General features: G+C 35.3%; 4 protein-coding genes across 8 annotated transcripts; 2 read left to right on the plus strand and 2 right to left on the minus strand.

Moving 5' to 3' along the window:
* Window positions 1–7891: 7891 nt before the first annotated feature.
* LOC141288437 (CDGSH iron-sulfur domain-containing protein 1) lies at window positions 7892–14346 on the minus strand. 2 transcript variants are annotated; one of them, XM_073820576.1, is made up of 3 exons: window positions 14196–14346; window positions 11227–11399; window positions 7892–8455 (listed from the first exon to the last, which is right to left on the minus strand). In XM_073820576.1, the coding sequence occupies exons 1-3, from the start codon at window positions 14266–14268 to the stop codon at window positions 8366–8368; spliced, it is 336 nt and encodes a 111-aa protein (XP_073676677.1). In that variant the 5' UTR covers window positions 14269–14346; the 3' UTR covers window positions 7892–8365. The 2 variants fall into 2 exon arrangements, with proteins under 2 accessions (XP_073676677.1, XP_073676676.1); XM_073820575.1 differs by having other exon boundaries at window positions 11227–11429.
* Window positions 14347–16350: 2004 nt separating this feature from the next.
* Window positions 16351–25132, minus strand: ube2d2 (ubiquitin-conjugating enzyme E2D 2 (UBC4/5 homolog, yeast)). The gene is made up of 7 exons (XM_073820095.1): window positions 24862–25132; window positions 23560–23623; window positions 21620–21651; window positions 21361–21438; window positions 20896–21001; window positions 19147–19240; window positions 16351–17526 (listed from the first exon to the last, which is right to left on the minus strand). The coding sequence occupies exons 1-7, from the start codon at window positions 24883–24885 to the stop codon at window positions 17481–17483; spliced, it is 444 nt and encodes a 147-aa protein (XP_073676196.1). The 5' UTR covers window positions 24886–25132; the 3' UTR covers window positions 16351–17480.
* A 2427-nt stretch (window positions 25133–27559) lies between these two features.
* ppp3cb (protein phosphatase 3, catalytic subunit, beta isozyme) lies at window positions 27560–90521 on the plus strand. Of its 3 annotated transcripts, none has more exons than XM_073820404.1 (14): window positions 27560–27961; window positions 60724–60924; window positions 65107–65231; window positions 65350–65461; window positions 69972–70117; window positions 72601–72740; window positions 75780–75857; window positions 76837–76931; window positions 78219–78344; window positions 78742–78819; window positions 79040–79124; window positions 81757–81854; window positions 82197–82244; window positions 88716–90521. In XM_073820404.1, the coding sequence occupies exons 1-14, from the start codon at window positions 27904–27906 to the stop codon at window positions 88892–88894; spliced, it is 1569 nt and encodes a 522-aa protein (XP_073676505.1). In that variant the 5' UTR covers window positions 27560–27903; the 3' UTR covers window positions 88895–90521. The 3 variants fall into 3 exon arrangements, with proteins under 3 accessions (XP_073676505.1, XP_073676507.1, XP_073676506.1); XM_073820405.1 differs by lacking the exon at window positions 27560–27961 and adding an exon at window positions 30019–30130; XM_073820406.1 differs by lacking the exon at window positions 82197–82244.
* A 4341-nt stretch (window positions 90522–94862) lies between these two features.
* Window positions 94863–105720, plus strand: sting1 (stimulator of interferon response cGAMP interactor 1). 2 transcript variants are annotated; one of them, XM_073820678.1, is made up of 7 exons: window positions 94863–94991; window positions 96340–96566; window positions 98383–98560; window positions 99351–99459; window positions 103322–103545; window positions 105042–105228; window positions 105357–105720. In XM_073820678.1, exons 2-7 carry the CDS (start codon window positions 96340–96342, stop codon window positions 105638–105640), a joined length of 1209 nt encoding a protein of 402 aa, XP_073676779.1. In that variant the 5' UTR covers window positions 94863–94991; the 3' UTR covers window positions 105641–105720. The 2 variants fall into 2 exon arrangements, with proteins under 2 accessions (XP_073676779.1, XP_073676780.1); XM_073820679.1 differs by having other exon boundaries at window positions 94910–94986.
* Window positions 105721–109307: the final 3587 nt, after the last annotated feature.

The raw sequence follows: 109307 nt of genomic DNA on the forward strand, positions 1-109307 counted from the left end.
TACTTTTTGTAAGGAATGACACTCAGTAGTATTTCAATAAATACTATGGTATTACATCATAGTTGCGTTTAAAAACATGGAGGTACTTTGGTAATTTAATAGGTACCACAGTATTATGTGATTAGCATTTGAGATGTTTTATAGAATTTAATTTTATTAGTGCTGTCAAACAATTAATCACATCCAAAATGAAAGTTTTTGTTTACATATGTGTGTGTACTGTGTGCATTTATTATGTATATATAAATTCACAGATATTTACATGTATATGTAAACATATAATTTATTAAATTATATAAACAAACTTTAATTTTGGATGTGATTAATCGTTTGACAGAGCTACATTTTATTCATACATAAATTATAATATAACTTATATATGTTATATAATTAGTAATATATAAATATATTATATAATAAACTATAATAAATAATAATAAATAATAAATATAATAATTTAAACAGATTTACGCTCTATATATATATATATATATATATATATATATATAATTTTTATATAAGATATATAAGAAAAAATAAATATAATTACATGATAATATATATAGCAAAAACCTATAATATTTTTTACAATATTAATAACTATTAATAATAATTGTTTTTCTATATAATTTATTTTTAGATATTCAGATATATAATAAAAAATTAAATAAATTTCCACCAAAAATTATAAATAAATTAGTGCTGTTCCAATGATTAATTGTGATTAATCACATCCAAAATAATTTTTTTAAATAAAATGTGTGTACTGTCTATATTTGTTATGTATATATAAATTCACAGACATATAGTATATATTTTGAAAAAAATGTATATATTTATTTCCATATAATTTCTTCAATTATAAAAACAAACTTTTATTTTGGATGTGATTAATCACAATTAATCGTTTGACAGCAATAAATTATATTCATACATATAATATAATTTATACAATTTATAAATATATAATTAATATATATATTTTTTTTTTCTTATATATCTTAATATATAAAAAATTCATATACTTATACTTAATTTAGTTTTTTTAAATAAAATGTGTGTACTGTGTATATTTATTATGTATATATAAAGACAGTATATATTCTGAAAATATTTACATATATATTTCTATTTATATAATTTATATACAAATATATTTAATATTTAAACATTTTCTTAAATATATACATGCATGTGTGTGTATTTATATATACATAATTTTAATCAATCATAATTTAATTAATAATGATTAATAGTTTGAACAGCATATCTATATAGTGATAGTGATTGTGATAACAATTGTTTTTCTTGTTACAGCATTTTGTACCAATCAATGTGGAAGTAGACTATTCAGAGAACTATTCCAGGATGCTTGACTTGAGCCAGGTTTGTTTGTGAGCTCATTGATCAGACCTTTGGATCCTGAGTTGCATCATACCCCGAGTTCACCCTGGAGGACGTTCCTTTAGTATTGAGCTGGTATATCACTGGAGCACGACGAGACGTCCCTGCTGTGGGACAGAACACAGATCATCTCCAAATGAAGCCACATGGTAGATCATTAAAATGGGCGAATAAACAAACAAATAAACACTTGCCTATCCTTGTGGCCACATAATTCTCAGATAACTTTGAGACCTCAGCCCCCCTTCTCTCTGAGCTGGGGGGGATTGTGTGGTGGTGAGTGGAAGGGGGGGGGGGGGGGGGTGGATGAGGACGTTGGATTAACGTCACATGGTTCTCTCTGGCAGCCAGACACATGACCCGCTCCACAGGAGGGGATAAAACCCACTTGAAAGACGACGGCATAGAGACCGAGGGAGAGGAGGAGGGAAAAAAAAAAAAGAAAGAGATGGAGCAAACGTCCGGTTTTCTCAGACGCTGAGGAATGCCGTCGGGCCGCTTCTCGAACGCAGAAATGCAGTAGACTCGTTCCCCCATGAGACCCTTTCCCTATTTCTCCTTCTCTCTCTGTTTCTCACTCCTGTGAGTTACCTGTGGTTTTGGGCACCATGTTGTCAGAGCTTCCTGTTCTTCAGTGACTCAGATCTCCACGGCCTCCCATCCACATGCTGTTTCAAAAAGATATATTAGACAAGGAATAACCTGCAGACTGTTAATAGTCTTGTTATTGGTCTCTATTTCACTAGCAATTTCTCTTTTAGAGATTTGTTTAGAGACTTTACTTGTCCCACGCCAATTGAGCTACGGAGATGAATTATAGCTAAAATTGTGCACCTACTTCAGGAGAGGTATGGCGGCATTTTTCTAAGCAATTAGACAGACAAATTTCACCTAGACGATGATTAAATGGTGACATTTTTGTAGATTTACATTGAAATAAGTAGTGAATTCAGAAAACATATCAAACCTAGCCTCGCTGATTACAAACCTTACTGTTTGTAACATAAGGTTAACTTTTAACCTGTCGTACATAAATAAATATGTTTTTTACAGGATGCAATAAGTCTCAGGTGTTCACTGAATGTGTCTACGAAGCTTCAGCTCAAAATACCCCACAGATCATTTATTATATCATTTCGAAAATGCCTGTTTTAAGTTGAAGCAGAAACACGCTGTTTTCATGCATGTCCCTTTAAATGCAAATGAGCTGCTGCTCCCCGCCCCCTTTTCCAGAATAAGACTGTCTTTACCGATTGTAACTCAGATACTCTGCTAAAAAACATCAGTTTGGTTTTGATTATAATGTCTATGGTGCTGAAATCATGCAATTTAAAGCCATGAGTTTAAACTTCTGATATAGGGTTTTCTGAGCCCACCCATCCAAATAACGCACATAGAAAGCGACTGTCACACAAGTTCTCATTCATGTCTTATTGCGCTTACACTGTCAAATACACACAAGTTTATGTTAAAAACACACAGGAGTTACGAAAACAGTCGGTTATGTCTGTGAAGGTAAACAGCTGGGAAAGAAATTGCATGTTTATATTGCATATATTGCATGTGACAGCAGCGTAACATGCAGTATGTATACTCCTGTCTACGATGTTAATATGACCCAAACTATAAAATAACAGCAGAAAATCACTCACTGCACTGGGCTGAATAACTTTTATATATATATATAGGGGTCAGGCATACAGAATGCGTTTGTGCATTTTTTTTTTTTAAACTGAACTTTTAAAGGGCCAGAAAACACAAACTGTGTTTTTGTTTTGAAAAACGGGCAACGGAATGAGGTAAAATAGGTCTGCCGCATTTTTAGATTGCTCATGTCTTTCTTTCTTCAGTCGAAAAGAAATTACGGTTTTTTGAGGTAAAAATTTCAGGATTTTTCTCCATATTGTAGACTTCAATGGGGATCAACGGGTTGAAAGTCCAAACTGCCGTTTTAATGCAGGTTCAAAGGGATCTACACAATCCCAGCTGAGGAATAAGGGTCTTATCTAGCAAAATTATCAGTCATTTTCTAAAACAATAATAATAATAATTTCTATACTTTTAAACTACAAATGCTCGTCTTGCACTAGCTCAACCTCACACGTTACGTAATCGCGTATAAATGACTTTGGCAGAAGTACTGACCCAGTGTTTAGAAAGTGAACGTGCAAAGTAAGTCAAGCGTCCTTCACAAAAAAAAGGTAAAACAACAATGTCGGACGATTATGAAGTTGGAAGAAGAAAAAGAATGAAGTTTTTTGTCCTACCCAACATTTTTAAACAGAAGTAAACCAAACAAAGAACTAACCACGTGTGACTTTTCAAACGTGATTATAATGCGTATCGCAGAGCAAGTGCAAGATGAGCATTTGTGGTTAAAATTCTTTTTTTTTTTTTTTTTAGATAATAAATCATTTTGCTAGAAAAGACCTCAACTGAGATCGCGTAGAGCAGGGGTTTTCAAACCTGTCCTGGAGCCTCCCCTGCCCTGCACATTTTGCTTGTCTCTCTCATCTAATACACCTGATTCAAATCATCAGCTCATTAGTAGAGACTGCAAGACCTGAATTGGGTGTGCCTAATAAGGGAGACATACAAAATGTGCAGGGCAGGGGAGGCTCCAGGACAGGTTTGAAAACCCCTGGCGTAGAGCCATTTGAAGCTGCATTAAAACTGCAATTTGGAATTTGTTGATCCCCTTTGATGTCCACTATAAGGATAAAGTTTTCCTTAAAAACCTTCCTTTTCAACTGAAGCATGAAAGACATGAACATCTTGGATGACATGGGGGTGAATAAATTATCAGGAAATGTTTATTCTGAAAGTGAACTAATCCTTTAATTCCTGGTGACATTAACAAAACTTCGGCTAGATTATGCAGGCTAAGAAGGCCCTTTACCACTAGTGAACTGACGCATGAAACACTGCTTACTCAGAGGTCACTTCCAAAACATTTAGCTTTATTGATTACTGGTGAATATTGTGATACACATGTTAAGAGTTCAACCAACTTTAATTTAAAATTTTAATTTCTTTGTCTCACGTCTCTCACACAAAATTCCAGATTGTGTGGATCTGTGAAATTTTGCTGAAGAAATCGTCATTCCAATAGAGAGTTTGCACTGACGTCACAATTTGGTCAGATTGCATGGTTAATGTACTACTGAATACGTTGTTCTGCTAATTTATGCTGTCTAAACCATGGAATAAAATGTGTGGAAGCTGCTAAATTGTATATTATTGACTTAGTAAGCAGGAAAGGGCACAATATTTCGACAAACTAAAGTTAATAGGTGGTAAAGATACGTACAAGCAGTATTAATTAAGATATTAGCCTAATATTTCACCTACCTGACCGGAAATTATGAGAACAAACATTAATGTTGTCAAGATTCTTACCCTGGAAATCCTAGTTCAGTTTAGCCACCCACAAACGCCTTTTGTTCCTCAAGACAAATTTTTGCACTCTTCTCCTTGATTTGTTATAACTTTTGTCAGTCTATAGTACTCCAAATGTTTTTCCCGGTCTGACCAATTAGTATAGCCCAAAACATGACAATAATTGACCGTTTTAAGCAGCAATAATCAGCACAATATGAGTTTCGTTCGGTTCAGTGGCATTGTTTACCGTTAGTGCCACCAATATGAACCATTAATAACGCATCGTGAAAACACTTGCAAGATCCACGATCAGGTGTTTCCTGAGGGCAAAAGAAACTTCCAAACGCAGATTTCACAAGCTGTTCAGGCGCTGGACAAAAATAGGCTTCATACATCACCATATTGACATTAACAATGGACCTTTTTTGCGAAAAATATATTTGCTAACGTGAACGCACCTTTAGACTGTTAACTGTAAAATGTCACCGCACCTTAAAACCAGTGGCGGTTCTAGACAAATTTGACTAGGGGGGCCAAGGAGGGGCCAGTGTTTATCCAGAGGGGCACATTAAAAAATGACAACAAGTGATATTTAAAGATTATAAACTTTATTTTACTTTAAAATCATACAAACATTTTAGGGATGCTCATATTGACCGTTCACTGTTAATCGACAGTAAGAAGTACTATAAGTTAAACGGTTTAATTATTTTTTACGTTTGCTGCATGGTGAAAGAAAAAATAATGTTTACTCACGGGCGCGTGTCGACACGTGCAGTGCGGCTGTTTAGACATATTTTGATGAGTAAGCACCTGCTTTGCCTTCTCTTAGTTTGTGTAACTGATGTAGTAGCCTATGTGCTGCACGATAGCAATGGCGATGTTGCGTTATCAGAGAGTGAATCCATGAATAAATGAATTCAAATTCTGAATTAATTATAGTCTTAAAAGTGCGCGCTCCCCTTACAATCACTGGAAAGCTGTCACTCATACATTACTGTAGTTCATCGCAATCTCAAAGTTAATAAAAGGTAATGAAATCACATTTACACAGTACAATTAATCTCTTATTTACATCATGTCTACACTTTCTTTGTTTTAATGAGAGAGTTCTCAGAGGTGTAGAGTTTCAGCAGAACTAAACCGGCACTTGATCATGAACTAACAACAGGCTGTCTACAGGTTTGACCAAGTTAAATTTAAGACATTTTAAGACTTTTTAATACCATTTTCAAACAAAATTTAAGACAAAATTGAAAGTCCCGCAAAAGTCTAGCACAAAACTATGAAGATATTTTAAATTATTATTTTATTTAACTGATTATTCTTGGGAATATTCAACAGAAAACACTATTCCAGAAGAAGAAATTATTTTCTATTCCATGACAAAGTCAAGGCTCTCACACACTTTGAAGCCAATGTAACAGTGTAACAAACACGGATTTTGAGTCATGGATCGGATCATTTCTCGGATCAGCAAAAAAAAAAAAAAAAAAAAAGTTTGTTTTTTCCTAATTACTGAATGCTTACTTTAGGTAGGCTACTTCTCATCCACAGCAAAAACTACTATCTGAACTAAAGTTCAGTAACAAAACAAGAACAATTACACAAATGACAAGTGTAAATGAATACAACATAAAGTTAGTAATAAAATCAATAACACTAGTATTCAGGAGGGGAAATTTAATAATTAATTGTAAAATAACTAGTGTTTCTCACTGCAGGTATTTATAGGACGCTGTCTCTTTAAGGCCAAATTCCCAAACCGAATACTGGCACGCATCTCTTTCTCAGCTGTTTCGGTTCACTGAAGACATAAACGACTGTTAAACAGAATACCAAAACGGGTATCAAGACATATGTACGTTTCCGTTCAAATAGCAGTTAAAGAGGAATCAATCTGTGTGAATCGCGCCGCGCGCCTCTCTCTCCTCTCTCTCTCTCTGCGCGTGCTCGCGCCAGTTGTGTGCGGCAACGTAAAAACATGTGCTAATTATAAACTTTTACTCTATGATGGTTAAATTTAACAGCTAATCTGCGATTCAAATGCGTCTAGTTGGGCGGAAACCCGCTAAATCTGGCAACACTGAGGCGTTGTCAAGCAAGCGCGTGTCTAGCAACAGAACAGATTTAGAACCTGCGCAGGAGATTCTCCTCAAAACGATAAACTTTTCCTTTTCAAAGTGTAAAAAAATTAAGACCCTTGGATTTAGATTTAAGACAAATTAAGACATTTAAAGGCCTTATTTTAGGACAACGGAATTTAAGACTTTTTAAGGATCCGCGGCCACCCTGAACAATGAACAGCTGTATATTTTTATTAACTAACGTTAACAAAGATTTTACAAAGCCATTTACAAACTTGATTTAATTATCAGTGTGAAAAACAAAAGTAACACGGTTATGTGCAAGAACAACAAGTCACTCACGAAATGAAATTGTTTTGCTTACTTTCGACTCTTGCAACAGGAGAAATAAATCGTAGCTCCTCTATCCGAGAGTAACGTTAGTTGCTGCAGTGTTTGTGTGCGCCGCTCTAATTTACCCATTTAAGTAGAACGATGCATCGCATTAGTTCCGCTTTTGGCGCTCGTGTGTAAAACCATAATTAATTTATTTTATTTTATTTGGTCAGTACGGGGGGGCCACAGGGGTGGCCAAGGACATGTCTACAGGGGCACGGGCCTCCCTTGGCCTCCGTGTAGAACCGCCACTGCTTAAAACTACATAAATCAGCTAAAGATAAAAATATCAACATAAACCCACTAAATAATAGTTTGTGGGTAGGTCTTAATCATTTGCTCTATAACTTACTATAAGTATAATTCTTTCAAAAACCACTTAAAGACCTTAGTAAAGATGTGTGTGCTGCCTTAGGATCCCTTCAAAATAAACTCAAGAGCGCTGAAATGATACAGCGTCTCCATCTGGTGGTTGTAAGTGTAACTGCAGCAGGGCGATCTCTATTTTTTTTTTCTGTTTTGCAGCAGTACAGGAAGTAGAGCACATTATCTCCCACATCCTGCTTTAAAACTCTCGCTGTTATAACCCTGCTTACTGAATATAGAGAGTAAAACCCCAAACCCATCAAAATGACACAAGCATAAACATTTCAAAATACATTTATTCAATATGCATATCTTTATCGTACAGCAAAACACACATGGCCTCCGAATTAAACATAATGATAGAAAACACATTTATATGTTGTTTTTAAATGGAACCTGTGAACACAAATGTTCAAGTCATAATCACTGAAATGTTTATTTGAACTGTGCGTAGTAGTTCTGACCTCCATTCATCTGTGTTGTAGTGCAAAGTTGAGTACATTTAAAGCACATTTAAATGATCTAGTTCGTGTTAGAGGCAGAGAGGAAGCCCAAGTGTAAAACCACACTATGTTTACAGGAAATACAGTATGTTTGCTGATGCATGACTGCAGTGCAACAGAAAGTCCTTGTGTGAATGAGACGCATTAATATTGAGAATTACAGTAATTGCGATATTAAATCCTCATCCGATTTCTCTCACCTCCATTGGATGGAAAACACTGATGCAAACACACACACTCAATCAGTAATTATGGGGTTTTCTTCTTAATGATCAGAGGGCCGACGTTATCACCAGTTTCCTCGTTGTGTTTGGTGTGTGCGCCGTCACAGTAGGGAAACTGTCCAGGGAACAAACAAATACATACAATTCACAACCACACGATGATAATGATGATGATTTAGACAGTATGATGACGTATCTGTATGCTGATTGTGGTTTTAATGTCTATTCCAACGCTTTGCATTAGTATTTCTACAGGAAGCTCTTCTAGATCACTATGGTGCCTCAGGATGTTGACAAACAGTGACATGAGTGCATAAATGTCAGAAATCACAATTCTGCATGAAGTATACCATTAACCCTGCTAAGCCTGACATATGAAATAATAGTCAGAAAATTTTGACTTTTTGAAATGGAACAATGTTTTGAACCTTTAAAGAAAATCTGCGTACGTATTTTTTTTTGTTCACTATTATATTTTATACATCAGGATTTTATGGATAATATAGTATGACATCGTGAGGATATGGTTGAGGGGAAAAAAACATACCTTAACGTTATTTAAAAGTCTAAATTGCAAAAAAAGTATTTATTATTATTATTATTATTGTTATTTTTGTCTTATATTCCATTCTTGAATGAGGATATAAAAACTTGTTTTCTGACAATTTTATCAAAATTAAAACAAGACAATAAAACTGCCAATGGGGTAAGAAAAATAAACTTGTTAAAAAGGTTACCTCGCAATTCTGACTTTATAAAACAATTTCAAATTTATATCACAATTCTGTGAAAAAGTCAGAATTGCAAGATACAAACTCACAAAAGTCAAAATTGCAAGATACAAACACATAAAGGTCAGAATTGCAAGATACAAACTCGCATTTGCGACTCTTGCGAGACAAGTTTTTATCTCGCAATTCTGACTCAATTTCTTGCAATTCTGATAAAAAAAAAGTCTGAATTGTGAGTTCATATCTGACCATTCTGACTTTATAACACCTAATTTAAAATTTATATCACAATTCTATGAAAAAAAAGTTCGAATTGTGAGATACAAACTCACATTTGAGAGAAGTTAACTAACTTATCTAACTTTTATCTAACTTTTAAAAAAAGTTAGAATTGCAAGATACAAACTCACAATTGCGAGAAAAAGGTTATCTCGCAATTCTGACTTTATAAAACACAATTTCAAGTTTATATCACAATTCTATGAAAAAAAAGTTAAGAATTGCGTGAAAAAAAAGTCAGAATTGTGAGATACAAACTCGCATTTGAGAGAAGTTATCTTGCGATTCTGACTTTATTTTGAAATCGTTGAGTTTATATCATGAAATTCTGAGATAAAAAAGTCAGAATTGTGAGTTTATATCTCGCAATTCCGTAAAAAGTGTCAGAATTGCATGAAAAAAGTCAGAATTACATGAAAAAGTTAGAATTGTGAGATACAAACTCACAAAAGTCAAAATTGCAAGATACAAACAGATAAAGGTCAGAATTGCAAGATACAAACTCACAATTGCGAGAAAAAGGTTATCTCGCAATTCTGACTTTATAAAACACAATTTCAAGTTTATATCACAATTCTATGAAAAAAAAGTTAAGAGTTGCGTGAAAAAAAAGTCAGAATTGTGAGATACAAACTCGCATTTGAGAGAAGTTTTTATCTTGCGATTCTGACTTTATTTTGAAATCGTTGAGTTTATATCATGAAATTCTGAGAAAAAAAGTCAGAATTGAGAGTTTATATCTCGCAATTCCGTAAAAAGTGTCAGAATTGCATGAAAAAAGTCAGAATTACATGAAAAAGTTAGAATTGTGAGATACAAACTCACAATTGCGAGAAAAAGGTTATCTCGCAATTCTGACTTTATAAAACACAATTTCAAGTTTATATCACAATTCTGTGAAAAAGTCAGAATTGCAAGATACAAACTCACATTTGCAAAACAAGTTTATCTAGCAAGTCTGACTCAATTTCTCACAATTGTGAGTTTATATCATGCAATTCTGAGAAAAAAAGTGAATTGTGAGTTCATATCTCACCATTCTGACTTTATAACACCTAATTTCAAGTTTATATCACAATTCTATGAAAAAAAAGTTAGAATTGCATGAAAAAAGTCAGATTTGTAAGATACAAACTCACATTTAAGAGAAAAGTTTTTATCTTGCAATTATGACTTTATTTCGCAATCGTGAGTTTATATCATGACATTTTGAGAAAAAAAGTCAGAATTGTGAGTTCATATCTCACCATTCTGACTTTATAACACGTAATTGCAAGTTTATATCACAATTCCGTGAAAAAAGTCAGAACTGCATGAAAAAAGTCAAAATTGCGAAATACAAACTCGCAATTGCGAGAAAAAGTTCTTGCAATTCTGACTGTATTTCTCACAATTCTTTATTTCTTGCTATTTTTTATATCTCACAATTTTGACTTAATCTTAGAATTTGACTTTATAACTCTCAACTGTAATTTTTTTATATCGCACAATTCTGAGAAAATTTAATGTAAAATTAATTAAATGTATAATTTAATATTTATTTAATATTTCACAGCAAAAAGAAAACGACATCCTGAAAGGGGGTGTTTTATAAAAATAATAAAATGTCTTTTACTTTCTAAATACATAAAACAAAAAATCAGATGACAGAAGACATGTAGAAGATTGTTTATAACAAGTTTTTCAGCAAAGTTTCAATCTTGTTAATAATTTAGAGGCCTTAGAATTCATGCATCAAACTTACTAATTCAATCTTTACATGGTTAAAAATGTCACTAAACAGACCAGCGGGATCATACGGCAGGCATGAAGACTTGCCATACTCTCCTATTAATGTAAACTTAATCACATGATTCATTGAGGAGGTTTCACTCACCTTCTTGGACCTCCAGCAGCGGCAGTAGACGGCCTTGTTGCCGATGTCCTCCATATCGAAGCTGTGCACTACTTTAGGGCTGTCTTTGTTGACTGACATGTTGACCCTGCTCTTGGGGCTGCTCTGTGAACTGAAGTAGCGTGTCAGAAGGTAGGTGCTCAGAGCCGCGGCCACTGCAACGGGAACGATGGTGGTCAGCTGATCTGCAAATGTACACACGAGGAGGCGCTCGTTTTTGAGAGGGCCACTATTCTACAAGCATTACTATTATCCAGAAAAGATTTAGTTTAAACTTTGCGCCTGACAAACTCCTCTTTTTAATAAACATTTTTATTATATTGTAGCTTTTTGGTGGGGGGGGGGGGGGTATGCAGAAGTCATACAGGAAACAGATAGCACTGTTAACCCATGCCATGTTGAAAATGGATTTTGGACATTATAACCTAAAGGTAGGGACCTATGAATTTTTTTTTCTCTACCTAACTGTTTTGGAATTTATCTGGATTCCATTTTAATGGTTGAAATAAATATTTGTAATCAAAATGCATTTCTAACTAATTAAAATCATGAAACGCATACAACTTATCAACATTTTATTTTAATTTTAACAAAAATGACATGTTTAGGGACCTATGGAATCTGTTTTCATTTAGTAATTTATTCAACATTTTAAAATAATATTGCTTTTCATGTATGAAACTGAAAACGTGAAACGCACTTAGGTTCATTCCCAAGTTCAGTGAAGTGTAACCTTGCATTTGACATTTATAAACAGCTATATTACGGACTATACTGTCTGACAATAACATACACTCCCAGTCAAAAGTTTTTGAACAGTAAGATTTTTAATGCTTTTAAAAAAGTCTCTTCTGCTCACCAAGCCTGCATTTATTTGATCCAAAGTACAGCAAAAACAGTACAATTTTGAAATATCTGTACTATTTAAATAACTGTTTTCTATTTGAAAACATTTTTAAATTTTATTTTTTCCTGTGATTTCAAAGCTGAATTTTTAGCATCACTACTCACATGATTCTTCAGAAATCATTCTAATATTCTGATTTGCTGTTCAAAAAAACATGTATCATTATTATTATAAAAAATTGAAAACAGCTGAGTCTTTGATGAATAGAAAGTAAAAAAAAAACAGCATTTTTATCTGAAATAGAAATCTTTTTTAAAGCACTATTTATGTCTTTATCGTCATTTTTTATTAATGTAAAGCATCCTTGCTAAATAAAAGTATAAATTTCTTATATTCATTTCTTATACAAAAATATATATGACTCCAAGCTTTTGAATGGTATATAATGTTACAAAAGCTTTTTATTTCAGATAAATGCTGATCTTTGGATTTTTCTATTTATCGAAGAATCCTGAAAAATGTACTCAACTGTTTTAAATATTATTAATAATAACAATAATAATAATATAATAAATGTTTCTTGAAAAGCAAATCAGCATATTAGAATGATTTCTGAAGGACCGTGTGACAACTGAAGACTGGAGTAATGATGCTGAAAACTACGGAAAGCTTTGATCACAGGAATAAACTACATTTGAAAATATATTCAAAAAGAAAACAGTAATTTTAAATTGTTGTTGCTGTACTTACGCAGGTTTGGTGAGCAGAAGAGATTTAAAAATCTTACTGTTCAAAAACTTTTGACTGGTAGTGCAACTGTTAAAACACTTCATGATATCAATTTGCACAAAACCATACTTCATATTTTTTCACAACAGTTAGTGTTTCACATCATTAATTTACAGGTCTAAATATTGCATTATCTCAACACTTGAAATAAGTGGATCTTTAGCTCAGAAAATAAAATGTGGTTTATGGTCATATTTTAAAGGTGCCCTGGTTCCAATTCATTTTTTTACACCTATGATTTTCTATCTTCATTATCACTTATTTATACATTTCTATTAATGCAGCCTAAGCCAATAGCTCCATATTATTTTCTCGAATTAAGAAAATCTACATTAATTTAAATTTCACTGAAACACACCTGGTAGTTATTGATTGACAGTTACACAACCAAAGCAACACTGCCCTTTGGAACAGAACTACTTTAGACAAAATAACTTGTAAAATATCAGTAAACTCAGGGCCCAAACAATACAAACACAGTCTACAGCCTTTAAACCAATACATTTGCACATTAATATTACATCTTTAGAGCTTTTAGTGCTCTATAAAGCACATGCAGTACAGAATAAAGTTGTTCATTGACATTATAGAGTGTTTTATGTGTCTTGTCTTCAGTGTCATGTGAGCTAAACCCATGAAACTTAATCAGCACTAAAATATAGTCAAGACATGTCTGACACAGGCTGGTAAAATCCAACACGTCTTTATCTAAGACTGTAAATCCCGGTCAGGTGAGAAGGATTCACTCTCTCTTATAGTTAATTATAGTCCTACTGATTTCCGTGATTTCGTTTCGCAATTCTTTGACGTAATCACGTGATCACTGCCATCCCAACATGAAATATTATAAAGCCACTCTAAACTGTAATACAGTTAAGCTAATATTTTAACAGTTTTTTATATGTGACTTTGGACGAATCGTAGACCGTTTAGGTTCAAATGATTCATTTAAAAGATCCGAATCAAAATAATTCTTTCATCGCTGTCTGTTTCCCAAGATAAGAAAGCAATCGGGTTTGTGATTTGCCGTATAATAAATGCTACAGAGCGACATGGCATTTATTACTGAAACACTGTATTCATTTAAATATCCAAAATGAATTGAATATTAATCAATCACACAAAATACCTGCAAACCTATGACATCATAACGCGTGCATAACCTAAAAAATAATGTATACTATAATCTAAAATAAATACAATATTCCGATACATAACATGCTGATGAATATGTGTTGATTCTTTATGCAACTGCTAGACTGCAGTCGATAAAGGTTGCCACCGTCTTTGTATTAAACTAAAACACCACTCTTACCTTTAGTAACCTTAAAACCCGGTATTAACCCCGGTTTAGTCAGAGCTGAAAGCCCTGGCACTTGAGATGCCATGACGGTGGAGTTGTTTGGACTTCAAGTTTAAGGGCACCACAAGGTCTGAGAGACGCCGAATCTGAGTGGCGCCGTCACTGCGGAAACTCTGCGTCATTGCGTCACTAGTTATCTGACCAATGGCTGGAAAGCGTGATTCACTCGCACTGCTAGTTCAGATTACTGTAAACATGAGGCCCAAATCCCTATTTAGGTGCAGTTGGCAGGTTGGTAATGAGGGTTTGTTTATTATACATTTACCAGCACTGATATTTAAATGTTTCGTAATATAATTTTAGATAAATGTCAAACCTTTCAAAGAACGTTTGCTTAAGCCTGAGCCTGACTGAGATTTTGGTAACTAATGTCTCCGAACTATATAACCAGAGTATTAATGGGTAACAACGTGCAGTAAACGGTAGAACTGTTTGCACTACAAGCAGTGTGTTTATAACTAAGATAATACATAAAAATAAGATGGTAAAGCACACCAATTTGCAGTATCAAGCTGAAAAATGAGCTGTTTTGTACAGCTAAAAAGCTGGACGTGGATGACGCCAGACCCATAACATTTACAAATGGCTGCGCCCACTCTTAAAGGGAAAAAAGTTGGCTACAAATAAAGAAATTTTAGTGTTCATACAAATACTGTAAAATAAAATTCCAGGACTTTTCAAGCACTACTTTTTTCATTTTTATGGATTTCAATCAGAGATCTCACTTATCAAACAATGTCTTCTTTCAAATTAATAACACCACTAATTTTCTTAAGAGATTTGTATTTCTTTTTAATAACTGTGCTGCCTTAATAATTTGATGTAATAAAGAAAAAAAGATTCACAAAACCACTCTGAAATCCTGATCTAAAACCATGCTTTGAAGTCCCAAACTGAATCAAATGATTTGCAAACCTGCACTGAAGTCTCAATCTGAATCAAATGATTTGCGCTCCGAAGTTCCAATGTGAAGCAAAAGATTTGCAAACCTGCTTTAACGTTCCCATCTAAATAAAATGATTTGCGATAAGTCATCTGAAGTCCCAATATGAATCAAATGATTCGCAATAGGCAATCCAATTGGAGCACTTTGAAACAGTGAATCCTTTTGCTACACAATGGTTTAACTGATTCTGAGATTTGAAAAACTCATTTTCACCCATCACATGCTTTTTTAATCATTACAAGCAATGTTGAAATTCAAAAATGATTGGCTCTTTTAATTTGATGTTTTCTTGCTAGTGAATCACATGAAATTAATGATCCAAGTCACTAATTTGAATTGATCGGAGCGGTTCCAGCGTAAATGAATCCCTTTTTGTGTCTTCAGCCATGTTTACATGACACTGTCAGTACTAATACTATCTGAGCTCGCTAGTTTTGTTTTATTAGGTTTCGTTATTTTAGTTTTATTAACTGAAATAGCGAAAAAGTATTATTTTTTAAATTGTGTGAATTTTGTATGAAAAGATATTAAAAAATGTATTTCATAGATACTTTGTCTTTCAATAATGCAAACACTTTTCAAGTACCTCTTCAGGAATATTACTATTTACAAGGGTTTTTCAGCCCTTAAAATTTCAAAAGTAAAATTCAAGCACTTTAAGCACCTTGTATGAACCCTATAATTTGTTTTGTAATAGCCCATTTAACACCAACATTTGATACCCACTTGCATTTAGTCTTTCCATAACAATTAATATTTCCAGATGTCACATCTGATAAAGAGCTTCTGAAAATACATTTTTCTATTAGGTGCCATGTGAAAATTTCACCTTGCACATGTAGTCGTTTTGAATGCTCCACACCCAACTGGGGGAAAAAGCTCCTATAAAAGATTTATGAACAGCTTGCTGCTCAAAATGCCCTTGCAACTTTGTTTTACTCTAGTACAGTAATTGTGACAGTGGCTGCCATGAGGAAGCAATCATTGCACATTTAACACATTTGTGTTCTACTAAAAGAACCACCGATTGGATAAGCAGAAGTTGTCAGAGCTTTCAAAAGACTTGAGGATTAAAACCCCAAGAGGACAAAGTTCATCACGTGCAAGTGTTTGCAACAAGACCTGCATCACCTGTTTAACAAACCATGCAGACACAAAGCGTTTCAGACTTTAGTAATCATTTTATTACACAGTTTTAATCAACACACAAAGCTCAACGAGCCTGTCAGGAAATTAAATATACAGAAGTTTGTCTGTGAGGAGTTTGTGTCCTCTCACCCAGGGACCCAATCGAGTCTGGCTGAACCATGTTAGCATCTAATTCAACGAGCAGGAAAAAGAAAGAAAAAAAAAAAAAAAAGCAACCTAAGAGTTACAAGGGTGGGTTGGGGGAGAGAGAGAGAGAGAGAAAGAGGGGAAAAAAAATAAAACAAAAACAATAAGACGCATGTTATAGAGACTGCTTAAATAACTGGTCCGAAACCCTCCATACGGTGAATGTTCGTGAAGTTGGTCATGGCTAAGGAAAGGGGTAGAGACGGTCTTTGCAATGACAAATGGAAAACAAAATATATATATTCATAGTTTTCAAGTCCATTAGAATACTCCGGAGGAGAGGACAGGAGGTCCCATTTTCCTTTAATTAACTGCTATGATTTTAAAAGAATTCCTTATAGATTTTATACAAAAAGATAGCCAGCATACCCCTCCCTTCTCTGCAATAAAGAAATAAAGAGAGAGAAAAAAAAAAAAAAAAACAACTTCCTGATCCAATGTACAGTTGGAAGCCCAGGAAATGGAAATGAAAAAGTAAACTGTAAAAAACATATCCCTCTATGTCCAGACTAATCACAAATTGCAGGGAGAAAAACAAAATGATAATATAGCCCTCCCTTCCCAGTTCTTAAAAACAACAAGGAATGCTTTTAGAGCCATAAACATCTTCTACAGCAAAACTGATACGGACTGATCCTAAGCAGCGGGTACGTCGCGAGAGCAACGGAGAAGGTAAAGCAGGAGCTGTGGAGTGAAGGTTTGATTTTGGGGGAGGAAAAGGGGCTACAGTTGTAGTTTGAGTATGTACACCATGGCTGCCAGAGGGCTAAGAGTGGGGGGGAGGTGCTCTGGTGAGGGGAGGCGTGGCTTAAAGAAAGCACTCCAATGGAAACCAACAAGATCTGTTTTTTTTTTCTTAAGCTTTTTTCTTTTTTTATCTTTTGAACGTTCAAAATCTCCCCTAACCTTTAGATGGAGAGGTGTAATTTTCTCCCATCATGATTCTAACTCCAAAACTACATTGCATACTTTTGTGTCCATTCCCGAGCTATTCTGTTGTACCTGTGAAGGAAGAGAAACAAAAACATTACCATCCCATGTCAGAAAGGCATTTGCATGACACATACACTCTTCTATACACTTGCATGGCTTAGTATAACAAATGATGTCTCTTACTGAAATATGTAGTAGAAGAACCATTTTTTTTTTTTTTAATCTGCACCATTTTATACATACATCTGAACTGTAGGGAGGTGCCATTATTTCAATGAGGTAAAATGGTTTCTCTCATTGAGCTACTGGCACTACTAAATAAAATACTGATATGATGCCACACTGTGCGGCTTTTGAGTTGTCATTTTCGGTTGAAGGGGCAACAAGAGAAGCAATGCAAGTCTTCACTGCTTGCATGTGGACGAATAAAACTTCCTAAAGACCAGCATCTTTGTTCTTTCCACTTTAGCCCTGATGCCTTTGAGGCTTTTGGTAGACCCACAGCTACTGAAAGAGCTTACAAACGACAGAGACAAGAAACGCTAGATGCCATCTATCGGCACCTGTAAGCTCTTTCAGTAGCTGTGGTCATTCAGTATTTTATTTTCAGAGTTGTGTTGCGGTAAAAATGTCAACAGGTATTGCCAGTAGCTCACCGAGGGCAACCATTACACATCATTGAAATAATGGCTCCCCCTTAGTCCAAAATATGTATAAAAACCACTACATATTTTAGTAAGAGACATCATATTAGTTAGATACTACCAGACAAGTCTTAATACCCTGGGTTTTCTATAAAAACAAAGACTCCAAAACCAAATAAAATAATCATTTTGTTTCCATTCAATCAACAGTTCTTAAAAGAACCATTTATTTTCTTAGTGTGAATTTAAACAACATTTTTATACTATATAAAGAACCCTTTGTACAATACAAAGGTTCCATTGAGAACCTGTTGTTGAAAGATGTAGCAGTAAAAGCTATAGAAATTAAACAGCTGAAAGAATGCCGTTTCTGAGCATGTGTACATAATGTACAAATCAAACTGTCCCCTCTGACACTGTCAAGGACAAATCAAACTGTCCCCTCTGACACCGTCAATAGCCCTTTTCATACTTTAAAATAAACATGGAAAAAGTTGGGCATCGCCAGTAATTGACAATCTATTATAAAGGAACTCTTCGGTATTCCATTGAGTTCGTACAAGGTCCGGCCATCAGCCTCAACTGCTTTTTCCACCGACATTTGCCAATAACTCTAATTTAAAACAATAAAGATCTAATAGGAGTCTGCTGGCATTTAATTCCCTTTTCTGTTGAATTTGATTATAATCATTCTCCGGTTCAAATTATTACACACAGCTCAGTCTGGTTTAGATAAAAAAAAAAAAAAAAACACTGTTGCTCAATGAACTTTTGAAGTCTGGTGTTTGGAATTACAGCAAGCTGAAAACATTTTCACTTTTGCTGTGTACTTCAGTCAACTTCAAAGCTCAGCAACAGTAAAAATAAATTATTCACAAAACAGGACTCCAGAGTGTCGGCGTGTAAACAATTTCTCCAGGGAAGAAGAAAGGTGACAAATGTCAAAACAGGAAACTGCATAGACAACAACGCAGTGAATAATGCAAATGACTGCATGACAGCACTTATGAGGAAGAGCATTATAAGAGCATATGAGAACACTCACTTTTCCCTGTCAGTCTTGTAAATGCGGGCGATCTCAGGTACTAAGGGGTCGTCCGGATTGGGGTCACACAGCAGGGAGCAGATGGACAGGAGAACTGAAGGGCAAGATAAAAACATTGAAGTAAAAAAGAAAATACAACTTTAAAAGAACAATAAACTTGTAAACAGCTGTCATTTTGTATAAGGACACTTGATTCTTCTTTAATATATGACTTTCCAAAACATTGAACTCCCCCCCTCACATAATGTTATTTTCTTTACAAAATAGAAAATTATAATTTATATACTTTTTAACCTTAAACACTCATCTTGTCTAGTATATGTCGAAAAACTTGCATCTCATTTTCTCGCCCAACTTCAAAATGGCCCCACATCGCTGCAGAAGTACAGACACCCAGTGTTTACAAAGTGAACATGCAAAGAAGGTCAAACTCCCTTTACAAAAATAAGTAAAACAGCGATGTAGGATGATTTTGAAGTTGGAGGAGAAAATGAGGTTTTTCAACATACCCTAACTGTCATGAACCGGACTACACAGTACATGCAGGGCTAGACAAGACAAGCATTTGAGGTTAAAAAGTATATAAATTGAATTTTTTTTTTTTAATCGTTTCGCTAAATAAGACCCTACTTCCTCGGCTGGGATTGTTTAGAGCCCTTAAAGCTGCATTTAACATGCATTTTGGAAGTTCAAACTTAGGGGCACCACAGAAGTCCATTATATGGAGAGAAATCCTGAAATGTTCTCCTCAAACAAACAATTTCTTTACGACTGAAGAAAGAAAGACAGACATGAACATCTTGGATGACAAGGAGGTAAGAGTACTTTCATTTTTGTTCTGGAAGTGATCTAATCCTTTAAGTTTACATGTTTTGATGTCCACATTCAACAAACTACAGTGGCTGTAGCATTTCTGTTGTAAAGAAATGGCCAAATACTAAAGATTAAGTGGACATTTTAATTAAATGTTGTTTAGTCAATATTAAACAAGGACTCGATCGTGCTGTAAAGTGTAAAAAAATGGTCAAGCTGTTGCCGCCCTCAGCAGTCATTTGCCATAATACGTTATGTACATTAGCTCTATTGTTTATATTACATTATGTATTTCAAGTTATGTAAAAGCATATGATTACTTGTTTTTGATACCTTATTTGAACTAATTATTATTGCCTCATTACTATTACATATGTATTTTAAGTAAGTTTAAAAGCAACTGTTCGCTGTGTGTTTATTAGCACAAAAAAGGTGTATTATAATTATCTGATTAACTCAATTAATCATCAGAATAAATCAACATTACTCAAACCAAAATAATTGTTAGTGACAGCCCTAAACGTGAATAACAACAAATTAATCAGACTTAGCTTAAGCTGCATTCATTTACATTCAGAAACTCAAAATATTCTCTAATATAGTCTCTAGTTTTTATTTTATGTTAAAAATTTTATGTCAATGAGAAACTAACAGCATCTTACACTTTACTCTGGTGTAAAAACTTAACATTTCAATTTGTGTGCAAGTTTGACATATCAAACACCCAATTAAATTATTTTCTATAATATTAAGATTCACAGCATTTTAAACATCTCAATTTAACTTTTAATATTTTGTCTACATGTTAAGCCTTCATGTGAGTAACCCAATAAAGACCTACCCATGCATGCTACACCATGAGAACATACAGACTGAGGCCAAAAAAGTTTCTGGAATTATTTGCTGTTAAACAAATGTTTAAAAACTGAGGTGTACCTTTGGAGATGGTGAGTGCCGGTGACCACTGTGACCTCAGAATATCCAGACAAATGCTGCCATTGCTGTTGATATTTGGGTGATAGATTCTTGTGGTAAATGCAACCTGTGAAAGGAGCAAGACAAAAATAAGCATGCAAATCACAACCTTTACAGGCTTAACCGTAAAATTACAGCCAACTCTAGAACAGTTCCAAATTACTGAAGAATATATTCCAAACAAGACACTGCCTTCCTTCGAACACATTCCTTAAATTCATTAACAAGATTCTCTGCATTCTACAACTGCGTATGATACACAGTCATGATACGATGAATCACATGAATATATTGTAGGAAGACAAAAGTGTTTCTATGTCATGACAAAGAAAGCACAGGTTGGTAAAATGAGGATTCAAAGTGACAAATAATTAAGCAGCACCTGAGAAGCTGTGCCTGACTCAAACAGGTGTTGATATTACTGACCTTTGGCGGTTTGAAGGGGTAATCTGTGGGAAAGTGTATGGTCAAGAAGAACACTCCACCCTGGTAAGGACTGTCATTCTGTAAAGCAAACACTTTAATTAGCATGAATTATATATTTTAAAAAATACATACCACAAATGAAAAACTCAAAATGGTCTACTTTTACTCAATATTTCAAGATAATAATATAATGTTTCAAGTTTAAGTGATTCCTGTAATGTTGCAGGCTACCATAGTAGACAAAAAGATAAATACTTACTGGTCCCATTATTGTGGCCTGCCAATGAAACACTGAAACAAGACAAAAAAAAATGTCAGGGAAAGCCTATATCAATCACACCATGTTCATCACTCTTTTGAAAACTAAGAAGTGCAATTCTTGTTTGCAAGCTTAGAATCAGTCTTGGCAGAGTTAAACGAGCCCACTGAGGAATACAGTATAAAATATGATGAAGCAAATTTGGGTACAATTATGTTGTCATATTTCAGTCAAGTCTCTGAGGCACTAAGTGGGTCAGATGGTTGTATGAGTCACAGTTTAATAAAGTGGTGACTCTTTTGAGGGAAGTTATACATGTTATTGTCGTTTCAAACAATCCGTTGTCTTGTGGTTGCGCTTGGCACTAAATATTGATGAGCGCCATCTATCACAGGGCACACAGAAAAAACGATCAGACAGACCTTCAGTTCCTATAAGTGCTGCATACATAAGACACCTTGAAGAGCTGATTCTAATAAACACAGCAAGAATAATAATAATAAAATCATACCTATGCTTTTGAGACTCCATAAGGTTTAAAAAGGCAGCACAAGTCAGTTTTAAATTGTAACTATGCCACAGTGTACCCGTTTTTCCTCCTCAAACCTAACATACATATTGTAAATGCCTCTACTATACATTAGTCAAACCAAAAATTATTCAGACACTAGATATAATTTGATTTTTTTTACTAGTGGGTGCAAGATACTATAGTTAATGTATGTAAGTGATGACAGCAAAATTAAGTTAACTGTGACATATCCAAAAATTCTTCAGTTCTTCATACCAGTGAAATTTATACAAATTCTGGACCAAAGATTTGATTTGACTTTTTGACCTGACCATGTTTTGTTACAAACCTTTGTATCGAAGTTATTCAACATTATCAAGATGAATTTATTCTGCCACAGTTTAACACTTGGGTTCTTGTCATATTGTATTACCATTTTCTAAACTGTGATAATGTGAGAAATTTTGAAGGTGTCTGAATAAATGTTGGTTTGACTAATTAATTTGTGATTATCAAGATGAATTTGTTCTGACAGTTTAACTGATTTCTTCACATACTTTATTACCATTTTCTAAACTATAGCAAATAAACAGTGATAATGTGAGACATTTTGAAGGTGTCTGAATAAATGTTAGTTTGACTCATTTCATTTTATTTGATTGATAAGGAAAATCTGAAAAAAAAAAAAAAGGAAATGTGAAGTCACCCTAAAAAAAAAAAAAAAAACATTCTGGCAAACAGCTCAATTTTTTGGATGATTTTGGATTTTTTTTAGTGCAATAACATGCATTTTTCCAAACAATTTTATAAAAAATAAAATAAAAAATAACAATAATAACTAAATTTTTTATTTTGGGTGGGTAGGGGGGGGGTTCCCCACCTCATTACACTCACAGTTGTAAATGATCAGCTAATATAAAATTGCTTACAAATTTGTTATGCTATATTATTACATGGGATACAATTTTCATTAACTGGTTTTAACCTTCTAAAACAGGTTTTGTATTTTTTTTGAAACGGACTGATCATAGGCCTCACTGATCAGAGCTTACATACCTCAAATTGAGTGAGAAAAAAAACATAATTTGTGAATAACTTTGACAATATTTACTCAAACTGATGTGCATAAGATCAGATCAACAACAACAAAAAAAACCTGTGCTAATTAAAAGAAAACAAGTTGATAAAAAGATTAAATCCTAGATTTGGTGCCATCACATGATGAGAGATTTCCAAGAAATTTTTAAAAGGATGGACATTTCTGACACTGAAACGTCAAGTTAGGTAAAGGATTTTCTGCACAGCACAAGTGTACTGTACAGATTGAATTTGTTACACAATCAAAGCTAAACATACCTGTAACTCGAATTTGAAGAATAAACTTAGACTAGTTTATTGAATACTTTTGTGGGCAAAGCGAGTTACTTACTGTCATCCCCTACTGGGCCCGCTGAACACTGAGCAGGTGGGTCACGGCCCAAATCATGCAGCTCCTGCAACACACCAGAAACAAAATTGCATTTTAAAGACAGTTCACCTAACATGACTTGAAAACCAGCAGGTAAAACTCTGCATCACCTGTCCAGACTCATTCCTGAAACACCTGCAGTGCACACTGCTAACAATGAAGCACGAAAATGAAACTGAGAAACTGACACCGAAACTTAACACTCCAAATATCTGTGCGTTTGACAAAGTTACAGTAAAATACGCCGAAAGAAACGCAATGGATGGACGATTTCGAGTATAAGGAGGTCAATATCAAATCAGACACATAACAGTCTGTGTAATGGAGTTATTGCTGCTGAAATGACATGAGAGGTGACCACAGCTTATGTAACTCTGATTTTTCCGGGTTAGTCTGTTCTACTGAAACCCAAGAGTATTAAAACGTTAAGAAATGTCAGAAAAAGGCAATAAGGAGTCTTTAAATGTAAATATGTATGCTTTGGACCACGTTCATAACGACAATTTGCTTGCGACACGAGCTAACCTCAAATCCCAAGATGTATGATGTACGAGTTTGGCTATAGAAATTTAACAGATGGACTAAGGACTAAATCTTTGGATGTTATTTAGGACAAAATGATATACAATATAAACAACATTATTGTATTCTGAAAATGATTTAAAACACCAACGCGATGGCAAACTGAGGCCAGATGCATTTACCGGAGCGGTCAGCTAGTTAACAAACCAAACCAACACGAACCAAACAAATGTAGTATAATAATACTGTACACGAATATATTAATGGTAAAAATACAGTTTATTTATTAAATAGTGGTGGATATAAACGATCTTTGTTCAAGGTTTCCAAATGGGCCTTTAGCATTGGTGGCAACGAGGGGTTAGCATGCTAACACGTTATCATGATCTTACATTAATCCTCAAGTGAGCCGTTTCAACTCGACTTCAATTTCAAATGACAATTTATTTATGTTTAACACAAAAAAACGACAGAGGAAATACAAAAGCAGCGACGGAATACCATTTTATATTAGTCCCACACAGTTCGACAGAGGGTCGCTAGCTATCATGCTAACCGTTAGCCCGGGCCGAACCGTCGAACCTGGATGCTTTACTACACTTGTCATCCCAGCAGTGCCACACTTAACATGCATAACTTCTCATTATCATCCTTTAAATCGCCTTTCCGGCGTAAATGAGGAAGGATGGTGCGTTTTCGGTGCGGAATAGGGCAATGGCGCCCGTGACTTCCTTCTCTTACCTTGTGGATTCTTTTCAGAGCCATTGTTGTGCTGTTGCTGCTGTCAAAAACACACAAAACCCGCCTTGTATTCGATTAAAACGGCGTTTCTTCAATTTCGACGCGACCAACCCCTCCGGTGTCTTAATAAGGGACGCCTTGGGGTAATAATTCAGTCGGTGTTCTGTGTGTGACGGAGCCGGTTGGTGTAATTTGAAGGCGAAACTGAAAGGTGGTGCTGGTAGCGGTTCGGTCCTTCCTCCTGCAGCAGCGGCAGCGAGCAGCTACCGCATCACGCACACTGCGCTACTCTAATCAGATCCTTCCGCCAATGGACGCAGTCGCCGGGGACAAATTGCGCGCCGACGCCAGTTACTAGATAGTGCGGTAGTGAATCACGGAACAGATGCAATAGTGGTGCCAAAATGGCGGATCGCACTCAGTGACTTCAACGCGTATTGAGCCCAAATGAAACCCTGTTGCTGAACGCTTCCATTTCGAGCTGACGAACGAGCTTGATGATCGGTTCAGTAATAGAACTTAAAGAACTAGGAGGATGTAAAATGATATGTCGAGATGTTTATTGTAAGTGGTGTTCAGACGACTCATATTCATATCCATATGAGCAAAACAGTGTATACATTTGTTACAAGGATGGCAATAACATGTATATACCCTCGTTCAGAGGAAGTTTCACCAATGCGGAGGGATATTTGACAAATTAATTGTTTATCGCGGCAAAATACGAGATTATCGTTCATAGATGAGGGAATGTGCGTGTAACTGAGGACCACTGCTGTACATAAATAATATATTTTTTAAACTTATTTTAACCATGCCACATTAATCTGTATGCATTTACAGGTATATTTTGACCTCTTTAGTTCTCAAATTATTTTGATCATCAAATCAAACATGCATATTTTTAACTAAATCTACATATATACACTACCAGTCAAGAGTTTTGAACAGTAAGATTTTTAATGTTTTTAAATTAGTCTCAAATAAGTACTATTTAAAATAGCTGTTTTCCTGTGATTTCAAAGCTGAATTTTTAGCATCATTACTCCAGTCAAACAATTGATTTGTTGCTCAAAAAACATTTGTTGTTATTATTATTATGTTGAAAACAGCTGAGTAGAATTTTCTTAGATAAGAAGCTTCTTTGATGAATAGAAAGTTCAGAAGAACAGCATTTATCTGAAATATGAATCTTTTGTAACATTATAAATGTCTTTATCATTACGTTTGATCAATTTAAAGCATCCTTGCTAAATAGAAGTACTCATTTCTATGCCCCCCTCCCTTTTATTTCAGATGAATGCTGATCTTTGGATCTTTCTATTCATCAAAGAATCCTGAAAAAAATGTACTCAACTGTTTTAAATATTAATGATAATAATAATAATGTAAAAAAACATTTTTGAACAGCAAATCAGCATATTAGAAAGATTTCTGACAGATCATGTGACAGTGATGACTGGAGTAATGATGATAAAAATTTAGCTTCAATCGCAGGATTTTAAAATATATTTAAATAGAAAGCAGTTTTTTTAAATAGAAAAAAATATTATACAGTATTACTGTTTTTGCTGTACTTTTGATCAAATAAATCTTACTGTTCAAAAACTTTTGACAAGTAGTATACACACACACACACACACACACACAGACACATATATATATATATATATATATATATATATATATATATATATATATATATATATATATATGGATTTAGTAAAAAAAAATGCATGTTATATATATGATTGGACTTAATCTGATGCTTTCTAATTATTTATTTATTGTCCTGGTTTTGTTCTCATTTGTAACATTTGATTGTACAAACAATTAATAGCAAATATTTTTAGGCTGCATTTGTCTGATCCTTTCATAATCCTGATTACACAAATCCAAAAAGATCACATTATCAGCCTATATACCTAAAATACCTTGTTCCATTGTGATTTCTTTATCCCACTGCACAGGTTTATGCCCTCTACCCCATTCAGACAATCACATTCATTGAAAAAAAAAAAACAGGCCTTTATTCCTAATGGTGAAACAGATTGGAACAGTACTGACACACTGCAAACCATGGGTTCAAAGGAAATTTATAATGGTCCAACACAAAATAATGCTGATTATTAATACATGACAACAAAATAGTGCAAAACAGAGAGCGGTGAAAGCACTAAATGTCAAAAAGGACCAGAGGATGTATTTAAAAACTACTGTATTGTGGTGATATTATTACTTGAAGGACTATCATGAATTATTTACATGCTACTCTATGGTATTTAAAAGAATAACATTGTATTACCTTGGTACAAGTGAAAAGTCAATGGTATTACCGTGGTGATGTGGCCAAATACATTTGTTTCGTAATTATGTTAATGAAGCAGCATTCCAAAACGGTATTTGTACAATAGATAGATAGATAGATAGATAGATAGATAGATAGATAGATAGATAGATAGATAGATAGATAGATAGATAGATAGATAGATAGATAGATATGGTGTGATGCTTGCAGAATTTATAGTACAGTCAGATTTCTACGCCGCCTTCTGACTTTCTACGCCATGAAGCATTAAAAAGACTGACGTCAATAAAGCAGCAACAAGGCCGGGCGCGCACGCTCCCTCTCATCTCGTGCGCAGGGAAACCCCGAATCAGCCTCCGCGTGATGGCAGTATGAGGCAGTCCCTGCAAGCCAGAGCGTGGGAGTTCCTGTCTTCGCCATGTCGGGGTGGTGCTGCAACGCGCTGAGGATACCCTGAACCGAACAGAAGTCTCCCAGCCCCCCTCCTGCCACTCCATCCATCCACCTATCTGTCTACCCATCCGCCCACATACGGCACCAGGCAGAGTCCAGCATCTCCAGCATAACAGTTTCCTCGGATCAACTGCGACACATTTTCCCCCCTGACCGACGGTGGACGGAGGAGAGACGCACCAAGTGATGCGGCTTCTGCAGCCCGCGCATCCCGCAGCACCGAAGACCGCACGCTCAGCCGTTAGGAGTAGGCGCACTTTACCCGTTATCTACAACAACCCATGAGAATGTCCAGCGCAGACATCATGGGTTTAAATCCTACCGACCGCGTAATCAAATGTAAGTGCATTGTGTTGTGTACCTTTTTTAATCACACTCAGCATATTTAAGCACGCAACGTTATATGCGAGTGTGCATGATTCGCGATGATTCTGTTTCTGTGATGATGCGCTGTAAGGAAGATCTTTTTATCAGAGATTTTTTGAAAACCTCATGCATCAGTGGTTGATCAGTAATCAAAGGATGCCTCAGATGGTGTGTTTGCATCCAAAAAACTCTTTCCATTATATGAGATTGGCAACCCATTAAGGTTCACTATGGAATGATATGCTCAGCGATGCTGATGCAGGAGAGGTATGGCAAGCCAGTTTAACATTTATTCCCTAAAACTAAAATTTTTCTATGTTAGCAGATTAGTAACAAGTGCTTGTTTTTTCACACACTACACTGTAAATAAAATATCATTAGAGTAAGTTTTTTTTGTTAATTTCTAGGTAATTGTGAAATTTAGTACCACTTTCTAAATGAAAATAGTTTCTACACATTTTTTCAATGTATCATTTAATTTAGCAACTACACTCTTAAAAATAAAGGCTCCAAAAGGGTGTTTTTTTTGCTTGCAGTGATGCCATAGAATATTTAATTTTCGTTTCTCAAAGAACCTTTCAGTGAACAGTCTCTAAAAGAACCATTTTGAATAACATTTTAAAAATCTAAAGAACCTTTTTTGACTATAAAGAACATTTTCTGCATTTGAAAGGTTCCATGGATTTTCAAGGATCGTTATAGAACCATCGATGCCAATAAAGAACCTGTATTATTTTTTTTAATAGTGTAGTCACTCAAAAGTATCTCAATCAGTCATCTCAAAAATAAAAGTAAAGGTTGTTAACTAGTGAAATAAGAATGTTGCTAACAACTGGGGTAGTGACTTAAAGGATTATAGTATCTAATAAGATATAGAATAAAACTGAAAAAAAAAAAAAACTGCTAAAAATATTTTTTTGAAGATGTAAATAAAATAAATTAGTGGAGGGTATTTTAAAAGAAAATACTATTTTCACCCAGTGTTTCTACTTCAAAACTGGATGTTTAATTCAAAGTGTTATTATCTGCATTTTTTTGTAATTACTTGTGAATTTGCTAGCAATTTCTGACTGAACATTATTTTTACACAATTTTTCCAGTGTAGATATAGTCACTATTGGAATACTAGAACTGGTAATTTGGTACTAGAATCTATATTACATGTATACGTGTAATAATTAAAACTAAACAGCAGTCACATAAGTCTTAGAAACTGTTTTATCAAGATTTTTACATATCATAATTTAGAAGTAATAGGCTATTTTCTGTCCTGTTTTTATACACCCTTATCAGAACAGTCTGTTTGAATAGACGTGGTGGATTATAGAAATAAACACCTACTACTATGATTGGCTAATAGTTGTGTATGTTTGACGACCTACATTCCTCATAGATGAATGCTGCTGTGATGTAGGTAAAAAATGCATAAACAACTCAATACAAAACAAATTGTGCCTTGTCTGTAAACAAATTCGTGGTAAAATGAAGTGAACAAAGGACAGAGGACTGGCGTGGTCTGGATCCTCATTAAAAATAAAATTCATCCACTCTTTCCTAACGTTGGGATCAGAATGAAGGCAACGCAAACACTGCACATTGTCTTGTTGTCTTCAGAGTCATCTTTATTGTTTGGTTTCTGCGTAGACTTCCGCGTTCGCCTCTTTCGTAAACCCTACATGCTCATAACTATATGCGTGAAACTGTGGGTGGGGCTAAACACACAGTGATGTTGATCTTCTTCTGCGTAGGCAGTGTTTAGCCACACTATTACATCATAGAGTGGCACATACCGCAAGCTGTCGTTTTGGCAGATTGGCTTCAATATGTGTTGTTTTTAAGTTCTGAAACTTACAGGATGTTTTTTATAATACAGTAACGTCTTATGTGTCAAAAGATAAAGGGAATTTTGGTTTCTCAATTCATGACCCCTTTAAAGAATAAATGCGAAACGGCTTGCCACATCTGTGGAGCGCATCGACGGCTGCGTGCGCCTGCTGGCGGATGGATGAACTGTTATACAGTGCCAGGTTACCCGAGAGAGACAGATAGAGGGGGGTGGAGAGCAAGAGAGAGAGATTAACATCTCGATCCAATGAAATATTTTTGGCAGTTTGAGGATGACAGCGAAAGGACGACTTAAAGGTAGCGTGGCTTTTGCATTGCATTCCTGCATTGTTTTATGCATCTCCTTGCGCTCGTCCATACGCATCTTTTACTCCAATGTCAATGCGCGCGTCTGTCGGGTAGCTACAAGCGCTCGGATAACGAGGTGATCTCGTGAGTTACCGTATCGATTGTGCGTGTAATGATGTGAAATGTGCAATGCCTCGAGACCTTGCACGAGTGCACTCTTGTCATGCTGGGAAAATGCTGGGAAAATGCGCGGAGATGCTCGCAATGTCAGTTCGTGCACTGACACGCACATCCTTGTATAGACGGCCTATGAGGGTATTTTAGTGTATCATTCCGAAGCAGTTTATCGATTCGTTGGTACAGCGTTACACACTGTAAACAAGGCTGCACACAGGGGATGCACCGCATCCAGAAATCCCAGTGGCATTGAAGCTAAATGTTAGTGCAGAAAAACAAGTTACATTGCAGTACTATATATTTCATGTGGTGATGATGGTGCATAAATACGTTAGGAGACTATGCAAACCCATTATAACTAGCCTATGTACCAATGTATGCACTGTATTTAAAGCCAAATCTTTATATTTCCAGTTTTTCCAATAAATATATAATAAAAAATAACCATTAGAATGCCAAACAGTAAAGATGTGGGCATTACAGCATTGCTGGATGATGGGATATGTGTATGTGGATGTATAGTGTGGGCGGTTAGCAGAGAGAGGGGTTAATTAGACCTCAGCGATGCCTCTGCATACTGAAAAGCTACCCAAAAGCATCTGTTCCCTGTATATATGTGAGCAATTTGTTTGGATTATGGAAGATAATACAAGCAGACAGGGGAAGGCACGTTTTGGACACCATGCTGTGTGAGCAAGTGTGGTTTGGGCAGAGAGAGAGATGTGTGTTGTGTACTGTAAGGGCTATCCCTTCAACCCTGGAGTGTGGCCGTCTGTAATTATTTAGCAACATATGCCATTCTGCATTAAATAATCATAGTGCAGCATATGTGTCACATTTATGTAATATTAACCGTTAGGTATCTCGGGTAATAAGCTTTGGGGAAGGTCTGTGTGAGAGCATGTCCAGATATAACTGGCGTACGAGGAAGGCAAAGCAGCCACTGTGAAGGTGAGAAAGGTATGAGGAGGACACAGCTGAAGTGAGAAACTGCCTGATGGTTTGTGGAAACCTTGAGGAAAAAGTACAGTGGGTTAGCCTTGATATGGTATCAGGTGGTAACACCATGGTGCTTTGATATAAATTGCATGGAATTTACATATACTCCAGTATAGGTCAAACTGTACTGGGTTTCAAGAAACATGCTACCATGCTCAAAAAGGCATGACATAATCATGGAACTGATTTATAGTATACATTTTAGTACCATGGCATATTTCAAAGTACCATGGTATTATCATCTCATAATATCGAAGTACTATGGTTAAGGAGTAGAAATATCTGAGTAGAAATAACTTTTTGGAAACATTTTGAAAATTTGGGAAATTTTGGGGAACTTTTGGAAAGATACCAGAATTTTCCGCCCCTTTGCAACCCTAACTATGGTACAACCACAGTACGTGTTTGTAAGATTTATAAGACACCAAAATTGAGATTTATAAATGACTATTTAAATGGTACTGCAAGAACACCATGGTATTGCCATGGTATATGTATGTGTTCTAGTCTACCATGGTGAGACTAGTGGTAATAGTGTGGTAATGTTTAATATTTGGAGGATGGGATTCTTAACATGATAATTTGGATGTTGCTTGGTACCATGTCCAAAAAAAAAACTCTAAAAGATTTACTATAGTACCATGTCCAGAAAAAAAAAACATAGTAATATCATTACTGTACTGTAGTAAGGATAATATCATGTTTTAGTGAAGAAAATTGTGTGCTTGGGATAATTATTTACATGTTACTCCAATTAACTTCAAAGAATACCGTGGTATTACCATGATACTTGTGTATTTGTTCTAGCCTAAAAACTATGGTAATACTATGGTACCAATGTTCAATGTTGGAAAGATGGAATTCTTAGCATAATTATTTAGCTGTTGCTAATATTCATATTAGTACCATAGTACCATATTCATGATAATAATACCATAATGTTTTTTTAGTGAAGCAGATGGTGTGCTTTGGATAATAATTCACATATTATTCAAAGAAACTTCAAAGAATACCGTGGTATTACCACGATACTTGTATATATCTTAATAGCTATGGTAATACAATGATACCAATGTCCATTGCTAGGAAGATGGAGTGCTTAGCGTAATTATTTAGCTGTTGCTTCTAGAAATCATAGTTTTATCATGGTACCAAGTCCAGAAAAACATAGTATTATCATAGTACCATATTCATTGAAATACCAAAGATCATAGAAAATCATCATTGATGATAATACCATAGTGTTTTTTAGTAAATAAGATGGTGTGCTTTGGATAATAATTCACATGTTACTCCAATAAATGTTAAAGAATACCATGGTATTACCATGATACTTGTATATGTCCTATAAAATATGGTACCTATGGTACCAATGTTCAATGCTGGGATGATGTAGTGCTTAGCATAATTATTTAGCTGTTGCTCCAAGAAATCATAGTTTTACCATGGTACCATGTCCAAAAAACATAGTATTATCATAGTATCATATTCAGGGTAATACAAAAACATTGATGATAATATCATGGTGTTTTTTAGTCAAGACGATGGTGTGCATGGGATAATTATGCACATATTACTCAAAGAAACTTCAAAGAATACCATGGTATACTGTAACAGTGGTAATACTAAGGTACCTATGTCCAATTTTGGGAAGGTGAAATAAGATTCCATAATTATTTAGATGTTGCTCCAAGATATCATACCATAGTACCAAGTTCAGAAAAAAACATGTTACTACTATAGCACTTTTTGCTAATTTTTCTAGGGAGTAACAGAGTAAAAGTGGTGCATGGAAGATGGCACACTTGAGACAAACACAAAGTGAGTAAGCGAGTAGATTGCTTGAGATGAAATTGCTCATTTCCACAAGTTATTATGTGCTGCATTCTACGTGAGACAGAATGCGCCTCACTGCCATCTGTCTCCTCAAGGAATGTAGTAATGCGACAATAATGACTAGATTATTCTAATTGCATTATAGTGTATTTTCTTTATGATTGGTACTAATAGGTGTTCTTGGCCCCTAGGAATGGAGAGGTTTTGAAACAGGAATATATTATTGCACACTTTCATGGCATTATCGAAACGGCTTTAGAGATCGAGATTTTCTCCAGATTTTGCGTCTGTGTTAATTCATGCATGCCTCCTGCCGAGCGCCGACACGCAACATGAACGGGATGTTAAAGCCCGACACTGAAACTAAGAGAGAGTGTTGACATGAGCCGGGCGATAAATGAAACGAGAGCAGGTGAAAGAAAAGAGAGGGGGAATGTGTGAAAAGTGCGGAGGATGAGAAGTGGGAGAGACGGGGAATTAGGCACTTGACAGCAGATAGATGGATGGATGTGCATGCGCTTGCGTCCCAGCAATCTCTTTCTCTCGCACACAGGGGCAAATGATCAGGCAGTGTTCGGAATGGAATTTTAGTGTACTGCATACTGCACAGTAGTATATTGCCAACTATATTTAAAAAAATACAGTGTGAAAATAGTATGTGCACATTACTGAAATTCTAATCAAACCAAGGAAGTTTATAATATCATACTTGGAGAAAAAAAGCTACTTCAGGCAGCTACTTCAGGCATGCAAGACCAATTCTTATATATGAATGGAGAAATCTCTGGCATTTAAGTAGCATATTTTAAATAAGCAATGAAGTGTAGCTTGTCTAATGAATGTTGTTTTCAATGCTAAAATAGCATTAAAAAGGCATTAAAAGCATAAAAATATAATTCATGCAGGCCAAGGAAGTTTATAATACTTGGTTTAAAAGTATTAATCCATTAAAAAGCAGTTATAATCAATGCAAACCAATAGCGTTAAATGGGATGCTTGGCATAATTATTTAAATGTTTTTTGGTCCCATGTCCAAAAGGTTTTACTATTGTATTGTTTCCAGAAAAAACAAGATTGTATGCTTTGTATAATTATTTACACTTTACTCCAAGAAACATCAAAGAATACAATGGTATTACCTTGATACTTGTATACACTACCAGTCAAAAGTTTTTGAACAGTAAAATTTTCATTGTTTTTAAAGAAGTCTCTTCTGCTCACCAAGCCTGCATTTATTTGATCCAAAATACAGCAAAAGCAGTAATATTGTGAAATATTTTTTTTACTATTTAAAATAACTGCTTTGTAATTGAATATATTTTAAAATAATAAGCTAAATTTTCAGCATCATTACTTAAATCTTCAGTGTCACATGATCCTTCAGAAATCATTATAATATGCTGATTATTATTATTCTTATCATCAATATTGAGTACACAAACAGTACATTATTTCATGATTCTTTATGAATAGAAAGATCCACAGATCAGCATTTATCTGAAATAAAAAGCTATTGTAACATTATGCACTATACCATTTAAAGGGTTGGAGTCAGTATAATTATTCTTTATTTTAGAATTATAGAAACTTTTCTTTAAGCAAGGATGCTTTAAAAACTGTTACTGTCTAAAAACATTTGACTGGTAGTGTTTGTCCTAGAAACCATGGTAATACTGTGGTACCAGTGTCTAATGTTGGGAAGATAGCATACTTGGCATAATTATTTAGATGTTTCTCCAAGATATCATAGTTTTGCTATGGTATCATATCTAAAACAACAGAATTATCATACTACCATGGTCAGAAAAAAACTTGTAAATATACTTGTAAATATCCTAGAAACCATGGTAATACTATGGACCAGTGTTCAGTGTTGGGAAGATACAATGGATTTTATCCAAAACATAAACTCTGAACTTAATCTTAGATGAGAAACTAAATATAACCATGAGCTATGAGTTAGACTAGACAAAAACAATGACCTAGCATGGAACAATAAGTGCTTCAATACACGACGATGATTGAATTCGATTGAATGTTTGCACATTTGGTGAGCTACTGGTGCTACCTGTTGCTATTTTTACCGCAACAACTCAGAAAATAAAATACTGATATGATGCCACATTGTATGGCATTTGGTTGTAATTTTCAGTTGAAGGGCAACAAGAGAAGCGATGTAAGTCTTCACTGCTTTCCTAGCAATAAGAAGAGGAGAAAAGAATGGGAAGATGCCTGTGGACGAATACAATTTTTTAAGACCCATGTCTTTGTTCTCTCCACTTTAGCCCTGATGCCTTTGAGGCTTTTAGTAGACCACAGCTGCTGAAAGAGCTTACAAATGGCAGAAACAAGAAACGCTAGATGCCATTCTGGCAGGATGTAAACATGCCATCATGTCCATCATGGTCATTGTATCAGTATTTTATTTTCCAAATTGTGTATTCCAAGTTTTGTTGCGGTAAAAATAGCAACAGGTAGCACCAGTAGCACACAGAGGTCAGCCTTTTGACGTTATCGAAATAATGGTGCCTCCATAGTCCAAAATATGTATGAAGCGATGTGGATTTTAAAAATTAAGTAAATCTTTCATAGGTTTTTTGCTACATATTTCTGCAAGAGACATCATTTACATTATATGAATCCATATACGTCTTAATACTCTGGCTTCCAAGTCTCTGTTAATCAATGACAAAACAGAACTGCTAAACAAGATAACAAGACAGATGAACATGAACTAGTGAGAGAACAGAGCTAATAATGAGAAAAGACAATGAGCCAATGAAAACATGTCAACAAGCTGGAACAGGAGGTCACATGACATGAATCAGGAAACATGACTGAAACCAAAGTAAAAGACATGACTAGATACCTGAACTGAAAACATGAACAAAAACCTTGACATGACATAAACAGCATTGAGAAAGCATATTTTTCATATCGGTCACACCAGTGCGCATGTGCAGTTCTAAATGCATGTGAGTCTTAGGTTTCTATGGGAACCAGAGCTTCTAATGGCAGCTGCGGTGGCCAAATGACTCTTTTATTTAGAAAGCAAACTAGAGCCGTCATATTGCGCATTGCGGTTTCTCCCGTTCATTAACTTTGTCACATGACCTCATTACATGCATGTTTGATCCTCTTGGGATGTTCCTGCTTATGAGTTTGGAAATCATAATTATGATGTGATTGTGTTTGTTTAAATGATTTTGTTGCAAAAATGTAAAAATTTACATATACCTTGCAGAATCTGCAAAATGTTAATTTTGATCATACAAAATGCATGTTATTTTTATTTAGTATTGACCTGAATAAGATATTTTTCATAAAAGACGTTTACATATAGTTCACAAGAGAAAATAATAGTTGAATTTATTAAAATTACCCCGTTCAAAAGTTTACATACACTTGATTCTTAATACTGTGTTGTTACCTGAATGGTCCACAGCGTTTTTTTTTTGTTTTTTGTTTTTTTAATAGTTGTTCATGTGTCTCTTGTCCTGAACAATTAAACTGCCTGATGTTCTTCAGAAAAATCCTTCAGGTCCCACAGATTCTCCCACAGGTTTTTAAGCATTTTTGTGTATTTGAACCCTTTCCAACAATGTCTCTATGATTTTGAGATCCATCTTTTCACACTGAGGATAACTAAGGGACTCATATACAACTATTACAGAAGGTTCAAATGCTCACTGATGCTCCAGAAGGAAACAATGCATTAAGAGCCGGGGGTGAAAAATAAGATAGGTAGGCAAAATAAAAAAAAGGTACACGTCTTTATTCTGTTCAAAAGTTTACACCCCCGGCTCTTAATGCGTCGTGTTTCCTTCTAAAGCATCAGTGAGTGTTTGAACCTTCTATAGTAGTTGTAGTCCCTCAGTTGTCCGCAGTGTGAAAAGATGGATCTCAAATTCATACAGTCATTGTTGAAAACAATTTTCTCTTATGGACTATATGTAAACATCTTTTATGTGAAATATCTTATTCAGGTCAAAAGTAAATAAAAATAACTTGCATTTTGTATAATCCCTCTTATATTTTGGTAAATTAGTTAACATTTTGCAGATTCTGCAAGGTGTGAGTAAACTTTTGACTTCAACTCTAAATGATGCTTTGTCATGCATTCTACCACAAAGAATGGTGGGAAATATTTAGTCAAATAAGCCCGTTGCTTCAAAAAACAAATTTTGGGCAAACTTTAATGTTTTTAGCCACTTATGATACACACAATGTGTACAAATTAAAATAATACAGAAAACATTCACAATTACTTCATAACCAATAACAATTTGTTTCTGCAATTATTTTTAAAGTAACATGCCTCTAGCTGACTTTCTTCCTGGTAATTACAAAAATTGGGGTTTTTCATATGCGCTCATTTTGCAAATAAGATCATTCGTATATGACTTTAATGCGGCATATTACATTAAGTGGATACCAGTTTCATTTTTTTACATTTTTAATTCAATTTTCAATGAAGTCATCTTAACTCCTGGCAGTCTGTTCAAGTAATGAGGCCAGAAAAAGTTATAAAACATTGCAGCTGATAATACTCGCTTGATTTGTCACACTGGAAATGGAAGGTCTGGTTGAGTGCATTGCACTGCATTGTGGGATACAGTGCTCAGTGCACTGCATACTGCAGTACTCTGTTGTATACTGGACATTTTGCCAAATGTCGTAGGTCATCCAGGTAGTTAATTTGCATTGCATGCTTGTATGCAGTGTACATCCTGCATACAGTAGTGTAATATGAATAGTATACTATTCCCAAAGTAGCCGATCCAAAGTCTCATACTTCAGGTCTGGTTTCATGCATGTGAGAATGCTTTTATCAAAAGCTGAAGTGCTGCCCATCTAACCAGATACTGAGCTAATCAACTCTATCGCCCACCTGAATGATGCAATGGAGAGAGAGAGAGAGAGGGAGAGAGAGGCAATCTTGCATCAAATGCGGTGATACAGGACTGCAGGAAAATGATGAAAACTGTTTCCTCCCACACAAATGCACAAACACACACAGACACACACATATGTTACGGGTCATTAGAGACATTAACTTGAGCACACACACACACACACACCATCATACATACAGATGTGTGTAATGGAGAACTCTTACACGCTTGACCACTTTCACACACCGCAATCTGTGTCTCACACACACAAGCATTGTAGGATGGAAAACAAAATGCAGTCATCTGTGCCCTGGGCAGGACCTCCGGCTAAAATCACACTCACCCCCTCGTCTGTCATTCATCGTTACTTTTTACACGTCATGATTTTCTTTAAAGGAATAGCACAGTTCTGAGATTGTGTACTTATTTACAAACCTGCAATGGCTGCACAATTCATTGAAGAACTTTAACTGGAATATTTATTTTTAAAAAAACAGCCCTATGTGCCCTTTGTGCAGCCCTGTTTTGCCATAAATCATTGTATTCTTGTGATTTGATAATATAATCACAAAATTATATACAGTATATATAAAGATTCTTGCAGAATCTGTTAAATGTTAATTATTTTACCAAAATAAGAGGGATTATTCTTAATACTGTGTTGTTACCTGAATGATGTTTGTTTAGTTTTATAGTTGTCCATGTGTCCCTTCATTGTCCTTAACAGTTAAACTGCCTGCTGTTCTGCAGAAAAAAATTTCAGGTCCCCCAGATTCTTTGGTTTTTCAGCATTTTTGTGTATTTGAACCCTTTCCAACAATGACTGTATGATTTTGAGATCCATCTTTTTACACTGAGAACAACTGAGGGACTCATATGCAACTACTACAGAAGGTTCAAACGCTCACTGATGCTCTAGAAGGAAACACGATGCATTAAGAGCCAGGGGGTGAAAACTTTTGGAATTTGAATATCAGGGTAAATTTAACTTAGTTTGTATTCTGGGAAACATGTAAGTATCTTTTGTAGCTTCTGAAGGGCAGTACTAAATGAAAACAATATGATATTTAGGGAAAATAAGAAAAATGTACACATCTTGTACACTTTCTGTTTTCAAAAGTTTTCAATCTCTGGCTCTTAATGCATCAATTTTCGAAAAAAAATTGTGAAAAGATGGATCTCAAAATCATACAGTCATTGTTGGAAAGGGTTCAAATACACAAAAACAGCAGGCAGTTTAAATGTTCAGGACAAACAAGAGACTCATGAACAACTGTCACAAAACAAAAATCATTCAGGTAACAATGCAGTAAGAATCAAGCGTATGTAACCTTTTGAACGCTGTCATTTTTTAAAATTCAACTATTATTTTCTATTGTTTATAGGACTGGGCGATTTTTCTGATTTTATCGAATAATTCGAATTTAATGTTTTGTCATGATTTTATTTTTTTGAAATCGAGGAATCGCGATAATCGCGATTTAATAAAAATATTACAAAACGTTAGACACTTAGAAATACACTAATTAATTATATATATATATATATATATATATATATATATATATATATATATATATATACACTAAAGGGATATGATTAGCTGCGTGCTAGCAAGTTAGCCGGACCCGATCAGCATATTTGTGTTTGCGCTCAGGGGAGCTTCAAAGGTACGTAATCAAAGGTAGAGTAATGTATCACGGACATATCTCACGAATTGTTTCATAAATAAAGTGTAGAGAGAGTGTAAATAAGAGACTGATTAAAGTGTAGAGAGAGTGTAAATAAGAGACTGATTGTACAGTATAGCGAGCGTTCGTTGATTATAATAGAGCTTTGTGATATTGCGAACCAAGATGAGTGACAGCTTATAATAATTTTTAAGGGAGTTTGTAAATGAGATTTAATACAACAGTTAAATAATCAAGAAGTTGTTATTAAGTGACTTACATTGTCTGACAATAACACTATTGCCTGATTTTGCTATATTTCATCATCAAAAGTAGTCTGAAACAAGTCACAGCTGAGCCGCTGCGCATCTCCACTAAAACACAGCGGTGTTTTGTTTATGAATGAACGTGTGTTTTTACACGAATCTAGTGAAATGATTCATAAACACAGCAATTTGCTTTATTCTGAATGAACCAGCGGTTCGAACTAATCAAATGAATGATATGATTCAGTAATTAAATCAGTGTCTTGCCGACACCTGCTGGCAGATCGTTTCAGTTGCTTAAATCATTTAATATTTCTGTATTCAAAATTGTATATTTTTATATACAATGTAACTGCAAGAGAAAAGCATGAAAATATATATATTTCATATTTATTTGTCTTACAAACATTTACTGTGTGCGGTATGATAAGAATGGGGCCTGGTGGAAAGCGATCACTGATGCAGTTGCTATGTATATTGCAAAATATATGGTGCCCATATATATTGTGGAAAAGCTGGGGTTTCTTTACATGCTGAAAGTAGTAGGGGGTAAAAAAATAAATAAATAAATCGTAAATCAGACTTTTTGTGAAAAAATCTGGGATTTTATTTTTTGGCCATATCGCCCAGCCCTAATTGTGGACTATATGAAACATCTTTTATGTGAAATATCTTATTCAGGTAAGTAGTAAATAAAAAATAATTAGCATTTTGTATGATCCCTCTTATTTTAGTAAAATAGTAAAAATTTTGAAGATTCTGCAATGTGTATGTAAACTTTTGACCTCAACTGTTTATTAATCACAGTTTTATCTGAAAATTTATAATTTTTTTTCTGTAAAGCAGCAACAGAATATCTCCTTTTGTGTTTGAAGAACAAAACATAACAACATAAAGGTTTGTCTCAACATGAGGGTGAGTAAATAATGCCAGACTGTTAATTTTTGCCAGAACTACTTCTTTAAACTGACACTAGACCTGGATGAGAATGCAGCAGGGTGACTGCCAGGAAACTGTAGGATATTCAAAATCATTAGTGCACAACACAGGATGTGGACTAGGGGTAAAAATAACATGCCGCCACATACAGATACCCATAGATCTGGTTCAAAACAGACTAAAGGTGAAACTAAGAGGAAGAGTGGAAGAGAAAAAGAGAAAGAAAGAGAGAGACTAAATTTAGCCTCTTTAACATAAATACTTTGGGTGTGAGTTTGGAGCGCAGAGGACACAGTGGATAGCGCAGAGCTGAGACCTAATGAGGCCACACGAAAGCAGGAACGCTTCCGTGATCCAGAAATCAACTAGAACGGATCTCTCTACTATTTATCCTGTATTTACTGCTGCCTGAGTGGATGACCTCATCATTTCTGACCTGTCAGTCAACCCAGCTCACTCCGCTGATTGGTTCATCGCTCTGTTTGTCCCGCCTCCCTCTTATGTGCACGTGCACAATCAGATGGCTCCTTTATTGAAGCGTGTATTAATTGTGCAACATCAAAAAGTGCTTGATGCTGTTACCTTCTCCCGATCTGGGTCAGACGCGAGTCTCCCTCTTATCCATCTCTTTAGTCAATTTTCCCCGTTCCCATTCCTTCAGTCCCTTTCTTTCTTTTTGTCTCATCTCTTTTGCAAGATTGTCAGAGGACGTGGCGGCTGTATTTTTGAAGCTCGCCTGTAGTAACAATACAACGCTTCTGTCTGACACTCAGCAAAATGTGTCTTCCATCGTTTTTAGGTCTCAGGGGCTGAAACAGAGCCGTCCCGTGCTTGTGTGATCACAGGATGATGTATTTCAGATTGTCAGCAGTTTAATCACAGGATGCTGCAGCTTGCGCACTGGAAGTGCTTCTGGAACGGCACCATGGGTGTCTGATGGTCTTCGCTTGCTACAGTTATAGCCGATTCAGATTGCACAAGTTTGTTGTTCGACATCACAAATCTCTGAAAATCTTTGTCCTACTTCCTCTCCACCAAAGCCAGAAGTGAGCTTCCCACTGACAACATCCGCTGCAGCAGTGTTGTATTGTACAGTGAGTTCGCTAATAATCCAGTACGGCTCCAGTACGACCTTGTTAGGAAGTGAAAAACTCTTCTTCTGCAGAAGTTACTGTGCTTGAATCATACCTCATGTACCTGTAAATGACTAGTCCATAGTCTGGCATGCATAGGCTGAATTTATCATTTAGATTTGAAAGTGTTCTCATATTTTAAAAAGCTAGTACACCCAGAAATGAACATCCGTCATCATTTACTCACCCTCATGTCATAAACTTCTTTGCATTTTGTGAGTTAGCTAGAGATTCTGGTTTATATAGTTTTAAATATTAATATTTTCTTACACAAACACATTGATTCACTTTAGAAGGCCTTTATTAACCCATTGGAGCAGTGTGGAGCACTTTTTATAGTGGAGGGATGCACTTTATTGGACTTCAAAATCTCAACACCCATTCACTGCCATTATAAAGCTTGGACGAGCCAGGATATTTTGTAACTAGTGTTGGGCGATATGCTCAATTTTCATATCGTCCTATCGTCAGCCTGTGAGATCGCCGATACACGATACTATCGTGCTAATTTATTTAATAATATGTAAATGTGTCAATATGTAATACATTCCTTATTTGTTTTGTAAGGGTAGTGCATGTGACTTGTGACACAGTTGTGCGTGTACAGAGCACTGAGAGGTTCAAGTTTACTTTCGGTTTCATTCTCAGCTATCTTCAGTGAGCGGTAAATGTGCATGCCTGAATGTAAATGAATGTATCTTTCTTTACCCGTCATATTGCGATAATGCTACCGCTATATGTCTGATCTTTGTCATCAGTTGTTGTAGTTCAGTTCATATAGAATGTGGAGAAGCGATGTGCGTGTAATAAAGATTTAATGCGAAAGAAAGGCACGAGAGCCGACTGTTTCTGTCTGTGGTAAGTTTTAATTTTAAATATTTGTAATAGCCCAATTTCAATAAGAAAAGGAAGCTATAGCCTACCTATGCTGTGTTTAAATGTCTTGCAACTTGCTTGAGCAACTTAATATACAAATGTAGAAGTCAAATGCATTGAATAATATGTTGTTTATATTTATTGAGTTTAAACGTGAATATGTCTAGTATTATTGTATTAGTGTACTATGATAAAAGAGGATCACAATGCTGAAAAAGCACGTTTGGATTTGAAATCAAAATAACGGATAAATATTGTGTTTGTGGTAAACAGCCGCGAATCAGGAACGGACTGCAAACGCGTCCTGTGTGAAAGCAAAACGAGTCCGTGCTGCTTCTGCACCGCATACGTAACGCACACGGACTGCAAATGCACTGCAGACGGAGTATGTGTGAAACAGGCGATACAGATGTTACTGAGGTGAATGTTTATGTTTACTATATACAGGCGGATTCTGATCTATCGTATTAATTTCAGCCTAAACCACATTACCTCTGTTATCCTAATGACTGTCTACACTTAAGTCTACACTTAATCCATGTACACTGTATGATGAATAAATCTCTTACCCATTTTCACTGTACACATCTGCGGCGCTTGTGTTTATACCGTGGCAAGTTTCTGAGGCATCGTAGAACCAACTCTCCACGCTGCATCGCTAACGTTAGGCGCCTTTTTGACGGATAATAATAATAATCGCCTTACTATCGTCAAAGGCATCAGCAACAGGCGATATCTCTGACTATCATCGATACACGATACTATCGTCTATCGGCACAATCCTATTTGTAACATAACTCTGATTATATTCATCTGAAAAAAGAAAGCATATACTCTTAGAAAGGCTTGAGGGTGAGTAAATCATAGAGTAATTTTTATTTTTTGGGTGAACTATCCCTTTAAACTCAACCCCCTCAAAAATCTGAACACATAACCCCAATAGCGTGCATGAGTGTTTTATAAAACAGCGTTTTACACAGCTGTGTAATGGTATATGAGGTCTGACGTAGTGCTAATGCAGGTGTGTGCAATATAATCACCGCAAAGCACTGTATTTTGTGCCATCTCAACAGATATTGCTCATACCTCTACTGGAAAATCATCAGCAGGAGACTGGATGAAAAATTTGTGAAATGGTGGATGGTAAGGCTGCAGCCAGAAAGAGTTTGTAGGCGTTTTTAAGGCCAGAAGATAAGGGAAAGACCTCTGCAGGAATAATAACATGTGTAGAGATGTTAATAAGCGTCTTGGTCTCAGTTGGTTGTGGTTGCTCTCTCAGGCCTTCGGCTCAAATGAAAAGGTATGTTTTTTCTATCCAGCGCTCCTCTATTATTGCCACAAGGGGGGCTGTAGCATATATATGTGACCCTGGACCACAAAACCAGTCTTAAGTCGCTGGGGTATATTTGTAGCAATAGCCAAAAATATATTGTATGGGTCAAAATTATTTATTTTTCTTTTATGTCAAAAATCATTAGGAAAGATCATGTTCCATGAAGATTTTTTGTAAAATTCCTACTGTAAACCTATCAAAATGTAATTTTTGATTAGTAATACGCATTGCTAAGAACTTAATTTGGACAACGTTAAAGGTGATTTTATCAGTATTTTGATTTTTTGCACCCTTAGATTTCAGATTTTCAAATAGATGTATCTCGGACAAATATTGTCCTATCCTAACAAACCATACATCAATAGAAAGCTTATTTATTGAGCTTTCATATGATCTATATATCTCAGTTTTGTAAACCTTATGACTGGCTTTGTGGTCCAGGGTCACATATTAGTGTAAACTGTCTTCAACATTCATGTTTCTCATGTTTACTTGATTTTTATGTTGGATTTAATTAGGTTTTTTTTGTTTCAAGCTGCCTTGTGTAGGCTATGGTTTTCTATGCTAAGATTCACAAAGCCCTGAGAGTTCAAAAAGAAACTGCAGGGGGTTTGGGATTTGAGGAAAACTAATTATTAAATATTAAAAATCTAAACCAATCAAACTTAAAACAAAAGATCACTTTTTTTAAAATGTTCCTGCATGCCTTGTGACCATTAACTAACGTCAGAGAACCGTGAACTTGTGAATATGTTACATTATTGAAATATTAACTTAAAATCTGTGTTTTCAAAAAAGTGATTTATTTTGACATATTACAGTCCAAAATTTCGAACACAATGGCAATCTATAGAAGCCCAGAATTGTGATATAAACTCACAGTTCTGAGAAATTAAGTCAGAATTGCGAGATATAAACTTGCAAATATGACTTTTTTCTTAAAATTGCATGATATAAACTCGCAAATGTGAGATATAAACTGACATTTCGGTAACACTTTACAATAAGGTTCCTTAGTTAACATTAGTTAACATGAACTAATAATGAACTGCACTTATACAGCATTTATTAATCTTTGTTAATGTTAATTTCAACATTTACTAATACATTATTAAAATCTTGTTAACATTAGTTAATGCAGTGTGAACTAACATGAACAAACAATGAACAACTGTATTTTCGTTAACTAACGTTAATGAAGATTAGTAAATACGGTAACAAATATATTGCTCATGGTTAGTTCATGTTAGTTAGTACATTAACTAATGTTTAACTAATGAACCTTATTGTAAAGTGTTACCGACATTTTTCTCAGAATTGCGAGTTTAGATCTTTTGCAATTGTGAGTTATTAATTTAGAATTGTGAGATATAAACTTGCAATTCTGAGAACATATCAGTCTTTATAAAGTCTGAATGACAAAGCTCAACTTGACTTTATAACTCGCAACTGTGAACTGTGAGTTTATATTATATCGTAATTCTGACTTTATTTCTTGCAATTGTGATTTTTTATTACACAATTCTGAGAAAAAAGTCTTTATATCTCGCAATTCTGACTATAACTCGCAACAGTGAGTTTATATCACTCAATTCTGGCTTTATAACTCACGACTGTGAATTTATATTCATGCTAAGGTTATTATATTATGCTTATAAGGTTATTATATTATGCATGATATAAACTCGCAACTGTGAGATATAAACGGACATTTTTCTCAGAATTGTAGAGTATATCTCGCAATTGTGACTTTTTTCTTAGAATTGCGAGTTTATATCTTTCGCAATTGCAATTCTGAGAGCATATTAGTCTTTTTTCTATATAATTTGCAATTGCGAGTTTATATGTCACAATTCTGAAAAAAGTCAAATTGCGAGAAAAAAGTTAGAATTGTGAGTTTGTATCACACAATTATGAGAAAAAAAGTCAGAATATCTAGTTTATATCTTGCCATTCTGACTGTATAACTTGCAACTGTGAACTGTTCTGACTTTATTTCTTGCAATTGTGAGTTTATATCACACAATTCTGACTTTATAACTCGTGACTGTGGATTTGTATTTCACAATTCTGAGAAAGAAGTCAGAATTGTGAGATAAGTCACAATAACCTTTTTTTTTATTCAGTGGCAGAAATGGGCTTCCATAGCAATCAAACAAAAAACTATCCAAACATGAACAAATCAACAGGGTGCAAAAACAACAGAAGTAACTCAGTTAAAAATAAATCAACTTTTTGTTTTCTAGGTTAAAATCCTTGTTGCAGGGATTACTTAAGTAAATCATTTAGTTCAAATGGGTCTGGCTGACAAAAATGCATGCCGTTTTTTATCATGAGTCATGGTTTTCACAGGATTCGTACCCAATGATTCCGCATCCTAAGTCCAATTCGTGCCAGCTGAGTTACTGAGCAAGGTCCAAATTGCAGCTTCAATCCCAGCCGAGTAAAAAGAGTCTTATTGTGCATTGTGTGCTGACACATTGACAGCTTAGTATAGCTAGAAGCGTCTAGATTTATGTACTTTATAGAGTATGTTTTGACCTAAAATACAAAAAGTTAAAATGTTTAGCTAACATGAATCTTTATGATAAAACACTAGCCTTTAAGTCAGTTTGTTTTGAGATGGCGTGCTCATGGCGTTTATCCACGTGGATAGGTGAAACCCTGTGCTAGTGTACCAACGGTTTCTTCCTCACAGCAGTGGTTCACACTCGAAAGGCAAACCTTGGTGAGTGTCTTCCTGTAAGTGGAGGTCAGGACGGGGTGAGGACAGGAGTGAATGGTCAGGGAGGAGAAGGAAGGAAGGAGTGAGAAAGAGAGAGAGAAAGAGTGAGAGAGGCTCTAGCACAGCTGTGACCTGAATGAGTCCCTCCCCTCGTACCTCTGGGGTCCGGGAACAAGCGCGAGCCTGTCAGCGGCCTACTTTCCCAAAGTATGATTCTAGGCCATTATCTGTGTTACCACTGGTGGGGCTCCAGCGGGCTCAACGGATCCGCAGAACAATCCTTTTCATCGCCTGTGAACGTGTGAGGGAGGGCCAGCCGTTTGTAAGTGTTACTCCGAGAGGAACATATCTTACAGGAGGGAGTCAAGGTGAGGTCGACTACTGGGAGCAGGAGGACAGAGCAAGAGAGAAAAAAATAGCAGGGAGATAAAAGGAGAGAGATTATCAACCACTTTGTGATTGGACTGGTGTTCATTACATCATTTTTTCATTATTACACTCTTAAAAATAAAGGTTCCTTACTGGCATTGATGGCCCCAACATTTACATCCTTTCCATTGCACAAAAGGTTCTTTATAGTGGGAAAAAGGATTAGTTCACTTCCAGAATAAAAATTTCCTGACCCCAATGTCATTTAAGATGTTCATGTCTGTCTTTCTTCATTTGAAAAGAAAGTACGATTTTTGAGGAAAGCATTCCAGGATTTTTCTCCATATAGTGGACTTGAATGAAAGCCAATGGGTTGAACGTACAAATTGCAGTTTCATTGCAGCTTCAAATGGCTCTACACAATCCCAGCCAAGGAATAAGGGTCTTACCTAGTGAAACAAACTGTCATTTGTCACTGTATTTAGACACTTTGTGAGTCTATAAAATACTTTTCTCTTTGGAATACAATAGATGATATTTCGCAAATAAATTGGATCCATACAGCAATAGACCCCCATCAGCAAAAAATGTATTTATAGTTTTGAAAGCATAATTGAAATTACATGAGAATGATTCAATTATGGCAGAAGTTTCATTTTTGAGATTGAACTGTGCCTTTAAGGTTAATGTTCTTCCTTGATGGTGAGTTTTTACACAATCCCTAAGCTTTCTGACTAATCAGATCATTCGTTCTTAGGCTCCATGCAAGCTACTGTCATCTCTGTCAATATACTGTCACATTCCTCAGAGTCAACGACTGATGTGTTATTTCAGCACAATTTTAGCTGAAATAACAAGTTTAGTAACAAGTTTAACTGCCATACAGTGGCCTTTTATGTCTCTTTGCTCACCAAGGCTGTGTAATTGAAAATATAATAAAAACTGTACTATTGTGAAATATTACAATTGAAAATAACTGTTTCGTGTCATAATATTGTTAGTACATTGTAAAATGTAATTTACTTCTGTGATGCAAAGATGTTTGAAAAATTTGAGCAGCCATTACTCCAGTCTTTAGTGTCACATGGTCCTTCAAACAGTAAAACAGTAAAACATTTATAATGCTTAAAAGATTTCTGTCACTTTTGATCAGTTTAATGCATCCTCACTGAATAAGAATATGAATTTCCTTTAAAAAATCTTACTGAAGTCAAACTTGTTCCACTAATGTTTGACAGCTGCAATGCTACTCCTAATACTTTTTGTATCTTAATTTAGAACAGTATATTTTCTGTTATTATTAAAACAGTACTATATACAATATGAAAATATGGAACAGGATGTAGGAACAACAGCAGTAACTCAATTTTAAAAATACATGAATAAATACATTTTGGTTTCCAGCTGAAAGTGTTGCTGTTTCTGACAGGATGAAAAATGGTACTACAGCAAACGCAATCAAAAAGTTACATCTTTCCTATAAAACTGGAAGTACCAGGCATTGTTCATAAACTGCAAACTGTATGTCTGTCGTTGGACAGATTCATATTCCATTTGTGACCCTGGACCACAAAACCAGTCTTAAGTAGCACTGGTATATTTGTAGCAATAGCCAACAATACATTGTATGGGTCAAAATTTATAAAAAAAATTAATGCCAAAAATCATTAGGATATTAAGTCAAGATTATGTTCCATGAAGATATTTTGTAAATTTTCTACCATAAATATATCAAAACTTAATTTTTCCTATCCTTACAAACAAAAATTGACCCTTAAAACTGGTTTTGTGGTCTAGGGTCACATTTCCTCTCACAAAATTGCAAGTTATTAAATGAGCTTTTAATTAAGCTTTAGACAATAATAACTCAAATTAAACCACATGGTGCTTTCTTTCTCTATTTGAAAGCTTTTCACAGGCACTGGTGATTGTATGTTTTCATTGTATAGAAAAGAGCAGCATAAACACTCAACAAAATGTCTCCTTTTCTGTTTAGTGGAAGAAAGCAAGTACTGTCAAATACAGGTTTGGAGTGACATGAAAGTGAGCAAATCATAACAATTTGGGTGTGCCAAGATACCAAACTCTCCAAAACTCCAAAAAATCAGTCAGAAGTGAGATGTGAGCAGTCAGAAATGTTTTTTTGTTTGTTTGTGAATGCATTTGAGGCTTTTGTGAGTGTATTTGTGTGTGTGCATTTGAGTGAGAGAGAGGGATCAGAGTGTTTGTGTTTATGTGTGTGTGTGTGTGTGTGTGTGTGTGTGTGTGTGTGTGTGTGTTTGGTCTGGTGCTTGTTTTTTTTCAGTCTCTAGTAGATGCAGAAGGAGTCTCAGCATCTGTCTCAGCAGCTGGAGGGTGTCACACACACATACAGACATGCTCTCACACATGGGTCAGTTATCCTGACCTCGCACTGCCGCTGCTTGTCCTGCCTTGACCTGTTTTATCACACGCACACACATGTGGCAAGCATACAGGCTGTGGAAGGGCTAGAAGGAAGTATGACAGAGAAAATAAAATAAAGGCGCAGCAAGTATTCAAGAAATGCTGATATGAACTTTCAATGCGAGAGGTCAAAGGTCAACAACAGTGTTGACACAGAGCAGATGGCAGCTCTGTATTGGCACTGCTGATCACAATATGCAAAAAAGTGTATGTGAGTAGTTGACATGAAATACATGCCATGTTTTAGGCAGTGCTTATTTTTAGGAGTTTACGTGCGTAGCACTGAAATCATATTGTAATTGTTAGAGTGGCCAAGGATCAGCAATCTCCACCTAAAACTGATTGGGCAGACCAAACCATAAGTCGTAGAGGCTTGAAACTTGGAGGAATGGTAGTACTCACACCGTCTACAACGTCACCAAGGCTCGCCCCAATCAGCCTGACGGGGGCACTACAGTGATCAAAAGGATGAAATTGTCTTATGTCTTTGGTATCCTTGGCTTATGCCCGATAAAACACATGCCTCGGTCCGATTGGAGCCAAACCAGTGCAGAAAGATTATCTTAAGAGTGAATATCAATAATTATCAAAAAAAAGTTGAACCTTCGACTCTCTGTCGCAAAGGGACACCAAAACCCTCAAAATAGGCAGGGCTGCCTTTACTAAAATGGCTATAACTTTTGAACAGAATGAGATATCATTGTCAAACTTACAATGCATGTGTAAGAGCTAAATCTGAGGTCACAGAGTTTGGCCACTTGGTTAACAGAGGCTGATTGAAACAAAACTTGGGCCTGTTTGACTGCCCTTAAGGTCTGTGAGAAATGTAAAAGAAATCGGCCAATGGAGGGGCCGTTGGGTGGTGGTATATAGCGCATTTGTCAGTTATTGTAATTATTGTCATATCATACGATAGACCTCCTCATTCCGAACAACTTTGCCTCTAGAAGCACTGCTGTCAATCAAAGCATTAATTAAACAATTGAGAAAATGTAAGTCCTATAGGTTTTTCGCTATATCTGGAAAAAAAACACTGCAGTACAATTCTCTGGACTCTTCAGGTCAATAATTCTCAAAAAAATGTTGAAATATACCCGTTGGGAAGCTATAACGGGGTTGTTTAGAAAAGGGGCCTGCCCAAATGTACCCAAAAAGCCTATAAAGACTACATGAAAACTCAAAACTTCACCAAACTGGTGAGCAATAGCGACAGGTGATTCGAAACAAGCATGCAAAGTTTTAGGGAGCTCAGACCACAGCTGGTGCTATAACAGTCAAAAACGTTAAATAACATCATATTTCCTAGGGGTAAATTACCTGGATTTGCCAATAATGATTTTTTTTTTTTTATCATTGATTTAGACCGCTACAGGCTTGGTAAATAATATGTAATGTCTTTTTTCATGCCTTAAAGCACTTGAACCCTGGTAATTGCTGTATAAACAGCTATATTTATAATTATTTTTAACGTTTTTCAAAAAAAATTAAGAATTAGAGGCACTACATACATAGAATATTATGCTTTTTTAAAAAAAAAAAATCACTGCAGAGCTATTTAAAATAAACTAATAAAACCAAAAAATAATTAAAAAGTAATATTAAAAGTAAAATATATAACTTTAAAATATTTTTTTCCCAAATCTCAAAAAGAATATGCAATTTGTATTCTACAGATTATAATGTTGTGATGCCTAATTTCACAAAATGTAGCATTTAATGTAGTTGACTTTACATTTTTTTAATTTTAGACAAAATAATATAGAATGTTTTATTACCTATTTATGATTTATTGACTATAAATTATTGACTATAAATTATTAAATAATTATTCGCTTTTTTTAATCAATCGATATACTATATGGAATATTTACTATATGGAATAATTTACTTCAGGACCATTTGAAATGAATATATATATATATATATATATATATATATATATATATATATATATATATATATATATATATATTATTAAGGATTAGCAAATCTCAGAATTAAAATAATTTTTATACTGTACATGATAATGTTTTGATGCCAAAACAGCACTAAATTCAGCTTTTAAAATAGTTGTCATAACATTTTTGTATCAGACAAATAAAGTATATCACAAATGTTAATGATTCATATTCATATATACATATTCACAGGTTCATAGACACATTATATGTGAGCTACACTCGTGTGTTTATTGTTTAGGCTTGTGCTGCTTCTCTGCAACAGTCAGGTTTATATTTAGCTCGCATTGTTTTGTGCGGGTTCGTTCCACTCTCCGATCAATGATTCATGGAGTTTCATTTCATTGTTGTGGTTCATAATCCAACATGTTTATTTACATTGAAATGCCTGTGAAAAGATGCACCACATGTGTGTTTATTGACATGAGAGGGCGTGTGAGGCCCGTCACTGTACGACTGTGTCCATGACAACAGTAATTATGCTCATGTTCAGAAAGAGGACAACGTACAGTATGTGCTCATTCAGAACGTATGCAAATATCTGTACTGTAAAGGTGTGTGTTTGTGGTGCTCAAAGTGCAAGTTTAAGTACCCAGAGGAAAATATTGCTGCTTAGTTTGCTTGTTCTCAGTTATACATTTTAAAATGTTTTTCATTTAATTTACCTTTAATTTCTTAATGAAGTAAGATCACAGAGCTAAAATTAGTGAGGACACTAGCTCAGTTGATTTGTTTCTGAAAGAAGGTGATTAGAAATATGTGAATTTCTTTTGACTGCAGACTTTAGTGTCTTGGCAAATCTGAGCACAGTTTGAGACATTGTTGAGAATTAATTAAAACTTTAAAGGAAGAGAAGCAGGAGCCATAAGTCTTCATTTGCTCTCTATGTTTTCACTCGGAGAAACAATTGAGATGTTAAAAAGATTTTATTTTTTTTTTTTTTCAAAAAAGAGTATTTTTGAGTCTTAAATATTTTGCAAATGCATGCACAAAATAATAGCATGCACATGTCTGGCTTTGCACGAGTCGTGCATATTTCTTTTCTATTCTCGTGAGCGTGTGTGCGTTTTATCACGTGCATGTGAATGCTTGTGGAGTCGGCAGTGAGTGTATGTATGTGTGTGTGTGTGTGTGCAGTGCATTTGCCTGAGGAGACAGTGTTATGTAAGAGATCTCTGCAGCATACTGCACTTCAATAATATACCCATACCGCTAAATAAAGACACGCACACACTCATACTGTACACGCATACAATAACAAATCATATACAAAGTAGAGATGTTCCGATACCATTTCTCCCCTCCCGATACCGATTCCGATACCTGGGCTCAGGGTATCGGCCGATACCGAGTACTGATCCGATACCTGTGTGTGTATCTGTATATAGCTGTAGATACTACTAGCCGTGTATTAACTGACATAATTATTTTATGCTGTGCTTTAGATTTATCCCTTAATAAAACATGAACAAGTACATATAGTGGACTAGTGTGTTTTTATTATCTGACATACATTTAACAGTATTACTTATTTTTGAAAAAGGAAACTGAACTTCAACATCTGAAAAAGAACTTCAAATGCAGCCACAATTCTAACACTGTAAACTGAAAAAGGTATTTTTACAGTATAACTCTATAAAAACAGTGGAACAAATAAATCTAGGAATATAAAAAAATAAATATAACTAATATAAGAAAATAATCTCTTTAAAACTTAAAGTCCACAAACAATTTTGTTAAATAAAAGGCATTTTAGTTTTTAAATGCAAAAGTACAAAAAAGTGCAACAGTAACTTGTAAGTAGTCCTTTAAAAAAAAGTGCAGCCACAATGTAGTAAAATAAAAGACTTGAATAATAGAGTACAAAAATAAACCTCAACTGAACAAGTTAAGATTTAAAGTGCCCCTATTATGCCATGTTAAAGGTAGTTAATATTGTTGTAATAGTCTCTTAAAACAGGTTTACATGTATGCAAGTTCAAAAAACACTTTAGTTTTCTCAAAAATTAGATTTAATTTTACCCCGTTTCTAACTGATTCGTAAACGACTCGTGTGAAGCAGTTCGAAGAATCAGTCTCTCTAAACCCCTCCTTTCAGTGAGCCCTCACCGCTGTGATTGGTCAGATGGTGCAGTCCTTTTGGATTGGTCTACCGCTTCAGCGCAAAACGAAACGCCCATTGGCATAACTGAATGACAGCTGCGGAGACCTGTTAATGCATGAAAAAGATAGCCTCGATTTTACCCTATCAATTCGAGCCGGAGTCTGACGATGAAACGGGCCGATGAAACATCGACAAGAAACTGTTTTGCAAGCACGACTGGAGCAGGACGTTTCTCAGTGGGTGTCATATTATAACTGTGGAAAGTGCTTGCAATTTGCTTTTGTAAGCGAACCGGACACACCTCTACGTTGTGAACTTCAACATTGTAACGTACAACCCATAACACTGCGTTAAGCCATCGTTTATCATTATCATTACTTAAACTAATAAGGCAGACAGACAGTCAAGCTGCATCAATCACAATTTTTAGACTACATTGCACTCACAGCTGAACAACAGAACTACAGAAACGCAAGTTAGCCGGTTACCAAGACATGTGCGGGGTTGTTACACACCATAACGAACACAAAGACGTATTTTGAACGATCGCTAGAAAATACAATCATCAATTATTAATCATACTTACAGGTAGAAGTTCAGAGGAGCAAGCCGGTCCAAATAAACTGGGCACTGATCCATTTTTTAAAACCAAGCGTTTGGTGAATCTCGCGTTGTAACGTTACTCCCCAAGATTGGAAAAACAGTCATCAGTAAAATGACGCGAACACAAAACAAGATTGGAATTGTACTGCTGAGGTGTTGAAAAAATTAATGTTAACCACTCATTCTTGGTAGTTTCATCTTTCGGAAGGGCATATAAAACAAATTCACTCTCACAGTGCAGGGCGTCTTCTTGACATGATGTAACGTTAATCCACGTGAAAATGGTAGGCCTACTGTTTGTGGGCGGGCAAGTTGTTCGCGAAATTGAACGTGGGCGGACATTACGCAAATGTGTAGCTCATGACGTGTGGCCGTTACAGAAAAAAGATTCGAATTGCTGACGACTCGTTTAGGCGAATGTGAGCCGACTCTTTTTTTTGTTAGACAAAAACTTCATTTATAGTGCACTGTCCTTGTCACAACTTTGCAGATAGTTTATGTTCACATACAGCTACATGACACACTACATGAAACATCATATTTGAAAAGGCATAATAGGGGCACTTTAACAAGAGCAGTATTAAACCCAGAATGAAAATATAAATATTTCAAGTAACTTAAAGTAGGTTACACACTGCTGTGGAAACTGCTCACATTTTCAATAACAATGGCAAGTTCTTCTTCAGGAAAATTAGCATTTCTGCTCTCTCTCCTCCCAGCCTGTTTCTCCTTGTATCCACAATATTAGATGCTGTGCTGAACAGTCTCTCACTGTCCACACTAGTACCAGGGGCGCAGAGAAACTTTGCAGCAGTGGCAGCCAGAGTGGGAAACTGAACTCGGTTGACTGCCCAGTACTGGAATGGGCTGTCTGAGCGTGAGATAGTTTGCTCCATCATATACGTGAAGTTGAAAATGTGTGCTTGTAGTACCTGCACCATGTTCCTCATCATGCTCCTGCAGGATTTCCTCAAACAGGCCCTTCAAGCTACTCTCTCTACTGCTGCTGCCGCCGCCTACCTGCACTTCCATTCGTGGCGTTTTCTTGGGGTTTTCTGCTATTGTCTCTGCTACAGTTGTAGACTTCTCAATGTTCTCCATTTCTTCTGTCAGAGCATCCTTTGCATGTTTGATGTTGTCTGCACTTGAGAAGTATCTGAAAGAAACAATAATAAAAACAATAAATACATGTAACAAATAAATAACCTCCTTCAAAGCAGCCTTTAGTTTGGTCACAGACTTAATGCATCAGTAATTATTAAATTATTAGGTACAAAAAAAACCTTAAAATGGCATTTATTCAGTACCATTTTAAATAATGCATAAGTGAACTCATATACTCAATATGGCAATGACAATAATCAATATGGACATGAAAAAAAATTTAATAGACATACCTGTCTTTGAAACGTGGATCCAATAGAGTTGCAACTGCATACAAGGGCTCTTCCTCGATGGTTGCAAATCGTTTCTTGACGGCCTCAAGAAGGGTGGTTTTCATTGTTTTTATACCGGTGTCCTCCTGGCTCTCCCGAGCAAGTAGCAGTTTTAGAACTGTAACTGAGGGGATCACTTCCGCTACAGATGAGGTGGAGGAGCTAATCTGTTTGGTTACTTCTTCAAATGGTGCCAAAACAGTGACCGTTTTTTCCAGCAAAGCCCACTGGTTGGCTGTCAAAGTGGCTGGCAGGTCATGATCAGCTCCGTATGCTGAAATCGTCCGCTTCTGCTCAAGTAAACTCTCTACCATATAAAAAGTACTATTCCACCTCGTAGCCATATCTTGCTGCAAACGTTTGGTGGGCATTTTTAGATCCTTTTGAATATCCTCCAGGCGCGTTGTGGCCAATGGCGAGTGTTTGAAATGGCCAATAATTTTCCGACAGTTCGCCAGCGCATCACTCACTTCTCTGTGATAACAGGCCTTCGTGTACCACCAGTTGGAGAGAGTGTGCGAAGCACCCCAAACTCGATACACCCATCTCGTCCATGGCTTTTTTCATGTTGCTTGCGTTGTCGCGCAAAATAACATGAACACGGGATTTAGATATATTCCACTTCACAAGCATACCCTCGATTGGATCAGCTATGGACTTGCCGGTATGCGAGCCGCGAAACTCGTTAGCCTGCAGCACTGCACTTTGAAGAGCAAAAGATGACGGCTGTCACTGTGTCCACCCAGTGTGCTGTCAAACTTAGTAAAGACAGCGGGGTCGAGTCGCAGCTCCAGATGTCAGTAGTGAAGCTGATAGTTCGCACATCCTTTAATTTACATGAAATGTGTTCACGCACTGTCTCATATAGCTTAGGGAGCGCTGTTTCGGAGATATATTTGCGACCAGGTAAACTGTACCGGGGCTCCAAATGTTCAATTAAGCGGCGAAAGCCCACGTTTTCGACCACTGACAGTGGCTGGTCATCCAGTACAATAAACTTGATAATCCTGTCGGTTATCTTTATTGCTCGTTGACAGTCTTGTGAAAACTTTTCTCTTCGTTTGAATGAAGCTTCCAATGTTTGTTGAGTCTGGCCAAAGACTATAGAATACCCAAGACATGTCACTCGTGTAGTTTTGAATGGGGAAAAATGCAACGCTCATTATGGCCGCGAAGCCCCGCCTTCTTAGTGAAAGAGCCAATAGTTGATTAGAAAAGTCAGCGCGTCACTGCAGCTGCCGTTAGAAGTCCCGGTTGCTATAGAAACAATCGGCGCTCAGTACTGCGCATGCGCACTGGCTCATCTAGCTGGAAAAATAAGTGTTTTTTCACGCTATTGGAGCACAAGGACGCGTCTTCAAATGCTTTATCAAGTTTGTTGTGTTAAAGTTGCTAATACTTGTGCCACCCCTTGAAATGGCAGCTTCACATATAATACATGTCGCTGTTTTACTGGCGGGTTGATCAAGCCTGAAATACTGCCAAACAGCGGACATTCTTCTAGCACGTTTGTTCCTCTTCGTTGCCGTAAACAGTGGCTGCTTGTTGCAACACGACACAACTTCCTGTGTTTGCATTCTGAGCAGCGAAGAAGAATTGATTTCCGATTTGCAGCGTTAAGCAAACCTAGCGGGCACAACTTGGTTATGTTTTGGAAAATGGTATCGGATTGGTACGTGGACTCAAATACTCGCCGATACCGATGCCAGATTTTTTTGTGGTATCGGCAGCATTTCTGATACTAGTATCGGAATCGGAACAACCCTAATACAAAGCAGATCAGATTCTCAAGACACTCGCTGTAGATTGTGCATAGCGAAATGTCTTCATGTTCTTATCAGCAGGAAAGAAACATCACAAATGACATCTCTTTGATATCTCAAATGTTTCTTCTAGACTGTATTGCGATTAAATGGAGAATAAATATCTTCTTTAAGGGTTTTAAAAAAGACTATGTTTTTTGGATCGTAATCAGGCTCAGATGCCAACTCAGAGAAAGCCATACTTATAGGTTGCTCTTTCATAGCTCATGAGACTTATTAATCGATCTTGGAGGAATTTTATGTGAAATCCTTGAGTTCATATTGAAATATTGACTCATGGAGACAGGGTTGATATCTCTTCCAAAACACTTGAGGAGATGTGGTGTTGTTTTCTCAGGAGAAACATCTGAGAAGCAGCCGATAAAACACTTCATTTGCTCTCTGTTTTTCCCTTCACGAAACAACTGAGATATTGAAGAGATCTCATTTGGGATGATCTGCAATCAAAAGTCAGAGATTTTAATATGAACTCAAACATTTCTCAACAAATTCATCCATCCCCTTTTGTTTTATAGTTCTATATTTTCTCAACTTTTCTCTCTCAATTTTGTCTGTTGTTTGTAAGGTTATTGCAACAAAGTTGACAATTTAACATGCATGAGAACTCATTTAAAGGTGACATATCATGAAAATCTGACTTTTTTCGTGTTTAAGTGCTATAAGTGGGTCCCCGGTACATCTACCAACCCAGAAAATGTGAAAAAGGACAACCAAGTAATTTGGTTTTGGTAAGCCTTTTTCTGCGGTGCCACCATTTTGTTTTCACAAGCGACAACGGTGTACCAATTCTAATGCCATGGCAAAAGTTAGAGCAAAGCATGCTAACTGTTCTGTTTTTGGGTGCACAAACAAGCACAGAACACTAATTTGAGTCCCAGCCTCAGAGGAGACAAGAGAGCTTTGCATTTATTGATTTATTTACTGTATATTACCTTGCTGCCATGCAGATCTAATATAAACATGTAATTTCTTTCCCAGCTGTTTACGTTCACAGACACAACTGACTGTTTTTGTAACTCATGTGCGATTTTAACATAAACTTTTGTGTTTTTGACAGTTTAAGCACAATAAGACATGAAAGAGAACTTAGTTAGTTTAGTTCTCACATGTCATGTGACAGCTGCTCAGAAAAACGTATATCAGAAGTTTAAACATGGTTCATGAAGACGCATGATTTCAGCATGATAGACATGATAATCAAAACCAAACAGATGCTTTTGTCAAATTATCTGAGGTATGAGGTGTAAAGGCACAGCTCTATTCTGGAAAAGGGGGCGGGGAGACATTTAAAGAGACATGCACGAAAACAGCGCGTTTCTGCTTCCACTCAAAATAGGCATTTTCAAAATAATACAAAATAATGTTTTGAGCTGAAACTTCACAGACACATTTTGGGGACAACTGAGACTCACATTACATATGTGACCCTGGACCACAAAACCAGTCATAAGGTTAACTTTTACAAAACTGAGATATATACATCATATGAAAGCTCAATAAATAAGCTTTCTATTGATGTATAGTTGGTTAGGATAGGACAATATTTGGTCGAGATACATCTATTTGAAAATCTGGAATCTAAGGGTGCAAAAAAATCAAAATACTGAGAAAATCACCTTTAAAGTTGTCCAAATTAAGTTCTTAACAATGCATATTACTAATCAAAAATTACATTTTGATAGGTTTACAGTAGGAATTTTACAAAAAATCTTAATGCAACATGATCTTTACTTAATTTCCTAATGATTTTTGACATAAAAGAAAAATCAATAATTTTGACCCATACAATGTATTTTTGGCTATTGCTACAAATATACCCCAGCGACTTAAGACTGGTTTTGTGGCCCAGGGTCACATATTGTCAAAAGAGGCATAATAGGTCTCCTTTAAGTCATCTGAGCAGCAAAAGAACAACATCTGGGCGATAAAACCTTTCTCTGTGTTTCATCTGATGTTCTGCATCATGGAAGTGACTCCATTCCTTTGTTTCTAAAATATGTAAATGTTATCTGACTGAATTCATCTTCACAGTTATTGTTTTGGCTGCTGCAGCGCGTCTATGTGGCTCAAACGCTTTAACACAGACTGAAAAATAAGTTTCTGAAAACACATTTTTTGGATGTGGAAATGGGTTAGCATGTGGGCTGCTATGACTCAGTGTGTGTGTGTGTGTGTGTGTGATGCGCTTCACTGGTGGCATGCCAACCTCTGGCTGCTGTTGCCCGGTAACACTTTGCCACAGTTTTGCTCTCATTTCACCTTTTTACAGACTTTTTGGTCTTTTTCTCTGAATATCTCATTTTTTCCCCATTTCATCATTGTTTCTGGCATGTTATCTAATGTGGAAATGATAATAAACCATTATCGCTATTGTATTATTGATTACTTGTCTGTCCTGACTTTTTCTCTCTTTTTAATCGATAAACTACAAACTTCAGAGTTTCTGTGTGGGTTTAAAAAATTTTTAGGTTATAAGTAATCTGTTTAGACATTTTGGTCAGTGTGGGTTTTAATGTGTAATCAGTACATTAATATTTACTGGTATGCATGTCTAAGTATGTTGGCCCACCCTTTAAAAATGAAAATGATGTTATAAATACTCACTCTCATGTTGTTTTAAATCCATTTAGTTCATCTTCAGAACACAAATTAAGATATTAATAAGAGAAGAAGTGTTGAAAAAAGTTATTTTTGTCGTCTTTGTGCACAAAATATATTCTCGTAGCTTTATAAAATTACATTTGAACCACTGATGTCACATGGACTATTTTATCGATGTCCTTATTACGTTTCTGGGCCTTGAACATGTCAGTTGTGTTGCTGTCTGTGCAGGGTCACAAGGTGTTTCGTTGAGTATGTCTTATGCGTTCTGGCCTCAATGCTAGCTGAATTCAGAAGTAAATTTCGCTCAGCATTCAGGATGTGTCACTATACAATGGTTGTTTTTGTAATCTTGTTCCCTTTTGGTTTCCTACACCATTTATTCAGTTCTTTTCTCTGTCTCTCTCTCTACAGCGGTGCCGTTTCCGCTGAGCCACAGGTTAAGCATGCGAGAGGTGTTCGACTGCGAGGGGAAACCACGCGTGGACCTGCTGAAGGCTCACCTCACTAAAGAGGGCCGCGTGGAGGAGCCCGTCGCCCTGCGTATCATCAATGAGGGGGCCGCCATCCTCCGCCAGGAGAAGACCATGCTAGACATAGAGGCCCCTGTCACAGGTTACTGATGCAGACATCTGTGACAAAAAAAAAAACACGGCATGATGTGTAGACACAAACAGAAATCAGTTATTAACAGATGCAGTCATTAAAGATTACTTTCCTCTCTAAAGTAACAAATCTCAGTTACAGTTGAAGTCAAAAGTTTACATACGCCTTGCAGAATCTGATCAATTTTAATTATTTTACCAAAATAAGAGCGATCATACAAAATGCATGTTATTTTTTATTTAGTACTGACCTGAGTAAGATATTTCACATAAAAGACATTTACATATAGTCCACAAGTGAAAATATTAGCTGAGTTAATAAAAATGACCCTGTTCAAAAGTTTACAAACACATGATTTCTAATACTCTGTTGCTACCTGAATGATCCACAGCTGTTTTTTGTTTGTTTGTTTTTTGTTTAGTGATAGTTGTTCATGAGTCCCTTGTTTTTTCTGAACAGTTAAACTGCCCGCTGTTCTTCAGAAAAATCCTTTAGGCCCTACAAATTCTTTGGTTTTTAAGCATTTTTGTGTATTTAAACCCTTTCCAGCAATGACTGTATGATTTTGAGATCCATCTTTACACACTGAGTACAACTGAGGGACTCATATGCAACTATTACAGAAGGTTCAAACGCTCAGTGTTGCTTGAATGCTTCAGAAGGAAAAACAATGCATTAAGAGCTAGGGGTGAAAACTTTTGAACAGAATGAAGATTTGAACATTCTCTTTTTTTGCCTAAATATCATATTTTTTCCATTTAATACTTAATAATTTACCCTAATCCTCAAATTAAAAAAAGTTTTCACCCCCAGCTCCTAATGCATTGTTTTTCCTTCTGAAGCATCAGTGAGCATTCGAACCTTCTGTAATAGTTGCATGTGAGTCCCTCAGTTGTCCTCAGTGTGAAAAGATGGATCTTATAATCATACAGTCATTGTTGGAAAGGGTTCAAATACACAAAAATGCTGAAAAACCAAAGAATTTGTGGGACCTAAAGGATTTTTCTGAAGAACAGCCAACAGCGGGCAGTTTAACTGTTCAGGACAAACAAGGGACCCATGTACAACTATCACTAAACAACAAAAAAGAGTCACATGTTCCTTCAGAAATTATTCTAATATGCTGATTCTAATAGGCTGATTTGCTGCTCACTTATTATTGGTGCTTAATTATTAAAAATTATGAAAAACAAATCATGTCTTGGGACATGGTAGCTGTTTTTTGGCCGGATGGTCAAGATGGTCATTAGCTGGTCTACCAGCTGTCATGTTCTAAAAACCAGCTTCACCACCTCACCACTGGCAGATGGTCTACCAGCTTGTACCAGCTAATGACCAACTATTAACCAGGTTAGGCCAGCAACAAACCAGCTATTTTCCCAAACACAGCTTAATCTGGGTTTTTACATCCTAACTGAGATGTAACCTCATAGGTGACATATTTGAATCACTACATAGGCAGCAACTCGGTGCATCACACAAATAGCTCTCCACACGGGAGACTCAACTCATAATTGAATCCAGTAGACCTAGAGTTTGATGTTAACATGTTGCTAAGTTTGCACCTTGACTCTCTAATTGCTATAAAAATACAGCATGCATAAATACACAGTGTAATAGTACATTTTTATTTTCCTTGTATTTACTCTGAGCTTAAAGGGATAGTTCATCCAAAAATTAAAATTCTGTCATTAATTACTCACCCTCATGTCCTTCCAAACCCGTAAGACCTTTGTTCATCTTCAGAACACAAATTAAGATATTTTTTAAGAAATCCAAGACCTTTCTGACCCTGCATAGACAGCAACACAACTAACACATTCAAGGCCTTGAAAGGTAGTAAGGACATCGATAAAATAGTCCATGTGACATTAGTGGTTAAACCGTAATTTTAGGAAGCTACAATTTAATTTAGTCACGTATCAGATGATAAAAAGATATTGTATTTACAGAATTACACTATATACTAATGAATTTTATAACAGAAAAAGTTGGTTTCTCTCACCTTAAGAAGAAAACTATTGAAAATACAGGCTGAGAGGATGTTGGGGAATAAATCACATTGATAGAAGAGATGAGGTAAGATAATGAGCCACACCTTGTGACCTTAATTTCCCATGAGTCAAAGTGAGGGTCACCAGAGGCAGCAGGTCTAATGCAGGACAAAGATGTTGCTCCTTAGCTATGAAAATGGCATCATTTAGCAGGCAGAGAAGCTGAACACGAGGACCTTTCTCTGCTCTCGTTGGCCTCACACCTGAGACCGAACCTCTCCCTCTCTCCCAGCTTGCATTTCTGAACCCTCATCAGCTGGTGGCCCGGTGAATTTCACACACAGGAGTCATTAAACATTAATGGCTCGCTGGATAACTGATTTAATTCCCTGGAACCCATTACAGAGAGAGATGGTTAGCTTTGTGTGCTTTCAGTCATTCAGACCTCGTGGCCTTTAACCCTTTGACCTCCCATTGGGAACACACACTCACATGTGAATAGCTCCAATTAGACGTCTTCATTAGATGTAAAACAACCTTCTCTTCAGTCTCTGTCTTTCTCTTTTTCTTAGATACACACACACACACATACACATTTCAGTCAGGATGGTGATCAGCTTTCTCCTTCTCATCTTAATGTACAAGATGTTTATTGGATGGTTTCAAACTGATTTCAGCTATAACTATTGTATTTAGTCATCATAGCCAGACACAAGATCTTACAGTGTTAACAAATAAACATACTTTGTATATGACAGAATATATGCAGGAGCCATTTTTATTTTCTAATGTTGTTAGGTACTAATAGGATCTACTAAAAGTTAGGTACATTATTTAAAAAAATATCCAATTTCTTCTTCTGCTCACCAAGCCTGCATTTATTTGATCCAAAGTACAGCAAAAACAGTAAAACTTAAATATTTTTACTATTTTAAATAACCTTTTTCTATTTGAATATATTTTAATTATATTTTTATATTTATATTATTAGAAATGATAGAAATTGATACTTTTATTTAGCAAGGATGCTTTAAATTGATCAAAAGTGATGATAAAGACATTTATAAGGTTACAAGAGATATTTCAGATAAATGCTAAATGCTGTTCTTCTGAACTTTTAATACATCAGTGTAACCTAAAAAAATCTACTCAGCTGTTTTCAACATAATAAAAAAAAAAAAAAAATTTGAGCAGCAAATCAGAATATTAAAATGACTTCTGAAGGATCACATGTTTAATGTGGGACTGGAGTAATGATGCTAAAATTTCAGCTTTGAAATCACAGGAATAAATAATATTTTAAAATATATTAAAATAGAAAACAGTTATTTTAAATAGTAAACATATTTCAAAATGTTACTGTTTTTGCTGTATGTTGGGTTAAATAAATCCAGGCTTGGTGAGCAAAAGTTTCTTCTTTAAAAAAACATTAAAAATCTTACTGTTCAAAAACTTTTGACTGGTAGTGTATGTTTGTGACAGAAAATATAAGAACAAATACTTACATTGTGAATTTTAACTTGTAGAAAGTTGACTTTCAGGATGGCTTTTTGTACAATCAGCATATTCTTTGATGAATAAAAAAAAAACAGCATTTATTCAAAATATAAATATTTTCTAACGATACAAGTCCTTGCTATCACTTTGGTGGTATAAAAGTATTAATTTCTTTCAAAAAAAGAAAGAATTTACTGCCCACAAACTGAAATGGTAGTTTCTATTGTTACAAAAGTTTTCTATTTTAAATAAATGATATTCTTTTTTACCTTTTTATTTATTAAAGAATTCTGAATGTCACAGGTTCCAACAAAATATTAAGCAGCACAAGTGTTTTCAACATTGATAATAAATCATCATATCAGAATGATTTCTGAAGGATCATGTGACACTAAAGACTGGAGTAATGATGCTGAAAATTCAGTTTTGCATCACAGGAATAAATTAGATTTTAAAATATATTCACATAGAAAACAGTTATTTTATGTTGAAATAATATTTCATAATATTACTTTTTTTCTGATTTTTGATTAAATAAATGCAGCCTTGGTGAGCATAAGAAACATCTTTAAAAACATATAAAAAATCTTAAACTGTCATTCTGCTAAAACGTACCTACTATTCTCACTCTATTCTTTTACTGTTTTGCGAGCACTATTGTTTCCTTCAGTTAACGCCAATCTTTTTTGTCTTTCTGCAGTGTGCGGGGATATTCACGGGCAGTTCTTTGACCTGATGAAGTTATTTGAGGTTGGCGGGTCTCCTGCGACAACGAGGTACCTGTTTCTAGGGGACTATGTGGACCGAGGGTACTTCAGTATTGAGGTGAGAATGTCCTAAGTCTCTTTTCTACCCTGCTTAGGGACCCTAGTTTGTACTTCACACTGCCTTTGCCTAAATGACTTGATGAGGTTGGTGAAAGTATCTATATTCTGTCCTTCAGTGTGTCCTTTACCTCTGGTCGCTGAAAATCCTCTACCCAAAGACGCTGTTTCTGCTGCGGGGAAACCATGAATGTAGACATTTGACTGAATATTTCACTTTCAAACAAGAATGTGAGTACTGACACAAAAAAAACTTTTCTTTTCAGTTACAGTGTCTATTCGTTTACATTTAAGGTGTGAAACTATACATTTCTTATAAACACAGCAGTTCACCTCTCCTCTCCTCTGAAGGAGGTCTTTTTCTGGAGCAGTCTCTTGTCAGACAGAAAGAGAGATACAGAGAGAGAAAGGAGTATGATTAGCAGAAAATTAATTTGCCTGTTAATGTTGGGCCCAGGGAGCCTGTGAGTGTGATTTCCCTGATGAGGAGAGTGAGGAGGAGTGGGTGCCCTCCTTTACCATCTGCTGACTGACAGAACACACACTAATATGCACACACACACACACACACACACACACACACTAATATGCTCAAACTTACAAATATTTACTGTGATATCTAAATTGAGACACACCATACACCTAAACTGAGTTTAAAATAAACCTAAACTATAATAATAATAATAATAAATCAATAAATCGAAGTGTCAATAGTCATTTAAAAATGGAATCCGTCATTATTTTTACATTATATTTTTACATTAACAATGTAATTAATATTCCATTTATTAAAGCCACATGTTTTTAAGCATTTTAGTTAAGTTCTAAAATAATAACTCCAGGCAGTAACAATTTAAACAATATATTTTATTTGTGAACTTATGTTCAGCTAAATTTCATCAAGCTGATTACTCACTAAAAACTACCACAGATCATGTTTTCATGCCATTTTAAAGGGGTCATCGGATGCCCATTTTCCACAAGTTCATATGATTCTTTAGGGTCTTAATGAAATGTCTATAATATGCTTTTGTTAAAAATTCTCAATAGTAGTTTAAAAAAAACACCCTTTTACCTTGTCAAAATCAGCTCTGCAAAAAATCAACTCATTTTATTGCATGGTCCCTTTAAATGCAAATGAACTCTGCTCACCCCGCCCCTCTCTGATGTGGGATTATGAGCCGTAATGTTTACTTTAGCCGCATTTAGCCGTGTTTAGTGGTGAAACTTGCCAACAAGCACATTATTAGGAAAGGCCATTTGCAAAGATGCATAAAAAACCCTTGTACACACTTCTGCTGTGGGTGAAGCTGCATCAGGAACGATTCGCATGAATAGACGCATATGTAGATCAGGATCGGCGCTTTCCTTTTTAAAAACGAAAGTGTTTAGCGGCTCAGATGTCGGGAATATATGACGACTGCTATGTTCATTATTACATCCTAGGGCTGGGCGATATGGCAAAAATGTAATCTCGATATTTTTTCCCCCATATTGAACGATAACGATATATATTTCGATATAAGCTGTTGATGTTGCCAGCTTTAAAATAGTATCCCAACAATGACTAAAGCCACAAAAATGAAAGGGTTCATTAAATTACATTTAAAGTATAGTTTATTAACAAAAACAGATTACAGATTTGGCCTTAAAAATTAAAACAACTTACTAAAATAAATTAAAAAAATAAAAGTTGTGACAGAGTATGGTAAATGAGAGTAAATGTACAAAATGTAAACATAAAATTATTGTAAAAACATAATTTGTAACACAATTATTTATTTATTTATTATTATTATTAATACAATTGTTTATTTTCTCTATTATAGGTTGAGCTATTTAAATTAGAGGCAACCACTGCATTTTGAAACAATCTACAGTATAAATAACAAAAAATTACGACACGGTTCTTTCTTTTTTCGTATTAAGTGCAGATAATTCAGCCATAATCAAAGTAGGCTACTCTCTAAATATTCAAAGTGCAAATAGAGACGAATATTTCAAGCATGATACAGAGCTATAGACATACACAACCTATCATAGCCTACATACAAATAACAGCCTAGATATGTCATGTAGCCTAATTTGCGTGCATTGGGGGGATTAAAATTGCTTTTGAATGCGCGTGCGTTTTTTGCTTTCGGTTTCAGTTTTAACAATCGCGCCAAACTCTCAGCTGAGCTAAGAGTCACTTTTCAGGTAGCCAAACCACTTATATAACGGAATTCGTGCTACCTTTTTTGTCGACAATTTCAACATCTTTGGATAATAACTCGAAGTTAGTTTCACTTTCGTCGCTGCTTCCTCTCTCTTTTTTTGTCGTCCTGGTGTTAAGTTTGCTTCGCAAAGTGCGGTAGGAAATGAACTTTGTACTTTGACGTGCACACGCACGCTGTACGCTGATTGGCTGTTGTCGCATATTTCTGCTGTGTGATTGGTTGTTAGATTAATCCATATCGAGCAAAAAATGTCTAGAGCCTATCATCGTTTTTAACATAAATTTTATCGCGATTCGATATGATATCGTTTATCGGCCCAGCCCTATTACATCCACCAACAGAACACCTCAATCACTCAATCTGAGACATTCTTGTCTTCCCCTGCACCTGAGTCACACAATGGCGATCGGAGTCGGACTGTTTCAGCTCGGTGAGGGCGGGTCTAAGATAAAATGTTCATGTCAATCTACTATCGTGGGAGTGGCCTCTCCTGTCTGTGTGCCATCACACCAACAAGAAGCTGAGAATGACCTGATTTTAAAGAAGTGATATTACTTTTAAAGATAAAAAAAATACCACTGGGTGAATTTTTATCATTGTAGGGTGGTTGTGTACACAAACTGCCAACACACATTAATGTTCAAACAACATGTAAAAGTGAGTTTTGCATCTGATGACCCCTTTAAGTCTTATTTTGATGGAACAAAATGGGTATATTTAAGTGTGTGAGTTGTTTAATTTTATTTTTTAACTAAGTCATATCAAGTTATATTTTTGGCAACTGTAAAGGCCCTTTTACACCAAAAGTAAAATAAAAAAGCCTCAGACTGAAGGAAGTGTCTCTGGAAGACTAAAGGTCTTTGGACACGAGGGTTCATTCGTCAAAATTCATCATGCACAGAACCTCAAAACACCTCTCAATGTCAGTGAATAAATAATATTTTATTACTCCATGAAAAAGTAACTAATTGCATTACTTAGTTATTTTTATGGAAAGTAATGTGTTATGTTACTTTTGCGTTACTTCTTTTCACATTAAAAATCTTTCTTATTTGTTTTTTAATCCAAAGAGTCCAAAATTTTCGTATGCGTTTTTCGTATTCGTCAAAATTCATCACACACAGAACATCAAAACACCTCTCAATGTCAGTAAAAAAAAATCAAAAATATATTACTCCATGAAAAAGTGACTATTGCTTTACTTTTTTTCACTTGAAAAAAAAAACTTTTTTTTAAGGGCTTTAAATATATATATATAAATGTTATTGTTTGGCAACTGTAAAGGCCCTTTCACATATTAAAATAAATAAGACTGAAGTAAGTGTTTCTGGAAGACTGGGTCTTGGATGCTGGGTCCGAAATTTTTGTACGTGTTTTTTCTTATTTGTTAAAATTTGTCATACACAGAACATCGAAACACTTCTCAAAGTGCTTCCTACGGATGCGAAAACACAGAAAATTGAACCTGATACCATTTTTTTTAATGATGGACGAAAGTTTCGGAGGCAGTGTCTAAAAATTAACTGACACAACGTGAGGTCATATTTATTTTTTTATGTGTGAAAATTTCGGATGAATATTTTTGACTCAGCATGCAAGGACCTTTATTCCTGATTTCTTACAACATATGACAGGAAAGATGTCAGTGAATAAATAGGAAAACAAAGTAACTGAAAAAGTAACTCATTTGAAAGTAATGCATTACTTTTCTAGGTACTTGAAAAAAGTAATCTGATTACGTAAGTCGCGCTACTTGTAATGCGTTACCACCAACACTGATCGTAATGGAGGCATTGCTTCTTCTCACGTGACTTTCCCCCATTCATTCTCAATTACCCCCCACCAAACTCACTACACTCTTTAGGGGGTCTGTTAAAACTCAATGGGCTTAGGGGAGGTGAGAGAGACACGGGCTCCCGCTGTAACTTTACCTGCTGGTGTCACTGTTGGACAATGTTTTACACTCATTGTGACACACATTTGAGAAGGTCATCACATTCAGTATTGATTCTTGACATGGAGTACATTTGTATTCTTGTACTTCTTCACTACAAGATAGTAGAATTTGTACATATTTATTGATCCAACGTCATTGGTGAGCCAGTATATGTGTGTGAGTAGAGGGAGAGATGGAGAGATATTGCAGAGTGATGCAGTGATGTGGCTGAACAGATTGGTAGATTTGGAGCAGTGAGATTGACACAGCACAGACTGTCTCACACACACACACACACACACACACACACACACACACACACACACACACACATCTCTCTCCTTTAGTGTCCTCTGAAAGTGTAAATGAATGCAAGAGCTTAATGTACGAATTAGATTCACACAGAGAAAATAAGTCCTTCAGAAGAAGCTTGCTTCATATCTGAGCTCTGGAGTGACATTACTTCATACTCCTCTTCTCATCTGTATCTCTCCTGTGCTCTCTTTGTTTGTCTCTTGCTCTCTGTCTCTCGGGTGAAATCAGATGCTTGGTGCAGGTGTGTGATCTCTGTCTCTCTTTCTTTCAGGTAAAATCAAATACTCGGAGCAGGTGTACGACGCGTGCATGGATGCGTTTGACTGTCTGCCTCTGGCTGCTCTGATGAATCAGCAGTTTTTGTGTGTTCATGGCGGCCTGTCTCCAGAGATACACACGTTAGATGACATTAAGAGGGTGAGGAATGCGTGTATATGTATGTATGTATATATACATAGACTACCAGTCAAAAGTTTTTGAACAGTAAGATTTTTAATGTTTTTTACAGAAGTCTCTTCTGCTCACCAATCCTTCATTTATTTGATCCAAAGTACAGCAAAAATAGTAAAAACTGTTTTCTATTTGAAAATATTTTAAAATGTAATTTATTCCAGTAATTCCAAAGCTGAATTTTCAGCATCATTACTCCAGTCACATGATCCTTCAGAAATCATTTTAATATTCTGATATGCTGCTCAAAAAACATTTATTATTATTATGTTAAAACAAGTTGAGTAGAATTTTTTCAGGTTCCTTTGATGAATAGAAAGATCAGAAGAACAGCATTTATCTGAAATAGAAATATTTTGTAACATTATACATGTCTTTATCATCACTTTTGATCAGTTTAAAGCATCCTTGCTAAATAAAAGTATTAATTTCTATAATTTCTTTCCCCCTCCCAAAAAAAAAAATAGTGAATGGTATAGTTTATAATGTTACAAAAGCTTTTTATTTCAGATAAATGCTGATCTTTGATCTTTGGACCTTTCTATTCATCAAAGAATCCTGAAAAAAAATTTACTCAGCTGTTTTAAATATTGATAATAGTAATAAGAATAGTGATACTGAAGACTGGAGAAATGATGCTGAAAATTTAGCTTTGCATCACAAGAATACATTTTAATTTTAAAATGTAGTGCTTTATAAAACTGCTATTTTAAATTTTAATAATATTTATCATTATTAGTTTTTACTGTATTTTTGATCAAATAAATGCAGCTTTGGTGAGCATAACAGACTAAACCTCTAAAAAATGTTTACTCACCCCAAACTTTTGAACGTTAAATCCTGTTCCTGTTCCCCAGAAAGTCCTTTTCAAGCAATCCTGGACGATTTAAAATGTTTTATGACTTAAGACTAAGCTTTAACAACAGACGTTTGATGGATCTTCTGTAAATCTCCCATTATGCTTCTGGTGTATTTTCTTTAGCGAAGAACAGGCTGTGCACAAACACAGCACACACTGTTTTTTAAAACGATTATTCTTGTCTTTTTCTGCCAATTTCAATTTGGTGTGCTTTATTTGCATGACAAAAAAGTATATTTTTTATTTTAAAGGGACAGTTCACGTTAAAATTACAATTCTGTAATTAATAACTTGCCTTCACGTCGTTCCAAGCCCATAAGAGCTTCGTTCATCTTCAGAACACAAATTAAGATATTTTTGATGAAATCAGAGAGCTTTCTGACCCTGCATAGACAGCAACGCAACTGACACGTTCAAGACCCAGAAAGGTAGTAAGGACATTATTAAAATAGTCCATGTGACATCAGTGGTTCAACCGTAATGTTATGAAGATATGAAAATACTTTTTGTGGACAAAGAAAACAAAAATAATAACTTTATTCAGCAGTTCTAAAGATGATTGAAGGTCTTACAGGTTTAGAATAACACGAGGGTGAGTAATTAATGACAGAATTTTTAATAATGACACAGAGAGTAAAAAAAGTGTAAAATAAGTTAAAATAATAGAAAGAAATATTGTTAAATATTAATGATGTTGTTCATTTTTTAGGAATGTAACAATATCAAAATCTCACAGTGCGATAGTATTGCGATATGAAGTCCACACTACAATATTTTTTGCGATATTTTTAAAAAGAAGACAAATGAAGAATTGGAAAAAAAATTTTTAGGTAAATAATTTTATCTAATGCATTTTGAGAATTCAAAATTAAGATTTTTATGCCTCGTTTTTAACTAAGAAAACTTAAATCAGAAAAAAGTCTGAATTGACTTGTACCTGAACTTTAAATGGAACTCAACCCTTTTTTATTTGTGATATGCTCTCTCAGTCTAAACACTGGTGTTTTAGGAAGCCAAACAAATTAGAATAAAATAATAATAATAACAACAATGACAGTAATAGCCATACATTCTAAAACAATTGCACTGAATGAAAATGAATATTTAATAGGTATATTATTTTTTGCTTTACACTACAGTAGGAAAATTACAATACTTATTTTCTAATTTCTTCACTTGAAAGAAATATTTTGAATTTGGACTGCAGTAACGTTACCCATTTAAACCACTAGCTGTCAGCAACTCATACTACACTTTTAAGCGTTTATTTTGACAGAAGCATGCGCTAAACTCACAACACATGCAATAAATGAGTTCACTGCATTCATTCAATGTGAACTGAGCCGTTCTGAGGCACGGAAAACACCGGATCAGGAGCTGATCGCCTGAATAAAGTGTGTGTTTCACTTTGAAACAGATTAAGCCACATTACGCTTTCGGTTTTAGTTGGTTTGACAGATACTGTATCAAAGCATAATGGCTCAAAACACAACTTTAAAGACCTTTTATGTTAGAAAAAGAAGTTTAAATATATTTAAAAAACTACACTTCTTGCCTGAAAGATGACTCACTCTATCTGTTTGTCTCTCAGCTGGACAGGTTCAAGGAACCGCCAGCATTTGGCCCCATGTGTGATCTGCTGTGGTCCGACCCGCTGGAAGACTTCGGCAATGAAAAGAGTCAAGATTACTTCAGCCACAACACTGTCCGTGGATGCTCCTACTTCTACAGGTAAACCACACAACCTCCTTTAGCATCTCAATGATTTATCCTAGACAGCACTTTGAAACTCTCCTGCTTCTCACATTTCTCCTCAGAAAATCTCAACAATCTGAACTGCTATCCACATTTATTTCATAACGCTATACTCTGTCAACGCAATTGTGTCATTTATGTCTCTTTGTATTACCTCTAGGGAATTTTAGGAGAGACATCTTAGTTAAGTCTCCTGTGCTATGAACGAGCAAACACTGAGCAAAATGCTGTTCCTCCGAGACCGTTTGTACAGTGAAATGAAGGTGTAGATGAAAGTCCAGCTCCTGAAGTGCTGCACGAGTTTAATTGGAATTGTAAAGCAGTCCAAACAGTGACCAGCCTCAGCACAACACAGAATCCCCACAATCCCACGGGAATCTGCGCTCTGCCGTTACCATGACAACTGGCTACTACTGCCAGATCCGCTGAGATATGAAGATACAGAGATATAGTGAGAACCTGAGAGAAAGACAGAAATGATGGAGCAGAAAAGGAAGAGAAGGTATAAAACAGCGCAGAGCGATTAATCGAAATGAAACTGGAATCGTGATACGGCTTAGTGCGATTATCAAATCACAAAGGCTCCGATTTAATTATATAAACAGTGAAGCATTTTGTAATGAGAAGAGGTTTTAAACCTGTAGCCAACAAAGGGGGAGGCAGTTTTCTGCCAACATGAATGTACGATGGCTTAACATTTACAAAATAAAGAACCTGAGACAGAAATATTAGTATATTATGTAAAATATACATACATACATAATTATATTACATATAATATTATTTTTCTGTTGTACTGATGTATTTGTTATTTTGTTATAATAATAATAATAATTAAATAATACAATTACAAATAATAATAAATAATAATTTAAACAAAGTAATACATAATTTTAAAAAATATTTTACAAATTTAAAATGCATTATTATTATTATATTTTTAGTATAAAATAGTATTCAATAAATACAATAATAATAATTAAATGAAACAATAACAAACATATAATTAAATAAAATATTCTAATAATATTTAGTATATAATAGTATTTAATAAATAGCATATATTTATTGTCTATTAAATGTATATTACTTTAATAAAATAATAATGAATAACAATAATATAAAATAAAAAGTAATGAAAAAATATGTACACATTTAGAAATGCATTACTATTAATAATATTTTACTATAAAATAGTATTTAGGAAATAATAATTAATATTATTACTGTTGTTGTTGCTGTGATTACTATTTTGTTTATTTTTATTTAATATCAATAGTAATATTATTAATAATAATTAAATAATAGCAAAAATAATAAATAACAATACTATAAAAGAATAAACAATTAAAATATATATAATATTTGACTATAAAATAGTAATTTATCGTTGTTATTGTTGCTGTTACTCTTTGTTTATTTTTGTTTAATAGTAATAATAATATTATTAATAATAATTAAATTATAAATACTGAAATAAAAACATAATATTTGACTATAGTAACAGTATTTTGTTGTTGCTGTTGTTACTATTATTTGTTTATTTTTATTTAATAGTATTAATAATATTAATAATACTAATTAAATAAAAAAGAGTAGATAACAATAATATAAAAATAATACCTGATTTAATAGAAATGTAATATTTACAACACAATGTAATTTAGTAAATAGCATATATTTATTGTCTATGTCCATTACGATATAATAATACAATAATAATAAATAATTAAATAAAATATAATAATAATATTTGCTATAAAATAGTATTTAATAAATAGCTGTTATATGTTTATTACTATATAATAAAAATAATAATAAATAACAATAATATAAAAAATAATAAATAATGAAATAAATAATATTTAAAAATTAGAAATGCCTTACTAGTAATAATATTTTACTATTATTACTATTTGTTTATTTTTATTTAATAACAATAATAATTAAATAAAATTAATAAATAATATAAAAATAATTTAAAATATAATATTTTACTATAAAATAGTATTTATGAAATAGCATATATTTATTATCTATTATATATGTTTATTACTATATTATCCTATATAATAATATTAGTAATACTTATTATTATTGTTATTATTATTACTATTGTTATTTTATAGTTATTAATAAATGATTTTTGGGCAAAATTGTGCAAGCTTGCAAGGAACCACTGCAAACTTGCAGAATAAATGAATAGCATTTCCTTTTTTTTTGGAATAAAATCACTATTAGATTCAAGCCTACTTGAAAATAGAGAGACATTGAGAGAAAGAGAGAAAAAAAGAATAGTTAATTCTAAGCTAATGCATTTACACCACAGCCAACGCTGCGCAGCCTGTGAATGAGAGCCTCGGGTGTGAACGTTATTACCCACAATCCTCACTGTTTTCACTTCTTATGAAACCCTCTGAAATCAATGAAACACTGGATGATTGGTGTGTCTGTTATTTTCAATACACCAATATTAAAAAAAAACAAATAACATGCAAGACTATTCAACATGTAATCATACCTCACCGACTCTGAGTCCTCATCTCTTTACTAGTACCGTATTTAGACCCTTCAGATATTTTGAGCAGAAAATGATGGTGATTTTCACTGTTGGCTGCCCATTTACATCACTGCTACCCCCTGGTGGCTGATAGCGGTAAGACAATAATAAACATGCTAGCAATGGGTTAAACTACTGTACACTATCAGAGATATCAGAACTGCTGGATAATCAAATGAAACCTAATGAACTGGGAATAAGGTTTCAACAGTTATGTTAGATCTAAATCACAAGTGCTAACTGGACTATTAGCAATGACATGCTAACATCCCGTGGGGAAAAAAACAGCCTGTGGTAGTTTGCTGATCTGAGATAGTTTTAAATGGTCTCCCAGTCTAGTTAGCTTACAGGAAACTGTCCAATTATTTAGCCAAATTAGTTGTTTTATCAATGAAGGACTGTAAAGAGTGTTTATCATGCCTCATTAATGTTATTTGTTTTATCATTTTGTACAGCTATCCTGCAGTGTGTGAGTTTTTACAGACCAACAACTTACTGTCTGTCATCAGGGCACATGAGGCACAGGACGCTGGGTAAGAAAACAACACCAGCATCACTTTTTTCACATTCCCCACCTACTACAGATAGAAACTTGATGAAACACCCTTACAAACACACACAAAAGCAGTATGCGTATATGGAGTGTTTTCACGATACTGTATTGAACTAAACAGCCACTGAACCGAATGAAACTTGCATATTTTGCTGATTATTGCTGCTGAAAGTTGTAATTTATTGCCATGTTTTGGGCTGTACTAATCAGTCAAACCGGGAAGAACATTTGGAGTACTATAGACTGACAAAAGTTATAAAAAATCAAGAAAAAGAGTGCAAAAAACTGTCTGAGGAACAAAAGGTTTTTGGTTGGCCAAACTGAACCATTTGTATTTGTTCTTATCATTTCCAATCAGGTAGGTGAAATATTAGGCTAATATCTTAATTAATACTGCTTGTTTGTATCTTTACCATCTATTAACTTTAGTTTATCAAAATATTGCGCCCTTTCCTGCTTACTAAGTGCTTCTCTATATGATTTAGCACCTTCCACACGTTTTTTTTCAGTGGTTTATACAGCATAAATTAGCAAAACAATGTATTCAGTAGAACATTAACTGTGCAATCCATGCTGTTGTTTACATCTGAGTATCTTCAATATGGCCGCACACCTGGGTAACTGACCAAATCTTGACGTAAACAGCATGTTAGCTGAGTACATCATTTTACACAGTCAAATAATCATAATGTGCATTATATATGGCCTTTGCACATTAAAAGCCTTCAGGCTTCCAAACCATCATAGTTATTATAGGAAACTTAACATTTTTAGTTTGTTATCCATTGGGGTTTAAACAGGGTCCTCCACAAATAAGTACTTATTATTAATGTTTATCAAAATCTGAGGAGTAGAAGATTATTTTTCCCTTACTTATTTCCCAGTGTGATTCTAATTAAGTTTCTGATTGTCTTACTGTAATTGTCTTCCTTGTCTTCTTTGTTTCCTTGCTCTCTCAGTTACCGTATGTACAGGAAGAGTCAGACTACCGGTTTCCCTTCTCTCATCACCATCTTTTCTGCTCCAAACTACCTGGACGTTTACAACAACAAAGGTCTGAGTTCAGGTTTTCTTGATGATCACCTACAAACACATGCCAACAGATGTGATTCATTATATATGATCAAGTAATTCTTATAATGAAATTAGTTATATATTAAAGAAAAGATGACAATTTTATTATTGTTGAGATTTTTGTTTTTTGCAGTGCAGATCAGCCTAAATTTAGTTTTGGAGTCAAAAGTTTACATACACCTTGCAGAATTTGCAAAATGTTAATTATTTTACCAAAATAAGAGGGATCATACATAATGCATTATTTTTTATTTATTACTGACCTGAGTAAGATATTTCACATAAAAGATGTTTACAAACAGTCTACATATAGAAAATAAAAGTTCTTAATAATTCATAAAAATGACCCTGTTTAAAAGTTTACATACACTTGATTCTTAATACTGTGTTGTTACCTGAATAATCCACAGCTGCGTTTTTTGTTTAGTAATAGTTGTTCATGAGTCCCTTGTTTGACCTGAACAGTTAAACTGCCCGCTGTTCTTCAGAAAAATCCTTCAGGTCCCATAAATTCTATAGTTTTTTTTTTTAGCATTTTTGTGTATTTGAACCCTTCCCAACAATGACTGTATGATTTTGAGATCCATCTTTTCACACTGAGGACAACTGAGGGACTCATATGCAACTATTAAAGAAGGATCAAATGCTCACTGATGCTTAAGAAGGAAAAACGATGCATTAAGAGTCTAGGGATGAAAACTTTTGAACAGATTGAAGATGTGTATATTTTTCTTTTTTTGCCTAAATATCATATTCCTTTCATTTAGTACTGCCATTTGGAAGCTACAGAAGAAGCTTACATGTTTCCCAGAAGACAAAATAAGTTAAATTTACCCTGATCTTCAAATTCAAAAAGTTTTCAACCCCCGGCAGAAATAATAAAATATAGATAGATAGATAGATAGATAGATAGATAGATAGATAGATAGATAGATAGATAGATAGATAGATAGATAGATAGATAGATAGATAGATAGATAGATAGACATTTCTTATCTTTGTCTGAAATATGAAAGGCATGTTGCTCATAAGTTTTCTTCTGTTTCTTCTATTCTAGACCTGTTTTGTAAGATTTATAAACACTTAAGTATGTCAGAGGCCATTGTATGTAATGCAGTGTTGCAAGGCTTTGTTTTTTGTTGTGTGTCAATCATGTGCAAAGAAAAAGTAAGTTACAGTATGTATGTTCCTATGTGTATGTTACAGGTATGTTCCTATAAATATGTTTGTTTTGTGTGAATATAACTGCCTTAATGCCTCTCCGCAGCGGCTGTGCTTAAATACGAGAACAACGTAATGAACATACGGCAGTTCAACTGCTCGCCACATCCGTACTGGCTGCCCAACTTCATGGACGTCTTTACCTGGTCTCTTCCGTTCGTTGGAGAGAAAGGTGGGAAATGAGAGGAAACGTGTTCTTGAGCAATGTTGCTGAACAGCTTGAGACATCATTATTCTGACTAGATATAGCCAGTCTTTGTGACTGCACAAATTCCTTACGTTTTATTCATTCTGGGTGTGTGAGCAAAGTGGATGCGCTGTTCTGCTGACTTGTTAAAACAGAGAAGATGGAATAGGTCCATCTATTCTGTCCCAACAAGTAAAACTAGAATAAGGGGAAATGAGCCATCCAAAAATGTGTCACTTAATGGAGATTAAAGGATCAGGTTTATCCAGCATATCAATATTAGCATGGCATTTCTTATTATGTTGTTGTGAATGTAATTGTTCATGATTATCGTAGTTTATGCTAAAATATCTTGACTTTTTGATGTTTGACACTTCTACAGTGACAGAAATGTTGGTGAATGTTCTGAGTATCTGCTCTGATGATGAGCTTATGAATGATGGAGATGAGATCTTTGATGGTGAGGACTGCACATTTCTATGATTACACCTAGTTTTTAAAGTCAAACACAGCAAAATGACAACTAAAATTAACATATTGATGAATTTTTGGCATTCGCTATCAACTGTGCACACTTCAATAAATTGTTTCGAAACTGGACAATTAGCATTGATGTACTGTAGTTTTCAGCTTCAACATGTTGTTTATGAAATCTAAGTTTGTTTCCTGGTTCCTTTTAGCTAATGCTGCGGCTGCCCGTAAAGAGGTCATCAGAAACAAGATCCGTGCCATCGGCAAAATGGCCAAAATGTTCTCAGTCCTGCGGTGAGTCTGGGAGGGGTTGGGAACACATGTTTGTGGTTTGGATGTGTAGGACATTAAAAATATTAATATACAGCGATATCTGTGTGCTTGTGTGGTGTGAGACAGTGTTGTTATTGCTACGTAGAAACTTTTAAAAATCATTTGTGAAAACAATAAAAAAATAAATTTTAGATTAAAAAAATTGAAAAGTATAAATAAAACAAGTAATGTATCAAAATTACTAAAAGTAAAATAAAAATTACAGAAAAAAATGACAATGAAAACTGTAATTATTATTGCTGGGCAACAATTAATCACATCCAAAATAAATGTTTTTGTTTACATATTATGTGTGTGCACTGTGTATATTTATAATGTGTGTATAAATACACACACATGCATGTATATATTTAAGAAAAAATATGTTATAATTATATATTATACAAATATTATATAAACAAAGATGTTTATTTTGGATGTGATTAATCATTGCCCAGCACTAGTAATTATTAAAAAAAATGCTAATTAATTATTTTTTTGTCTTTTCAATTACATGTATTTGTGATAAGCTTGGGTTTCGTGCATAAACCTTGGTTACTACGGTAAATTAAATGTAAGGGATATGAAATTTACACTATTGAATGCTTTTTATCATGGGTTAATGCCACTTTTAACTTTGGTTAACATTGATTTTAAAAGGTCTAATCCAGTGTCAAAGGTGGCCAATCACAAACTAAACAATAGTTACATCATTAAATATTCATGCGTTGATTTGCAGAAACATCTATTATTATTATTGTTGAAGTACATTTCAAGAGACACATTTCCACAAATGGACAAGCAGTTATTAAAACAGGCATGCTGCATGTTGCAAGCTGTGCTTGTCCAATTTATGTCATTAACCTCATAATTATGCGAATAAGAATGTTAAATAAGGGTTTACAAATGTACAGCATAAAAAAACTAAGTTTGAAAAAGTATGGCAGTGTAAAATAAGATAGGCCGGGTTTAAAAACGACCACAGGTTAACAGTTATTTAATATTATATACTCAGTCAAACCAAAATTTATTCAGACACCTTCAACATTTCTCTCATTCACACAGTTTATTTGCTATAGTTTAGAAAATGGTAATAAAATATGACAAGAACTAAAGGTTTTAGGAGTTAAAGGAGTAGTTCACTTTCAGAACAAAAATTTACAGATAATGTACTCACCCCCTTGTCATCCATGATGTTTATGTCTTTCTTTCTTCAGTTGTAAGGAAATTATATTTTTTGAGTAAAACATTTCAGGATTTCTCTCCATATAATGGACTTCCATGTTGCCCACGAGTTTGAACTTCCAAAATGCAGTTTCAAAGGGCTCTAAACGATCACAGCCGACGAAAGAAGGGTCTTATCTAGCAAAACGATGGGTTATTTTCTAAAACAAAATTACAATTTATATACATTTTAACCTCAAATGCTCGTCTTGCATAAATTGTAAATGTTTTTAGAAAATAACTGAATGTTTCGCTAGATAAGACCTTTCTTCCTCAGCTGTGATCATTTAGAGCCCTTTGAAGCTGCATTTGAACTGCGTTTTGGAAGTTCAAACTCAGTGCACCATAGAAGTCCATGATATGGAGAGAAATGATGAAATGTTTTCCTCAAAAAAAAAAAAAAGACTTTATTTACGACTGAAGAAAGAAAGACATGAACATCTTGGATGACAAGGGGGTGGGTACAATTATGATAGAAAGGTATGTAACAAAAAATGGTCTGGTCAAAGTGTCAAATCAAATTTTGGTCCCAAATCTTTATCAATTTACTGGTAGTCCATTGTATAAAGAATTTTTGGAAATAATATGTCACAGTTTACTTTATTTTGCTATCCTCACATACATAAATAAAATGTAGTGTCCTGCACACATTAGTAAAAAAATATCAAAAAGTATATCTGGTGTCTGAATAATTCTTGGTTTGACTGTATAATATTATAGTGTTATAGAATTAATATTTAGAATTATTTTTACATTGTCAGTGATCATTTTAATTTGTGTTTTTTGTATTTAGGTCATTTTTATTAGTTTTTTACGTTTAAATTATTTCTATTAATTGGATGTCCATTTTCCACAAGTTGGTATGATTCTTTTGAGTCTTCATGAAATGTCTGCAAAATACTTTGGTTAAAATTCCCCATTGGTTGTGTAAAGCAATACCTTTTTTACCTTGTCAAAAACAGCTATGTTCACAGCAACCCATTTCGGTGCATGCCTCTTAAATTGATAATGAGCTACTGCTCACCCCGCCCCCTCTTCCATTTTTGGTGTGTTCAGTGGCGTATTACCATCAAAAACAAAACTAATCCACTGCGCCCTCAAAAGCTCTGATGTCGGAAGAAAATGACTCTTATGTTCAATTTTACATCCAAATACAAAACACCTGCATTGCTTACGAGACATTGCTGTCGCTAAAGCGGCTGGAGAGCAGAGAAAATGTCTGACAGCGTACAACTGGCTGAGGGAAATATGCTAATATGGGACAGTCCGTCAGGGGTCGTGGCCTTGATAATTGAGATGGTTTAGGTTTTTTTTTGTGTGAGTGAAAGGAGTGAATGGATTTATGAGTATATGAGTGTTTAATCAGAGACGTGTGGTTGTGTTTCAACAGAGAGGAGAGTGAGAATGTGTTAACCCTGAAAGGTCTGACCCCGACCGGCATGCTGCCGAGCGGCGTACTGTCTGGAGGAAAACAGACCTTGCAGAGCGGTGAGTTACAAAAGCAAACATCGCTCTGTCTCTTTCTTTCCCATCACGGCCTCTTTTCTCTTTCAAGATCACTAAGATAATGACTTACAAACTCATCGACATGTTTGCTAACCCCTCTCTTTTAGTTCATTCTCTTCGCTAATGAAACCATCAGAAAAATGCACACACATACAGCCGGACACACTAACCGGCTAACGCTAACTGCTAACTGCCCGCGGAAGCTACTTGGCAGCTAATGCTGGGGCATTGTGCTGCGTGCATGACTGTCACAATAAACTTCCCCATCCATCCTCCCTCTCTTCCTCTCTCCTTCTCTCCGTCTGTCTTTCTGTGCCTCCTCAGCTACCATCGAGGCCATTGAAGCCGTCGAGACGGTTGAGGATGGAGAAGGTAAACTGGCCGGCCTCTATCTCTCTCTGTGCTGCTCAGAGGTTTCATAGCGACCGCCGTAACACGCTAGCTAGCTAGACAGCGCAGCCTAGCTAACTGACCGTGCGGGGTGCTATGACTGGTCAGGGATTGTGTATTTCTCACAGACACACACACACATACAAACAAACACATACACACACATTTATCTAAATATCTAACTATCTAACTATGTTCAAAAGTTTAGGGTCAGTAAGATTTTTTTAAATTAATACATTTATTGTATGTATTTTCAGAAAGTTTGGGGAAATTAGTTCTCTCTCCAAATTTGTCACTACCGAAACACAGTAGTATATAATTTAATTTAAAAAAAAAAACGATTAAGGTTTTGTTTATATCTACCTTGTAAATATATATTTTTCTATTTTATTAAAAAGTTTTCAGAGATTAATTATTAACAGTTACAATTTTAACAATATTTCAAGTGTGATTTATGAGATTTGTTGTATTTTGAATCCAATCTTTCTTTGTAAAAGACAAAAAGTTGATTATACTGATTTGAAACTTAAGGATTTATTAGTTTGAATATACATTGAACTAAACACTATCATAACATCTAAGTTGATAAGTCAGTATATCCCATGTTTCGGTAGTGACTGAACATTTCAAGTAGTGACTATAATGCTTTAGTAGCGACCACATCAAATACAGAATTTTAACCCACATACTAAAACTCTACTAAAACATACTAAAATACTAAAAACTGTACTAACTGCATAACTGTACTAAAATTGTGTTTATTTCCCCTAAATAAAGGATTATGTGTTCCCTTTTGTCAATACTGAAACGATGACATGTTTTGGTCGTGACTGTTACAGTAGTAACAAAGATGTCACTTTTCAACCTAGCTCAAAGATGCTAATCAGCACATGGTTAGCTAGCACAGTTCTGAACAGTTAAAAACTAAATGTTATGGAGTAACTCCCAAAAAAGATTTTGGGATTTTTCATACTTTTGAACACATTTACCTCAAAATGATGGGGCCTATCTACTCACCAAGCAGCTATGAGAGACAATGACATAAATATTTCCTAAATAAAAAAAAAAAGGAAGGGATTTTACATAAACTTTCAAGGAAAATATAAAAAATATATATTTTTGAACTTTTATTTTTTCAGAACAACAATGGAATAAAATGCAAAAATTATTTTAATATCAATTTCATGAGTTGAAATTTAGTGGTTAGGGTTCGGGACAGCCACCTCCCAATTGAAAGTACCCAATAAATTATGATTTTATATATATATATGTTGAAGGAGTGGTTAACTTCCAAAACAAAAATTTACAGATATTGTACTCACCCACTTGTCATTCAAGATATTCATGTCTTTTTTTCTTCAGTCGTAAAGAAATTATGTTTTTTAGAGGAAAACATTTCAGGATTTCTCTCATATAGTGGACTTCTATGGTGCCCCTGAGTTTGAACTTCCAAAATGCAGTTTAAATGCAGCTTCAAAGGGCTCTAAACGATCCCAGCTGAGGAAGAAGGGTCTTATGTAGTGAAACGATCAGTTATTTTCTTTAAAAATGTACAATTTATATACTTTTTAACCTCAAAAGCTCGTTTTGTCTAGCTCTGCGTGAACTCTGTGTATTCCGGTTCATGACATCTTATTTTCTCCTCCAACTTCAAAATTGTCCTTCATCAATGCAAAGTATACCGACCCAATGACAAGACGACCGTTTGAGGTTAAAACGTATATAAACTGTAACATTTTTCGGAAATAAACAATAGTTTCACTAGATCGTTTGGCCGGCTGGGATCATTTAGAGCCCTTTTAACCTGCATTTAAACTGCATTTTGGACGTTCAAACTCGGGGGCACCATAGAAGTCCATTATATAGAGAAAAATCTTGAAATGTTGTCCTCAAAAAACATCATTTCTTTACGACCGAAGAAAGAAAGACATGAACATCTTGAATAGCAAGGGGGTGAGTACATTATCTGTAAATTTTTGTTCTGGAAGTGAACTACTGCTTTAAGCTTACTGACATTTTAAATATTATTGTGGGTTTCAATAGATAATAAAAGGATCTTACTAGTAAACATCTAAGATTTGAATACTTAAATGCTTTTAAAATTCTGTAGAATGGCCCATACAACACAATGCACATTCAGCCAATAGACAATCTCATTTTAGTAAAAACTAGATCCCAGCCCTGTTTAAATCAGCATATAAAATATGTTCTCTGTCAATAATTGTAGTTCATATGTTGTTTAGAAAGCTAATCCAGTCTGAATAGTGTTTTATAGAAATACACACACACATGCATACACACGAACAAACACACACACACACACACACACACACACACCGGTGTCTTCCTGCTTATGCAAATGCTGGACTCTGCTCTGCTGTTCTCCACCCTTTTTTCCAACGGCACACATTCTTATGTACCTAATCATCAAGGTTACAGAATGACTCAGCAGACGGCAAGAATCTGGGCCATGGGCAGGTGAGGGCGCGCGCCCCTGCCTCTCACTAATGACCCAGTATTCTTACAGCACCCCGCCCCAAACGCTGATCACCCCAGCGCCGCTCCTCGCGCACTCACTCTGGGTTTGGTCTATCATGACCATGTGATCTGCAGGGATCATGTGACCTCTCTATGACAGGGTTTGCTTTTAGACTCATTCTAAATGGACTTTGCTTTTATGTGGTAAACAATGACTTAAAGGTCAATGAGGGTTCTGGATGTTAAATGCCATTTAAATTCTCCATAGCAAAATAGGCTTTAATCAATAACTTATTAGGCTTGTGAGACTGACCTAGAGCTCAAAGGTTGTGAAGCAATGAAATACGCATCACTTAGATGAAAACAAAAACATGTTTCACACCCAAAATCCTTTGTTGTGTTGCATTCCCGATGACGATATAATACAAAACAAGTTGAATGAATTTCTATGTATCTTTCATGAAATTATTATTATTTGTTTTAATGTTTTACAGCAGTACTTATTTGAAGGATAACACTTTTTAGGATTTATAGCTAGTTTTCGAAAAAATACTTAACTGATCTCATGACAAACACTTACCGGTGGGAACTTTTTCAAAAGATGTAAACTATGTACCAATAAGTACATATCACTGCAGTTTCCAACAGAAATGAGGCAGTAAAACAGAGAGCACTTGTAATTATTTTTGTACACAGTTATGATTACAGCTCAATATGTTGGGTTGGGACAACCTTGGGTACGAATCCCGTGAAAATCATGACGATGAAAGTGCTGAAAGATGAGCGATCAAAAAACAAGTTAAAACGGCATGCTTGTGATTGCATTTTAGGTATTAGGTTTAGGTATAGCGCAGATGGATGTTATTTTAAAATGTCACTTACAATGCCACTTAAAGTCAGAACTGCAGTGACACATACAAAACCAACATCGCATAAAATGGATCATGTGTACATTCATCTGTTCTGTGGGAAACAAACAACACTCTTTAAGCTCCACATTTTACATTGAATATGCGAAAAAGTTCCCACAGTTACATTTTCGTCATGAGATCAGTTTGCAAAATTCCTATGGAGAAAATCAGTGGCAAAATACGCCCAAAACTTTCTTCTCAACACACAATTTGATATGGGAAGAGCTTCAATGTATTTGAAAGCCAAAAGCATCTCTGTTGTCTGGGAGCAAACCCAAGAGAGGGTCTCACATCATCTCTGACTGTGGTATGAAGCACTATGTTTCCATCAGAATGGATCAAAGTACATTAAAATTGACATTACAAAAAGCTATTTTGATGCTGGTGAAATGGGTTTGTTTTCTAATGGAAACATTGACTGTGCTATTGGTCCTTGTGAGGTTTTTCAGTTGAAGTGGGAGTGAAAGTGATAAGATGTGACGTCCATTATCATCGCCACAGCTGTTCCCGTGTGCACCATATGCAGTGTTGGGGAGTAACTAGTTACATGTAACAGAGTTACATAGTTTAATTACAAAATAAATGTAACTGTAATCCGTTACAATTATCTATAAAAAAGTGTGTAATTAAATCAAAATGTTACTGAATATTTTTTGCAAAAAGCTAGGATATGTTGAATAATATAATTTTTTTCAGGAGTTTCAGGAGGACACAGTATAGGACACATGCTGATTAAAAAAAATCCTATTCGGGTTTATGTACAGTTAAAGTCAAAAGTTTACATACACCTTGCAGAATTTGCAAAATGTCAATAATTTTACCTAAATAAGAAGGATCATACAAAATGCATGTTATTTTTTATTTACTACTGACCTGAGAAAGATATTTCATATAGTCCACAAGAGACAATAATAGTTGAATTTATAATATTACCCTGTTTAAAAGTTTTCATAGACTTAATTCTTAATACTTACCTGTTGTTACCTGAATGTTACTAATTTTTTTTTTTTTAGTGATAGTTGTTCATGAGTCCCTTGCTGCTGTTCTTCAGAAAAATCCTTCAGGTCTTACAAATTCTTTGGCTTTTCAGCATTTTTGTGTATTTGAACCCTTTCCAACAATGACTGTATGATTTTGAGATCCATCTTTTCACACAGAGGACAACTGAGAGACTGAACTGTTACAGAAGGTTAAAATGCTCACTGGTGCTCCAAAAGGAAACACAAAGGAAACACAATGCATTAAGGGGGTGAAGACTTTTAGAATTTGAAGATCAGGGTAAATAAAACTAATTTTGTCTTCTGGGAAACATGTGCATATCTTCGTTAGCTTCTGAAGGGCAGTACTAAATGAAAAAAAAAAAAAAGAAATTTAGACAAAATAAGAAAAATATATACATCTTCATTCACTTCTACAGTTTACACCCCTGACTCTTACGTAATGCATTTTTCATTCTGGAGCATCAGGAAGCATTTGAACCTTCTGTAATAGTTGCATATGAGTCCCTCAGTTGTCCTCAGTGTGAAAAGATGGATTTCAAAATCATACAGTCATTGTTGGAAAGGGTCAGAAATTCTCAAAAATGCTAAAAAAACAAAACAAAGAAGAACAGCAGGCAGTTTAACTGTTCAGGACAAACAAGGGACTCATAGGGAATAACTATCACTAAACAAAAAAAAAAAAAAACTGTGGGTCATTCAGGTACCAACACATTATTAAAATTTTTATAAATTCAATTATTATTATCTCTTGTTGACTATATGTAAACATCTTTTATGTGAAATATCTTATTCAGGTCAGTACTATATAAAAAATAACATGCATTTTGTAAAATAATTAACATTTTGCAGATTCTGCAAGGTGTATGTAAACTTTTGACTTAAACTGTATATGCTTTTTTTTTTTTTTAAGATTAACTTTTTCCCAAGGCATTGTTAGATGCCATTGTTTCAGTGTCGTAGCTATGCAAAGATCTGATTTCAAAAACAATATCATAGCTATTAAACCGCATCTTATGATTTTAAATTAGTATTTAACCTCAGAACGATCTCAAATTTAAAAAAAGGTGCTAAAGTCTGATTTTTTTAGAGGCTGTACTTTAAAATCAAATTATTTAAGTGATGAAGGATTTTGAAAGTCTGACAGCCTGGTTTAAATGTTTGAAAATGTTTTTTTTTTTTTATAGAAATTTTGAAAAGTAATCAAATGTTTCATTACTTTAATAAAGAAAAAGTTACACAACTTATTGCATTTTAAATAGATTAATCTGTAACTATTACAGTTCCAAAGTAACCTTCCCAACACTGAACATATATTGTGTGTGTGTGTGTGTGTGTGTGTGTGTGTGTGTGTGTGTGTGTGTGTGTGTGTGTGTGTGTGTGTGTGTGTGTGACTGGTTGTGAAATACTTGCAATTGTGAATTTGTGCTTATAATGTGTTTGAAGAGACATCTGTGTATGAGAAAAATTTCAAGTCATACCACATCACATTTCACTCCAATAATCAAAAGAAATAAACGCATAAAAATAATAATATTAATATGCATGCAAAATGTTAAACAAATAAATATATTTGCATTGTTATTATTAATATTGCAGTGTAATGCAATATAATAGTCCCGGAATGTCCATTATAATAATTTGTCTGGGCATTCCCAATATTGTAAAATAATGAATGTTGTACAATTACCACCTTGGTAAAAATAAATATATTATTTTTCACATTACAGTAATTATATCAACTATTATTTTTTATTTTATACATGCATGCATGTATTTATTTTTAAATACTGTATGTTGTATTTTTGAACTTTGTTTCATTACAACACTAATGTTGGGAGGAAAAAAGGCAGATTTTGAAGTGAAATATGACCCAGACATGTGTATGTGTGTATCTGTTGATATAGTGTATGTCAAGAGAACCCTCTGTGACTGTATCAAATTTATATAATAAGGCACTCATCTGTCTCACAGTTTGTGATCATTTGTGGTATGTCTGTCTGGTTTAGATTTTGCCCATGCACAATTGGTGACTGCTCTTCTTTTCTCTCTTTTGTCTCTCGTAGCCATCCGTGGCTTTTCTCCACAGCACAAGATCAACAGTTTCGAGGAGGCGAAGGGTCTGGACCGCATCAACGAGCGCATGCCGCCTCGCCGAGACGTGGTCAACAGCGTGGGGCTGTCGATGGGCAAGATGAACATGGCCGAATCCAACGGCACAGATGACAACAGCAATATCCAGTGATTCATCTCCTCCTCCTCTGCCTCCTCCTTCTCCTCCTGTCCCTCGCTCGCCCCTGCTCCTCCTTCTCCTCCCATAACGCAGTTCTCCCCTCTCCCCTCCTCATTTTCACTGCTACCGTCTATGTAGCAGATGGATTATGTGATATATTTAGACAGAACTCCCTGCTTGACGTTCAACGGCCTCAACAACAAACGACGAGATGGGCCGCGCGAGGATGATCATGCGTGAGAGTTGCATGATGGGATATGTAGTTTTACGGATATGGGGCTATGTAATGGAAATACGAACATGGAGTGCATTTCCTGTTCCTTTGTCCGAAGAAATGTTTATTTATGCGTGTTTGCACTTTGCGTGCGTGTCTGTGTGCGTGTGTGGGCGACATGTGATATATAATTAATATATGATGACGATAAGTAGGTTTTCACAAACGCTTACCTTTTTTCTTTTTCTTGGCCTGCTGTGAAACATAAAACACAAGGCTGACGCTCTATTTATTGGAAAGCGTCGGAGCGCGCGAGAAGCTTATAACCGTTTACGTTCACACTTCTATGTTTTGCTACTAGTAATCACTATATCTATGGAATAACTAATATTACACAGAATAACTTCACACGATTAATCCGCAAATAACGGAGCAGTTTGGAGTCGCCGTAACGCCCCTCATGCTGTGTTGTGTAAATCCGCCGTTGTCACGTTGTGCTGCGGTTGCTATGGCAGTCTGACACTTTCCCGCCTCCTCTGGCGCTCCGGAGCAGAGCGATGGGGGGAAGCGTTCAGTCAGCTGTGTGTGTGTGTGTGTGTGTGTGTGTGTGTGTGTGTGTGTGTGTGTGTGTGTGTGTGTGTGTGTGTGTGTGTGTGTGTGAGAGAAACAGGGGTGTGATTTGATCTAAGGGATTGCGTTGGGCTGTTATGGGTGGTTTCAAACAGGTCCTTGTCCTGTGTCTGTGCACTACACAGAACGGATTTCCAGCCACGCATAATTCATGGGAGTTTATTTTGTATATAAATGGCGTATATTTTTAAGGACCGTTTTGTTATGGCTTATTTTAATGTTCTTTTATTTTGTATTCAAGCTATTTATTTATTTATTGTTTGTTTGTTTGTCTGGGTTTTGTTTTGTTTGTTTGTTAGTTTGTTTACATTGCTGTACAGTTAATTAAGCTCCGATGAGGTGTTAAAACCCTTTTGCGTTTCTTTATCGATGTACAGAAGTTATCCAGTAGTGTGAAGGAACATATAATTCTGTGAAGACATCCGGGCTGCCAAAGCATGACTGCATGGTTATTTCAAATGTAAATTGAATATGGACACACCTTAACGTGTCTCACATTTTTAAGGAGAAGTATATGCTGATCATTATTCTAAACAATATTCTGGTTACTTATGATTATTAAGAGTTCTGCTGGTTTATTCCACTTTGCCTCATCCTTGTTTCGGTTGCTCATTGTGCTTTACTTTATGAATAATGAAAACGTTCATGAGTTACTTGTGATTCTATATCTTGTATTTTTCTCTGGAGCTTCATTCTGAGCATCATGATTTCCTGACCTACAGTACGGACAGTGTGAGCATGCCCTATGGGACAAATCTCTTTTTTTACTCTTGAATAAAATATGCATGAACCTTTTGGATTTTTCTGATTTATTCAGTTCGCATTGACAGTGTGGCACGGTTCTTACAAACAGTAAACTATAAATCAGGATGGACATCAGCATCTCCTTCATAAAGCAAAAATGTTCAACATACACGACCAGTCAAAGGTTTTTGAACAGTAAGATTTTTAGTTTTTTGAAGTCTCTTCTGCTCAATCAAGCCTGCATTTATTTGATCCAAAGAACAGCAAAATTTGTAATTATTTTTACTATTTAAAATAACTGTTTTCTATTTGAATATATTTTATAAATAATTTACTCCTGTGATTTCAAAGCTGAATTTTTAGCATCATTACTCCAGTCACATGATCCTTCAGAAATCATTCTAATATTCTGATTTGCTACTCAAAAAAAATTTATTATTATTATGTTGAAAACAGCTGAGTAGAAAGTTTTCTTTGATGAATAGAAAGTTTAAAAGAACAGCATTTATTTGAAACTGATATCTTGTTTAACATTATAAATGTTTTTATCATCACTTTTGATCAATTTAAAGCATCTGGTAAAAATGGTAAAATCTTAAAAAAAACTTTTGACTGTTAGTGTATATAAGCAATATCACACTCGTAGACGTGAGATATGGCTGTATATCGGCACGGCTGTGATTCGGCCATAGGCACGAGGCCCAGGGTTGCCAGGTCTGTGTAATAAAATTAGCCCAACTGCTACTTCTAACTTGCCCAATCATGGCCAAAATTAGCCCAATCACGTTCCAGGGGGTCCTCCTTGGTCGAAATCAAATTATAAGAGGGCCAAATGGTTAGCTTTAACTCGCAACAACAATATAAAAGTAGCCCATTTCTGCAGGAAAACTGTGGACTTGGCAACACTGATGAGGCTGCAGGCCGATATCTCACGTCTACGAGTGTGATATTGCGTTTATACAACAGTTCGATGGCACAAGTGTGTAAATATATAAGAAACAACAGCGAGTGTCTTTAAAAACCCTCTTTTGTGCAGAACTACTTCCTTCCGCCATGGATTCAAATCTCAGTTTGACAGTTGAACAGCTGAGCACAAGAACAGAACGGCTGCTGACGATCCAGAGCTCTCATGTCCGAAAACGTCAAAGCAAATTTTCAAATAGACGCTATCTTTAGTAATGAACTGGATATTTAAACTATAAACAAGTACAGTCTTGCCTGAAAACCTTGTAAAACTACATTCCGTGACACAAAAACTGTAATATTTATAAAATGATACTGGATTTGGGCCTCTCGCTGTAAGAAGTACACCGCAAGCGGAGTGATACAATTACAAACTGTGAAGCAGCTGTTGGAGTTCTGATATCGCTCTAATATTGCAGTCTTATCAACCAATCAGATTTGAGGACGAGAATGAACTGTTGTATAAATAAATATATAAATCACAAAAGTCTGTAAGATTTGTTTTTAAAAGATTATGTTTAAAAGACTTTAATGTTCACCAAGACTGCATTTATTTGATCAAACAGTCAAAAACAGTAATACTGTGAAATACTACAATATAAAAAACTTATATATATATATATATATATATATATATATATATATATATATAATTTAAAATGTAGTTTATTCCTGTGATGCGATGCTGAATTTTCAGCATAATTTCAGCACTCCAGTCTTCATCGTCACATAACCTAGGCATGTTCTTGACAGGTTTCATATGATTCACCCATGAACATGAACACACAAGCCACATTGTCTCCATTTGTTAAGTTTTTAATTAGTAATTAATTGTACATTAGTTTCTGATTAAAAGAAATGTCACAACTGCAGTGAATGTCAGAGGTCTATATAAATGTGTTCTATGAGAAGCCTGAGCAGCTTGTGATGTTTTACAGGTAATCCTAACTTCTTGATTTTATCTTGCCAAGATGTTGCTGAAAGCAAGTGGGAGAGACATTACAGGTCACTAAACACACAGATGGCTCATATTTCTCTGAAAATGTTCTACCATCACATCGCAGACTGTTGTGATCAACAGATGGCAATTTAGAACGATATTTGATGAACAAAATGCTTATTGTACAAACACAAACAAATGGTCATTAATACAAATAAACGGAACAAAGATGCAAATATGAAACTTTTTTACATATATACTTGCACTTGTATTTAAAATATAAAAGTTTTAAAATATAACTAAAAATTTGAAAATATACTAAAATAAAACCTACACTCAAAAGAGATTATAAAACAGACATGAATGTAAAGTAGGCATACATAAACAGAAACAGTTCCAAACAAAGTCATAGCAGAACCACTGCAACATGCATTCAGGGACTCCTCATAAGGATCTTTTTGGAACAAATTGGTTGAATCAATGATTCAAGACTCACTTAAAAGAATAGTTGCTTGGTTGTTTTTTGAATTAACCATAAGTGTTTTGAACGAATCTGCCGAATGAATGATTGAAAGACTCTTTTGTTTGTAAATGTAGCAGCGTCCGTAAAACGAATCATTACATGAATGATTCAGTGACTCGTTCATAAGTACAGCGGCTGCATCCAAAATCGCATACTTTCCTACATAGATGGCTAAAAACAGTTTGTAACAAAATAAGTATGTCGGAATTTACAGTACTTATAAAAGAGTAAGCAAAAAGTACCTGAATGAACTACTACTACTGGTGTGATTCTGAATTTTGCATACAATGGACACTTTACTGTCCCATGAGGCCACAGGACAGAAGTATGAAAGGCAGTAGCAGTAAAGTTGCGAATTTAACTTATGCACAATAATGGAATATTGCATAAAACATTTGCACCGTTTCCATCCAACGGGTCAAAAAGAACAAAATAATCACTTCCTGATATCACTAAGAAAAACAGGAGAACTCACCAAATGTAATAATTTTCATAAATAATATATACTTTCGCCTCAGAGCGAGCAGACGATACGCAATAATTGTGTTCATTGTTTTCGGAGTGGATGCCTGCTGTTTGTGATTGCAGTTGTGTAAGACGGTTCTGGAAGGCAATTATACGAAAATACTTTGACGACAGACTTTGCTCAGGCATTTCAGAATTGCCATAACAATATTTCATATACTTTGCAACAATATCGTACTGCTGGTTAGTCAGGTTACGCCATCCCATCGTGCAAATTCACACTATTTTGGTGCGCATGGAGGAATTTATTTGCAAAATGCATTTCCATCTCCCATTATTACCATTAACCCTTTTTCGCACAAGTCAGAAACCGCTTCAAGCAAGCATCAAGCGTTCTTGCGAATTAAAGGATTTTTTTTTTCCAGAAATTGGGCATTTTCATTACTTATTTCTGATTCGATACTTCAAAATGCTCATAAAAACAGGCTGATGGAAACATTGCTAGTGACTCATAATTAGATATTGACAACATTGCAAGTTCAGTACGCCCAAAATACATTCAAACTACACATATTCGTAACTCTTTTTGTGGTTGCTATTTAATTACTTTTCAAAAAAGTAACTACTCATGCGATTTTGGACACAGCCACTGGTTTCGTTTCTGAACAAACCAGTGTTTTTTGACTATAATTGGCTGAAGTAATGATTCAGGACCCATTATCCACCTTATTTTTCCTGTAAGAGCGAACACGGCCATTTGTACATTTTATGGGTCTTGCTACCAGTTTCATCCACTTCCAGCTATTTTTAGCTGTACAAAACAGCACGTTTTGCTGCTTGAAATTGCAGATTGGTGCGTTTTACCACATTATTTTAATGTATTTTCTTAATTATGAACACACTGGTTTGTAGTGCAAACAGTTTTATCATTTACTGCACGTTGTTATTCTTTTCCTTATTTCCCTATAGCGAATAATGAACCAGAAGTCTCGCCCATAAGGCTCACTTAAGGGCAGTTGCTTATCTCTTGTGACTAAATTAATCATTATGGAGTCACTCAACTGATTCATTATGACAGTCACCTGACGCCACCTACTGGTGTATAGATGTAACCTACAGAAAAAGTCACTGAACAATCTCTGGAGCTCATCATAAGTGTAATTATTTGATAAGTGACCTAAATTTCAAATGCTTTTTAAACCTTACATTAAGTCCTTAAACATTTGCTTGAGTCCCACATTTTCAATGATCTTAGATACTGTACTTTCTTATCCACATGTGAATATGTACTCTAAATAGCCTATGTTCAATATTTTATACTGTTTTAAACTTACATTTATTTTTGAAGGCAACATATGGTGAATATTTTTCATTTTTTAGAGATTATTGGTAGAGTGCATTCAAATTATTAGGAAAACAGAACTCCAAGCTTGTTTCGAGAAGGACTTGTATAATATCCATTACTGAAAGTGAAAGTGAATGTGACAAAGAACACTAAGAAATAAGGTGTGTTATGAAAGAGAAGGCAGAGCCAAGCAATAGAGACAAAGAGCGAGAGAGAAAGAGAGATCCTGAGAGAAGATTGCACGGAAGAGTAAAAATCACCGGTCACAATCAAAGCTAATGTAAGGTAAGTTTAAACATGTATTATCATTTCTTAGAATCAACTTTCTTATCATTTTATATGTACAGCATTTGTATAAGAGGGCAAAATATATAAAGCAAGCAGCATAATAGGTGCTGGATAACACAAGCCTACTCAAAAATTTAACATTTTTCATTTTACCTGATGCATTTTTATGGCTAAAACATATACCTGGTGAAAAAAACAGCTAAAACCAGCCTAGGCTGGTTGGCTGGTTTTAGCTGGTCAACCAGCCTGGTTTTAGCTGGTCATAGCTGGAAGGCAGGCTGTTTTAGAGGGGGTTTGGCCACTTTTCCAGCCTGGCCAGGCTGGTCTTAGCTGGTCAGGCTGAGAAACCACCAGCTAAAACCAGCCTGACCAGCCTGGGAGACCAGCTTAAACCAGCCACTTCCAGCTTAAATCAGCTAAGACCAGCCAACCAGCCTAGGCTGGTATTAGCTGTTTTTTTCAGCAGGGATGTTTTAAATTCGCAAATCAGTTAACTTTTTTTAAAATATGGCATTTATTATTTGAACGTCCCGGCGGCATGACAACTAAACTTTCTAAAACTGTGGATGAATAAAGAAAAAAAAAAATAGAAAATAGAAAAACAAAATCTTTTAATACATATACTTAGAATCAAATCATTCTAAATGTGCCAAACTGCTTTTCAATCCAAACAAATCCACTTATAGTCTCACACCCCTTTCGACAACTAGACAATAAACACCATAAACCATGCATGATTCATTCTGATAGTCAACACGAACACCAATAAAGCTATCTGTATGAAGTTGTGTACGGATCAGGTTTAGATCGAGTAATTTATGTGGTTAGAGTTGGATATCGAAATAAAGCAGCAGGTGTTTTCCTCCACTTGCGGTTTGCGTTGTCCGTATCTGTCATATTCCAGGTGAAATGCAAACGAGCTGTAGGCCTATATCCAAATACTTAAGAGACGACAGTGGTAAAACAAGGAGTGGCATTCATTATTGCAAAACTTGCAGTTCCCGTAAACCCGGGTCAGATGCAATCTTATGCACAGCTTTAAAACAACACTATGTCCAAAACAAGAACCAATTCAAAATTGAAAGTAGAAGTAGAATTTCTCTGGAATCTTAAGTGTAAAAGCACACCAGAAATAGATGTAGGGTATTTCTTTAACTATGGACAGTTCTGTCATATTGGAAAAAAATTGTTCTCTTAAAACTTTTCACACTTATAGAGTTTAATGTTTTATACGTTTATTATGAGTTTTAAAACGGTTTGTTAAAAATCAACCTCTGGGGAATTTAAGTGCAGTATACCAGTTGTAAATTGATGTCTACACTGTGGATTGTTGCGTTCATTTCAGATGACTGGTGTGATGGGAGAAGACGGTCTGGTCCCCAGAGAGCGCAGCAGCCTGCCAGTGCTGTGTGCTGCTGGACTGGGGCTTCTCATGCTGCTGATTGCTTGGCTGCTGGACGCTGACAAGTTCAGTGAGAGAGTTGGAATGATCGTTTTTTGCATCACAGTAGAAGTGTTTATTCACGGTGTGTGCTTGTTTGCAGAGGAGTGGCTCTTCCATTCCAGGCAAAGGTTAGAAAACTATGCAAATACTTAATACAGTATGTCCTCGCATCACGTAATTTAGTTGCAGTATGCAATATGGTACAATTTTGTCTTTCCACTATCCACCTTATTGTTCTCATAAGAGCGGGTGCAGCCGTTTGTACCTTGTATAGGTGTGGCTTCTGGTCTCATCCCTCCAGCTATTTTTAGCTGTACAAAACAGCTCTTTTGCTTCTTGATATTGCAAATTGGTGTGTCTTACTATATTATTTTAATGTAAAATCTTAATTATGAACACTGGTTTGTAGTGCAAACAGTTTTACTGTTGATATTCGCCTCGTTATTTCCCCGGATTCTTGCCCATGGTCTTACTTCTGCATTGAAGAATAGGGTGGATAAAGAATCTCTGTGGAATGTATGTTGAAGGAGAAGTTCACTACCAGAGCAAAAATTTACAGATAATCTACTCACCCCCTTGTCAAGATGTTCATGTCTTTCTTTCTTCTGTCATAAATAAATTGTGTTTTCTGAGAAAAAAATTTCAGGATTTTTCTCCATATAGTGGAACTCTATGGTGCCCCGAGAATGCAGTTAAAATGTGGCATAAATGATTGTTTTGTTTTTTTTTTAATTACAATTTATTTATTTTTTAACCTCCCTTTGTCTTGCTCTGCCTGAACTCTGTTTTTTCCGGTTCAAGACAGGTAGGGTATGTCGAATAACTCCCATCTTATTTTGTCCCTCAACTTCAAAAATAATTTCAAAAGCATCATACATCGCTGCAGATGTACCGACCCAGTGTTTGCTTGGTGAACATGCAAAAAAGATCAAACACCCTTAACAAATTTTGAATTTGAGGGAGAAAATAAGATGGGAATTTTTCAACATACCTAAAAAGACCATACTGGTCTTGAACCGGAAAAAAACTAAGTTCAGGCAGAGCAAGACAAGACAAGCATTTGAGGTTAAAAAGTATTTAAATTGTAATAAAAAAAATAAAAAACCATAACTGATCATTTCGCTAGATAATACCCTTCTTTCCTTGGCTGGGATCATTTAAAGCCCTTTAAAGCTGCATTTAAACTGCATTTTGGAAATTCAAACTCGGAGCACCACAGAAGTCCACTATATGGAGAAAAATCCTGAAATGTTTTCCTCAAAAAACATAGTTTCTATATGACTGAAAGGAGTAGTTCACTTTCAGAACAAATCATCCAAGATGTTAATGTCTTTCTTTCTTCAGTCGTAAAGAAATTTCTCTCTATATAATGGACTTCTATGGTGCCCCCGAGTTTGAACTTCCAAAATGCTGTTTAAATGCAGCTTCAAAGGGCGCTAAATGATCCCAGTCAAGGAAGAAGGGTCTTATCTAGTGAAATGATCGGTTATTTTCTAAAAACATTTACAACTTACATACTTTTTAATCTCAAACGCTCATCTTGCCGAGCTAGACAAGATGAGCATTTGAGGTTAAAAAGTATATAAACTGTACTTTTATTTGGAAAATAACCGATCATTTTGTTAGATAAGACCCTTCTTTCCTCGGCTGGGATCGTTTAGAGCCCTTTGAAACTGCACTTTGGAAGTTCAACCTCGGGGGCACCATAGAAGTTCATTATATGGAGAGAAATCTTGAAATGTTTTACTCAAAAAGCTATTTCCTGAAGAAAGAAAGACATGAACATCTTGGATGACAAGGGGGTGAGTACATTATCTATACATTTTTGTTCAGGAAGTGAACTTCTTCTTTAAAGGTTCTTCATGAAACAATAGATGACAATAGAGTGTTGGATAAAAGTGTTCCAAAATGTCTTGTTTCAATATACAATATGCTCTTTTACAGGTATCATGGCAGAACAAATGATATCTTCAAGGCTTGTTTTAGAACGCATGTTGTTTTAGGAATGTTTGCAGTATTCCTGATGCTAAAGTTGGGTGGAGTTTCATTCTCAAGAGAGCAATGGAGCACCGTGGTCCTCATGTGCGCCGTTTACCTGATACTTAAAAGCTTGCGGGTTCTGGTAAGATTTATCACATGCCAGGCGAACAATATGTATAAATCAAAACATTATGTGATTCCCATGAAAGACTTATGTTATTTAAAAGTTGTACTCTGTGAGCTACTGGTGCTACCTGTTGCTATTTTTACCATAACACAACTCAGAAAATAAAAACCTGATAAAATGCAATGGTGTGCGGTTTTTAGTTGTAATTTATAGTTGGCAACAAGAGAGCAATGTAAGTCTTTACTGCTTTTCCTAGCGATAAAAAGTGAAGAAAAAATGGGAAGATGCCTGTGGACGAATAAAACTTCCTAAAGACCCGCGCCTTGGTTCTCTCCATTTACAGCTACTACAAGAGCTTACAAACGGCAGAGACAAGAAACGCTAGATGCCATCCTGGCAGGATGTAAACACGCCGACGCTTCTCATGATGCCGCGGCCACTAAAGGAGATTCTCAGTGCTGATTTCACTTGATATCCACGGGCGTTTAAACTCCTCGTGGGGAAAAATTGATGGTACGGCAATTGGTTTAAGCCTACACTTATAACCATTGCCATCTGTAAGCTCTTTTACTAGCTGTGGTCATCATTTCAGTATTTTATTTTCAGAATTGTGTATTCTGAATTTTAAAAATAGCAACAGGTAGCGGCAGTAGCTCACTGAGCGCACATTTCACAATTTATTGTAAACAACTATGTGTTTGTACTGAAGCTTAACTGTGGATGATTAAAAGTATAGCCTGAAATAATAAAAAAAAATGCAAATAAATTAAACAAGTAAAATATATCAAATGTTATGTTTTTGCAGAGCCCTGCTCCGGTTGAGATCTCAGAAATCTGTGAAATGAAGAAGATGAATGTAGCACATGGTCTGGCCTGGTCTTTCTATATCGGCTACCTCAAATTTGTCCTTCCAGGTACATTCGTTTACATTGTACATGTGAGACGATACTTGTTGAGGCCTCAAGAGGGCAGGAAAGACACACAGTTTACTCAAAGGCTGCTAACTAAATAGCTGGATGTATTACAGTTTTTTCTGATGGCTTAAGCACATTTTTTGTAATTGGCTATTTTTGCAAAACTCTACACACAAATAAGAAAACCCTTCACCAAATCAGCAAAACATTGTAGTTTTCTTGCAAAAGCTAATAAACCTTGCTTAACTCTTCAAACCTTCGTAAAAATGGTATTTTCGTATCAAACATTTAACACAAGCCATCACATTAATAAGCACACAATGCACCAACTACACTCATCTGGCTTTTGCTTTCTCTGTGCACAAGGTAGGCTATGTCAGTTTGAGGTCTTACTTTTGTCATAGTTCTGAAAAAATTGAGGGATCCAAACTTCAAGTACTGGTGTTTATTTACACACATCAAAACAAACACAAGTGTTTTTTTTTCCAAGTCAAAACAAAATACTGTAAATAATAGCCATAAATGTGTATAGTTTTTCTAGGAGTGTGATGATCATTTGGAAATTGAGAGTAAAGCAGTGAGTTGTGTTTACAGTTCCGCAAAAAGAGTGCAGTGGATTGTACCTACAGTTTTGCAAAGTGTGTGTTACAAAATTGAAAACTGAGTGCAAAGCAGTGTTTGTGCTTTTAGTTTTGCAAACTCAGTGAGTGGTTTTTGTATAAGTATTAATAGTTTCAGAAATTGTGCTATAAGAATCACAGTTAGGGTTTAAGCCATCAGAAAAAACTGTAATAGTTTTAGAAATTGCGCTATAAGAATCATAGTTAGGGTTTAGGAATCCTTTTGCAGAAATGACTGCTTCAATGCGGTGTGGCATGGAGGCAATCAGCCTGTGGCACTGCTGAGGTGTTATGGAGGCCCAGGATGCTTCGATAGTGGCCTTAAGCTCATCCAGAGTGTTGGGTCTTGCGTCTCTCAACTTTCTCTTCACAATATCCCACAGATTCTCTATGGGGTTCAGGTCAGGAGAGTTGGCAGGCCAATTGAGCACAGTAATACCATGGTCAGTAAACCATTTACCAGTGGTTTTGGCACTGTGAGCAGGTGCCAGGTCGTGCTGAAAAATGAAATCTTCATCTCCATAAAGCTTTTCAGCAGATGGAAGCATGAAGTGCTCCAAAATCTCCTGATAGCTAGCTGCATTGACCCTGCCCTTGATAAAACACAGTGGACCAACACCAGCAGCTGACATGGCACCCCAGACCATCACTGACTGTGGGTACTTGACACTGGACTTCAGGCATTTTGGCATTTCCCTCTCCCCAGTCTTCCTCCAGACTCTGGCACCTTGATTTCCGAATGACATGCAAAATTTGCTTTCATCCGAAAAAAGTACTTTGGACCACTGAGCAACAGTCCAGTGCTGCTTCTCTGTAGCCCAGGTCAGGCGCTTCTGCCACTGTTTCTGGTTCAAAAGTGGTTTGACCTGGCGCCTGTACACGGTGGCTCTGGATGTTTCTACTCCAGACTCAGTCCACTGCTTCTGCAGGTCCCCCAAGGTCTGGAATCGGTCCTTCTCCACAATCTTCCTCAGGGTCCGGTCACCTCTTCTCATTGTGCAGCGTTTTCTGCCACACTTTTTCCTTCCCACAGACTTCCCACTGAGGTGCCTTGATACAGCACTCTGGGAACAGCCTATTCGTTTAGAAATTTCTTTCGGTGTCTTACCCTCTTGCTTGAGGGTGTCAATGATGGCCTTCTGGACAGCAGTCAGGTCGGCAGTCTTACCCATGATTGCGGTTTTGAGTAATGAACCAGGCTGGGAGTTTTTAAAAGCCTCAGGAATCTTTTGCAGGTGTTTAGAGTTAATTAGTTGATTCAGATGATTAGGTTACAGTTTTTTACAGACGCTAGGACACATTTCTCAATACTTAGGTTACTTTTGCAAAACTCTTCACACAGTGAGCACACCAGAAGTCTATGTGGGCTAAACTGAGGATCAATTATCATTGTTTTGGCACAAAATGCATTCAATGACTACATCTCTCAAATTTCATGAATTCTTTTCTCACTCAGACACAACAACTGCCAAAGATCTTTGTACATACAGGACATTTTGCACATGCTTACATACTGTTTTCAAAACTGTTAAACTTATGTTCAAAACAATAACATAATGCAAAACTGAACAAGACAGCAAAATTCAACAGCAATATTTTATTGAAACATATTTTAAATCTAAAAATGCGAGTAGTTTAGCATTACTATTGTATCTGTATCAGTGGATGGTGTGTATACAAATTCTTGTATTTTGGAATTACTTAGTGCAAAAAAATAAAAATAAATAAACAACATAAAATATTGACGAATTCTGCATCCTGTCTGATTCATTCCAGTAACATATATTGCAGTTATAAACAATATATATTGCAATTATAAACAGAAATGTGTCCTTGTTTTACACAAGAAAACACTGTGTAATGCTACATGTTGTTAGTGTTTTTTAGGCCATTGTTTTTTGGGTGACAAAGTGTGTTTGTTGGCTGTCAACCTTTGCAAGTGTTCTGGAAGAATGAGTTTATTTGAGACCAGAATAAAATGTTTTGGTAATTGTAGTGCATTTTGAATGTGAAATGAACTAATTTCCCAAGCTGAAAGTCGGTTAGGAGAATTGTGTGAAGAGTTTTGCAAAAGTGACCTAAGTATTGAGAAATGTGTCCTAGCATCTGTAAAAAACTGTAATAGCTCGTTTAGAGAACCTTTTTATGATATGCTAATTTTTTGAGATAGGAATTTTGGGTATTAAAACAATAAAAGGCTTGAACTACTTAAGTTGTGTGTAATGAATCTAAAATAAATGAAAGTCTAATGTTTATCAGTACATTACAGAAAATAATGAACTTTATCACAATATGCTAATTGTTTTAGAAGGACCTGTACTGTTTTCAAAACTGTTAAACTTATGTTCAAAACAATAACATAATGCAAAACTGAATAAGACAGCAAAATTCAACAGCAATATTTTATTGAAAAATATTTCAAATCTAAAAATGCAAGTAGTTTAGCATTACTATTGTATCTGTATCAGTGGATGGTGTGTATACAAATTCTTGTATTTTGGAATTACTTAGTGCAAAAAAAAATAAAGATAAATAAATGACATAAAATATTGACGAATTATGCATCATGTCTGATTCATTCCAGTAACATATATTGCAGTTATAAACAATATATATTGCAATTATAAACAGAGATGTGTCCTTGTTTTACACAAGAAAACACTGTGTTATGCTACATGTTGTTAGTGATTTTTAGGTCATTGTTTTGTGGGTGACAAAGTGTGTTTGTCGGCTGTCAACCTTTGCTAGTGTTCTGGAAGAATGAGTTTATTTGAGACCAGAATAAAGTGTTTTGGTAGTTGTGGTGCATTTTGAATGTGAAATGAACTTCTTTGCCAAGCTGAAAGTCGGTTAGGAGAATTGTGTGAAGAGTTTTGCAAAAGTGACCTAAGTATTGAGAAATGTGTCCTAGCGTCTGTAAAAAACTGTAATCACAGAGCATGGTGCTAGCAATACCAAGGTGAATGAACTCATGAAAAAAATATTAAAAGGCTTCAGAAGTTTTTAAATATAGTGCACACGACTAATATGAACTAATTTGATGGTGTTTTTTGAGAGCAAGGTAGTCTCTGATCACTTTATGCTTTTATATGGAAGTATGCAGTGTGCACATTCATCGTAATTTCAGGCATGTTTCAGATATGCGATTAAATGATGACCCTGAGCTGTAAAACCATGCACCTGATCATATGACAGATTCTGCTCACTTTCCATTTTCACTTTTTCTGTTCTTTCACCTGCAGATTTACAGAACAAGGTCAGCCAGTATTCCTCCACCAGGGGGAAACTGAGCTCTCCACGTCTACATATCCTTCTGCCCCTCAACGCCAAGGTTCCAACCAAACCTGAAGAGGAGGACACTAATGTGGCCTTCCACGAGAACCTTCCGGAACTGGTGCGGGACCAAGCAGGGGTGCGGAAACGTAGCTACAAGAACAGTGTCTACAAGATCACCCAGGACAATGAGGTGGGCTAATGCTAATTACTGACAACGTAAGTAATTAGAACTTTTTCAATAAAATCACTGAAAAAATGTGATGATACAGAGCTAGCATTTCAACTAGCACTATTGTGTCCATTGATACTCACCAAGCCTGCATTTATTCGATCCAAAGTACAGCAAAAACAGTAAAATTTAGAAATATTTTTACTATTTAAAATAACAGTTTTATGTAAAAAATGTAATTTATCTGTGATTTCAAAACTGAATTTTTAGCATCATTTCTCCAGTCACACAATCCTTCAGAAATCATTCTAATATTCTGATTTGCTGCTCAAAAGACATTATTATTATTATGTTGAAAACAGCTGAGTAGATTTTTTTCTGGTTTCTTTGATGAATAGAAAGTTCAGAAGAACAGCATTTATCTGAAATAGAAATAGTTTGTAACATTATAAATGTCTTTATCGTCATTTTTGATCAATTTAAATGATCCTTGCTAAATACAAGTGTTCATTTCTACTATTTCTTACCTGACTCCAAGCTTTTGAATGTTACAAAATGTAATGTTTAATGTTACAAAATCAGATAAATGCTGACCTTTGGATCTTTCCATTCATCAAAGAATCCTGAAAAAGTACTTAAAGGGATAGTTCACCAAAAAAATTAAATTTGATGTTTATCTGCTTACCCCCAGGGCATCCAAGATGTAGGTGACTTTGTTTCTTCAGCAGAAAACAAACAAAGATTTTTAACGAAAACCGGTGCAGTCTGTCAGCCATATATATATATATTTGTCTTTGCATGTTTTTTGTTACTTTCAAAGGTTTGGTGCCCGTCCACTGCCATTAAATCACTAACAGACTGCACCGGTTTTCAGTCACCTACATCTTGGAAGTCCTGGGGGTAAGCAGATAAACATAAAATTTTCATTTTTGGGTGAACTATCCCTTTAATTGTTTTAAATATTGATAATAATAATAATAATAATAATAATAATAATAATAATAATAATAATAATAATAATAATAATAATAATAATAATAATAATAAAGTTTCTTGAACAGCAAATCAGCATATATGATTTCTTTAGAATCATGTGCTGAACATTTATGGAATACATTTGAAAATATATTCAAATAGAAAGCAGAAAAGATTTCTTTAAAACATTTAAAATTTTGATGTTAAAAAACTTTTGACTCATAGTTCAGATATGTTGCTTATTAATGCACATGCTTCTAGTCTGAACCTCTCTGGTGTTGAGAAAGTACACACTTTTAAGTAAGCTATGTAGTAAGGCTATATTCCAGTACTAATGCAGAAGTTTGCATATACTAGTGATGAGAGAAAAGACTGTCTTCATTTAACTGTACTGAAAAAGTAGGAAGAGTATAGTAGGATGGATAATATGCAAATTGGGATGCAGCAACACAAACATTTAGCTGTCAAAACAGCATCTCCTTGTGGCTAAAATCTGCACTGGCACTGAAAATAAATTCAGTGCTTTACCTTCTTATTCCTAGACTTTCAGCTGTGTTCTGGAATATGCAACACCACTGCTGACGCTGTATCAGATGTCCCATGAGAGCAGAGCAGGGTTCGGAGAAAGAGAAAGAAAACAGCAGGTCCTGTTGTTCTACAGAACCCTCAGCCAAATTCTGGAAGATTCTCTAGAGTGCCGGAACCATTACCGGCTCGTCCTGCTCAATGGTAAGAGTCTTGTGCCTGAAATGATCAAAATACAGTCTTTTAGAGTTTGAAATATAATTCTTGTCATTTTCTCTTACAGTTATTTATCTCAGTGTCTGTAATATAGATGCCATACACCTGTTTTTCAGATGAGCACACAGGTGACCCTCATTACCTCTCTAGAGAGATCATCCAGCACCTGAAACAGCAGGACGGAGAGATCCACATGGATCCCATCCAAGAGCTAACGAATGAAGTCCATGCGGTTCCAGAAGAGGGTCCGATTGGGCGTTTTAATGGTGCGCAACGTGCCATTTTCCTAGAAGACTCAATGAGCAGTGACCCCACCCTCATGTTCAGCCAACCAAATTCCTTAAGATCTGAACCAGTGGAGACCACTGATTATTTTAACCAGCCAAATACAAGAAAGTGAGATTCAGTCTTAGAATTATTTAAAAGATTTTAACGTAATAATGACATTCAAGAATCCATTAAATCAGCTGTTCATAACCACCCTCATTTTCTTTGTGTGTTTCCTCCCACTCCAGTCTTTTCTGTACTTATGGATAATTTCAATGATAAGTATTTGCCAGCACACCCAAATAAAAGCTCATGCCACATTTAAATTTCAGGAATAGAGTGTTTTCACTACGCGTCATTAATCGGCCATATTGTAATCAATGCCACTGAACCGAACAAAACTTGCATATTTTGCTGATTATTGCTGCTGAAAATGGTCAATTATTGTCATGTTTTGGTCTGTATACTAATTACTAACTGGGAAAACATTTGGAGTAATATAGACTGCCAAAAGTTATAACAAATCAAGGAGAAGAGTGCAAAAGACTGTCTGAGGAACAAAAGACGTTTGTGGTTGGCCAAACTGAACCAGGATTTCCAGGGCAAGAATCTTGACAACACGTGTTTGTTCTTATCATTTCCAGTCAGGTAGGTGAAATATTAGGCTAATATCTTAATTAATAATGCTTGTACATATCTTTACCACCTTTTAACTTAGTTTTATCAAAATATTGTGAACTTTCCTGCTTACTAAGTCCTTCTCTACAGTATATGATTTAGCAATGTCCACAATTTTTTTTTCCAAGGAATCCACCGAATGTTCAGCCACCGAAATTATTGGTTTAAACAAAAAATCATCTAATGTCCATTTCAATGGACGCATAGTCTGAAGGGGTTTTGCTTATTAAAAAAATAGTAACCTTAAAATGAATGTCTTCATATTCATATATTCCTTACGTTTTTTCCTTACTGAAGAACTGCTTATTCTCAAAAAATACTGTTGAAAATTCCTTACTTCTTCCAGTAAAAACGCTCTCCTCTGCTCTGACTGACTCTTACTTTCCATGACCTGCGGCAGAATAATTACAATGAACAAGAGAAACAAGTTTAAACAAGCAAGTTATGATGACGGAGGGGATTTGTAACACCAGGAATTATGATTTAAGATGAATCACAACACTAGTCGTCTATGACTAACATGTTTAAATTTAACATTTATCCACAGATCAAATATCTTATCCGGCTGATATAGCTCATTTAAAATAAGAGCTTATAAAGTGCTTATTCTGAACCTTGGCAATTTAGCTGAGCAATATTTTAATGAAGTAGTAAACTAGTTCATCAGGTTTAAGCTGTAATTTGGCTGGTGGATTGATAAATGAGCAATATCACACTCTTAACATGAGATATAGCTGTATATCGGCACTGCTGTGATTCGGCCTTAGGTAATCTTTTGTGCAGAACTACTTCCTTCCGCCACAAATTCAAATCTCAGTTTGACAGTTGAACAGCTGAGCACAAGCCTCTGTTACTAATTCCAAAACATTTTAGAACTAGTAACGGACGAATGTTGAGTTGCTTCAGCTTATTGTATTAAAAGCTCAATGTATTGTAGAGTATTATGAAAGAAAGATGGACTGGGCGAGTGCGATTACCTGCATCTGATACAGCATCCATTGTTCAGATCAATCCCATATTCACAATTAGATTGAGTGTCCACTGAGAAAATAAGGTTAATATCCTTTTATCTATTCATCAGGCTGATTTCGGAAGACAGAGCTGCTCAGTGCATTTGTCAGCTGCTTTAAGCTGATTTTGAAACTAAAAATAACTTCTGTTTATGACTGCGTTTATTTTTTCAACGTCTCTTGTCGCCATCTAATGGCGGAACAATGTAACTAAAATCACGAACACACGCACCGTTTCTGAACACTAAACTGTATTTTAAATACTACTATTATTTATATAAAATATTATTTATTAAATAATAATATTTAATAAACAACAACAGCCATCATAAAAGTTACTGAGCAATTCAGTCACATGATTTACATAAACATGAGATTTTGCCCAAACTACTTAACTAAACTACTAAAACTACTGCTCTGGAACAAATAATAGATTAATGAGACCAAAGACTGCCCGTTAGATTTACCCAAAACAAATATCTCATGTTTAACCGCTATAGAGACATCAGAGCCAGCAGTACATTCCAGAAGATCTGGCCGAGTTGAGGCTTCTCTCGTGCGGGTTCATGAGTAGCCTAGACAGAGCTCTCATGTCCTAAAACGCCTAAAATAAATTGATCAAACAGCCCCTACATCACCACATGTTGTTTAAGAGGGTTTCAAGAAAAAATCCTTCTAGCTCACCCAAAAACAAACTCCTGCATATTCACTTGTCAGACATGATTGGAACTTCAAACAGGACTGGATTCTATGGTCAGATGAAACTAAAAATGAGCTTTTTGGCAGCTAACCCTCCAGATGGTTTTGGTGCAGACAGGAACAAAAAGTACCCCATGCTCATGGTTAAAAATACTGCTAGGTCTTTAATGTTGTGGACCTATTTTTCTGCCGGAGGTCCTGGACATCTTGTTTAGATACATGGCTTCATTCTATCAAATACCAGCAGATATAAAATCAAAACCTGACTGCCTCTTTTAGAAATCTTGTAATGGGCCATGGTTGCATCTTCCAGCAGGATGATGATCCAAAACAAACATCAAAATCAACACAAAATTGTGTCACTGAGCACAAAAGGAAGCTTCTACCATGGCCTTCCCAATTCCCTGACCTGAACCCTCTATAGAAACTGAAGAGAAGAAGCACCAACATAAAGCTGGGAAGAGAGAGATTCTGGAGAATCGAGAGATTCTGTTTGAAGGAATGGTCTCTGATCTCTTGTCAGGTGTTCTCCAAACTCATTAGACATTGTTGGAGAAAACTCAGAACTGTTATCTTGGGAAAAGGACGTTGCAATAAATGGGTGCCAATAATATTGGCCAACGTGAACTGGAGAAAAACATTTATTTTATGATGAGATTTCACCCCTATTGTTTTCTTTCAATGACAGGCTAGAATTTTGTGAATTTTTTAATAAAAGATCAAAAGGATAAATTATGCAGATTTATTTTCACATCCACCTTTGCTCATATTTACCAAGGGTGCCAATATTAATGGAGGATACTGTAGATATCCACCTTATCCTTCAACCTGAATGGGCGAGACTTCCAATTCATTAGTGCTATAAGGAAATGACGAGAAGAATAACAAAGTGCAGTAAATGGTAAAACTGTTTGCACTACAAACCAGTGTGTTCATAATTATTATAATACATTGAAAATAATATGGTAAGACACACCTATTTCCAATATCAAGCCGCAAAACGAGTTTTGTACAGCTAAAAATAACTGGACCACGGATGAGACTGGAAGCTAGAACCATTAAATTTACAAAAGGCCGTGGCTAGATGGATTAGGCTATAAAAAAGATTTGTAATAACCTTTAGCATTTTTAGTGGTTCAGTATATTATTTAGCATTTTATTCAACCTTATTCATTCATGTTTCTCAATTAATTTGAGGCCATAAATATTCCTAAACTAATTTCATCTGTAGCAGACGATTCTGAGAATATTACAGCAATGTTTGAGTAATTTTGGTCAATACATAAATAAATAAATAATACAATATTATTATGTTAACAATTTCCCAGTTAGAAAATGAAATTTGATTAAGTGATTACATTATAAAATTATAAGCATTGTATTATTTTATTACAGAAAAGAAGTAAATTTAAT

This window comes from Garra rufa, chromosome 16, assembly GCF_049309525.1.
Source record: "Garra rufa chromosome 16, GarRuf1.0, whole genome shotgun sequence".
NCBI lineage: Eukaryota > Metazoa > Chordata > Actinopteri > Cypriniformes > Cyprinidae > Garra > Garra rufa.

Excerpts from the sequence above, each read along its gene's own strand:
- LOC141288437 (XM_073820575.1), bottom strand. The coding sequence starts at position 14,268 with ATGGCATCTCAAGTGCCAGGGCTTTCAGCTCTGACTAAACCGGGGTTA. Across the intron at positions 11,430-14,195 it reads GGGTTTTAAGGTTACTAAAG|ATCAGCTGACCACCATCGTT; the intron begins GTAAGAGTGGTG and ends GTACATTTGCAG. Across the intron at positions 8,456-11,226 it reads GCTGCTGGAGGTCCAAGAAG|TTTCCCTACTGTGACGGCGC; the intron begins GTGAGTGAAACC and ends TTCCCTGGACAG.
- ube2d2 (XM_073820095.1), bottom strand. The coding sequence starts at position 24,885 with ATGGCTCTGAAAAGAATCCACAAG. Across the intron at positions 21,002-21,360 it reads ACCCCTTCAAACCGCCAAAG|GTTGCATTTACCACAAGAAT; the intron begins GTCAGTAATATC and ends CTCCTTTCACAG. Across the intron at positions 17,527-19,146 it reads TACAAGACTGACAGGGAAAA|GTACAACAGAATAGCTCGGG; the intron begins GTGAGTGTTCTC and ends CTTCCTTCACAG.
- ppp3cb (XM_073820404.1), top strand. The coding sequence starts at position 27,904 with ATGAGAATGTCCAGCGCAGACATCATGGGTTTAAATCCTACCGACCGC. Across the intron at positions 65,462-69,971 it reads TTTCACTTTCAAACAAGAAT|GTAAAATCAAATACTCGGAG; the intron begins GTGAGTACTGAC and ends TCTTTCTTTCAG. Across the intron at positions 79,125-81,756 it reads AAAATGTTCTCAGTCCTGCG|AGAGGAGAGTGAGAATGTGT; the intron begins GTGAGTCTGGGA and ends GTGTTTCAACAG.
- sting1 (XM_073820678.1), top strand. The coding sequence starts at position 96,340 with ATGACTGGTGTGATGGGAGAAGACGGTCTGGTCCCCAGAGAGCGCAGC. Across the intron at positions 99,460-103,321 it reads CCTCAAATTTGTCCTTCCAG|ATTTACAGAACAAGGTCAGC; the intron begins GTACATTCGTTT and ends TTTCACCTGCAG. Across the intron at positions 103,546-105,041 it reads AGATCACCCAGGACAATGAG|ACTTTCAGCTGTGTTCTGGA; the intron begins GTGGGCTAATGC and ends TCTTATTCCTAG.